Source organism: Oncorhynchus nerka, linkage group LG16 (genome assembly GCF_034236695.1).
Source record: "Oncorhynchus nerka isolate Pitt River linkage group LG16, Oner_Uvic_2.0, whole genome shotgun sequence".
NCBI classification, from domain to species: Eukaryota; Metazoa; Chordata; class Actinopteri; order Salmoniformes; family Salmonidae; genus Oncorhynchus; species Oncorhynchus nerka.
Window position 1 is genome coordinate 5,959,764 of NC_088411.1, and position 144,179 is coordinate 6,103,942.

The 144,179-nt window shown below is 42.8% G+C and overlaps 2 protein-coding genes and 1 long non-coding RNA gene across 3 annotated transcripts; 1 reads left to right on the forward strand and 2 right to left on the reverse strand.

Moving 5' to 3' along the window:
* Positions 1-24,836: 24,836 nt before the first annotated feature.
* LOC115144537 (uncharacterized) lies at positions 24,837-27,702 on the forward strand. The gene is made up of 3 exons (XR_003865828.2): positions 24,837-25,086; positions 25,387-25,451; positions 25,917-27,702. It is a non-coding gene; the product is annotated as an uncharacterized LOC115144537 (long non-coding RNA).
* A 6,137-nt stretch (positions 27,703-33,839) lies between these two features.
* On the reverse strand, positions 33,840-87,288 carry LOC115143939 (proline-rich protein 12-like). The gene is given in 17 exon segments (XM_029684418.2): positions 33,840-35,349; positions 36,221-36,316; positions 39,742-39,873; positions 43,383-43,480; positions 49,633-49,752; positions 52,566-53,020; positions 55,224-55,354; positions 56,177-56,293; positions 56,449-56,897; positions 62,274-62,931; positions 63,127-63,357; positions 63,916-64,935; positions 64,937-67,302; positions 67,305-68,228; positions 68,502-68,666; positions 69,025-69,179; positions 86,436-87,288. Coding segments are annotated over 17 exon segments (7,335 nt in total). The 5' UTR covers positions 86,519-87,288; the 3' UTR covers positions 33,840-35,214.
* A 26,708-nt stretch (positions 87,289-113,996) lies between these two features.
* LOC115143940 (26S proteasome regulatory subunit 8-like) lies at positions 113,997-134,163 on the reverse strand. The gene is made up of 12 exons (XM_029684419.2): positions 134,092-134,163; positions 133,446-133,517; positions 133,254-133,323; positions 132,783-132,880; positions 132,616-132,672; positions 132,110-132,340; positions 131,568-131,694; positions 131,059-131,249; positions 122,363-122,461; positions 121,259-121,369; positions 119,842-119,928; positions 113,997-114,197 (listed from the first exon to the last, which is right to left on the reverse strand). The coding sequence occupies exons 1-12, from the start codon at positions 134,116-134,118 to the stop codon at positions 114,144-114,146; spliced, it is 1,224 nt and encodes a 407-aa protein (XP_029540279.1). The 5' UTR covers positions 134,119-134,163; the 3' UTR covers positions 113,997-114,143.
* Between the last annotated feature and the right edge of the window lie 10,016 nt (positions 134,164-144,179).

The window sequence follows — 144,179 nt, forward strand, 5'->3', positions numbered from 1 at the left end:
TTTCTGTCGGCTGAATGAGCGCCTACACTACAAACCTTTTTTTGTAAGAACATAGTATATGGGATTGATTTTAAATTTAGCTTAATTAGTTTGATTAATACGATGGTGTTTATATTCCAAGAAAAAATAAAAATGAAACCCTCAGGGTTTCCGTTAGGAAACATAGCGCTGTACAACATGACTGCTTACACACAATAATTGTAGCTAACCGATACCCAAACAGAGATTCAGTGAAAATATTTTTTATTTTTTATTTATCAAGACCAGTCCCAACGCTTGTCTCAGGGCAGAACAAAATCCTATTATAACAATTGGATGACTGTAGGCCAGAACATAATAAGTATATAATATTAGCACAATTAATTGGCCTACACTACAAATGTAACATGTTTACATAATAAATTCAGTGACAATAAGATCATTTTGATCTGATTACACTCATAAAATCCCTGTCTCTATTCAATTATTATTTTCTCTATTTCTCTGTGCGTTGATTGGTTGGGAAAAACAGGTCTACGTAGCCTACTGTAGGCTACACTACTTTGTTTATGTCAACATTTGTTCAGAACAATTTGCTTGATAGCAAGATAAAATGTCGCTCTGAAAAAGTGTCAAGAAGAAAGGTGGATAATGAAAATCAGAGAAGAATGTATAGAGCGATATCCATTCATCTCTCCATCTTTTCCAAATGTCAAACCAATGTGTCTTATTTGCAAAGAAAATATCGCAGTTTGCAAAAAATTCTATCTCAGGCGTAATTATGAATCTAAGCATAGAACTTTCAGTGTCCTTCCCGCCCCATATAGAAGCCCGATGCAGAAACATTGCATCGTTAAATGCAAGCTGCACACACAGCTTTTTTTGCGGACATATTCTGTAACTTAAAAGGGTTAAAGCTGCAGTTACAAGGAAGAGGGACAAAGTCGCAGACATGGTGGAGAAATTTGAGGCCTTTACTAGGAAACTTGAGTTGTTCGATTTGGACTTGGTCATCTGGAAGGCTACTGGACTTCAGCACACTGAAGAAACGACAGGCTGAGGTACCAGGCCGCAGCATTGTCACCGAGTTGATGGAAGATTTCATCAAGCAGCTGAGGCACAACTTCTGCACCAGATTAGAAGACTACAGCATGCCCAAGGATATCAATGTGTTTGTACGTGATCCTCTTACAGTCCTCCCAGGTGGAGAAGTCTCATCCCTTGCTAAGAAAACTATACCCTCGCTGGATGAGACCGCAATACATACTGAGCTGAAAGAATTCCAGAGCGAAATCAGGGATGCGCTCAGGAGTGCTGAGTCCTTGTGTGTGTTGTGGGTGTCATGCTCAGAGGAATTCAGCACAATAAATACACTTGCCTTTTATGTGCAAACAATGTTTGGATCGACTTACACCTGCGAGTCCTCCTCTGTGAACGCAATGATGACTCACAACAGGAACCGGCTTTCACATAAGACAATCGAGGACTGCCTGCACATCAAAATCACATCCATCCATCAAACCCAACATCTACAAGATTGTGTCCAAGGGGGAATTGCAACTTTTCATCAGTGAATAAGTAACTTAGTGGCCTATATGACTGTATTTAGTAAATACTAATATTATTGTGAGAAGTTATCCAGGGATATTTAGGTCTCAAGCTGACAGTATGTTCTGTTTGTTCTGTCGTTACACGAGCAGGCTATCCCGACACAGACAGACTTTTTTCCCTTAAAATTATTGTTTTATGTACACTAAGACAATTCTGTAATTTCAACAGTAAAACACATTAAAAGGTGTTTTACAGCATTAATGCTGCAGATTGCGCTGCATTATGGGTGAAATGCTGAAAAATACTGTTATTAACTGTATGTCACGTTCTGTCCATCGTTCGTATGTGTTTTCCTTGTTTTAGTGTTGGTCAGGACGTGAGCTGGGTGGGCATTCTATGTTGTGTGTCTGCTTTGTCTATTTCTATGTTTGGCCTGATATGGTTCTCAATCAGAGGCAGGTGTTAGTCATTGTCTCTGATTGGGAACCATATTTAGGTAGCCTGTTTTGTGTTGGGTTTTGTGGGTGATTGTTCCTGTCTCTGTGTTTGCACCAGATAGGACTGTTTAGGTTTTCACTTTTCTTGTTTTGCATAGTCTGTTCATGTATAGTCATCTTTATTAAAAACATGAATAACCACCACGCTGCATTTTGGTACGCCTCTCTTTCACCAGAAGAAAACCCTTACACTGTAATTGTAAGCCTTCTGTAAAAATTACTCTAATTTACTGTATTTCTTTACAGTAGCACCCGAACTGCTGTAGTTGGTGGCGCCAAACGGTCTGTGGTGTGTGAGAGCGAGAGAAAGAGAGCTGTATCTCACAACTTTTAGAATAGACTGACGTCATTTCCAGTCACAACTTGTAGACTTGTTTACATTGCTGCTGTGCGGTTTGTTGCTGGCGTTTCTTTGTTACCTGCCCACTTTCCGGATTTTACTTTTTATTTACCGTTTTATATTTTTTATTTTTCCCCTTGCTCGACTTTTTTCAATCAACTTTTTCACCCCGGACGCTTTCACCCCGGACCTCTACCAGCCGAAGGTAAGTAACGTTAGTAACATTAACATTATCCCTTCTAATTGCAGTCGCAGAACTCATAATATACAGGAGAACGATCGTCTTGCGGTGAGGAAAGCCATGCTGCAAGCCCAGCTTCAAACGCAATCGTTAGGCAAGGGTCATTTATGTGTTGGAAAGGATGAAACAGCATCTGTGCCACCAATAAGTACAGATAGTAACATTAGTATAAATCCCCTCGCACAGTCCCCACAGCTGGACAACTTTCTCGTGGCTTCTGGAGGGAAATGCTGTAGGAATGCTCAACCGGTGTCGCTCATTCAGCTGACAAACATTCAATGGTTTTAATGGTTCTCCCCATTAAGCAGCGAGTCACAGTCAGAGGTGGAGCCTTCTCTGGTCTCTACTCCTCCCGTTACGGGGTCTGAGATTAGTTTAGATTAGCTCTGACAAATTGAAAACCGTAGTAGTTGGTGACTCCATTACCCGCAGTATTAGACTGCTAATCATCCAGCGATCATACACTGTTTACCATGGGGCAGGGCTACCGACGTTAAGGCTAATCTGAAGATGGTGCTGGCTAAAGCTAAAACTGGCGAGTGTATAGGGATATTGTTATCCACGTTGGCACCAACGAAGTTACGGATGAAACAGTCAGAAGTCACCAAGCCATAAATCAGCTAGAAAGATGTGTCTAGTAATTGTCTCTGGCCCCCTCCCAGTTAGGAGGAGTTGTGAGCTCTACAGCAGTCTCACAACTCAATCGCTGATTGAAAACTGTTTTCTGCCCCTCCCAAAAGATAGAATTTGTAGATAATTAGCCCTCTTTCTGAGACTCACCCACAAACAGGACCAAGCCTGGCCTGCTGAGGAGTGACAGACTCCATCCTAGCTGGAGGGGTGCTCTCATCTTATCTACGAACATAGACAGGGCTCTAACTCCTCTAGCTCCACAATGAAATAGGGTGCAGGCCAGGCAGCAGGCTGTTAGCCAACCTGCCAGCTTAGTGGAGTCCGCCACTGCATAGTCAGTGTAGTCATTTCAGCTATCCCCATTAAGACCGTGTCTGTGCCTCGATCTAGGCTGGGCAAAACTAAACATGGCGGTGGTCACCTTCGCAATCACACTGGAATAAAGACCTCCTCCATTCCTGTCATTATTGAAAGAGATTGTGATATCTCACGTCAAAATAGGGCTGCTTAATGTTAGATCCCTCACTTCCAAGGCAATTATAGTCAATGAACTGATCATAATCTTGATGTGATTGGCCTGACTGAAACATGGCTTAAGCCTGATGAATTTACTGTGTTAAATGAGGCCTCTCCTCCTGGTTACACTAGTGACCATGGCCCTCCCGCATCCCGCAAAGGTGGCGATATTACTGACATTTACGACAGCAAATTTCAATTTACAAAAGAAATGGCTGCGTTTTCGTCTTTTGATCTTCTAGTCATGAAATCTATGCAGCCTACTCAATCACTTTTTTGTAGCTACTGTTTACAGGCCTCCTGGGCCATATACAGCGTTCCTCACTGAGTTCCCTGAATTCCTATCGGACCTTATAGTCATGGCAGATAATAATCACATTTTTGGTGGGTCAGTGGACATGGAAAAGTCCACAGACCCACCCCAAAAGGCTTTCGGAGCCATCATCGACTCAGTGGGTTTTGTCTAACATGTCTCCGGACCTACTCACTGACACAGTCATACTCTGGACCTAGTGTTGTCCCATGGAATAAATATTGTGTATAATAATATTGTGTATATATATAATGTTTTTTCTCATGATCCTGGACTATCGGACCACCATTTTATTACGTTTGTAATCGCAACAAGTAATCAGCTCAGACACCAACCAAGGATCATCAAAAGCCCTGCTATAAATTCTCGGACAACCCAAAGATTCCTATTTGCCCTTCCAGACTCACTCCACCTACCCAAGGACGTCAGAGTACAAGAATCGCTAGCGGAACCCCTCGACAACATTCCACTGAAATTCTAAAATATTTTTTAGAAATATGTAACTTTCACACATTAACAAGTCCAATAAAGCAAATTAAAGATAAACTTCATGTTAATCTGCCCATCGTGTCCAATTTCAAAAAGGCTTTACAGCAAAAGCACAACATATGATTATGTTAGGTCAGAGCCAAGTCACAAAAACACAGCCATTTTTCCAGCCAAAGATAGAAGTCACAAAAAGCAGAAATGTAGATAAAAATTAATCACTCAACTTTGAAGATGACACTCATAGGACATCATGTTACATGTATGTTTTGTTCGATAATGTGCATATTTATATCCAAAAATCTCAGTTTACATTTGCGCGCTACGTGCAGTAATGTTTTGAAATCAAATCCCAGAAATACTCATAATACTCATAATAAACATTGTGTGTTATTCACAGAATTAAATATAGACTTCTCCTTAATGCAACCGCTGTGTCAGATTTCAAAAAAACTTTACGGAAAAAGCATAATCTGAGTAGGGCGCTCAGAGCCCAATCCAGCCAAAGAAATATCCGCCATGTTGGAGTCAACAGAAGTTAGAAATAACATTATAAATATTCACTTACCTTTGATGATCTTCATCAGAATGCACTCCCAGGAATCCCAGTTCGACAATAAATAATTTGTTCCATAAAGTCCATCATATATGTCCAAATAGCCACTTGTTGTTAGCGTGTTCACCCAGTAATCCATCTTCATGAGGCGTGAGCACTACGTCTAGACAAAAACTCGAAAAGTTCCGTTACAGGTCGTAGAAACATGTCAAACGATGTATGGAATCAATCTTTAGGATGTTTTTAACATAAAACTTCAATAATGTTCCAACCGGAGAATTCCATTGTCTGTAGAAAAGCAATGGAACGAGAGCTAACTCTATCGGAACTGCGCGTCACGAGCCTGAGACACTCTGCCAGACCCATGACTCATTCAGCTCCCATCCCCCCCTCCTTTATAGCAGAAGCCTGAAACAAGTTTCTAAAGACGGTTGACATCTAGTGGATTCCTTAGGAAATGCAACTTGACCCCATAGACACTGTGTATTCGGTAGCCCAAGCTTTGAAAAACTACAAACCTCAGATTTCCCACTTCCTGATTGGATTTTTCTCAGGTTCTCGCCTGCCATATGAGTTCTGTTATACTCACAGACATCATTCAAACTGTTTTAGAAACTTCAGAGCGTTTTCTATACAATACTACAAATAATATGCATATATTAGCATCTGGGACAGAGTAGGAGACAGTTTACTCTGGGCACGCATTTCATCCAAAAGTGAAAATGCTGCCCCCTATCCCAAACAGGTTTTAAGATGCTCCAAAGTCACAACATTTTTCAATTGAGCAGCCTGCCACCTTTTTTGCATAAATTCTTTGAACCATGCAACTTTTCAATTAATCGTTGAATCGGGGGCTCTAACAGTTCTCACAATTAGTTTCTTAATAGGTGCATGTTTGTCAACTGGAAATAATATTTTTACAAATATTCCAAGTGCTGCATCTAGATTCTCCTCATACGTATGAGTCCCGAGAAAACATTTTGTATGATGTCTTATAAAAAACTTTAGGCCCTGCCTTTGATACTTCAGCTTTCCTTGTTATTGCCACAATGTTATGGTCCCTACAGCCAATGGGAACTGATATTGCTTTGGAGCAGCATTGGTGAAGATATAATCAATACAAGTGGATGTCACAGATCCAACACTACCGGTATACACTCTAGTGGGTTGAGTGATAACCTGGGTCATAATACAGGCATTAGTCAAGGTAAGAAGCTTCCTCTTGAGAGGACAAATAGATGATAACCAGTCAATGTTCAGGTCACCAACAAAATACATTTCTCTGTTAGCATTAGAGACCATCAGACACATTCTCCAGACACTGACAGTTTGCACTTGGTCTATTGCAGCACCCTAAAAGAAGAGGCTTCAGATGAGACACAAACCTGCAACCACAGAACTTCTACTTCATTTTTCATGAGATCCTCTCTGAGCTTTACAGGAATATGGCTCTGAATATGTACAGCAACCCCGTAGACATTCCTGTCTTTTCTATAGAGGTTATTTCCTAGTATTCTTATTGCTGTATCAAAAGGTGCTGTCTGATCAAGTCTCAAAAATGACGAATATGTTAACATTATCAAAGATTAGCAATTTACTAATCTCATGAACTTTGTATCTGAGGCTACCTATATTAATATGAGCTAACTTTAACTCATAATGATAATAGGTTGTAATATTGTTTCTTGTTTTTATTGTTTATTTCACTTTTGTATATTATCAACCTCACTTGCTTTGGCAATGTTAACACATGTTTCCCATGCCAATAAAGCCCCATTGAATTTAATTTAATTGTAATAACAAAGAAGGAATTACTGGATTTTTGAGCACATCATGTTCATCAGATGCCTTACCTGGTTTAGCTCGCCAGCAGCAGGGTGTTCTATTATTCGTGCCACTTCTGCATAGCTGTCTTGCTGGACTGTGGTTCTCTTCTGATTGGGGTGTTGTCCTGTTAGCGTGGGTTTTAGTGGGGGGCACCCTGTTTGTTTAAGTATGCTTAAGTTTAAGTATGCTAGGTCGTACATCAGCTGGGGTGAACATCACGGTGTTTCGCTAGGTATACATTGTATAACAGAGCACAGCCTCTGGACAGCTCAGCATTGTTGCTCTGAATAAATGTGGAAGGGCACATCGCCACATGGTGGACATAGTGATTTTGGTGTTAGGAAATTTCACTGCCACTTGGTCCATTGCAGGAGCTACATGTCCTTGCATTGCCATCAAATCATTAGTACCTGTGTGAATTACAATGTTTGGCCCCATTTAATTTGTTGCTTGACAGACTTCTGGTGGTCTACCGCTTCGCGGCTGAGATGTTGTTCCTCCGAGACTTTTTCACTTCACAATAACAGCACTTACAGCTGACCGGGGCAGTTGAAGCAGGGCAGAAATATGACGAACTGACTTGTTGGAAAGGTGCCACGTTGAAAGTCACTGAGCTCTTCAGTAAGGCCATTCTACTGCCAAATCAATATATTTCACCTCACAGTGAAATACTTATAAGCCCTTAACCAACAATGCAGTTAAGAAAAATATCTACAAAAAATATAAATAGATAAAAGTAACAATAAAGAGCAAATAGTCTGGGTAGCCATTTGATTAGATGTTCAGGAGACTTATGGCTTGGGGGTAGAAGCTGTTCAGGAGTCTTATGGCTTGGGGGTAGAAGCTGTTTAGAAGCCTCTTGGACGTAGCCTTGGCACTCCGGTACCACTTGCAGTGCGGTCCCCTTAGCAGCTTTTGTTTGTGATGCTGTTTAGAATTTCCGAGGTATTTCCTACAGGTAGAAGAGCCAAGCGCCTGCTACTGTTGCCAATGTTTTTGTTGTTTTTTTTAGCAATGATGCGTGTAACTTTTTAAATAATGCACTTTTTTATAATGAAAATATAAAGCTATTAAATGTGTAATTTAGTGTAATTAACACTCTAAACCTCATTTACAATGTCCAAAACAATAATATTACCTTACCAAAATAAGATACATGACAATGCGGGCCAAAAAAAACAATTAATCTTCATCGTTCATTGAAGTTGATGTATTTAAACAAAGCCTAAAGGAGTGTGTGTCCCCACAGGCGTGGAAGGAAGCTAAAGTAATTCCGCTACCTAAAACTAGCAAAGCTTTGCTGGCTCTAACAGCCGTCAAATCAGCTTGCTGCCTGTTCTTAAAAAACGGATGGAGAGAATTGTGTTTGAACAAATACAATGCTATTTTTTTAAGAACACATGAACAACTGACTTTTAGCATGCATGTAGGGAAGGGCACCCAAATTGTACTGCACTGACTCAGATGACTGATGATTGGCTGATATAAATTGAAAATAAAGATGATTGTTGGAGCTGTATTGTTAGATTTCAGTGCAGCATTTGATGTTCTTGATCATTTGTTATTGGAAAAAAACTCACTTATGGCTTTACCATATTATGACCTCACCATGTTATGACCTGTCATCACATGGTGAGAGTTACTTATCCAATAAAACTCAGTATTATTAAATGGAAGCTTCTCTAACATTAGATATGTATTGTGCAGTATCCCTCAGGGCAGTTGCCTTGGGCTATTACTCTTCTCTATTTTTACAAATGATTTGCCACTTGTCTTACAAGAAGCTAAAATGACTGCACACTCTACACATACAGTGGCTTGCAAAAGTACTCACGCCCCTTGGCATTTTTCCTATTTTGTTGCTTTACAGCCTGGAATTAAAATATATTTTGGGGAGGTTTGTATCATTTGATTTACACAACATGCCACCCACTTTGAAGATGGAAACTATTTTTTATTGTGAAGCAAACAAGAAATAAGACAAAAAAATTAGAACTTGAGCGTGCATAACTGTCCCCCCCAAAGTCAATACTTTGTAGAGTCACATTTTGCAGCAATTACAGCTGCAAGTATCTTGGGATATGTCTCTATAAGCTTGGCACATCTAGCCACTGGGACTTTTGCCCATTCTTCAAGGCAAAACTGCTCTAGCTCCTTCAAGTTGGATGGGTTACACTGGTGTACAGCATTCTTTAAGTCATACAACAGATTCTCAATTGGATTGAGGTCAGGGCTTTGACTAGGCTATATTCCAGATATTTAAATGTTCCCCTTTAAAACCACTCGAGTGTTGCTTTAGCAGTATGCTTAAGGTCATTGTCCTGCTGGAAGGTGAACCTCCGTCCCAGTCTCAAATCTCTGGAAGACTGAAACCTGTTTCCCCTCAAGAATTTCCCTGTATTTAGCACCATCCATCATTCCTTCAATTCTGACCAGTTTCCCAGTCTCTGCCGATAGAAAAACATCCTCATGCTGCCACCACCATGCTTCACTGTGGGGATGGTGTTCTCAGGGTGATGAGAGGTGTTGGATTTGCGCCAGACACAGCATTTTCCTTTTAGTCTCATCTGACCAGAGTACAGTCTTCCATATGTTTGGGGAGTCTCCCACATGCCTTTTGGCAAACACCAAATGTGTGTTGCTTATTTTTTTTCTTTAAGCAATGGCTTTTTTCTGGCCACTCTTCCATAAAGCCCAGCTCTGTGGAGTGTACGGCTTAAAGTGGTCCTATGGACAGATACTCCAATATCTGCTGTGGAGTTTTATAGCTCCTTTAGGGTTGTCTTTGGTCTCTTTGTTGCCTCTGATGTGTGTGTGTGTGTGTGTGCAAAAAAGTATTTAGTCAGCCACCAATTGTGCAAGTTCTCCCACTTAAAAAGATGAGAGAGGCCTGTAATTTTCATCAGAGGTACACTTCAACTATGACAGACAAAATAGGGGAAAAAATCCAGAAAATCACATTGTAGGATTCTTTATGAATTTATTTGCAAATTATGGTGGAAAATAAGTATTTTCTGCAATGCTCTGCCACCAGAGGTTACTCAGTTATGTATAGAGCCATGTCATACTGCAATGCTCTGCCACCAGAGGTTACTCAGGCAAAAAGCAAGTTTACCTTTAAAAAAACATATTGTATCACAGCGCTTCTCTTTCTAAAGATCGAATATAACTGTATGTAAGAATATGTATAAATTAAGTGTGGAAATAGTATTTTGCTGTCTCGTTGTCTTTCATATAACTCATTAAATGTTTTATTTAAATATCATATCTTAAGTTGTTCTTGTCTATCACTGTTCTGTACTTTGTCATATATTTGTACATTTCATTTGGACCCCAGGAAGATTAGCTACTGCATGTGGAGTAGCTAATGGGGATCCTAATAAACTAAACTGCTGCTGCTCAGTTATACTAAACAAAAATCTAGAAACACAACAACTTCACTGATTTCCTTAAGTAAAATGAATTAAAATTAATTTGAATTCAAATTAATTTAGGCCCTAATCTGACTGGGAATACAGATATGAATATGTTGGTCAGAGATAAAGTTTAAAAATAGGTAGGGGCGTGGATCACAAAACCAGTCAATATCTGGTGTGACCCCTATTTGCTTCATGCAGAGCAACACATATCTATCGCATAGAGTTGATCAGGCTATTGATTGTGGCCTGTCGAAGGTTGTCCCACTCTTGATGTCTGCGCGAAGTTTGCTGGATATTGGCGGGAACTGGAACACGCTGTCATACACGTCGATTCAGAGCATCCCAAACATGCTCAATGGGTGACATGTCTGGTGAGTATGCAGTCCATGGAAGAACTGAGTCAGCTTACAGGAATTGTGTACAGATCCTTGCGACATGGGGTCGTGCATTATTTAAATGTTTTAATTTTATTTCACCTTTATTTAACCAGGTAGGCTAGTTGAGAACAAGTTCTCATTTACAACTGCGACCTGGCCAAGATAAAGCAAAGCAGTGTGACACAGACAACAACACAGAGTTACACTATACACTACTAGTTACATTATCATGCTGAAACATGAGGGGATGGCTGTGGATGAATGGGATGACAATGGGCCTCAGGATCTCATCACGGTATCCCTGTGCATTCAAATTTCCATCGATAAAATGTAATTGTGTCATCTTGAGTGAGGTTATAGATTATATTCTGTCACAAATGGTTTATTGTATTATTTTTCACACAATTTTTGTTTTTCCTTGGTACATAAGACATATTTAAATATGTTACATTGTCAATAGATATCGCTTTCCTACCCCCTCCTCCAGGTTTGGTGTATGGACCAACCAGACCCTCAAGACTTCCATGGGCAAGTCCCTTGATTGGTACCAGGAAGGGTGGGAGAACAACCTGAAGGTAATTATCTTTGCACACAACAGCAGCATCCAGGCCGAGTACAGACGGGAGTCGCAGCTGTTGACGGAGGTAAACAATGCAATTGTATATACAATTATAGCATATACTGTAGTCTTTCAAATTTGTGATTGACTTAGTGTTGTCTGTCTATTGCTATTTTTGTATAACGTAACTTTCAGATCACTGAAACCCCACCTGATGTGGTGGAAGTTGTCGAACCAGATCAGAAGGCCATAGAGGACCACCTTCAGGACCACCTTCAGGCACAGACTGAGAAGGATGTGGAGGTTTTTGACCAGGTAAAAATAATTGTCCGCTGTTAATTTAAAATCAGTTTTGTTGTGTTTTTTTACATTCGATAAAAGCAGAGACTCAGAGCTACAAAATGATATATCATACACAACAGTTGATGAACATTGGGAAAGTAATTTAGCTTTCAAAGTTTATAAACTTGTAAACTCACTTTTGAGAAAATGGTCTTTGAATATTTTGGTACTACTACTGGAGAACCCTTCATTGTCTAGACCCATTCAGCATAATTCACACCCTCTTAAGCCTAAAACCCACCCATTTCTTCAAGGCTTGACCAGAGCGTTCCGTGCTAACAGAAGTCAAGCACCAAGCTAACTTGCTAGCTACTTCCAGACACAAATGAGAGAACAGCTCACTGAATATTACTCGCCCTAGCAGAGCTGGTTAGGCTATCATGTTATCTAGAACGTTGGTGACTTCTACTGTGCTGTCAGATTGTCCGTTCGTGTATTCAAAACGTTTCGATCTCAGAGCGTTCAGAGCGCACACCGGACGCTCTGGCCAATGAGTAGGGCTGATCGAACGTTCTGAACTCACAACGGCAGTCAAGCACCCAAGCTAACTGGTTAATATTGGCTAGCTTGCTAGCTACTTCCAGACACATAATGAGAGAACACCCCACTCTGACCATTTTACTCACCCTAGCAGAGCTGGTTAGGCTGTTTTAATGTTATCCAGAGCATTGGTGACTGTAACTATGCAGCTGGCAAGAATGTAATTACGCTTTTTTGCCGAGTCTATTGACACCGGTCATGTTCAACGGCTGTTGAGCGTTCGTAAATTCATCAGTTATTCTGCGCGGAGTAGATGGCTAGACTGAATTTACAAACACACCCAAAATGGTTACATGCATAGTGGAGTCTTTTGTTAAGACGTAGCTAGCTAAACACTGGACCATAATCCCAACTCATGACGTTACTATACTGCATGAATCTGCAGGTAGCTAACCAACCATATTCAATGTTAGCTAGCTAACATTAGGCTATAACTAGCCAGCTAAGCAAATGGCTCTTTCAATCAAAATTAGAAATGTGTAATATCTGAAAATGTAGCTAGCTAGAATATCTTACCCTTATAGATCATTCATGGTTGGACGTGTCTCCTGTTGGATGCCATGGTTGCCAATAGTTTAACGATGTAATTCTAGACAGGTGTTTTCTCCATCTCCTTAGCTATCATACTCGAATTCCACAGATTTCAAAACTATTTCCTCCAGAAAGTGGAGAGCAACACTACACAATAATAAATTTTAAAAAGCAGGATTACCTAGACATACTGACCAGCTCAATTAGACATAAGCATGCTATATGGCAGACCAATCCAAACCCATCTCTCGGCATGTCTAGCCCACTCACTACCTCAGCCAATAATGGCTAGTGGGAAGGTTGCTGACTTTTTCTGTGGCTTAACCAACTAGGATTATAATTTAACAAATGTATTCGTATTTACAGATGGCACATGAAAGTTCACATGTTCAAGAAGTTATTTCAGCCAAAAAATGCATTTTGATTTTTTTTTAAACGGCTCTCCTGTGAAATAGTGACCCGTGACATACACCTAGTTTCCTGAAACATTTGAGAAAGCAAGAAATGATAGTTATGCTAAGCTTATGAGAATGTACCTCTTCAATTTACCTCTTCAAATGACTTTAGGACCATCGGCTGTCTGAGCCCCCCCAGGAGGTAACCCATCCACCAGAACCAGTGAGCTGGTTCTGAGCAGAGAAGGACCAGAGAAGGTGAAAATCTATAGTTGTGAATGGGCTTCCTGGACGGACGACACAAAAAACAAGCGGCCGCTTGTTAAGACGATCAACTGAGTTCTTACCTATAGTAATAGAGTTCTTGTGTGGTCCGCTCTAGGATCCTGTTTTCAGAGGTAGGTCACAATTGGTCTCTCCAAATTTGACAAACCAAACCAAATATTGGGAGCTTATGAGTTCAATGAAATGCATGCAAAATATTGGGGATATAATAAGAAGCTTTTGAGGGCTGAAAATATGAATATAAGTATAGTAATTGGTGTGTGGCCATTGGAGAGGTTGAGTTGTGTGCTTCATCTGTCTGGACTGGCTCAGTTGAATGGGGTTATTCATCTGATTTGTTTAGACGGTTCATCTGACCAGTTGTTCAGTCTAAGTTGTGACTATGTTGTCTGATTTTTTTTATGGCCGGGATGTGTTTGATTAGACCTGTGTGAGTTGTGAACAAACACAGCCCATTTGTCTGATTCAATTGGTCCTTGTCAGCGGGTCTTTCAATTCATCCGGCTCACGCAGTCGCTCAGCTGGGGTGGGGGATCAGACAGAGGAAAATAACATGGATATAAATAGGAGAGAATAGGGCTTGAACAGATCATAATAAGTCATGTACCAGTCTCCATTTGTTTACCATCTGCTTAAGGGCAATTAATGACATCTTGGGGGACAATGTGTGAGGGTTAGGAACTTCTGCATCCCAGTCCAGTGCTAAGTACTTTACAGTGATTGATCTATGTGGAGAAAAAAAATTGTGTGCCCATGGCGGACGAGTGCAGACATTTGTTTGCGTTTACATACAGAAAACAACAATTTACTTATACTCGGATTCTACAGGGATTTAAGTACTCTCCTCGTTTATTCAATCAAGTGCTGAGAGCACATTTGGAAGATTTGGTGCAACGTTGATTCAATATGTGGATGACTTAATAATCTGTTCTCCCTCTCTAGAACAGTGTTAAACAGACTCCATGAAAGTGCCAGAGGGAGGACATAATATCTCAAAGACAAAACGTCAATACTGCCAGCTTAAGGTTGAGTACCTAGGAAGAACCATAGCTCATGGAACCAAGGCAATAGCACCAGGACAGCTGGAAGGAATCAGTGACGCACCATTGCCACAAACAGTAGCTCAAATTATGACCTTTTTAGGGATGACTGGATTTAGCTCAGACTGGATAGAAGAATATGTAGTTAAAACAGCCCCTTTATGAGAGATAATGAAAGAAGCAGGATAACTTGATCTCGGGGCTAAACTAGACTGGAACAATGATGCTCTGGGTGCATTTGAAACATTAAAAAATAAATGCAGACAGCACCAGCCTTAGCGGCCCCAGACTACACAAAGCCATTTTTGTTTTATTTAGCAAACAGGTGCGATGGTTATGCAGCAGCAGTACTTATGCAGGAAACGTGTAGTGGAAGGCGGAAGCAACCCATTGCTTACTACAGTACTAAACTGGACCATGTTGCCCAGGGATATCATCCTTGCTTTCAGGGAGTGGCAGCATTGCAGTACACGTATGATGAAGCATCAACCATAACTATGGGATATCCAGTAACACTCCTCACTCACACCATAAAACAGTAGAGTTGATAATACACATTTTCCCTGTTCTAACCAATGCAAGAACTTTACAAAACAGGACCCTACTAAATTATCCAGATGTTTCTTTTAAACAATGTAATACAGTAAATCCAGCTGAAAGAAATCCATTGGAATTGAAAGGAACAGCACATGATTGTGTCGCAGTATCGCTAACATTTACCAAACTAAGACCAGATCTTGAGTCTACGCCTTTTCTGGACATGGAGTATGCCACTTATTTGGAGCAATGTGGAAACAAAGCAAGGCTACTGGTCACCATACCTACAGGCAATGGTGGATGAGGCATTGGCAAAATGTGAGATATGTGCGCAAAACAATGTACGAAAAGGGATAACCACACCCATAGGCCATATACCAGTCCCAGAAGGACCATTCCGACACCTAGTAATGGACTGTGTGGATATGATAAGGATGGTAAATGGCAAGAGATACATGCTAGTTATCATAGACAGATTCAGCATATGGGTAGAAGCAGTACCGTCAGCAGATCAGGGATCAGGAACAGTCATACAATTCTTAACCAGAGAAGTAATACCCAGGTTTGGAATACCAACAGAAATTAGTTCAGACAATGGATTAGCAATTATTCAATAGACAGTAAAACAGATAATACCGCAGCTAAGGATTAAGCAAAGGCTGGGATGTGTTTATCACCCCCAGTCACAAGAAATGGTAGAAAGGATAAATGGAACCCTTAAGGCTAAGATAAATAAGATTTGTGCTGGTGCAAGGCTTAATTGGGTGGATGCACTACCACTTGCTCTAATGAGGTATCGCATGCAAACTAACAGAATTACGCATCTAACACCGCATGAAGTGCTAACAGATCGACCTATGCCAGTGCCCTATAAAGGACCCCCATTAGAACAATTAGAAATGGAATTAAAAGCATATGAGACAACTGCCATTCATAAAGTTATCTATCTCCAGGAAAAAGGGCGAGAACCTGAACCAGGACCAAAGGTTCCCTGTCAAGTGATGCCAGGAGATCGGGTCTACGTCCGTGTGATCCGAAGGAACTGGAACGAGCCAAGGCGAGAGGGTCCCTACAAGGTGGTCTTAGCAACACAAACAGCCGTCCAGGTGGAAGGAAGCACCACGTGGTACCATCTAAACCACTGCACCAAAGCTCCAAGGGTGATTGAATGACCATTGAGCCTGGAGGAAACAGAAGGAGAAAAGGATCATGGTGCAACTCCCAATAGTCAACAGATACACCTGCCTGAAGATCCGGAGAGTTCAGGGATGGGGAGGAGTGACATGCCTGTTGCTCCTGATGACACACCTCCTCTGGCAGATACCCCGGACGGAGGCGCTGGGGGAACATCGACAGGTGTATGGGGAGGAAATTTCCCTACCATCGACTTCTCTGCCCTCACATAGTCTGTCTGACAGACAGTGGAAATCAAAACAACTGAAGAGTGGTAAAAAAAAGCCTTCACAGCAACAGCAGCAAACCTAGGAAACATGGTAATAGATCCACTTACAGTGGGGCAAAAAAGTATTTAGTCAGCCACCAATTGTGCAAGATCTCCCACTTAAAAAGATCAGAGAGGCCTGTAATTTTCATCATAGGTACACTTCAACTATGACAGACAAAATGAGGAGAAAAAAAATCCAGAAAATCACATTGTAGGATTTTTCATGAATTTATTTGCAAATTATGGTGGAAAATAAGTATTAGGTTGATTCAACAGATAACTATCATTAAATGGAATCCCAGTAATGCTAAGCCACAAAGTACAAAACATAGAGAAAGGAGTGAATATAAGTCTGACCCCAAGGTCTATTTAGATGCAATAGGACAACCTAGAGGAATCCCCAGGGAATACAAAGCAAGAGATGAGTTAAGTCAGGATTTGAATCAATATTTCTTTGGATAACACCAAACAAAAACCTAGAATGGATAAATTACATTTACTATAACCAACAAAGATTCATTAACTATACAGATTCTGCATTGACCGCTTTGGGAGAACAAGTACAGGCCACCAGCAAAATGACATGGCCGAACAGGCAAGCTTTAAATTGGCTCTTGGCAGAGAAAGGTGGGGTTTGTGTTATGTTTGGAGATGAATGCTGAACCTTCATCCCCAATAACACTGCACCAGATGGTTCATTTACTAAAGCAATGACCAAGCTGAAAGGACTACGACAGGAAGTAAAGGACAATGCTGGACATGATTCCCATGCCTGGGACTGGTTGGACTCAACCCTGGGAAAATGGGGTGCAATGTTTACAAAAATGGTAATCGTGATAGGCATAGCACTGGTGGTGATGGGTGTTGTATTCTGTTATGTTTTACCTTTACTGAAATCTCTCCTCATCCAAACCACAGTAAAACAGATGTCTGTACAAACTGTCATTACAGTACCCTGTTTTTGGAGCTCCTGGACAATACACTGACTAAAGTGGAAAACCATGCAATACTAAAAAGGTGGACTGTTGGACTGTCCATTTGGAAATCCTGAATGCCTATGAGGTGTAGCTCCAGGGGGAGGATGGGGTTGTTGTACCTATCAAGAACGACATCAATTGTTATAGAATGTAATAGATGTTGAACTTCCTGACATATATCCAGGATAATGAGAATCCTGATCGCAGGTTTTAACCAATACCAGACTATGTCAGGATAATGAGGATCCTGATTGCAGGTTTTAACCAATACCAGACTATGTCAGGATAATGAGGATCCTGATTGCAGGTTTTAACCAATACCAGACTATGTCAGGATAATGAGGATCCTGATTGCAGGTTTTAACCAATACCAGACTGTGTCAGGATAATGAGGATCCTGATCGCAGGTTTTAACCAATACCAGACTATGTCAGGATAATGAGGATCCTGATCGCAGGTTTTAACCAATACCAGACTGTGTCAGGATAATGAGGATCCTGATCGCAGGTTTTAACCAATACCAGACTATGTCAGGATAATGAGGATCCTGATCGCAGGTTTTAACCAATACCAGACTATGTCAGGATAATGAGGATCCTGATCGCAGGTTTTAACCAATACCAGACTATGTCATGATAATGAGGATCCTGATCGCAAGTTTTAACCAATACCAGACTATGTCAGGATAATGAGGATCCTGATCGCAGGTTTTAACCAATACCAGACTGTGTCAGGATAATGAGGATCCTGATCGCAGGTTTTAACCAATACCAGACTATGTCAGGATAATGAGGATCCTGATCGCAAGTTTTAACCAATACCAGACTATGTCAGGATAATGAGGATCCTGATCGCAGGTTTTAACCAATACCAGACTATGTCAGGATAATGAGGATCCTGATCGCAGGTTTTAACCAATACCAGACTGTGTCAGGATAATGAGGATCCTGATCGCAGGTTTTAACCAATACCAGACTGTGTCAGGATAATGAGGATCCTGATCGCAGGTTTTAACCAATACCAGACTGTGTCAGGATAATGAGGATCCTGATCGCAGGTTTTAACCAATACCAGACTGTGTCAGGATAATGAGGATCCTGATCGCAGGTTTTAACCAATACCAGACTGTGTCAGGATAATGAGGATCCTGATCGCAGGTTTTAACCAATACCAGACTGTGTCAGGATAATGAGGATCCTGATCGCAGGTTTTAACCAAAGCCAGACTGTGTCAGGATAATGAGGATCCTGATCGCAGGTTTTAACCAATACCAGACTGTCAGGATAATGAGGATCCTAATCGCAGGTTTTAACCAAAGCCAGACTGTGTCAGGATAATGAGGATCCTGATTGCAGGTTTTAACCAATACCAGACTATGTCAGGATAATGAGGATCCTAATCGCAGGTTTTAACCAAAGCCAGACTGTGTCAGGATAATGAGGATCCTGATTGCAGGTTTTAACCAAAGCCAGACTGTGTCAGGATAATGAGGATCCTGATTGCAGGTTTTAACCAATACCAGACTGTGTCAGGATAATGAGGATCCTGATCGCAGGTTTTAACCATTGATAGTAGTGTTCTAAAGACTGAAGAGAAGGAGATGGACATTATATCATCCTATTGAATCTTTGAATGTGCATTATATCAAAGGGGTGTTTTCCCATTGTGTTGGGGTTAAGAGTGTGATGAGTGAATTTGGATGATACAATTAATGAAGTTAAACCTTCTGATTATATGTTCTCCTAGATATATAAGTGACATAGGGTTGTCCGGATACGAGAGTGTCCTTAATCCTCTCACATGTTTATTCGTTATTGACTAAATAGTTGTTATAAAGGTGTCTGTGAGGGGGGCATATGTTTAGGTGGCATATTCAGAACAAATGTATAATATATTTTGTGGAGTGTTTTAGTAATTATGATGTTTTTATTTTCCTTTACTTAGACTCTCGGGCTAGACTGGGATGTGCATGTTTTTCAACTGTTTGGAGAAGGATAATTGGCTTGAGGAGGGATCTTATTCTTCTTTCTAGCTCTGTGAGGGGACTTGTACGGAGTTGGATTTTGGGGTCGGGGGCTGTTTAGCCCCAGAGGAGAGATATGTTGTGAATTTTTCAGTACATATGTGGCAATTATTTATTTCAGAAGGAGCTCTGGGTCATTAGACACCATTATACCTGGTTACACCTCTTGTTTTTTTTCCCAGAACAGGGGTGTCCCTTTCAGAGGAGTTAGGAGGACATGTATTGGTTATTCCTGTAGAGTGCTAAGGTCTGTTGCTATGGTCCTACATGCATGAAACTATTTCTGTGACTCTACAGGTTGCATGTCCTAATATGAAGGCAATATGATAACGGTGGCTAAATGCCAGAGGTGATGAGCCATTAAGAGGAGTTACTATGAGGACGAAGTAAGGAGGACAAATGAATAAGTAGCTTGTGCCAAGATTGGAAAGGGAGTTACTTCATGAATTAGCCTGGCGTTTGTTATATTGATTAATAAAAGTCTATTTGAACACACATGCTCCGCTATTTGAAAATTGTTATTGACTGAATGACACTCCTACCCTGTTCCCTTTAACTCTGCTCCTGTTCTCCAGGACCTAGGGGTTCTACCCAACACCCAGATCCACCTGATGTCCTCCATTACCTGTTCCCTTTAACTCTGCTCCTGTTCTCCAGGACCTAGGGGTTCTACCCAACACCCAGATCCACCTGATGTCCTCCATTACCTGTTCCCTTTAACTCTGCTCCTGTTCTCCAGGACCGAGGGGTTCTACCCAACACCCAGATCCACCTGATGTCCTCCATTACCTGTTCTCCAGGACCTAGGGGTTCTGCCCAACACCTAGACATGGATCCACCTGATGTCCTCCATTACCTGTTCTCCAGGACCTAGAGGTTCTGCCCAACACCTAGACATGGATCCACCTGATGTCCTCCATTACCTGTTCTCCAGGACCTAGGGGTTCTGCCCAACACCTAGACATGGATCCACCTGATGTCCTCCATTACCTGTTCTCCAGGACCTAGGGGTTCTGCCTAACACCCAGATGTGGATCCACCTGATGTCCTCCATTACCTGGGGCAGCAGGGTAGCCTAGTGGTTAGAGCATTGGACTAGTGACTGAAAGGTTGCAAGTTTAAATCCCCGAGCTGACAAGGTACAAAATCGGTCGTTCTGCCCCTGAACAGGCAGTTAAACCCACTGTTCCTAGGCAGTCATTGAAAATAAGAATTTGTTCTTAACTGACTTGCCTAGTAAAATAAAGGTAAAATAAAAATTAAAAATTACCTGTTCTCCAGGACCTAGGGGGTTCTGCCCAACACCCAGATGTGGATCCACCTGATGTACTCCATTACCTGTTCTCCAGGACGTAGGGGTTCTACCTAACACCCAGACCAGGATCCACCTGATGTCCTCCATTACCTGTTCTCCAGGACCGAGGGGTTCTACCCAACACCCAGATCCACCTGATGTCCTCCATTACCTGTTCTCCAGGACCATGGGGTTCTACCCAACACCCAGATGTGGATCCACCTGATGTCCTCCATTACCTGTTCTCCAGGACCTAGGGGTTCTGCCCAATACCTAGACATGGATCCACCTGATGTCCTCCATTACCTGTTCCCTTTAACTCTGCCCCTGTTCTTCAGGACCTGGGGTTCTGCCCAACACCCAGACTTGGATCCACCTGATGTCCTCCATTACCTGTTCTCCAGGACCTAGGGGTTCTGCCTAACACCCAGATGTGGATCAACCTGATGTCCTCCATTACCTGTTCTCCAGGACCATGGGGTTCTACCCAACACCTAGATGTGGATCCACCTGATGTCCTCCATTACCCGTTCTCCAGGACCTAGGGGTTCTGCCCAACACCCAGACGTGGATCCACCTGATGTCCTCCATTACCTGTTCTCCAGGACCTAGAGGTTCTGCCCAACACCTAGACATGGATCCACCTGATGTCCTCCATTACCTTTTCTCCAGGACCTAGGGGTTCCATAGAGACATCAGAGATTGTAACATGGCTCTCTAGATATTTTGAGAGCATCCTGTCGGGCTGTATCACAGCCTGGTACTGCAACTGCTCCCCCCTAAACCGCAAGGCTCTCCAGAGGGTGGAGAACGCATCACCGGTGGCAAACTACCTGCCCTCCAGGACAACTATAGCACCCGATGTCACAGGAAGGCAAAAAAGATCAAGGACAACAACCACCTGAGCCACTGCCTGTTCACCCCGCTTCCATCCAGAAGGCGAGGTCAGTATAGGTGCATCAAAGCTGGGACAGAGAGACTGAAGAACAGCTTCCATCCCAAGGAAATCAGACTGTTAAACAGCAATCACTAACTCAGAGAGGCTGCTGCCTACAGAGACTTAATCACTGGCCACTTTAACAAATGGATCACTAGTCACTTTAAGCAATGCCACTTTAAATAATGCCAATTTAATATGTTTACATATCTTACATTACCCATATGATATGCGTATACTGTATTTTATACCATTTATTGCACCTTGCACCTATGCCGCTCAGACATCGCTCATCCATTTATATGTACATATTCTCATTCACCCCTTTTAGATGTGTGTATTAGGTAGTTGTTGGGGAATTGTTACATTACTTGTTAGATATTACTGCACTGTCGGAACCAGAAGCACAAGCATTTTGCTACACTCGCATTAACATCTGCTAACCATGTGTATGTGACAAAATATGATTTGATTTGTCCTGATGAAAAACAAAATTATAGGACTAAGAGCAAACCAGATGAGATGGCGTATCGCTGTGAATGATGTGGTAGCCATACACCATCACACCACCTCCATGCTTCACGGTGGGAACCACACATCCGTTTACCTACTCTGCTTCTCACAAAGACACGGCGGTTGGAACCAAACATCTCAAATTTGGACTCATTAGACCAAAAGGACAGATTTCAACATGTCTAGTGTCCATTGCTCGTGTTTCTTGGCACAAGCAAGTCTCTTCTTATTATTGGTGTACCTTAGCAGTGGTTTCTTTGCAGCAATTCGACCATGAAGGCCTGATTCACGCAGTCTCCTCTGAACAGTTGATGTTGAAATGTGTATGTTACTTGAACTCTGAAGCATTTATTTTTGCTGCAGTTTCTGAGCCTGGTAACTCTAATGAACTTATCCTCCGCAGCAGAGGTAACTCTGGGTCTTCCTTTCCTGTGGCGGTCCTCATGAGAGCCAGTTTCATCATAGGGCTTGATTTTTAGCGACTGCACTTCAAGAAACTTTCAAAGTTCTTGAAATTTTCCACATTGACTGACTTTGTGTTAAAGTAATGATGGACTGTCATTTCTCTTTGCTTACTTGAGCTGTTCTTGCCATAATATGGACTTGGTCTTTTAACAAATAGTGCTATCTTCTGTATACCACTCCTACCTTGTCACAACACAACTGATTGGTTCAAATGCATTAAGAAGGAAAGACATTGCACACCTGTTAATCAAAATGCATTTCAGGTGACTACGTCATGAAGCTGGTTGAGAGAATGCCAAGAGTTTGCAAAGCTACTTCGAACCATCTAAAATATATTTTGATTTGCTTAACACTTTTTTGGTTACTATGTGTTATTTCATAGTTCTGATGTCTTCACTATTATTCTACAATGCAGAAAATAGAAAAATAAAGAAAAACCCTGGAATGAGAAAGTGTGTCCAAACTTTTGACTGGTACTGTATGTAATGGGGAATTGATCAAAATAAACAAAAGGCAAACAATTCACACAATGAAACAATGAATGTTTCAGAATTGGCGGGGAGACAGTGGAGCACATTCTGGAGAGAAGGCCATATCTTCGCCACACACCCCATCCCCTTCTTCTTGTCTCAACATTTTAAATTATACTCAAGATACATTATCTTCACACATATTAGATGCATTTCACTGACAGCTGCAACTCAATCAGCTAGGCCTATTGCCACGCACGCTGTCCAAATTGCTGGCTTCCCAAATAGGCATAGGCCTCTTCTTCACTTGTGATTTGAAACAATCCACAGCTTTAAAAAATAAATAAATAAATAAATAAATAAAAAGCTATTGATCCTCTGTGGCCAAGTCAAGCTCTTTGGTAAAATATTTTGAATGGTTTTATTTAGACAGGAGGAATTATATAATTTCGGCAAAACATCAATTTACTTTAGGGGAAGCCAGCATCCTAATTGGCAAGTGGCTAAAACCAGAGATCTGTATATAATGACGAGATGCTCATGTCTCTGCCCTAACAATGCAAGTCGTTGTCCCAAAGGTCTGCTTATTATTATAATGCATAAGGCTTATTCAGGACAGATTTTGGCGAGTGTAAGCCCCCTCGCTGCGCCTCTTTCTCTCTGCTGAAATTAGTGAGCGAAACACAACCCCTCGGTCTTACTATATGTAGCCCATGTATCTGATGCTGTCAGGCCAGAAAATCAGATACATGGTCTACACATAGGGAGACAGCGGTGCGCTGTTTCGCTTGCTCAGATGCTTTAACATCGGAGATTGAGGAGTCGTTGGCACACAATATTTTTATTTGGACAGGTAAACAGGTATGGTAGGGCCGGCCAGGCCCCAGAGGGTCCACCCATAACGCCTGCCCTGAAAAGATGATCGATAAAACATGGGATTTGTGTCATTTGCTAGGTCTTAGCAGGTGAATCATTCATTTTCTAATGATTATGCTAGCTAGCTATGGCTCCATACAGAAGACAATATAATGAGTAAAAAAAACAGACTGGTCTCAGACTAGACGTAACATAGTAAACTTAAATCCGGGACACTCAAATTAGTATATGTTATGTTTGGCATGGTTACATTTAAGGCAAAAATGAAAGTAGAGTGGGTGGTAGGGGTGGGCGCCTAACGCGAATGTCTAGCAACCCAAAAGGTTGACCTTTCGAATCTCATCATTTTAGCTAATTAACTACTTAGGAACTACTTAGCATATTAGCTAACCCTTCCCCTTAACAGAACCCCTAACCTTAACCCCAAACTCCTAGCGCTAGCCAACATTAGCCACTTAGCTAATGTTAGCAACAACAAATTGGAATTCGTAACATATACGTTTTGCAATTTCTTAACACATTGTACATTTTACAAATTCTGAGCATATTGTACTAAATAGAGTCTCGGATTTAAGTACAAAATAATATAAAATGCTCCGAGACCACATTGGGAAAATGGCCAAAGGATGTTGGCTGAACTGGAATACCAGTGCGAGGCCATTACAAATTAATAGAACCTAAGCAAACTGAGCCTCTGACTGCAGTGAAGCTTAGAATTCCACTTTCCTGAAATGGCACCAAAACATTGGTCCCTTTTCATTTTAGCACGACAATCTGTTCTTAGGACGAAACTGAAAAATCACTTGTGTCGAAACTAAACATCCACACCCCGGTGTCAAGTGTACTTAAGTCTGCGAAATGAGGAAGTAGGAAAGAAACAAACTTCTGACCAAAATATACAAGTTGAAAGAGAGCGACTGTTAGAGGGGAATAAAGCAGTCCAAGAGGTACAGTAACCCACAGAAACACAGGAGAAGAGGAACATGGGGATGTACATGGGTATGGTTCTGTAACAGGTACAAAAACAGAGATAATACATATGAACAGAGCAGGATGAACGTATGCATATCAAATGAGCTACAACAGAGAACAAAAATGGAACAGAACTGCAAAAGCACAATAGGTAAGTATCTAATAACCAGGAATGACATAACAGTACAATAATAACAAAAGCAGAGTTCAAACGTAAACATCTTTCCTAATAGCATACAATGAGGCTATACAAATGGGAAACATAAATAGCAAAGCATTACACTAAATGTAATAGAAACTTCAGCATATAACAAAGTAATAGCTACATAGTGATATACAAAGCCAAGTTAAACAACAATTGACTCTGTGTTCACATATCCCATGTGCATATGTCCACCCACAAACTGGGATAACACTGATCAGCTAAGGCAATATTTACTCCCTTGGATAGTGTGGGTTAGGCTGGCTAGCCAATCAGGACCACAGAGAGACTGCATGGAGAAAGGCTGAGGATGGGTGAGTCAGACAGCACCGGCTCCAGAAAGCAAATAAACAAATGCTCACACAAACAGTCTTAAGGGCTGTAATTACTTACGTATTTCACGGCAAGGTCTACACCTGTTGTATTCACCCCGTGACAAATACAATTTGATTTGATTTATATAGCGTCTATAAACACAGAGATATTTGGCAAAAAAGACAGACATGTCCGTGTAGAATGTCCCCATTGGGAAACAATGGGGCAGCGTCAGAGTTCCCATTGTAATACGGAATTTCTGCCATTTTAAAAGGCTAGCATTTGATAACAGCAAAGCTCGCTGCCTAGCCTTACAAAGATTAAAGTTCTAAGAGCAGTTTATTTATTTAACCAACTAACTATTTATCTACTACCATTTTCCTTTTTAGTGTTTTACATTTTGTGGTATAAACTAGGCTTCTATGGGAGTGTGGCAATAACTTATTTACTTTCATTATTCACAGGTCTGCACTTCTGATTGTTGGCAAACAGGCGGCACCCTTCTGAAAGCGAACTGCTCAGCTCTTTTGAGAGCTATCAGATGAAAATAAACAAAGAGGGGGAAAAAGCAGATTTTCAGTGTGTTTATACAGTTGAAGTCAGAAGTTAACTTAGCCAAATATATTTAAACTCAGTTTTTCACAATTCCTGACATTTAATCCTAGTAAAAAATCCCTGTATTAGGTCAGTTAGGATCACCACGTCATTTTAAGAATGTGAAATGTCAGAATAATAGTTGAGACAATGATTTATTTCAGCTTTTATTTCATTCATCACATTCCCAGTAGGTCAGAAGTTTACATACACTTAATTGGTATTTGGTGGTAGCATTGCCTTTAAATGGTTTAACTTGGGCCAAACGTTTCAGGTAGCCTTCCACAAGCTTCCCACAATAAGTTGGGTGAATTTTGTCCCATTCCTCCTCACAGAGCTGGTGTAACTGAGTCAGGTTTGTAGGCCTCCTTGCTCGCACACGCTTTTTCAGTTCTACCCACACATTTTCTAGGATTGAGGTGAGGGCTTTGTGATGGCCACTACAATAGCTTGACTTTGTTGTCCTTTAAGCCATTTTGACACAACTTTGGAAGTATGCTTGGGTTCATTGTCCATTTGGAAGTTTTAACTTCCCGACTAATGTCTTGAGATGTTGCTTCAATATATCATGATGCCATCTATTTTGTGAAGTGCACCAGGCCCTCCTGGTTCTATTTTTGTTCAGAACAGAGGATATTTCTCAAAAAAAATACAATATTTGTCCCCATGTGCAGTTGTAAACCGTAGTCTGGCTTTTTATGGCGGTTTTGGAGTAGTGGCTTCTTCCTTGCTGAGCAGCCTTTCAGGTTATGTCGATATTGGACTCGTTTTACTGTGGATATAGATACTCTTGTACTTTTTTTTCTGAGGTCTTGGCTGATTTCTTTTGATTTTCCCATGATGTCAAGCAAAGAGGCACTGAGTTTGAAGGTAGGCATTGAAAGACATCCACAGGTACACCTCCAATTGACTCAAATGATGTCAATTAGCCTATCAGAAGCTTCTAAAGCCATGACATCAGTTTCTGGAATTTTCTGAGGTGTTTAAAGGCACAGTCAACTTAGTATATGTAAACTTCTGACCCACTGGAATTGTGATACAGTGAATTAACCTGTGTAAACAATCGTTGGGAAAATTATTTGTGTCATGGACAAAGTAGATGTCCTAACCAATTTGCCAAAACTATAGTTTGTTAACAAGAAAGGTGTGGAGTGATTGCAAAACCAGCTTTAATGACTCCAACCTAAGTGTGTAAACTTAAACTGTATATGTTACTTTGGCAAATAATGTTACCATCTAAAGAGTGTTTTTTAATAATTAACCAAATGTATTGTGTTTTTGTTTTACATGCATGACCATTAGTTTCATTATTTATTGTTATGCTGTAAATTGGTATTTTATGGTTGTAAGCAGTGGGAATTTTAGCATGTAAATCTTGGTGGGGAAAACTCAATTATACCATTTTTTTGATGCATGCCAGCAGAACCACTACACAACATGTTATTTTATTAGGCTTATGTGATTGAAAAGGGAAGGAAAATACAATACAGGATCCACACTCAGACAATATAAAGACAGACGGTGCATTATGCAAACAAAAAAAACAATCCTTGCAATATCAACTGGAATTACATGAGTCTATAACTGAACTTTTTGTTAAAAAAAAACATTATGGGAAGTGTCACTTGCAAACATGGTTACAGACCCAACAACATATATAGTATCCCTTCATGAAGAAAATAATGAGCTAATTATAATACAAAATAAATAAAAGAATGAAATCATTCCAACATTGGCTAAAATGATTAATAAGATACTAATGAAAAGCAACCATTTTGACCAAACAAGAACGAATCATGACGTCAGTGATCGTCAGGTCGGGGCTCTAGAAAGAGGCCCGAGTTCCACACTTGGAATTTAGAGTTGGATGACAATTCAAAATGTATTTTCCAAGTCCGAGCATGTTCTTTCCCGAGTTCCCAGTTGTCTTGAACACACTGAAGCCTGAGATTTCCCAGTTGTTTTGAACGTGGCAGAAGTCATGCTGGATTGACAGCATTGCCAACATATTTAACCATTTCTGGCCCATTGTGTTGCATGTGAACGTTTATCCTTTTAACTTGGAAAACAGATCCTTTCAGACAGATGTTTTGATTTCTTAAAGCCAGACATGGACCGCACACCCTCTTCACCGAATAGCAGGCAGGGGAAACAAAATAGTGACATCTTTGCGACGCTTGCGGTTTGCCATTGATCCCTTACCAACTACTAATTGTTGAATTTGCGATTTCCGACTTGTGATGTTTACGTCCAATGGCTGATGAGCACCGATACGTTTGATCTCGAATTTCTCTTCATATTACAAGGATTGAAAAGGATTTGCCAATAGATTTGTCGACATGATTCGTGATGACTGCGTGTCTAGCTAAGATTGTGTAAGTATGACGTTGGCGCGATCAGTCCAATCAAAGCTACAGTCGTTATAACGTGTTTTCATGTCATTTTATCTGTGGCCAATGACCTTCAGCGTTCTTGGTTGTCTGTAGCTGGGTTGTGAACATTGAAATGGCAGGTTACAATCATATCTTTGGTCATTTGATTTGGGTTCTAATATTTAGCTTGGTAGCTCTTCCGAACCCAAAACAAAGGCTGTTATAAGAGCCCCTTCCCACCCTGGAATCCTACTCTATTTACAGGACTGTGTATATGTATTACTTGTACATTACTTATTTGTATATAGTTTTAAACGTCTGCCTCTCACTCGCTCTAGTTGGGGCTCTATTGAAATGCACCAAAAACCTTTGTGATTACATTCACTAGCATGAGTGTCGGTGCTACAATCTTGAACACGGTATTCCTTCAAAAAACCAAAAGCTGTTTTCAGAGCCGAATCATTAATAATTAAGGGATCATTTCCATTGTCTGTGTGTGTCTGTTACCTTTCAGATATTACCCAGCTACAATGTGTATCATAATATGTTTAAATTATTATAATTACCCGTTTTAAATGTTTAGAAATTATACTTGATTACTATTTAAATAACGATTATCAATAATCATGAACATTAATTCAGTGTCCTTCTGGTCAAGAAAAACCTTTTCCTAAACCAGGTACTGCAAATCTCAATTATACCACAAGGTGGCAGCACGACTACAAATTCAATTCTCTCTGACGTCTAAGATTTCAGACGGTTGCTACTGACAATGCTAATCCAATTTACACCATTCACTGGATATATCAATAACATTGAAATGGCATGCCATTGTCTTAAAATGAAATGTAAAAGGCTTTTTTTTTTCATGGAAAAAGCAATATTGCCGCATGCAAGATTCGAACTTGTTAAGTATCTGTCACGAGTCGAGAGCAAATCCACGAGGCACTGAAATGCATGCAACTCATATTATTGACAGTTTCAAGAGGGCACATTAGAAGGAAGATTCCCGCCTGGGAATAGTAGCCAATCTGATGCATACATTGGAGTTGCTCGAGACCATTGCCCGAGTCGTGACCGACTAAATGCGATTAAGCCAAGGAAATGCACAAAAGAAACTTGTATTTTGGGTTCTTATGGGGTACATGTAATATTCTTCAAGAATCAAAAGGGATCAATGGTATTAATCATTACTTTATAAGTCCAAAAATGGATGTAGCAACTATGAATTCTAGCTTTAACATACAATGCATTCAGAAAGTATTCAGACCCCTTCCTCCACATTTTACATTATAGCTTACTCTAAATTGTATTAAAATAAAAAACGTAAATCTACACACAATACTCCATAATGACAGTGAAGATAGGATTAGAATTTTTTTCAAATGTATTAAAAATAAACAGAAATACCTTATTTACATAACTATTCAGACCTTTTAGTATGAGACTTGAAATTGAGCTCAGGTGCATCTTGCTTCCATTGATCATCCTTGAGATGTTTCAACTTGATTGGAGTCCACCTGTGGTAAATTCAATAGATTTGACATGATTTGGAGAGGCACCTACCAGTCTATATAAGGTCCCACAGAGCAAAAATATAGCCATGAGATCGAAGGAAATTGTCAGTAGAAAAGTACATTTCTGCCACATTGAAGGTCCAAGCACACAATGGCTTCCATCATTCTTAAATGTAAGTTAGTAACCACCAAGACTCTTCCTAGAGCTGGCTGCCCAACCAAACTGACCAACCGGGGGAGGACCTTGGTCAGGGAGGTGACCAAGAACCCGATGGTCATTCTGACAGAGCTCCAGAGTTCGTCTGTGGAGATGGGAGAACCTTCCAGAAGGACAACCATCTCTGCAGCACTCCACCAATTAGGCCTTTATGGTAGAGTGGCCAGACAGAAGCCACTCCTCAGTAAAAAGCACATGACAGCCCACTTGGAGTTTGCCAAAAGGCACCTAAAGGACTCGTACCATAAGAAACAAGATTCTCTGTTGTGGGGATGTTTTTCAGCGGCATGGACTGGGAGACTAGTAAGGAGAGGGAAAGATGAACAGAGCAAAGTACAGTGAGAGCCTTGATGAAAGGTCCAGAGCGCTCAGGACCTCACACTGGGGCGAAGGTTCACCTTCCAACAGGACAATGACGATAAGCACACAGCCAAGAAGTGGCTTAGGGACAAGTCTCTCAATATCCTTGAGTTGCCCAGCCAGAGTCCGGACTTGAACCCAATCAAACATCTCTGGAAAGACCTGAAAATAGCTGTATAGCAACGCTCCCCATCTAACCTGACAGCGCTTGAGAGGATCTGCAGAGAATGGGAGAAACTCCCCAAATACAGGTGTGCCAAGCTTGTAGCGTCATACCAAAGACTTGAGGCTGTAATCGCTGCCAAAGGTGCTTCAAGAAAGTACTGAGTAAAGGGTCTGAATACTTATGTAAATGTCATATTCCCGGGGGGGGGGGGGGTAATTATGGGGTATTGTGTGTAGATCGACGAGGGGGAAAAAACGATTTAATCAATTTTAGAATAAGGCTGTAATGTAACAAAATCTGGAAAAAAGTCAAGAGGTCTGGGTACTTTCAGAATGCACTGTATAAAAAACACAGACACAGGAAATTAGTCGTTTTTAATATATATGGTGGCTCTCAAAAGAAGCTCTCTTCTTCTGATCTGTTTCCTTACTGCAATACCTGCTGCCAGGAGTGGACCTGTAAATATTCAAAAGAAGACCGTAAAGACATTGGAGACAGCTGTGAAATAAAGTAGAGTATATTTTTCTTATTAATTCAAGAGATCAGTCTCAAACCTGCCCACGACAATTGCTGGACTTTCACATAGAGGTTACGAAGTCACACAGTTCAAACCACATTTGAAATAATCATTTTTAAAAATGTGGCATGTTTATTAGAAGTGTTCTGCCTTGCAATAAAAATACTTAGGTTGAGTATTTAGTCCTATAATGGTATTTACTGACATAATATAAAGAAAAAAATCATTTCTAAAAGTGTTATAGGCTACCCAATTCTAAGTTTACTGACTGTTCAGGGTTAAAATAGGTATAAGGGTTAGCGTTTTTTTCCCAGCTAAAAATGGTATGGGTTTATAACTCCTGCTCCTCACCGTGGCCATCTGCGGATACTACATACTTATTTTGCTGGGTTGATAATCTGAGGTACCAACTACATCAGATCAACAAATTAATGAGCTAGACCCATCCATTTGGTTTGCAACATACTTATCAGGAAAAGCAGTGTTAAAAATGCCGTGCTCAGCCTGAAAACAATCGAGCTAGCTAACTTAAAAAATAGCTTGCAAAATAGCTTTACATAAGCAATTTCGGTAGATAGCATCACACTACAGTGTTAGCTACACTTGAAGCAAACTCAAAACCTTTTCAGGATTGGTGGGTCCCCTGCGGGACGCTTGAGCTAATGTGGGCTAATAAGATTAGCATGAGGTTGTAAGTAACAAGAACATTTCCCAGGACAGAGACATATCTGATATTGGCAGAAAGCTTAAATTCTTGTTAATCTAACTGCACTGTCCAGTTTACAGTACCTATTACAGGGAAAGAATACCCTGCTATTGTTTGAGGAGAGTGCACAGTTTTGAACATGAAAAGTTATTAACCTCTTGAACCTCTGGGGGCAGTATTTCATTTTTGGATGAAAAACGTTCCCGTTTTAAACAAGATATTTTGTCACGAAAAGATGCTCGACTATGCATATAATTGACAGCCTTGGAAAGAAAAAACTCTGACGTTTCCAAAACTGCAAAGATATTATCTGTGAGTGCCCCAGAACTAATGCTACAGGTGAAACCAAGATGACATTACATACAGGAAATGGCCCAGATTTTGAATGCGCTGTGTTCCAATGTCTCCTTATATGGCTGTGAATGCGCCAGGAATGAGCCTACACTTTCTGTCATTTCCCCAAGGTGTCTGCAGCATTGTGACGTATTTGTAGGCATATCATTGGAAGATTGACCATAAGAGACTACATTTACCAGGTGTCCACCTGGTGTCCCCCGTCGAAATTATTGCGTAATCTCCAGCTGCATGCGCGTTTCCATTTGATTCAGAAGAGAATGTCAACTGCCACAAATGATTTATGTGAAAAACACCTTGAGGATTGATTCTAAACAACGTTTGCCATGTTTCTGTCGATATTATGGAGTTAATTTGGAAAAAAGTTTGCGTTTTAATGACTGAATTTTCGGGGGTTTTTCTTAGCCAAACGTGATGAACAAAACGGAGCGATTTCTCCTACACAAATAATATTTTGGGAAAAACTGAACATTTGCTATCTAACTAAGAGTCTCCTCATTGAAAACATCTGAAGTTCTTCAAAGGTAAATGATTTTATTTTAATGCTTTTCTTGTTTTTGTGAAAATGTTGCCTGCTGAATTCTAGGCTTAATGCTATGCTAGCTATCAATACTCTTTACACAAATGCTTGTTTAGCTATGGTTCAAAAGCATATTTTGAAAATCTGAGATGACAGTGTCGTTAACAAAAGGCTAAGCTTGAGAGCCAATATATTTATTTCATTTCATTTGCGATTTTCATGAATAGTTAACATTGCGTTATGGTAATGAGCTTGAGGCTATAAATAGGATCCCGGATACGGGATTGCTCGTCGCAAGAGGTTAATAAACAAATTAGGCACATTTGGGCAGTCTTGATACAAAATTTTGAACTGAAATGCAATAGTTCATTGCATTAGTCTGACACTTTGCACATACACTGCTACCATCTAGTGGCCAACATCTAAATTGCACCTGGGCTGGAATAATACATTATGACCAGTCTCTTGCATTTCAAATATGGTACAAAAAAAAAGTAGATTTTTTCTTTGTATTATCTTTTACCAGATCTAATGTGTTATATTCTCCTAAATTCCTTTCACATTTCCACAATCTTCAAAATGTTTCCTTTAAAATGTTACCAAGAATATGCATATCCTTGCTTCGGGGCCTGAGCTACAGGCAGTTACATTTGGGTATGTAATTTTAGGTGAAAATTGAAAAAAAGGGGCCGATCCTTAAGAGGTTTTTAATAACATTGACTTGGACGATAGCATCCAAAAAAAGTATTACAAAATAAATTAAAAATGTAAAACTTGCAACCAGAAAAGACTGACATTGTAATTTTACCCACCCCATGACAGATGGGCTTCTTTGTTGGGCATGCACAATCAGGACATGCGCAAGTAGATAGCACATGTCGTGTTTCGCTTAACAGGTTGTACGAGGAAAGTCGCCGTATGTTATACCTGGATTAAATGCCCCATGAGCAAAAATGCTGTGTCTTCAATTTCTTTTTCCAGCTTCTACGTCACCAACAGCTCTGTGTAACTTCCCTTCTGTAATCTAATCTATTTCATATACATTAATGGACTTCAACAACAAATTGTTCTTTGCCGTTTTTATTTGTGTTTCAAATACAGGAGACTTATTTAAGGTAGACTCAGCGATTATGACGTGGATGCAGAAAGTAAACAGCATAGTGGGTCAATTTCCGCACCAACTAAAAGGGTTGAAGCGCGAGGCTCAACTTCTCCACTGTTTTGGTCCCGTGGCTACCAGGCTGCAACAGTGTGAAGCGAACCCGTTCACATGCTCAGATACTGTATATGACAGAGAGAAGTCTTGCATCTCACTCATCTCAATATCTGCGATGCTGCTCGTGGCAAAACATTTCGCTGAGTATCTAATGTATAAACAAAGATTTGTCAAGAACTGTACAATATTTACAGACTGTCTTTCCAAGGAAAAATGTTCACCCCCCCCAAAATATATCATCGTAATATGCAAAACATCAGACATAAAAATGAAATGACCATTTTCTCTTTAAATATTACTAATTTATAACCATTCCTGTAAGGGAACTTGATAATGTTTCGCTTTACAGCTGCATGATTCTGACGAACTAAAGCACTACAATGTCGGTTTTAAATATACCCATTCTCTACAGACAAAGTTGATGCCACGTTTCCGTCTCATCCACCCATCTTTTGTGTCAAAGAAAAAAATAAGACAGCTCGGATATGTGGGTGTACGTACAATTGAACGTTTAACGTGAAAAATGTTAATGCTAAGGCGGCATCCCAGCACTTGTGAGAGTTTGTTAAAATCCTCCTCATATAAATAATTTAAATGGGTTTATATATTATCACATAGCTCACCGGTGCCGCTGCCTACTGTCGCATAGAACGAGTGAGAGAATTAACACCGTTATGTTGCATCCTTTCCACAGACAAGCCATATATTCACACTGCTCACTGCACTCCTCTAATGCAATGTTTAAAAACAAATCATTTATGTAAAAACAGACCGTAATAGATTCTCCGAAACGTTTCTGTCTGACGCACAGTTTTACGATGTCTGTGAGGCAATCCACGTGACTAGGTGCAATAGCTCCTCCTTCTGCCTTCGGTGTATTTTCTCACCTTGGTCTTTGCCTCCTGATTGGTCAGTGTCTTCTTGACCAATCAGGTACAACACCAGCTCCTGTGGGGTCATCATCCATTCTCAAGGTCAAGTCAATTAATTGCTATATTTTTGTCAATGAACTAAAGAGGTCACTCTCCAAGGTCACACCTACCGACCCTCTTGTTCCTCGAGTTTCAAGTTGTCCGTCGGACCCACACGACTCCAGGTGGGATGGGACCTCTTACCTCGTTCCCCTTGTTCGCCCACCTCACCGTTCCCGGGGCCTAGTTTCTGTGCCTTTTGTTCTTTCGCTTTCTCTTTTCTTTCTGTCTTCCATCCCCTCTGTCTGTCGCTCAGGCCTTGGCGCTGAGTGTGAGCAGCTCGATGAAGGAGTTGAAGAGGGTGTCCAGCCAGCCCTGGTTGGCCATACACTGCTGCACCACCTCCTCCTGCCCAGGGTCCTCAGCTGCCTGCTCTATAGTGTTGGTCTGCCAGGGAAACACAAATATAAACACAATATACAGTATATTTAGACTATGGTAACAGTACATGTGTCAAGGCTATGGTGTGTCTAACCATGGAATAAACATTATCTATGCTGGCAAACACAATATTAATATAAACTAGGGCTGTCAAGGTTTATGTGTTAACGCATTTCAGCTTGTAACTAGTTCATGTTGAAGAACATGGATAACCTAGGCCTGGCTGATCGGTTGTCTTCTGTAGAACTGACAACATAGTTGGACACGTTGATATGCTCCTCGTTTCAGAAATTGGGAGAACACTCATTTAGAATAGCTGAAGCTTTAACAGTGCAGTGCGTGTGTGACTATGTGCAAGTCTTAAACTTCGAGAACATTGATACGAGGGAGTAAGCCTACTTAAACATTGAGAGCATTTTGTTTCTGATACAGATAATTGTGTGTTTCTAGCCCTTGCAATCAAAGTATAGTATGCCTGTAACTCAATGAATGCCTTGCTTTTTAGAGCCAAATTTGAGCAATTTCAAAAATTGCAATTAAATCGTGATTAACTGCTGAAAGATCATGCAATTATTTTTGTTTGTTTGACAGCGTTAATATAAAGACAATATTTAGAATTCCTATCAACCATTGTTGATTAGCAAATAATTTACTCTATGTCAGCAGGGGATTTAAACCACAATATATCTGGTGTGTTTAAGCAAGGATAAAATAATAAAATACATTTGGGTAATATTTCTGCTGGGTAAATTGAAACAATATTTAAATAAACCACAGTAGGGGAGACACAAATAACTGTTCTTGATACAATATCAACAAGAGAAATATATATCAAATAGGTGTATCTATTACAATAATATAAAATACATGTCCTTACCTCTTTCTTGCAGTGTAAGAAAGTATGATATTTATAATGATGCAGGGAGTGATAGAGGCTGTAGATCCGACATGATTCTGTTGACAGTTTAAGGTCCTGGGGAAGACAGATTAAAAACAATATTTGGAGAGAATAAAATCCACCTATATAATCAAGGTTCAACAGTGCGACATGAGAATGCACATGACACGCACACCTGCAAACACCTACAAACAAACTATCAACTTATGGGAGAGATGGGCAACGCAACCTAGCAGCTGTTGAACTGATTGTTGGTAATGCCGCTGGTAATCTCCAGCTGCATGCATTTTTCCATGTGGTTTAGAGGAGAAACCAAACTTCCACGAATGATATATCATCGAATAGATATGTGAAAAACATATTCTAACTAATTCAATACTCTTACACAAATGCTTGTTTAGCTATGGTTCAAAAGCATATTTTGAAAATCTGAGATGACAGTGTTGTTAACAAAAGGCTAAGCTTGAGAGCCAATATATTTATTTCATTTCATTTGCGATTTTCATGAATAGTTAACATTGCGTGATGGTAATGAGCTTGAGGCTATAAATAGGATCCCGGATACGGGATTGCTTGTAGCAAGAGGTTACCACAAAACACCCACTCACTGCAAATACCCACAGACACACCCGCCCCCTCAAAAACACATACACACAAATACTTGATTTGAATCCACAAATTACAGTCGAAGAATTTAAACAATTCAACGGACAAACAGTGCCTTCAGAAATTATCCACACCCCTCAACTTATTCCACATTTTGTTGCATTACGGACTGAATTCAAAATTGATTACATATATTGTTTTTCCTCTCACTCATCTACACACAATACCACATAATGACAAAGTACAACAATGTTTTTATTATTTTGTGCAAATGTATTGAAAATTACACCCCTGCCTCCAACATGTTAGAATCACTGTTGGCAGCGATTACAGCTGTGAGTATTTCTGGCTAAGTCTCTAAGAGCATTGCACACCTGGATTGTACAATATTTGCACATGATTCTTTTAAACATTTTTCAAGCTCAGTCAAGCTGGGTGTTGATTATTGCTAGACAGCCATGTTCAAGTCTTGCCATAGATTTTCAAGCCGATTGAAGTCAAAACTGTAACTCGGCCACTCAGGAACATTCAATGACGTCTTGGTAAGCAACTCTAGTGTATATTTGGCCTTGTGTTTTACATTATTGTCCTGCTGAAAGGTGAATTTGTCTCCCAGTGTCTGTTGGAAAGCAGATAACCCGGTTTTCCTCCAGGATTTTGCTTGTGCTTAGCTCTATTCGGTTTCTTTTCATCTTTAAAAAAATCTCCATAGTCCTTGCCGATGACAAGCATACCCCATATCATGATGCACCCACCACCATGCTTGAAAATATGATGAGAGGTACTCAGTGATGTTTTAGTGTTGGATTTGCCCCAAACATAAGGCTTTGTATCCACATTTTCTGCCTTATTGCAAACAGGATCCATGTTTTGGAATATTTGTATTCTGTACAGGCTTCCTTCTTCTCACTCTGTCATTTAGGTTAGTATTGTGCAGTAACTACAATGTTGTTGATCCATCCTCAGTGTTCTCCTATCACAGCCATCCAACTCTGTTTTAAAATTCAGCATTGGCATCATGGTAAAATCCCTGAGCAATTTCCTTCAGCTCCGGCAACTGAGTTAGGAAGGACGCCTGTATCTTTGTAGTGACTGGTTGTATTGATACACCATCCAACGTGTAATTCATATCTTCACCATGCTCAAAAGGATATTCAATATCGGCTTTTTTTATTTCTACCAATAAGTGCCCATCTTAGCAAGGCATTGGAAAACCCTCGCTGGCCTTTGTTTGAAATTCACTACTCCACTAAGGGACCGTACAGATAATTGTATGTGTGTGGGGTAGAGATGAGGTAGTCATTCAAAAATCATGTAATACAGTATTATTGCACACAGAATGAGTCCATCTAACTTATGTGATTTACGTACATTTCTACTCCTGAACTTATTTAGGCTTGCCATAACAAAGCAATTGAATACATTTCAGCTTTTCATTTTTAATTAATTTGTAAAAGATTCTAAAAACGTAACTCCATTTTACCATTATGGGGATATTGTGTGTTGGCCATGACACAAAATATCAAATGAATCCATTTTAAATTCAGGCTAGAACAACAAAATCTGAAAGAAGTCTAGGGTTGAGAATACTTTCTGGAGTCAATGTATATGGACACTCAGGGATACAGAAACGCACATTTCCAATACAGCTTAGCTGCCCATGACAGCTGACACGGAGCAGTATCTAGCTAGCTGCTTTGTCGGTCTTATGCAGGCCTGCAATCTGAAGGCCATGCACTGTCAAGCCTATGTACACGGCCGAGGCTCCCAAATATCAGTACCACAACTTTGCACTGGTAACTGGTGTACAAATTACCTCGACTAACCTGTACCCCTGCACATTGACTCAGTAGTGGTACCACCTATATATAGCCTCGTTCTTGTTATTGTGTTACTTTAGTTTATTTGGTAAATATTTTCTTAACTCGTTCTTGAACTGCATTGTTGGTTAAGGGCTTGTAAGTAAGCATTTCACGGCGCATGTGACAAATAAAGTTTGATTTGAACGTTTCAACAAAATTGGGATCCTTAACGTTAAAAAGAATCCCTAACCCAATTTTTTTTAATGTACGTAGATGCAGAAAGTAAACATAGTGAGTCAATTTCCGCAATTACTAAAAGGGTTGACGCGCGAGGCTCAACTTCTCCGCTGTTTAGGTCCCATGGCAACCAGGCTGTGAAAAGCGTGAAGCGAACCTGCACACATACTGTGTGTGAAATGTTGTATCTCAATATCCTAGCCTATTCATTGATGATAGGCCCCGCTTTACAGAAGTTGAGAGACATTGTGACATAGAAACTGTGAGATACAGCTGTTGATTGCCAATAGACAGGCCTAGTGCACGGTTCTGAATGTCTGCCTGGTGGCCGACCTCACTCTATCGTGACCCTCCCCTCTCTCCGTTCCTCGCTAGCTCGCTATGAAAGATGCGAGTGTTTATGTTCTCGAAAGTACAGCATCTAGATTTGCCTCCTCTGTTAAACAAATACTGGGAGTTGACGTCGGAAGGCGACGTGCAAGGAGTCAGGGAATCAATTATTTTGGAGATGACTCCACCACTACGTCATCGTCGGTAAGAGTTGGAAAAATGGCTGAGAAAGGCAAGCGACAACAGCAAAGTCCTGTGTGGCAATACTTTCATGAATTTCTATCGATAAACCGATAAAGCAGTTTAAGCAGTTTAAAAATAAATGTTTTCCATTTGTCACATCTCTACTGGTAATCAAGGCGGGTGATAATTCAGCAACTTGGCAACAAAGGTCTGCTCCATATAGGAATCAAAAGAGCCACCCACCTCCACAATGAGCAACTCCCTCTGGCCTCCCCCCACAACAACATCTGGCATATTTGGTATGCAAAACCACCCACATCAGAACTGCCGACAAACACACACCTGTGGTTTGGGTAGGCTCTTCTTGACTCTGTTAAGGGTCTTGCGGTTGTAGCCCTCCCCACTGAGCCGCATCCACACAGCTCCTGAATCCAGGGGGTCTGCCGCCATATGAGGATACATGTGCAGGGTCTCCTACGAGAGAAAATGGAAGGAAACACCACACACAACCAGTCAAAGGTCTGGACATAAAGAAAAACTCTTGAATGAGTAGTTATTTTAACTATTGTCTACACTAGAATAATAGTGAAGACATCAAAACACATGGAATCATGTAGTAACCAAAAAGGGTGTTAAACAAATCAAAAAATATTTTAGATTTGAGATTCTTCAAATTAGCCACCCTTTGCCTTGACAGCTTTGCACACTCTTGGCATTCTCTCAACCACCTTCTTGAGGAATGATTTTCCTTCCGTCTTAAAGGAGCTCCCACAAATGCTGAGCACTTGTTGGCTGCTTTTCCTTCACTCTGCGGTCCAACTTATCCCAAACCATCTCAAATTGGGTTGAGGTTTGATGATTGATGCAGTGCTGCATCAGATGACACTCTCCTTGGTCAAATAGCCCTTACACAGCCTGGTATATTTTGGGTCATTGTCCTGTTGAAAAACAAATGATAGTGGGACTAAGAGCAAACCAGATGGGATGGCGTACCGCTGCAGAATGCTGTGGTAGCCATGCTGGTTAAGTGCGCCTTGAACTCAAAAAAAAAAATCACCAGCAAAGCACCTCCACACCTCCCCATGCTTCACGTGGGAACAATTGATGCAGAGATCATCCGTTCACCTACTCTGCGCCTCACAAAGATATGGCGGTTGGAACCAAAAATCTCAAATTTGGACTCATCAGACCAAAGGACAGATGTCCATGGGTATAATGTCCGTTGCTCGTGTTTCTTGGCCCAAGCAAGTCTCTTCTTCTTATTGGTGTCCTTTAGTAGTGGTTTCTTTGCAGGAATTCAACCATGAAGGCCTGATTCACACAGTCTCCTCTGAACACTTGATTTTGAAATGTGTCTGTTACTTGAACTCTGTGAAGCATTCATTTGAGCTGCAATTTCTGAGGCTGGTAATTCCAATGAACTTATCCTCTGCAGCAGATGTAACTCTGGGTCTTTCTTTCCTGTGGCGGTCCTCATGAGAGACCGTTTCATCATAGCGCTTGATGGTTTTTGCAACGGCACTTCAAGAAACTTTCAAAGTTCTTGACATTTTCCGTTTTGACTGACCTATAATCTGCTGGTGCATCATTAAAGCCGTCAATCATGTAATGTGTTGGTCCATCATTAAAGCCGTCAATCATGTAATGTGTTGGTCCATCATTAAAGCCGTCAATCATGTAATGTGTTGGTCCATCATTAAAGCCGTCAATCATGTAATGTGTTGGTCCATCATTAAAGCCGTCAATCACGTAATGTGTTGGTCCATCATTAAAGTAATGAAGTAAATAAATTCCACAAATTAACTTAAGGCGCACCTGTTAATTTAAATGCATTCCAGGTGACTACCTCATTAATCTGGTTGAGAGAATGCCAAGAGTGTGCACTTTGAATACACACACACACACAGTTGAAGTCGGAAGTTTACATACACTTGGGTTGGAGTCAATAAAACTCATTTTTAAATCACTCCACACATTTCTTGTTAACAAATTTTAGTTTTGGCAAGACAGTTAGGACCTCTACTTTGTGCATGACACAAGTAGTTTTTCACTGTATTACAATTCCAGTGGGTCAGAAGTTTACATACACTAAGTTGACTGTGCCTTTAAACAGCTTGGAAAATTCCAGAAAATGTCATGGCTTTAGAAGCTTCTGATAGGCATCATTGACATAATTTGAGTCCGTGGGAGGTGTACCTGTGGATGCATTTCAAGGCCTACCTTCAAACTCAGTGCCTCTTTGCTTGACATCATGGGAAAATCAAAAGAAATCAAACAAGACTTCAGAAAAAATATTGTAGACCTCTACAAGTCTGGTTCATCCTTGGGAGCAATTTCCAAACGCCTGAAGGTACCACGCTCATCTGTACAAACAATAGTACGCAAGTATAAACACCATGGGACCAGGCAGCCGTCACACCGCTCAGGAAGGAGACACCTTTGTCTCCTAGAGATGAACGTACTTTGGTGTGTGAAGTGCAAATCAATCCCAGAACAACAGCAAAGGACCTTGTGAAGATGCTGGGGGAAACAGGTACAAAAGTATCTATATCCACAGTAAAACGAGTCCTATATCAACATTACCTGAAAGGCCGCACAGCAAGGAAGAAGCCACTGCTCCAAAACCGCCATAAAAAAGCCAGACTACAGTTTGGAACTTTTAGGAAAAATGTCCTCTGGTCTGATGAAACAAAAATAGAACTGTTTGGCCATAATGACCATCTTTATGTTTCGAGGAAAAGGAGGAAGCTTGCAAGCCGAAGAACACCATCCCAACCGTGAAGAACGCGGGTGGCAGCATCATGTTGTGGGGGTGCTTTGCTGCAGGAGGGACTGGTGCACTTCACAAATAGATGGCATCATGAGGAAAGGAAAATGATGTGTATATATTGAAGCAACATCTCAAGACATCAGCCAGGAAGTTAAAGCTTAGTCGCAAATGGATCTTCTAAATGGACAATGACCCCAAGCATACTTCCAAAGTTGTGGCAAAATGGCCTAAGGACAACAAAGTCAAGGTATTGGAGTGGCCATCACAAAGCCTCAACCTCAATCCCATAGAAAATTTGTTGGCAGAAGTGAAAAAGCATGTGCGAGCAAGGAGGCCTACAAACCTGACTCAGTTACACCAGCTCTGTGAGGAGGAACGGGCCAAGATTCACCCAACTTATTGTGAGAAGCTTGTGGAAGGCAACCCAAAACATTTGACACAAGTTAAACAATTTAAAGGCAATGCTAAAATACTAATTGAGTGTATGTAAACTTCTGACCCACTGGGAATGTGATGAAAGAAATAAAATATTCTGACATTTCACATTCTTAAAATAAAGTGGTGATCTTAACTGACATAAAACATGATTTTTTTTTACTGGGATTAAATGTCTGGAATTGTGAAAAACAGTTTAAATCTATTTGGCTAAGGTGTATGTCAGGTGTATGTCAACTTCCGACTTCAACTGTAAACATATATATATATTTTTTTAAATACTCACTCGTTTTAGAACACCTACACATTCAAGGGTTTTATATATTTACTATTTTCTACATTGTAGAATAATAGTGAAGACATTAAAACTATGAAATAACGCACATGGCATCATATAATAACTTTTTTTTTTTAAATGTTAAACAAATCCAAATATATTTTAGATTCTTCAAAGTGTGTGCGTGCATGTATTCTTGCCCACTACCGTTCAAAGGTTAGGGGTCATTAAGAAAGTGGTAGGCATGCTGTGTAAATCAAATGATACAACCTGGAATTAAAATAGATTTTGGGGGGGGTTGTAAAGGCAACAAAAAATGCCAAGGGGGTGAATACTTTCGCAAGCCACAGTAAAAACTATAGATTAGGGCCAATTTGTTATTTTTATTGACTGATTTTCTTATATGAACTGTAACTCAGTAAAACCTTTGAAATTGTGGCATGTTGCTTTTGTATTTTTGTTCAGAATATATACATTTACAGTATATTCAGAGCAGGTTACCTGGTGCTGAGTACTCATGTTTACTCTCCTCATCAGTCTCCTCTTCTGTTCCACGATGATGCCATCAATCTTCCTCATTCCAGGGAGGTACAGCTCATCTGAGGGAACCAATGGAGAGGAAAGCCTGATTAAATGGATATGTTTCAAATGACTGTCAATCATTCCAAACCTGGGGAGGCTAACCAGGGGCATATTCAGTTGATGAAATGTTTTGCTACATTGCAGAACGGTTTGTACTGAACCTAACGCTTTCCCACAATGCTGTGCACTGTTCAACATTCCTCAAGGTATGTTTGCTCCTGTTTGGTGTGTGTGGCCTGATCAATATGGGTGTAGGGTTGCACATTTTGGGGAATATTCAGAGATGGAAACTTTCCGTGGGAATATATGCAAATTAATATTAATACCATTTAAAATTTAGATGGTTTTTGCATTGGCTATATTTACCATATCATATGGAGACAGAAACATAAACCTTTAACCTTATCATAAGTAGACATAATTGAAAATAATTAAATCCTTCCAATAGAAAAAAAAAAAAAAAAAAACATTTTTAGCTACGAATTGAACTTTAATTAAATTAGTTGACTCTTCACATGGGATGACTTCACTGAACAACAACAAAGGGAATATTGAATGATACCCAATGATCCATCGCATCTACCAAAAACATTTTCAACATATATCTGTAAAACGATAGTCTAGAAACTAAAACTTTGGTTGTCTTCCTCTCAGGCTTCCATGTTTTCTCCATGGACCTCCTCAATGTCCACCTCTTGAACATTGGACTCGGAGGCCTCATCTTCAGTCACTTTCTAACCTTGTTGAGAATGGCTCGTTGTCAGCCTCAAAAAGCCTCAAATTTGCCCTATGGCCACCAATTTTTCAACCCTTGTTTTGGTCAGCCTGTTGCGTGCTTTGGTGTGTGTTCCCAAACAAAGACCAGTTGCGCTCTGAGGCAGCTGATGTTGGTGGGATTTGAATGATGGAGGCAACAGGGGAAAGAGTCTCAGATCCACAAAATCCCTCCCACCAGGTGGCTGATGAGATATATTGTCACGACTGCCAAGGTGGCGAGCCATGTAGTGATAACACCATAGGCCTGGTTGATCTCTGCACCAGACAGGATGCTCTTGCCAGCATATTTGTGGTCCAACATGTATGCATTGTTTATGGGCTTCAGGCAGAAGTCTTCACGCTTTTTGATAATTTCAGAACTGCAGTTTCCTCTGCTTAGAACACCAGTGAAATGGGCAAGGCAGTACGGATTTCTTCTCTTACATCTGCAAGCAGAGTCTGAACATCAGACAGGATGGCATTGTCTCCCTCAATCCGTGCAATGGCTACTGCTATAGGTTTCAGGCTGCTTACCACTCTCTCCCAAAATACATCATCCAGGAGGATCCGCTTGAAGGGGCTGTCCATATCGGCAGACTGATACAGCTTGGAGAAACTCCTTCCCCTCCAGGAGACTGTCATGACGACAACACCATCCCAACGGGTGTTGCTGGGCAGCTTCAATGTGGTGTTCTTACTCTTCCCACTTTGCTTGGTGAGGTAGATAGCTGCAATAACTAGATGACCCTTCACATACCTAACCATTTCATTGGCTCTCTTGTAGTGTATCCATTGTTTTCAGTGACATGATGTCCTTGAGGAGCAGATTCAATGCATGAGCAGCACAGCCAATGGGTGTGCTATGAGGGTAGGACTCCTCCACTTTAGACCAACCAGTCTTCATGTTCGCAGAATTGTCAGTCACCAGTGCAAATACCTTCTGTTGTCCAAGCTCATTGACAACTGCCTTCAAATAATCTGCAATGTAGAGACCGGTGTGTGTTGTCCCTTGTGTCTGTGCTCTTGTAGAATACTGGGTGAGGGGTGGAGATGATGTAGTTAATTATTCCTTGCCCACGAACATTCGACCACCCATAATTGATGATTGCAATACAGTCTGCTTTCTCTATCATTTGCTTGAACTCTGTTGAACTCTGTTGAACTCTGTTGAACTCTGTTGAACTCTGTTGAACTCTGTTGAACTCTGTTGAACTCTGCGTCCAGCATATGAGTTGTTAAAGCATGTCTTGTTGGAGGAGTGTATGCTGGGCGAAGAACATTCACAAATCTCTTACAATACACATTGCCTGTGAGCAGAGGTGAACAAGTTGCATACACAGCTCGAGCAAGACATTCATCAGTATTTCTCTGACAACTTTCCTCCATTGAGTAAAAAAAAACATCTGATTCCAGGAGGACCATGAGCTGTTGCTATCGATAAGGTGTCTGAGTCATCATTTTCACCTCGAATAGAAGTAGAGGGACTTTTGTCAGAGGTTGGTTGTTGTGAGCGCAGAGGGAACTTTACACACTTGGCCAGATGATTATGCATATTTGTTGCATTCTTCACATATGATTTGGCACAGTATTTGCAAATGTACACAGCTTTTCCTTCTACATTAGCTGCAGTGAAATGTCTCTACACATCAGATAGTGCCCGTGGCATTTTCCTGTAAAGAAAAAAAAAAAAAAAAAAAACAGGTAACAAATATATGTACAGATAAAAAGTTAAGCAGTTAGATGAAACAACTCCTTTGTATATTTATTTTTTTATGAAACATGTATGGAAACAGGTGAATTAACACTCAGTTAGCAGGCTCAAGCAAGCTAAAACCCACATGGTGGCAACAACTAACAAGTTATAAATGACTTAAACACTTAGCTGAAGGCTACTATTTACTAGTTCACAAAACCAATCATGCATGTCGTATAAAATATATTCACCCCACCCAGTATTGTAATCAAAACTTACCAGAAAGCATGTAGTCCTTGCCTCAGACAGTGTAATAAGTGTGGGCTCAATAGCATCTCATTAGTGTGCAAGATCTTGAGAATCAGCTGTACATGTGATGAAAGAATGCACTGTGCATGCAGAGGGTTGCAATTCCATTGAATTGGGGATAGTTTAACCAAAATATGCCACAAGACCTAGAATTGCCTTATGTGTATCCCACTGTTATAATTTAAGCAAAATTCCAGGGATTAACTTCCCATGTAAAATTTCCGACCCTTTGCAACCCTAAATCTCAAAACCGAACACAATCACAACATTCAACTGGTCGTTCAAAACAGCACTGTTTCCATTCAAATGAACGTTGCACATTTTGGCGCTGCCTTCCCTTATCAAACTCTTTACAGACATGTTACAGCTGATATGACAACACTAGTTGCTTTTCAGAAATGAGCACGAAACAATCAAGGGAAAAGGTCAGAAACTATCCCTAACCTTATTCACACTGTATGGCCGACCCAAATCACACTGTGCTGACTCAGATACTTTCTTCTCGCCTTGTCCTTTCTAGAATGGTTCCAGCAGCTACGGTGAATGAGTAACCAGGCTAGCCCAGTTCAGCTCGGGTCTTTAGAGTGAATCAGGCTACAGTGTACCTTTATATCAATTACATCAAACTCATAACAAGGATGACTTAGGGCCAAACCCTCAACTTGGGATACGCATGAGGCAACTTGTGCTTGACAAAAAACTTTGACGTATTGCAAGATTAATGCCCATTGCGTCAGTGTTGAACCTTTCTCTGCCCCAAGGGGCATAGGAAAGTTAGGGTTTGTCCAAAGGGTGGTGGGTAAGTTAGACTTTCTGCACCTGTTCGGGACAAATCCTAACTTTAACTCTCTGGATGCCACTGGGATGTGAGGTGAATGAGGTGAAATGTTATGAATAGATCAGACATGACAGATCATCATATCTGAACACTGTAACTTTGAGCGCTCCTGAACAGGGCTGTCCGTGTTCATTAGGACACGCCGAGAACAGTTACAAATTGTCCCTACACATTTCAGTCCAATTTCTTCCATTTGGAGCCAAATGAACATGAGCTAGGCTAGGGCTACAAAAAAATCTAATTGCTATTTCTTTTATCAAATATAGCGGTCTGATTTGCGATATAGATCGAAACACTAGTCTACTGTTGGAATCATAGAAGTAGAATGGCATTTAAGAAGCAAAGTGGAAAGCAGCATTGTTCTTGTTTGGAACAATCGGTTAACTGCATTTGACCTAACAGAGCAGCATGCTTATTTTGAATCTAACAGTGGGAACTGCACAGCTTGAGTGCGCTGCAAAGCTTTTTGTGTGTGGGAAGGAGCTGCAACAGGAGACAGGGAAAGAGACGACAGAATAAACTATGACGATATTGACAAAAATCCATATCACGATAAAATTATTTTTTTGCAATACTGATTTTAAAAAAAATTTGGAAGGTGCGCAGTTACTCTCTGCCTTTTTTACATAATTTCAAAGAAATGTCCATAATATATTAGCCTAAGTCATTTGGTTACCAGGTGGATCCAGCAAAAGACTGCAAAGGAAGGCATAATAAAAATTTTCCCCAACTCAACTTTATTCAGAAAAGTGTCACTCACATTAAATTGACATGGACAAAGTTCCCAGCGTTATGTCAAAATCCTTCTGGGTAACTTTACCTTTCATTGTAAACAAAAAATACATTTTCCAAACCCCTGATTACAATCTCAACTGTATTAGTTCTTTAGTTTCAACCATTTGAAATGAGTAGCTAAATAACAAAAATATTAAAGTATTTTGAATAATAGGCTGAATATTATCCTAAATAATAAATATCAGCAACAAAAAGCACTGTTCAGCTTCTCTTAAATACACTGACCAAAAATATAAAAACACAACTTGTGTTTTATGAGCTGAAATAAAAAAAGACTGCAGATATTTTTCAACACATAAAAATTAGCACAAATTTGTTTACATCCCTGTTAGTGAGCATTTCTCCTTTGCCAAAATAATCCATCCACCTGACAAGTGTGGCATATCAAGAAGCTGATTAAACAGCATGATCATTGCACAGGTGCACCTTGTGCTGGGAACAATGAAAGGCCACGAAAATGTACAGTTTTGTCACAACACAATGCAACAGATGTCTCAAGTTGAGGGAGTGTGCAATTGGCATGCTGACTGCAGGAATGTTTACCCGAATGTTCATTTCACTACCATAAGCCACCTCTCGTTTTAGAGAATTTGCAGTACATCCAACTGGCCTCACAACCACAGACCACGAGTAACCACGTCAGCCCAGGACTTCCACCCGGACAGCAGATGAAACTGTGGGATCGCACAACCGAATCATTTCTGCACACTGTCAGAAACCGTCTCAGGGAAGCTCATATGCTTGCTTGTCGTCCTCACCAGGGTCTTGACATCACTGCAGTTCGGCGTCATAACTGACATTAGTGGGTAAATGCTCACCTTTGATGGCCACAGGCACGCTGGAGAAGTGTTCTCTTCACGGATGGGTCCCGGTTTAAACTGTACCGGGAAGATGGCAGACAGCTTGTATGGTGTTGTGTGGGCGAGCGGTTTGCTGATGTCAACGTTCTGAACAGAGTGCCCCATGGAGGCGGTGGGGTTATGGTATGGGCAGGCATAAGCTATGGACAATGAACAAATTGCATTTTATCGATGCCAATTTGATCGAGGAAAGATACCGTGACGAGATCCTGAGGACCATTGTCGTGCCATTCACCCGCCAGTCACTCATTTTACGAAATTTAAATGAAAGACAGGTTCCCCTGCAAATTCAGCAAGATATGGTGGGAAATAGGCTATTAGAAGTGCCATCATTATTTCATGAATTATATTATTAATGTGGTCTTTGGTGTGCTTATCAATGTCCTTTCCCCCCGCTCTTAATTAAAATAATTATAATATTGATAGGTCATAGGAAGTTTTACAGCGCATGAAGTTTCAAATGCATGTATTTTAATATGACTATTTTTAGTTACAAAAGAACACCTGACTAATAAAAATATTTTAAAAATCAGTCATCTTCCTCAAATATGGTCCGGAGAAGATGGCCCATTTTTTGCGAGAGTGATGGAATCTAATTTGAATGGTCCTCAACTCAAACCTTAAACACTTGATTCAGGATGAAGAGTTAGCAGGTTAAAGCTAAAGCATTCGTTGTCATAGAAATGTAGTAAAAGGTGAGCCACCTTCATGGCAACGGTTATCCCAAGTTAAACAAGGAATTGACCAAAAGTAAGCACAGTAACTTCTCTATCCAGCTTCGTGGTTCACCCCTCAGGGCTGTTTGTGTATTGTGTGATGTTCTGCTCCCACCGTCTGTGTCCTCCAGGGTTTGGATCATGTCGAGGTCAAGGGCCGTGTGTGTGTGCATGTGTGTGTGTGTGTGTGTTGAGTGCTCACCTTCTGTATCCTCCAGGGCTTGGATCATGTCGGGATCCAGGGCCGTGCTGACCAGCATCTCCACATAGCTCCTGAACATCTCCCGCATTGCCCGGTTGTTCACCCTGCCTTGCACTGTCACTGCATAGAGGTTACACACACACACACACAGGGTTGTCACAATACCTGTAGCAGAAAAAACAGGCATAATGGTTTCTTATGTATGTTATGTTGTAACTAGTGGTCGACCGAATAGGATTTTTCAACGCCGATACCGATTAAATCGGTCAATTTTTTACAACAATACTAAATGAACACTTGTTTTAACTTAATATAATACATAAATGAAATCAATTTAGCCTCAAATAAATAATGAAACATGTTCAATTTGGTTTAAATAATGCAAAAACAAAGTGTTGGAGAAGTAAAAGTACAATATGTGCCATGTAAAAAAGCTAACGTTTAAGTTCCTTGCTCAAAACATGAGAACATATGAAAGCTGGTGGTTCCTTTTAACATGAGTCTTCAATGTTCCCAGGTAAGAAGTTTTAGGTTGTAGTCATTACAGGAATTATAGGACTATTTCTCTCTATACGATTTGTATTTAATATATCTATGACTATTGGATGTTCTTATTGGCACTTTAGTATTGCCAGTGTAACAGTATAGCATCCGTCCCTCTCCTCGCTCTTCCCTGGGCTCGAACCAGGAACACAACGACAACAGCCACCCTCGAAGCATCGTTACCCATGCAGAGCAAGGGGAACAACCACTCCAAGTCTCAGAGCGAGTGACGTTTGAAACGCTACTGGCGTGCGCTAACTAGCCAGCCATTTCACTTCGGTTACACCAGCCTCATCTCGGGAGTTGATAGGCTTGAAGTCATAAACAGTGCAATGCTTGACGCACAACGAAGAGCTGCTGGCAAAATGCACAAAAGTGCTGTTTGAATGAATGCTTACGCACCTGCTTCTGCCTACCACCGCTCAGTCAGATACTTGTATGCTCAGTCAGATTATATGCAACGCAGGACACGCTAGATAATATCTAGTAATATCATCAACCATGTGTAGTTAACTAGTGATTATGATTGATTGATTGTTTTTTATAAGAAAAGTTTAATGCTAGATAGCAACTTACCTTGGCTTACTGCATTCGCGTAACGTAACAGGCAGTCTCCTCGTGGAGTGCAACGAGAAGCAGGTGTTTAGAGCGTTGGACGAGTTAACTGTCCAAGATTGAAATTGGCCCTAAATTAAATCTGCCATTACGATTAATCAGTCGACCTCTAGTTGTAACCCAGTGTCACATTTGTTTAAACTCCATATTATCGTGACAACCCTACACACACAGCTCGACCTATTTGCCAAATACATTCCTGAAAGCTTCTCTTTTCACCTTCCCTTCTATTCACTGCCTGGCGCACCCAAACAGATATATTCACACCCCTTGACTTGTTCCATATTTTGTTGTGTTACAGCCTGAATTTAAAATGGATTAAATTTAGATTTTTGTCACTGGCCTACACACAAAACCCCATGAAGTGAAATTATGTGTTTTGAAAAAAATGTAAAGCTTAAATGTCTAGAGTAAATAAGTATTCAATCCCTTTTGTTATGGCAAGCCTAACCCAGTCACTACAAATATACAGGCGTCCTTTCTAACTCAGTTGCCGGAGACGAAGGAAACCGCTCAGGGATTTCACCATGAAGCCAATGCAATAATAGTGTTTAACATAAATGTTGAATGACTAACTCATATCTGTACCACGCACACACAGATAATTTTAAGGTTTCTCAGTCGAGCAGTGAATTTCAAACAGATACAACCACAAAGACCAGGGAGGTTTTCCAATGCCTCGCAAAGAAGGGCACCTTTTGGTAGATGAGTAAAATTTGTATAAGCAGACAATTAATATCTGTTTGAGTATGGTGAAGTTACTAATTACACTTTGGATGGTGTATCAATACACCCAGTCACGACAAAAATACAGGTGTCCTTCCTAACTCAGTTGCTGGAGAGGAAGGAAACCGCTTCGGGATTTCAGCATGAAGCCAATGGTGACTTTAAAACAACTACAGTGTTGAATGGCTATGATAAGAGAAAACTGAGGATGGATCAACAACATTGTTGTTACTCCACAATTACTAACCTAATTGACAGAGTGAAAAGAATGAAGCTTGTACAGAACAAAAATATTCGAAAACATGAATCCTGTTTGTAACAAGGCACTACATTTAAAATAATATTGCAAAAAATGTGGCAAAGAAATTCACTTTTTGTCCTCAATTGTTGTTTGGGGCAAATCCAATACAACGCATTACTGAGTACCTCTCTCCATAATTCCAAGCATAGTGGTGGCTGCATCATGTTATGGGTATGCTTGTAATCGTTAAGGACTGGAGAGTTTTTCTTACCCAGAAAGAGTCTAAGCTTTAGTCACTGCCAAAGGGTGCTAATACAAAGTATTGTGTGTGTGTGAATACTTATGTAAATCAGATATTTCTGCATTTCATTTTCAATGAAATTTGCAAACATTTCTAAAAATATGTTTTCACTTTTTCATAATGAGGTATTGTGAGGAGATAGATGGGTGAGAAAAATATAAATGTAATCCATTTTGAATTCAGGCTTTAACTACAAAATGTGGAATAAGTCAAAGAGTATGAATACTTTGAAGGCACTACGTTCCAATTGGCACCGTAATCCCTTTATAGTGCAGTAGTTTTTTACGGGGGCCCATAGGGCTCTGGTCAAAAGTAGTGCACTATATAGTGTAACAATCAATAATCAGTACAAGACTGCTTCACAAAATAATAAAGTATTACAGGCTACATTCACAATGGAAATAGCTTTTTACTCCGAGAATCTCCATTGAGAATGCGTTTTAGTCCTGGACTAGGCTTAATCTGTGTCTAAGAAACTGGCCCTACAGGCAAAAAAACGCTTCTTACCCTCATCCTCGCTGGCTGCCTCCTCAGATGAGTCGGAATCAGACGACGAGGGGACCCCCTTCAGCCACTTCCTCTTTTTCGGAAGAGGTTCCGCTTTGACCTTGGCTGGCTTCGACTTGGGAGGGCGCTCTACCGTCTTCCCTTTCTCTACTCCCCCTATCTTCTCCTTCCCTCGTTCTGTCGTTGCCACTGTGGCGGCCCGTTTCTCGGGCTTCTGAGACGGCTGCACCCTCTTCTCTTTCTCCCTCTGCTTCTCTTTCTCCAACTCCTCTTTCACTACCGCAGCCGCCTTCTCCTTCTCTCGCTGTTCGTTCTTTGCCCTTGTTCTCTCCCTGGGCTCACGCTGCACCGGCTCTCGCGCCGGTGCCACTCGCTGCTCCCTCTCCTCCTTCTCAGCTCGGGGCGGGGTCTGGGTGGTGAGAGGCGGGGACGCCATTTTGGGGAGGACCTGTTGCCTATTGAAGAAGAGTAGAGAATTGAATAAAGAGAAAGCAACCATATTTCAGATGCCCAGTTCTATAACCACCCACTTCCAACCAAATAGATGACTACTAACCCTAATTTTGTGGGGGTCATGCCCTCTCACCCCCCTAGCTGGCAACTTTTTTCAGAATGCTGGCTACTTCAGATTTTTGGGAACACTGGATGGCTAGATGGAAGTACAAACACCATGTTAGCTCTTTAGGCTAGTATGTTCCTCTTATGCCTTGTCCTTGGACATTAAACAGGACAGCACACTCTGAAATGTATATTTAAAAGGTGCAAGTAATACAATTTCGGACAACACTGTCCTATGAACTGTTCAATGACAAGGTGGAAGAAACCCTTTGAGAAGTGAAGGCATATACAATGTACAGTTGAAGTCGGAAGTTTACACACACTTAGGTTGGAGTCATTAAAACTAGTTTTTCAACCACTCCACACATTTCTTGTTAACAAAATAAAGTTTTGGCAAGTCGGTTAGGACATCTACTTTGTGCATGACACAAGTAATTTTTCCAACAATTGTTACAGACAGATTATTTCACTTATTCACTGTATCACAATTCCAGTGGGTCAGAAGTTTACATACACTAAGTTGACTGTACCTTTAAACAGCTTGGAAAATTCCAGAAAATGAGGTCATGGCTTTAGAAGCTTCTGATAGGCTATTTGACATCATTTGAGTCAATTGGAGGTGTACCTGTGGATGTATTTCAAGGCCTACCTTCAAACTCAGTGCCTCTTTGCTTGACATCATGGGAAAATCAAAAGAAATCAGCCAAAACCTCAGAAATAAAATAGTTGACCTCCACAAGTCTGGTTCATCCTTGGGAGCAATTTCCAAAACACCTGAAGGTACCACGTTCATCTGTACAAACAATAGTACTTAAGAATAAACACCATGGGATCACGCAGACGTAATACCGCTCAGGAAGGAGACGCGTTCTGTCTCCTAGAGATGAACGTACTTTGGTGTGAAAAGTGCAAATCAATCCCAGAACAACAGCAAAGGATCTTGTAAAGATGCTGGAGGAAACAGGTACAAAAGTATCTATATCCAATGTAAAACAAGTCCTATATCGACATAACCTGAAAGGCCGCTCAGCAAGGAAGAAGCCCCCATAAAAAAGCCAGACTACTGTTTGCAACTGCACATGGGAACAAAGATCGTACTTTGTCGCATTTTTTGGAGAAAAGTCCTCTGGTCTGATGAAACAAAAATAGAACTGTTTGGCCATAATGACCATCGTTATGTTTGGAGGAAAAAGGGGAAGGCTTACACGCAGAAGAACATCATCCCAACCGTGAAGAACACGGGTGGCAGCATCATGTTGCGTGGGTTCTTTGCTGCAGGAGGGACTGGTACACTTCACAAAATGGATGGCCTCACGAGGAAAGAAAATTATGTGGATATATTGAAGCAACATCTCAAGACATCAGTCAGGAAGTTCAAGCTTGGTCGCAAATGGGTCTTCCAAATGGACAATGACCCCAAGCATATTTCCTATGTCATGGCAAAATAGCTTAAGGACAACAAAGTCAAGGTATTGGAGTGGCCATCACAAAGCCTGACCTCAATCCTATCCTAAATTTCTTGCCAGAACTGAAAGTGTGTGCGAGCAAGGAGGCCTACAAACCTGACTCAGTTACACCAGCTCTGTCAGGAGGAATAGGCTAATTGAGTTTGTAAACTTCTGACCCACTGGGAATGTGATGAAAGAAATAAAAGCTGAAATAAATCACTCTACTATTATTCTGACATTTCACATTCTTAAAATAAAGTGATGATCCTAACTGACCTAAGACAGGGAATTTTTACTAGGATTAAATGTCTGGAATTGTGAAAAACTGAGTTTAAATGTATTTGGCTAAGGTGTATGTTAACCTCCAACTTCAACTGTACATGTCTAAAATAAAGCCATTTTCACGCAAGACCGACGGCTATAGGAATGTATATTATTGTTCTGGCTTTATCTAGCTCGATTTGTGATTTTACCTTAACTGACTGGCTTGCTAGGTAATCAATCCTTTGACGATAAACATCTGATTATGTGTTAACTTGCACGAGGTGCATTTGAAGTTGCATGTGATCGTATCCACTGCTACGTTTCTGATGAAGACCTACGCATGCTACTTTTCATGACGTAGTCGGGAAATAGGTGTATAGATGGGTACCTCAGTCCGGATGGTCTGTGCCAGGGTCGTCGAGAGCACACTCTCACATAGTCCTTCTTGTTGATGTTCTCCAGGAACTTGACGTACAGGCGCTGGTATCGCCTCTTGGCGTCACCAAAGTAGCCCAAATACTAAGAAAAAGAAAGAGCAGCCATTTTGTTTATTGGGATGCCTAATAGCTACTTATTTAACAGATAGTCATCCTGGTGTCCACACAAATCAGTGGGTCTCTTCCAGGTCATCTTTATTGCAGTCGTGCTGCAGTTTATTTGGTTCTATATTCATAGTGTCTCAGAGTAGGAATGTTGACCAAGGACCAGGTTCCCACTGTCCATTTCTTATCATCCAAAACGAAAAATAGTCAGCATGCTGATCTAGGAACAGTTTTGGATCTCAGGAATCACGTTAATATGATATAGCACTCGTAAGATGCTCAGCGACTGCAATTAAGAAGACCTGAAACCAACAATCACACAGTCGGGCAAAGCAGTGATCTTCATGTGGAACGTCAGTGGAACCTTAGGCACGTAATTGTGGGAAAGGCACTGGAAGAGAGACTATCCGAACTTGTCCTATGCAACGCTCATTTCCATTTACGAAATGTTTAAGACATTTTCCGATGCCGATGCCCGCTCTGCTGATAGACAGAAACATGCATTCTGTGTTGACATTGAGCAGTGATCTTCATGTGTTGGGTCAGTGGAACACAAAATTAAGAGTACAGATTATTGTATGGGAAAATATACAAAAGTTTCTGAGAAAGATCATTTGAAAAATACAATCGTATTGAGTGTATGTATTTATTGAGATGAAAACGCAATGAATTGATGGTTCTATGTTGATGTAAAAATATACATTTACAGATTAAGGTTGTGAGGTCCGGCGACAAGAAATTCTTTGAGGGGAAAAAAATGGGGTACCACTGTGCCGGGTGGACAGACCGACTGACTCACGTTGCTGGTGGCACAGAACTGCCTCTGTCCGTTCTTAATCTCAGGGCTGAACTTCTGCAGCAGGGCTTTCTGCACCCTCCAGATGGGGGGAGGTTCTCGACCGGTCTTCAGGGCCAGCTGGGGAAAGAGGGGTGAGGGATTTAATGCATACTGAACACACACACAATCAACTTAAGGAACAGATGGACTACATTGAGAAACAATCTAACTGTTGATCTGGTGGTTAGTGATGCCTTTATTTTGTTACACAAAAACGCAACACACACAAATACCTTCATAGTTCCGATGTCTTCTACTCGCACCACAAACTCGTCCCTCTCTCGGAAAATGCCTTCCCCTCCACTCTCGCTCTTGTCATCCTCGCTCTCTCCAGCAATGGCGGCGTCCTCCTGCTTCTGGGCCACGTGCAGCGAGGTGACCTGAGGGGCAGGGGCGTCTTCCGGGGACGCGGGGGGCTCCAGTGCTGGCTCGGGGGAATCCGAGGCCGGGGGAGTCTGGGAGGAAGGAGGGAGGGTGGCGGGAGCAGGAGGAAGAGAAGGAATGGAAGGAGGGAGGGGGCTCGGAGGTTGGGACTGCTTCTGTTGTGCAGCCTCTTGTGGGGGCAGGGGTGATGAAGGGAGAGAGAGGAGAAGTAAGGGGGAAGGTGGGGGAGAGGGAGAGAAGGACTGAGCGGGGGAGGCGGAGAGAGGTGAGGGACCGACTGGTGCCACTGGTGCTGAGGCTGGAATAAAAGGAGATAAGTGGTGATTTTTCTTCAAGAATCAAAATGCGATTCCACACCATATTCCACAAAATATTTTTCAGATCATAGAATATTCTGTCAATTCTCATAGAGAAACTACACTGGGAGGAGGGATGTTAAACATGCTTTTCAAATTTGTAACAAACATACACAAAAAACTAAGAAAATCATGATGAAAGTGTCCATTTTAGGCCCTTTTAGACCTCTACAGTGCATTCGGAAAGTTCAGATCCCTTGATTTTTTCCACATTTTGATATTTTACAGCCTTGTTCAAAAATGGATTACATTCCCCCCAACAATCTACACACAACACCCCACAATGACAAAGTAAAAACCATTTTCTATAAAGTTTTGCAAATATATATTTTTAAAAAATTCTGAAATAACATTTGCATGAGCATTCAGACCATTTACTCAGTACTTTGTTGAAGCATCTTATTTTCCATGAGCTATGCCGTAAAATTAATTCTAAGAAAATTGGGGAATGAGCTGAAACAACAAGACTATGAAGAAAAGTACTGTAATAAATAAGAAATATTTTGTGGTTCCACAAAGAGATGCACAATGTAACAGCCTACATACATTCTCTGCCAATAAAATATATAGGCTATCAGTACCAGACGACAGTCGATATTATAGGACAGTTATATAAACTATTACATCTCAGACAAAATAGTGAATATGTGGGGAATGTCCCAAAAATTACTAAGTGATCGTTTGCAACATCCACTACCTGAACAAAAGTAACGAAAAGTACATCTCGAACATCTGATTCCAAAATCATGGGCATTACTATGTCGCCGGTCGCCTCTTTGCTACTATAACAGCCTCCACTCTTCTGGGATGTTGGGACATTGCTTTGGGGACTTTCTTCCATTCAGCCACAAGAGCATTAGTGAGGTCAGGCACTGATGTTGGGTAATTAAGCCCGGCTCGCAGTCGGCGCTGAAATTCATCCCAAAGGTGTTCGATGGGGTTGAGGTCAAACCTCTGTGCAGGCCAATCAAGTTCTTCCACACTGATCTTGACACACCATTTCTGTATGGACCTCGCTTTGTGCACAGGGGCATTGTCATGCTGAAAGAGGAAAGGGCATTTCACAACCTGTTGCCACAAAGTTGGAAGAACAGAATGTCATTGTATGCTGTAGCATTAAGATGTCCTTTCACTAGAACTAAAGGACCTAGCCCGAACCATGAAAAACAGCACCAAACCATTATTCCTCCTCCACCAAACTTTACATTTGGCATTATGCAGAGGGACAGGTATCATTCTCCTGGCATCTGCCTAACCTAGCTTTGTCCATCGGACTGCCAGATGAAGTGTGATTCCCAAAGAAAGTATTTCCACTACTCCAGAGTCCAAGCTTTATACCACTTCAGCCGACGCTTGGCACTGCGCAGGGTGACCTTAGGCTTGTGTGCAGCTGCTCAGCCATGGAAACCCTTTTCAGGAAGCTACAGACAAAAAGTTATTGAGCTGACACTGCTTTCAAAGGCAGCTTGGAAATCGGTGTGTTGCAAACAAAAAGACGATTTTTACACTCTATGGGCTTCAGCACTCTGCGGTCCTGTTCTGTAAGAGTCTGTGGCCTACCACTTCACAATAACAGCACTTACAGCTGACCGGGGCAGCTCTAGCAGGGCAGAAATTTCACTAACTGAATTGTTGGGAAGATGCCATGACGGTGCCACGTTGAAAGTCACTGAGCTCTTCAGTAAGGCCATTCTACTGCCAATGTTTGTCTATGGATATTGCATGGCTGTGTGCCCAATTTTATACACCCGTCAGCAATAGGTGTGACTGAAATAGCCGAATCCACAAATTTGAAGGGGTGTCCACATATTTTTGTATATACAGTGCCTTCGGAAAGTATTTAGACACCTTGACTTGTTCCACATTTTGTTACATTACAGTCCAATTCTAAAATGGATTTCTTTTAAATACAATCTACCCACAATACCCCATCATGACAAAGCAAAAGCAGGTTTTAATTTTTGGCTAATTTATCATTAAAAAAAAACTGAAATACCTTATTTACATAAGAATTCAGACCCTTTACTAGACACGAAATTGAGCTCAGGCGCCTGCTGTTTCCATTGATCATCCTTGTTTGTTTCTACAACTTGATTGGAGTCCACCTGTGGTAAATTCAATTGATTGGACATGATCTGGAAAGGCACACACCTGTCCATATAAAAAGGTGCCACAGTTGACATCGTATTTCAGACCAAAAACCAAGCCATGAGGTCGAAGGAATTGTCCGTAGAGCTCAGAGACAGGATTGTGTCGAGCTCGGCACAGATCTGGGGAAGGGTACCAAAACATTTCTGCATCATTGAAGGTCCCCAAAAACACAGTGGCCTCCATCAATCTTAAACGGCAGAAGTTTGGAACCACCAAGACTCTTCCTAGAGCTGGCCGCCCAGCCAAACTGAGCAATCAGGGGAAAAGCGCCTTGGTCAGGGAGGTGACCAAGAACCCGATGGTCACAGAGAGTTCTAGAGTTTCTCTGTGGAGATGGTTTTCCTTCTGGAAGGTTTTCCCATTACTGATGCACCAAATCAGGCCTTTATGGTACAGTGGCCAGACGGAAGCCACTCCTCAGTAAAAGGCACATGACAGCCTGCTTGGCATTTGCCAAAAGGCACCTAGACTCTCAGACCACAAGGAACAAGAGACTCTGGTCTGATGAAACCAATATTGAACTCCTTGCCCTGAATGCCAAGCGTCAAGTCTGAAGGAAACCTGGCACAATTCCTACGGTGAAGCATTGTGGTGGCAGCATCATGCTGTGGGGATGTTTTTCAGCAGCAAGTACCTGGGAGACCAGTCAGGATCATGGCTAAGATGACTAGAGCACAGAGATCCTTGATGAAAACCTGCTCCAGAGTACTCAGGACCGCAGACTGGGCCGAAGGTTCACCTTCCAACAGGAAAATGACCCTAAGCACACGGCCAAGACAACACAGGAGTGGCTTCAGGACAAGTCACTGAATGTCCTTGAATGGCCCAGCCAGAGCCTGGACTTGAACCCGATCGAACATCCCTGGAGAGACCTGAAAAAAAAGGCTGTGCAGCAACACTCCCCATCCAACCTGACAGACCTTGAGAGGATCTGCAGAGAAGAATGGGCGTAACTGTCCAAATACGTGTGTGCCAAGCTTTGTAGCGTCATACCCAAGAAGACTCAAGGCTGTAATCAGTGCCAAAGGTGCTTCAACAAAGTACTGAGTAAAGGGTTTGAATTAGGGATGCACAATATACCGGTGAACATACCAGAAATTGGCCAATATTAGCTAAAAATGCCAACATCAGTATCGGCCCAATGTCTAGTTTAACGTCGATGTTTAAATACCGATGTCAAAGGTACCATGCATACCTATATAACGTAATAACGCCACATAAAATGTTGCGCTTCACGTGCAACACAGCATTCCTAACCTAGCCCACAAGATCTGCTGTGTGGATCGAGCAGTCAGCAAGTCAAGCAGTCATTTGAAAGAGTAAGAACATTTCAGCGAGGCAACTCAAAGGCAAAATCCAATTAAGCCAAGATAATGGAATTCAGTTCTCTGTCGTGGGTGATGTTGACTTTCGCCGACTGGTCGAGCACCTGTACACACTACCAAGCACGCCATTTTTCAGATGTTGCCCTACTGGAGTTACACAGTAATCAGTAAGCGTCACTGGAATTAGCTTCACAACATACATACTGTGGAATGCGTCACTGCAATTAGTAAGCGTCACTGGAATTAGCTTCACGACATACATACTATGGAATCCCATTTCTTTGCGTGTCAAAAAAGATACTGTCAAAGCTGTACAAAAACGTCTGCAAACAAGCAAACCCCGGCCACGAACGACCTGTTTACAATACCGCGTTTGTAATAAAGCATCTTTGTTTCGACCACAACTTCTGGGGTAGCTAGCTTTAGCTTGGTACCTAGCTAGCACCAATACAACCAGCCTGAAAACAATGACCAGTAGAAAAAGCAGCCAGTTAGCTTCATCTGGCTAGTGAGGCACGACCGGACCGGGTTGTGAAGCTAGCCACAATAAGGCACAATAGTGGAATTTGCGGTTTTGCTATGAAAATAAAAGTACATCATTGACAGTGATGCAAATGAACACAAATTGTAGAATTATGTCATGCTTTTATTTTGAAGGCTAACCGCAAAGTCCATTATTGTGACTAACTTCACATAGCCTTGGTCAGACCACCATTAATCAAATAAGAACTGTCTTATAAATTAGGGTTATTTTAGATGATACCTAGCTAACTATAGCTACTGAAACAGATGGTCATTTTGCTATGTTTTTGGGGAAGAACATTGTTTGCATCCATGAGCTAGCTGTTTTTTTTTTTGAATGACCAGCACTGTAGGTGCCTGACAACTTTACCAGCCTCATAGCATAGGTATCATTGTAACAAATGAAATACGAGTGAAACTGTAATCAATGTGTAATAACTACGTAAAAAATGATTACCGCTTTAAATTATTGTGTGACGTGCAGTCATATTCAGGCCCTGATTGGTCAACAAGCTAATTTGGCACGCCAAATAGTGTAATTTGACGTGTAGCTTTTTTTTTTTTACACGCGAAGACCCAAACGGCATTCCAAAAAAATTCTGGTTGAGAATGAAATGACTGAACAAATGAACAATGACACAGCACTGCAAGTAAGTGAAAGAAATAGGTTTTGATTATGTTTTACTGGTAATGGGGGCACACGTAAATGCCAACGAAATAACTTTTTGGTCAGTGTGTATTTGACTAGGCAAGTCAGTTAAGAAAAAAATTCTTATTTACAATGATGGCCCGGACGACGCTGGGCTAATTATGCGCCGCCCTATGGGACTCCCAATCATGGCCGGATGTGATACAGCCTGGATTTGAACCAGGGACTGTAGTGACGCCTCTTGCACTGAGAAGCAGTGCCTTAGAACGCTGAGTCCATGTGTAGGTGTTAACTATTTAACTATACTAAAATGGTTAAAAGGTCGCTAAATTTGTAAATGTCTGTATCGTTTTTTTAGGCAAGGAAAATATTGGATATCGGCCAAAAATGTCAGATTTTCATAACTTTGCACAATTTTCTAAAAACAGGTTTTTCGTTTTTCATTAGCGTGTGGATTGATGATGAAAAAAAACAATTTAATCCATTTTAGAAAAAAATAACAAAATGTGGAAAAATCAAGTTGTCTGAATATTTTCCAAATGCACTGTATAATAATGTATTTTCTGCTGCAATAACTTTCATTAAAAAGTTTATTCCCTTTTGTAATACCTGTATTGGCAATCATCGAAAACAAGATCATATGATCTGTATCGGCCCGGTATTTCCCTTACCTTCCAATCTGGGCGCACCAAGTATCTCCAACTCTGGCTCCTCCTCTTCCATATCATTCACTTCACTCTCCTTATCACCCCCTCCATGGACCTTCCCCTCTTCCTCATTCTCCTCCATCTCCTGGTCCTCTCGCTGTAGTACTGCCGGCTCGGCCGCCTGGGGCTGGGAGTGAGGGTTGAGTGAGGGAGGCTGGGGGCTAAGGGCTGGGGGCTGCAGGGTGGTCGGTGTGAGCGGGGCCTGGCTGGGTTGGTCTTGGGACTGGGGTGGGGGAGAAGGTGGGGGCTGCTGAAGCGAGGCCAGCTGCGGCGTGTCGTAGAGAGCCGATATGGCCGAGGAGATGCTTTTCTGCAGGTCCTGGTTCTTGCCCACCGAATCCTCCTCGTCTGAGGAGAACGAGGGCAGCGTCTCCAAGTTCCTCTTCAGCTCATCGTCCAGGGTGCGCTTGCAGGGACTGGGGCAGCCCCCTAGGCCGCTGTTGCTCTTGCCCTCACCGAACTGAGGCAGTGTTGGAGGGGGTGCCGGGGACAGGGGACAGAGTCCGTCAGATTTGAGAGGGGAGACGTCACGGTTTCCTGATTGCATTTCCAAGCCCGGAGGTCTCTTTCCCGACTTGAGGAAGTCTATGAAGGAGGCCATGCAGCCTGATTTCTCATTCCCCTGAGAGAGACATAGAGGGAGAGGTTACAGGGGGAATAGAGAGTGAGAGAAAATAGACAGTTCCTGAGAGAGGGAAATACTGGTTTCCCTCTTCATTTGACGAGCTACAGCTAACATTTTGTCACATACAACACGCAGGATTAACCATAATAGCTGACTGATTGAGTGGCCAAACAGAGAGTAATCGTCCCTTACCCTTCCATCCATCCCCTCGCCATCCACTCCGTCACTCTGTATCTGGCTCTTCTGCTTGCTCTTGTCCTGGGTCCTGTGGGAGTCTACCCCTTCGCACAGGGGTCCAGGACTTAGGCCAAGGGAGGGAGCAGAGCCCACTGAGCCGTCTGATAGAGCGGGGTCCGTGCCGGACAGAGAGTCGGTCCTCAGCAGGGCTTCGGAAGAGGACATGGAGCCAATGGGCAGTTTGATCTAAGACACGAAAAACGGCGGAAATGTTTGATTAAAATGCCAATAGAGTAAAGTACAATACAGAAAAAGTGGCTATTCCCACCACCTAAAGGAACATTACACTCAAATTAAAAGTTGTCAGATGTATTTGGAACTCAAAAGGAGTCTGATGTCCTGATGCAATCGCATCCCATGTCATCGGTTATGTTGATCCATATTTACAAGATGTGGTTTAATCTTGACAGACTACTTTAAAAGACCTGAAACCATTTATCAAACTTTGATTTAAAAGTGTAATGTCCCTTTAAGTATAAGCCTGCAATGACATGGGACAGAAGGTAGCCTAGCGGTTAGAGCGTTGGACTAGTAACCGAAAGGTTGCAAGATTGAATCCCCGGGCTGACAAGGTACAAATCTTTCGTTCTGCAACTGAACAAAGCAGTTAACCCACTGTTCCTAGGCGGTCATTGAAAATAACAATTTGACTTGCCTTGTTACATAAAGCTAAAATAAATAAAAAATGACGTCTACATTTCCCCCTGGGAATTAACAAAGTTCAGTTCCATTATCCACGCTCACCTTGAGATGCGGTATGGGCTCCTGATGCTGTGGGGGTGGAGCCTGGTGGTGAAGTTGATGCTGTTGCCGATTAAGGTGGTGTTGCTGCATCTGCTCGTTCCCAGTTATCTCCATAAACATGTCGTCTCTCCTCCCTCTCCCTCGGCCTCCGCCACCACCACGGCCCCTGCTCCGTTTAACCTCAATTCCTCCTCCATACCCACTTCCTGCTTCGGTTCCTCCTCCCATCTCACCGCCCATCATTCCACGGGGTGCGTGCTGCTCGGGCTGCGGGCGAATGCGAGGCCTACCCCTGGGCCTTGGAGGCCCTGCTCTCTTTGGCTTGGTGGGCTTACGGCCCCTCTTCTTGGGCCCGTCCTGCGGCAGGAGCTGGGGAGGGGGGCAGAGGGAGTGGTAGAAGTCGAGGTCTCCCATGAGGGGGCTGAGCGTGCCTCCTCCTCCGGCCCCCCCTCCTGTCTTACGGCAGCTGGAGACCAGGTCGGGGAGGTGGTCAGGGAGCCGGCGGCTGTTCAGACGGATGTCCGCTGGCTGGTTGTCCTTGTCCTCATCATCCTCAAACTCGTACTCCTGCGCGTAGCTCTTTTTGGGCAGTGTGTTGGGGTCTCGGCGCTCCTTGAGCAGGTGGAACGAGCTGGACTTGAGGAGCTTCTTGGGGCGCGACGAGCAGAAGATGGGCGAGGTGAGGCCTCCAGGCCCGGTGCCAGTTCCACCGGTGCACCCGCCTGGACTAGAGGACTGGATCAGGCCCAGCTGCGCCGTGTTAACAGTGGACGGCAGCTCATCCAGGTCCAGGGTGCGGTTGCCGGACTCGGGAAGCCTGTGGCAGTATTGCCCATAGCCCTGGTCACCCAGCATTTCATACCCGGCTCCTCCGCTTCCCCCTCCTGAATTATCCTTCATGGGCTCCTCATGGCCCCCTCCTGGTCCCTCCTGGTTCATCTCCTCCTGCACTGGGCCAGCGCCTCCGGCACAGCTCGACTTGGAGAAGTCGTCTGAGCAGAACATGTCCTCCATGCCGGGGGAAGAAGGAGCGGTCCTCGTCCTGCAGGAGCGAGTCCGGGAAGCAGATAGAGGTGAGTGTGACAAAGCGGTTCTGGCTCTGGCCACAGCTTTTCTCCCCAGGGCTGACCGTGTCGAATGGGTGCTGCTCGGTGCGCTGATGCTGGTCTATTTGGACCTGCTGGCCTGGGGTGAGCTGGGACGGGTGTGACTGGGACTCCTGTTGCTGGGAGTGGGTGGAGGGAAGGGGCTGGGGGTGAGTATGAGCCTGGGGGTGAGCGTGGCCATGGGAGTGGGGGTGGTGCCCCGAGTGGCTTTGCTGGTGGTGGGAGTTGGGGTGTTGATGGTGTTGGGGGAGGTGGTGCACGTGCAAGGGGGCGGATAAGCCCATGTCGGGCTCAGAGAGGAACGAGTGGAGCTCCGAGGCGGAGTGTTGAGGGTGGTGGGACGAGAGCCTCTGCTGCTCTTGCTGCTGCTGCCTTTGGCGCTCTCCGCTCCCTCCACCTCTTCCTCCTGCACCACCACCACCACCACCTCTCCTCTCCTCCACTCCGTCCGCACTGGAGGTCTGGGAGAGCGAGCGGTCAAGCATGTCCAGGGAGGACACCACCGAGCTCTGCTGTCGCTGCTTGGACTGGCTCTGGTCTTGCCGAGGAGGTCCGTGGTTGTAGTGAGCCGCTGCCGCTGCGACCTCCAAAGCCTGGGACTGGAGTTGTAGCTGAAGCTGGGAGGCCTGCTGGGTCTGGGACTGGTGTTTGCCCGGGCCCATTCTCCCTCCGGCTCCATCCATCATTGCTTGTTGCTGGCCCACTGAATGCTGCTGCTGATGGGGCTCCATCTTATTGCGAGTGGTGTGGGACAGCACAGACTGGAGCAGGTGGGGCGGCTGGTGGGACTGGTCCGTGGGGGAATCCATGAGGGAGGCCGAGGATTGAGAGTGCTGTTGCACCTCGGGGTTCTTGCGAGGGTACACCAGCTCGGAGCGCTCTTGTGGATTCTTCTGCAGCTCCATGTGAGCGTGGGACTGTAGGTGGGTGTGGGAGGCGGCGTGTTGCTGCTGCGTGTGGGAGGAGTGTTGGGGGCCCAGGGAGTGCTGGGAGTACGGGTCGCTCCGGCCGTAGTGCACCACCGACCCCAGGGAGTCGTGGTGGTGTAGATGGGGGTGGCTTTGCTCGGCACCTCCTCTTCCGCCACTCCTGCCACCGCCTTCACTGTCATTCCTCTGTTGTTGTTGATGTTTCTTGAGAGACATCTCCAGCTGGCTGTCTAGGCCCGTGACCGCGCCCCCAGATCCGGCACCGGCACTGGAGGTGGCGCTGTGGGTGCGGATGACGCTCTGGAGGTGGTACCTCTCCTCAGAGCTCTTGCCGAGCTCGTAGGACGACAGCCCCTTGCCGCCGTCCGTGGTAGAGGGGACAGGCTGCAGAGGTGCCTGTTGTTGGGCCGTCTGTTGAGGTTGTTGCTGCTGGGAGTGGTGATGGGACGCCTGGGGTGTGGGACTGGCCTGGGCTTGGAGAAGGTGCTGGATCAAAAAGTCGTCGTCATCGTCGACATCCTCTTGAGACCTCTGGGAGCCCACACCTAGCATGCGGCTGGAGTCGGACTTGGTCTTGTTGGCAGTGGGGTGGTAGGACTGGGACTGGGGACCTCTGGTGTCGGGGTAGCCCTGAGGGGAGGAGATGAAGGTGGGAGAGAGGACAGAGGAGATGTATTTGTTGGAGGCCGTTCCTCCCGGGGACTGGGTGGGGCAGGCAGGGGTGGGGGAGTGCAACCCTGGACGGATGATCCCAGAGTTAGCCGACGGAGAGGGGATTGACTCAGGGATATGGTAAGGCCCTACTCTGGCACCACCTACTCTCTCATTGGCCATACTACTCCCAGCTCCTCCAGAACCGGAGTTCCCGCTTCCTGCGGTGCTGCTACCACCGCCTCCTGAGGTTCCACCCACCGACGACCCGCTCGACTGTAAAAGAGCTGGGGAGTGGCCTGGGCCGTAACCCAGCGATGGACATCCCGCTCCGCCCAGAGACGAGGGGACGGACCCATAGGCAGAGTCAGCCCCGTAGACCACATCAGCCGAGTACGACTGGCTTCGCCCTCCCAGGCTTCCGTAGCCTTTTCTTCCTCCGGCTGAGCTCAGGTCCTGGGCCTGAGGGGAGCTGAAACCACCATAGGACTGGGGTAGGTGGGAGGGAGGGGGCTGGCTGGGAGAGTATGACTGGTTCTGCTGTTGTGGCGGGGTTTGGCCTGTGAGAGCGGTGGCGGGGGGTTTCACTGGGGGCACGGGTGAGCCGTAGCCTGAGAGGCTGTGTTTGGGTAAGGGCTGCTGGACAGATGTGGAAGAGGTAGGAGGGGGTTGCTGCTGGGGAGCTGGAGCACTCTGAGGGGAGGCTGCTGTCTAGACGGGGCCGAGCTGGAGCTGGAGGGGGGGAGTGAGTTAGAGGGGTGGGCTCCCGAGGCAGAGGAGGAAGAGGAGGTCGTTGAAGAGCTGGAGGACGCAGAAGGGGGCGTGTGAGGGGTACGGGAGGAGGACGCCGAGCTGGTCGAGGAGTAGCCGTTGCTGGAGTTGCTCTTGGCGCCCTTTCCCGCTGCTGAAGAAGAGGTGGAGATCGAGTAGGGGGGCTGGATGATGGGCCGGTACACCTGTTCCGTCCGGGAAGAGGCCTTGTGGTCCGAGGGGCTCTGGTCGCCCAGGGGGCTGCAAGAGAGTCCGGCCTGCCTGTGGTGGGCGATCTGCTGGTACCCAGCCCCGCCGCAGCTGAGGTAATGCTGCAGGGAGTGGGCCGCTGAGGAGGAGAGCTGGGACTGGGACGGCGTGGGGCGCTGGTAGTGCTTGATCACGCTGTCCTGCCGGGGCACAGCCCTCTCCTGGATCGAGTTAGACTGAGCCTGAGCCTGGGCTGAGGAGAACACTGAGGCGTTGTACAACTGGGAGGACTGGTCCTGCAGCTGAGAGGACAGCAGGTTGAACTGGTGGGACTGTAGGTGCCGCGCTGATGAGGCCTGGACCGACGAGGCGCCTGTGGGGTCCTGGCCGCCCCGGTAGGCTGTGGCGGCGCTCTGGGAGGGCAGGAGGCGGTCAAAGCCCAGGCTGGACTGAGAGGGACCCTTGATATGCAACAGAGGGTCATGGGGGGAGAGGAGTCCGTTGGAGGTGGAGTTGAACGTGGGCGTGTCCTGGAGGGTGGGGAAGGAGCGGCTGGAGAAGGAGGCCGGGTGCTGATAGGCGGACAGGGCCGAGGAAGAGGTGAAGGAGCCCGAGCCGGGGAGGGGCCCGGAGATGAAGAGCTCAGCAGGGGCAGGGGTATGTATCGCTGTCAGGGCCAGATAGAGACAAGACGACTATTATTCAAAGCCCATCGACAGAAAAAACGAACAAGCATGACTAAATAATTGTAACCCAACCACTCCCTTAACAAGTAAAAAGCAAAAATAATCCAATATGCAAATGAAACCAACATAATCTCACCAATAATGCGGACATGAAAGAGGAATGACAATTTGATAGAACCTGTGAGGCGTTGGAAACGTGAAAGACTTTTGCCACCCCGTTTTGAATGTCAACACAGGGCTGGTCACATGCTCACCCGTCTGCCAGGACGGCGTGCGGAACTGGGAGAGGAGGGAGGAGGCGGAGGGAGGAGCCTGGGGACCTCGCTGGGACTCCAGAGCGGAGATCAGATTCATGACCGAAGCATCTGGACCAGAGGGGCTGGCATGGTGCAGGCCTGTTTCAAACAGTCCAGAGAGACCTGATGGGACAACAAATACAACCATGAGTAAACCGTGACCACCATTTCCCTTTTCACAGATTATGCAAACTCAACAGGGCATTTAGAGAGATTGCTATATCTATGTGATTAAATGGTATAACTGGGATGAATAGGTCAAGAAGTGTCCATTACAACAAAATACAATGATGTAGTCCAAACAGATGTTATAAATCTGATATGTTACCAGGTAAAATACAGGTTTTTCCTGCACACACACAAAAGGGGTTTCCATAGAAATTGCATTTTTCAGTGGCTGCAACCTTAGTGCCAGCAGCATGGCCAGTCATAACACCTGTACTCTGGCGACACAATTAAAGGTGTGTGACATATCCCTCACCCAAACTCCGTCCTGCTCCCCAAGCCCCGCCTTGGCCAGAACTGCCTGGGTGGTGATTGGTCGAATAGCCCTGCAGAGGATGGGGAGTGCCGTAGGTTTGTCGATGGAGAAGTTCCGACTCGGGGTGTGATGATCTGGAACTTCCATAGACGAGACTAGGGAGGAGAAGAGGTCATTTATTCAACTGTTCAAGTCCAATTGCCTTCATTTTCCTAAACCTTTGTTCAAAAGGTGACCCCTGGGAAACCCTGTTAAATTTAAACAGATGCAACCCCTATGTAAATAGGCCTACAATGAAAATACACTGAGAACACCGTTTAGCTTGAAGGTCATGCCTAACTACAGCACACTCTTCAGAAAACTAAGATCTTAAAGTTATTCAGATGCATTAGTCAACTTCCATCCTAATAAAATGATTACTGTAGCTCATCATTCTTCAAATTGTAAGAATTTAGTCTACTATTCTATGATTACTCAAAATCAACTCCGAATGAATACTAAAATATGATTGCCATCTTAATGCCTGTTGTAGACTTACTTTACAATTCCTGTCCATGATATTTTACCAACACATGACTTTATGCATTGCATGGACCTACAATATGGAAGCCCATTAACACCACCCAAAAAATGACTTGATACCATCTCAAAAATGTTATACCATGTCAATTTTGAGGTAAATCATAGGCCTACATACAGGATATGTTTCTTCATTAGTAGCATTGTGTGGTGTATTCCAACTATCCACATTGCAGAGATCAGCACAGCAATCCAACACAAGCTGACAGAGCTTGCTTTATGCAGGGTTGCATCGTATAGGTCCACAGAGCATTCAGAAAGTATTCAGACCCCTTCCCTTTTTCCACATGTTGTTCCGTGAGACTTATTCTAAAAATAATTACATACGATTTTTCATCATCAATCTACACACAATACGCCTTCATGACAAAGAAAAAAAACAGGTTTAGAAATGTAGGCAGAAATACAATTTTTCCATAAATATTCAGACCCTTTGCTATGAGACTCGAAATTGAGCTCAGGTACATCCTGTTTCCATGTATCATCCTTAATGTTTCTACAACTTGCTAAAAATAAAAAAAACTATTTCACCTTCATTTAACTAGGCCAGTAAGTTAAAATCAAATTCTTATTAACGACGACCTACCGTGGAACTATGGGTTAACTGCCTTCAGGGGCAGAACAACATATTTTTACTTTGTCAGCTCGGGGATTCAATCCAGCAACCTTTTGGTTTCTGGTCCAATGCTCCAACCACTAGGCTACCTTGGATTTTTAAATTCATTAAAAATCCTACAATGTGATTTTCTGGATTTATTTTTCTCATTTTGTCTGTCATAGTTGAAGTGTACCTATAATGGGAAAAAAAATTACAGGCCTCTCATCTTTTTAAGTGGGAGAACTTGCACAATTGGTGGCTGACTAAATATTTTTTTGCCACACTGTATATGTATACACACACACACACACACACACACACTAGAGGTCGACCGATTATGATTTTTCAACGCCGATACCGATAATTGGAGGACCAAAAAAGCCAAAACCGATTTTTGTTGTTGTTGAAATTTTAAAATTAAAATAATAATGACAATTACAACAATACTGAATGAACACTTATTTTAACTTAATATAATACATCAATAAAATCAATTTAGCCTCAAATAAATAATGAAACATGTTCAATTTGTTTGAAATAATGCAAAAACAAAGCGTTGGAGAAGTAAAAGTACAATATGTGCCATGTAAAAAAGCTAACGTTTAAGTTCCTTGCTCAGAACATGAGAACATATGAAAGCTGGTGGTTCCTTTTAACATGAGTCTTCAATATTCCCATGTAAGAAGTTTTAGGTTGTAGTCATTATAGGACTATTTCTCTCTATACCATTTGTATTTCACATACCTTTGACTATTGGATGCTCTTATAGGCACTTTAGTATTGCCAGTGTAACAGTATAGCTTCCGTCCCTCTCCTCGCTCTTCCCTGGGCTCGAACCAGGAACACAACGACAACAGCCACCCTCGAAGCAGCGTTACCCATGCAGAGCAAGGGAAACAACCACAGGCTCAGAGCGAGTGACGTTTGAAACGCTATTAGCGCGCGCTAACTAGCCAGCCATTTCACTTCGGTTACACCAGCCTCATCTCGGGAGTTGGTAGGCTTGAAGTCATTAACAGCGCAATGCTCTGCTGGCAAAACGCACAAAAGTGCTGTTTGAATGAATGTTTACGCGCCTGCTTCTGCCTACCACCACTCAGTCAGATACTTAGATACTTGTACGCTTGTATGATCAGTCAGATTATATGCAACGCAGGACACGCTAGATAATATCTAGTAATATCATCAACCATGTGTAGTTAACTAGTGATTATGATTGATTGTTTTTTATAAAGAAAAGTTTAATGCTAGCTAGCAACTTACCTTGGCTTACTGAATTCACGTAACAGGCAGTCTCCTTGTGGAGTGCAACGAGAGATAAGATTGGATCCCCCGAGCTGACAAGGTGAAAATCTGACGTTCTGCCCCTGAACGAGGCAGAACCTCTTGAAGCTAGGGGGCTATTTTTGTTAAAATAACGTTCCCAAAGTAAAAGGCCTATTTCTCAGGACCAGATGCTAGAATATGCATATAATTGACAGCTTAGGATAGAAAACACTCAAGTTTCCAAAACTTGAGTGATTTTTGCACTAAAGAGAGAGGTAGCCATTGTTCCTCCCGGTCCTAGTGAAAAGCCAACTGTCCCGGTTGATATATTATCGAATAGATATTTGAAAAACACCTTGAGGATTGATTATAAAAAACGTTTGCCATGTTTGTCGACATTATGGATATAATTTGGAATTTTTGTCTGCGTTGTCGTGACCGCTATTTCCGGTGGATTCCTGGGCATAACGCACCAAACTAACGGAGGTATTTGGATATAAAAAATATATTTATGGAACAAAAGGAACATTTGCTGTCTAACTGGGAGTCTCGTGATTGAAAACATCCGAAGATCAAAAGGTAAACGGTTAATTTGATTGCTTTTCTGATTTTCGTGACCAAGCTTCCTGATGCTAAGTGTACATAATGGTATGCTAGGCTATCGATAAACTTACAAACGCGTGTATTGCTTTCGCTGTAAAGCTTCATTTCAAAATCTGAGACGACAGGGTGATTAACAAAAGGCTAAGCTGTGTTTCACTATATTTCACTTGTGATTTCATGAATATGAATATTTTCTAGTAATATTTTTTGACTGTTGCGCTATGCTATTCAGCGTTGCTGATGACAAATATACCGGATCCGGGATGGGTAGTTCTAAGTTATTAACCCACCGTTCCTAGGCCGTCATTGAAAATAAGAATGTGTTCTTAACTGACTTGCCTAGTTAAATAAAGATTGAATAAAGGTGTAGGAAAAAAATAATACAATTTGGACACAATTCCTATAACTACAACCTAAAACTTCTTACCTGGGAATATTGAAGACTCATGTTAAAAGGAACCACCAGCTTTCATATGTTCTCATGTTCTGAGAAAGGCACTTAAACGCTAGCTTTCTTACATGGCACATATTGCACTTTTACTTTCTTCTCCAACACTTTGTTTTTGCATTATTTAAACCAAATTGAACATGTTTCATTATTTATTTGAGGCTAAATTGATTTTATTGATGTATTATATTAAGTTAAAATAAGTGTTCATTCAAGTATTGTAAATTGTCATTATTACAAATACATTTTTTTTTTTTAAATGGGCAGATTAATCGGCATCGGCTTTTTTAAAAGTTCTCCAATAATCGGTATCGGCGTTGAAAAATCATAATCGGTCGACCTCTAAGCCATATCTAGGAGAACCAAAGTTCCAAAGGCTGGGCCTAATATAGTGTATAACAGGTCATACAATATGTTTTGTAGTGATTCATATGTTAATGATGTAAAGAATATTTGCTGGTCTGTGGTGGGTAATGAGGAGCAACCAGACGCTGCACATGACTCATGTATGAAACTACTTATTCAAGTTACTAATAAACTGCACCCATTAAGAAAATGACTGCAAAAACTGTTATATCCCCTTGGATTAATGAGGAATTGAAAAACTGTATGGTTGAGAGGGATGAGGCAAAAGGTATGGCAATTAAGTCTGGCAAATGTACTGCAAATTAAGAAATCATGTGACTAACCTAAATACAATTAAAAAGAAACTACACTGAGAAACAAAGATAAATTATATAAAGAATGATAGTAAAAAGCTTTGGGCACCTTAAATGAAATTTTGGGGGAAAAAGCCAACTCTGCGCCTACATTTATTGACTCAGATGGCTCATTCATCGCAAAGCCCACTGATACTGCAAACTACTTTAATGACTTTTTCATTCGCAAGATAAACAAACGTAGGGATGACATGCCAGCAATAAACGCTTACACTACACATTCAAGTATATCAGACCAAATTATGAAAGACAAGAATTGTACTTTAGAATTCCGTAAAGTTAGTGTGAAAGAGGTGAACAAATGATTGTTGTCTATCAACAATGACAAGCCACCGGGGTCTGACAACTTAGATGGAATATTACTGAGGATAATAGCAGACAATATTGCCACTCCTATTTGCCATATCTTCAATTTAAGCCTACTAGAAAGTGTGTGCCCTCAGGCCTGGAGGGAAGCTAAAGTCATTCCGCAACCCAATAATAGTAAAGCCCCCTTCACAGGCTCAAATAGCCAACCAATCAGCCTATTACCAACCCTTAGTAAACTTCTAAAACTTCTAAACTTCTAATTGCGTTTGACCAGGTACAATGCTATTTCACAGTAAACAAATTGACAACAGAATTTCAGCATGCTTATAGGGAAGGACACTCACCAAGCACAGCACTTACACAAATTACATGATTGGCTGAGAGAAATTGATGATACAATTATTGTAGGGGCTGTCTTGTTAGATTTCAGTGTAGCTGTTGACATTATGGATCATAGTCTGCTGCTGGAAAAATGTATGCGTTATGCCTTTACACCCCATGCTATAATGTGGATAGAGTTACTTGTCTAACAGAACACAGAGGGTGTTCTTTAATGGAAGCCTATCAAATATAATCCAGTCAGAATCAGGAACTCCCCAGGGTAGCTGTCGAGGCCCCTTGCTTCTTTCAATTTTAACTAACGACATGTCACTGACTTTGAGTAAAAGCTAGAGTTTCCATGTATGTGGATGACTCTATACATGTCATCTACTAAAGCAACAAATGACTGCAACACTCAACAAAGAGCTGCAGTAAGTTTCAGAGTGGGTGGCAAGGAATAAGTTCGCCCTCAGTATTTCTAAACCCTAAACCTAAACTAAATCTTGTAATAAGTCATGTGGAAATTGAGCAAGTTGAGATGACTAAACTGCTTGGAGTAACCCTACATTGTAAACTGTCATGGTCAAAACATATCAATGCAGTAGTAGCTAAGTTGGGGAGAAGTCGGTCTATAAAAAAAGCGATGCTCTGCCTTCTTAACAACACTATCAACAAGGCAGGTCCTAAAGGCCCAAGTTTTGTAGCACCTTGACTACTGTTCAGTTGTGTGGTCAGGTGCCACAAAAAAAGGACTTAAGAAAATTGCAATTGGCTCAGAACAGGGCAGCACGGATGGCCCTTGGATGTATACAGAGCGATAATATTAACCTGTTGCTTCTACCCTCTACTTTTTTGAACATTCTGTTAAAAATCGCGCAACATTTCAGCGCCCTGCTACTCATGCCAGGAATATAGTATATGCATTTGCTTAGTCTGTGTGGATAGAAAACACTCAGACGTTTATAAAACTGGTTAAATCACTGCTGTGGCTTTACCAGAACGGCATTTACATCGAAAAGCACAGGAAAAACTGATCACTGAAAATGGGAAAATATATCCATGCGCTACTTGAACCCATTGATAAAGGTGAACCACAATTAATTGACTGAGGTTGCAGTACCTACAGCTTCCACACGGTGTCTAGAGTCTTGTCATTTCCCTTTGAGTTTTTTCTTGGTCAAACACATGCGAGGCACCGTATTTCTTCAGGTCTAGGACCGGATATTTTCGTTGAGTTTCTAGCCGGACATTTTTCCAGACGGACAGCTAATGATCTTTACATCGCCTCCTGATGAATTTTATCGCTTATTAACGTTTACTAATACCTACAGTTGCATTACAAAAGTATTTCGAAGTGTTTTGTGAAAGTTTATCGTCGACTTTTTGAATTTTAAAAAATGACGTTACGTTTTGAAACAATGTTTTTTTCGTTTATCACACAGTCTACATATAACGATATCTAGGCTTTATATGGACCGATTTAATCGAAATAAAGACCCAATATTGTTTATGGGACATCTAGGAGTGCCAACAAAGAAGATGGTGAAAGGTAATGACTGTTTTCTATTTTATTGTGCGGTTTGTGTAACGCCGAAATGCTAATTATTTTGTTTACGTCCCCTGCGTGGCTTTTGTGTTGTAGTGTATTGGTGCATGCTATCAGATAATAGCTTCTCATGCTTTCGCCGAAAAGCATTTTAAAAATCTGACTTGTTGCCTGGATTCACAACGAGTGTAGCTTTAATTCGATACCCTGCATGTGTATTTTAATGAACTTTTGAGTTTTAACTAATACTATTAGCATTTAGCGTAGCGCATTTGCATTTCCAGAGCTCTAGTTGGGACGCAAGCGTCTCAGGTAGAAGCAAGAGGTTAATAAAATGAATGACAATCTCTCCTGGCTGAAAGTGGGAGGAGAGATTGACTTCATCACTACTTTTATTTATGAGAGGTTTTGACATGTTGAATTCACCGAGCTGTCTGCGTAAACTACTGGCACACAGCTCGGACACCCATGCATACCCCACAAGACATGCCACAAGAGGTTTCTTCACAGTCCCCAAGTCCAGAAGAATATGGGAGGCACGCAGTACTACATAGAGCCATGACTACATGGAACTCTATTCCACATCAAGTAACTAACGCAAGCTGTAAAATTGTATTAAAAAATACCTTACGGAACAGCGGGGACTGCAACACAAACATTGGCACACACACATGGATTTCGTCATGTAGATATGTGGTAGTGGTGGAGTAGGGGCCTGAGGGCACACAGTGTTGTGAAATCTGTGAATGTATTGTAATGTTTTAAAATTTTATAAACTGCTTTAATTTTGCTGGACTCCAGGAAGAGTAGCTAATAGGGATCCATAATCATCCATTGGATCCATTGACTCCCGCAAAGGCGGAGGTGTTGCTAACATTTACGATAGCAAATTTCAATTTACAAAAAAAAAAAAAAGACTAGCTACTGTTTACAGGCCTCCTGGGCCATATACAGCGTTCCGCATTGAGTTCCCTGAATTCCTATCGGACCTTGTAGTCATAGCAGATAATATTCAAATTTTTGGTGACTATAATATTCACATGGAAAAGTCCACAGACCCACTCCAAAAGGCTTTCGGAGCAGTCATCGACTCAGTGGGTTTTGTCCAACATGTCCCTGGACATACTCACTGTCACAGTCATACTCTGGACCTAGTTTTGTCCCATGGAATAAATGTTGTGGATCTTAATGTTTTTCCTCATAATCCTGGACTATCGGACCACCATTTTATTGCGTTTGCAATTGCAACAAATAATCTGCTCAGACCCCAACCAAGGAGCATCAAAAGTCGTGCTATAAATCCTCAAGACAACACAAAGATTCCTTGATGCCCTTCCAGACTCCCTCTGCCTACCCAAGGACGTCAGAGGACAAAAATCAGTTAACCACGTAAAAAATGAGGAACTCAATTTAATCTTTAACCGCAATACCCTAGATGCAGTTGCAACCCTAAAAACATTTCTCATAAGAAACTAGCTCCCTGGTATACAGAAAATACCCGAGCTCTGAAGCAAGCTTCCAGAAAATTGGAACGGAAATGGTGCCACACCAAACTGGGTCTTCCAACTAGCTTGGAAAGACACTGCACGGTACTATCGAAGATCATCCTATTTCAAGGTTTTACTGCTAACCTACAAAGCATTACATGGACTTGCTCCTACCCATCTCCCGGATTTGGTCCTGCCGTACATACCTACACGTACGCTACGGTCACAATACGCAGGCCTCCTAATTGTCCCTAGAATTTCTAAGCAAACAGCTGGAGGCAGAGCTTTCTCCTATAGAGCGCCATTTTTATGGAATGGTCTGCCTACCCATGTGAGAGACGCAGACTCGGTCTCAACCTTTAAGTCTTTGCTGAAGGCTCATCTTTTCAGTGGGTCATATGATTGAGTGTAGTCTGGCCCAGGAGTGGGAAGGTGAACGGAAAGGCTCTGGAGCAACGAACCGCCCTTGCTGTCTCTGCCTGGCCGGTTCCCCTCTTTCCACTAGGATTCTCTGCCTCGAACACTATTACAGGGGCTGAGTCACTGGCTTACTGGTGCTCTTCCATGCCGTCCCTAGGAGGGGTGCGTCACTTGAGTGGGTTGAGTCACCGACGTGATCTTCCTGTCTGGGTTGGCGCCCCCCCCTTGGGTTGTGCCGTGGCGGAGATCTTTGTGGGCTATACTCGGCCTCGTCTCAGGATGGTAAGTTGGTGGTTGAAGATATCCCTCTAGCGGTGTGGGGGCTGTGCTTTGGCAAAGTGAGTGGGGTTATATCCTTCCTGTTTGGCCCTGTCCGGGGGTATCATTGGATGGGGCCAGTGTCTCCTGACCCCTCCTGTCTCAGCCTCCAGTATTTATGCTGCAGTAGTTTGTGTGTCGGGGGGCTAGGGTCAGTTTGTTATACCTGGAGTACTTCTCCTTTCTTATCCGGTGTCCTGTGTGAATTTAAGTATACTCTCTCTTTCTCTCGGAGGACCTGAGCCCTAGGACCATGCCTCAGGACTACCTGGCATGATGACTCCTTGCAGTCCCCAGTCCACCTGGCCGTGCTGCTGCTCCAGTTTCAAATATTCTGCCTGCGGCTATGGAATCCTGACCTGTTCACCGGACGTACTACCTGTCCCAGACCTGCTGTTTTCAACTCTCTAGAGACAGCAGGAGTGATAGAGATACTCTTAATGATCGGCTATGAAAAGCCAACTGACATTTACTCCTGAGGTGCTGACTTGCTGCACCCTCGACAACTACTGTGATTATTATTATTTGACCATGCTGGTCATTTATGAACATTTGAATATCTTGGCCATGTTCTGTTATAATCTCCACCCGGCACAGCCAGAAGAGGACTGGCCACCCCTCATAGCCTGGTTCCTCTAGGTTTCTTTCTAGGTTTGGGCCTTTCTAGGGAGTTTTTCCTAGCCATCGTGCTTCTACACCTGCATTGCTTGCTGTTTAGGGTTTTAGGCTGGGTTTCTGTACAGCACTTTGAGAGATCAGCTGATGTACGAAGGGCTATACAAATACATTTGACTCCCTGATGAATAAAGATGATGAGCGATCGGCAAAGGCAACCTTCGGGATCACGGCTCGGTAAGAAATTATATATATACACACACACACACACAGTTGAAGTCGGAAATTTGCATCCACCGTAGCCAAATACATTTAAACTCAGTTTTTCACAATTCCAGACATTTAATCCTAGTAAAAATGCCGTTTTAGGTCAGTTAAGATCACCACTTCACTTTAAGAATGTGAAATGTCAGAATAATAGTAAAGAGTTATTTCAGCTTTTATTTCTTTCATCAAATTCCCAGTGGGTCAGAAGTTTACATACACTCAATTAGTATTTGGTAGCATCGCCTTTCTGGAACTCCCCCTTCAACAGGTAGAGTCAACAAACAATACGTGGCAGGTTTTCGGTTCACCCTGACATTTCCATTCCTCTTCTGACAACAGAACGTGACCAAATGTTCACCAGGCACAGCAAGGGACGCCCGGACCGTTATGCTATTCCAAGCATGTGTAACCGAAGAGAGATACCACGAGTGGGCACAGAATACATAGCCTTCCTGCTGTGGGCGTCTATTTCAGCACCGTTTCGCGCTGCTCTGAGACAAGCCTGCAGAAACAAAAATGTTAAAATACTCCATTTGTGTTGACTGAATATAAGCAAGTAATGTCTGCTGAATAATCAAGTTAGATTTCTCCAGAAATACATCATTCTAAATAACAAACCGTCTTTATTTACAAATTAGTGAGAATGTCTCACCCCATGTTCAAGAATTGCCTTTTTCCTCACTCACTCTAGGTTAAATGAAAACAAAATCTCCAAAATGTTGTTACATTTTAAAGAAAACGATTAATATTCATTTAGAATTCTATAAAAAGCCCCTCCGATATTCAGATATTCTCACAGATCCTAACGGAAAATGCCCCTTAGATATTAATAGACTCCTCCAATCCTCTAAATGTAATTGTTGGCGGAGAGTCAAATCATTGAAAAAAAATATATTTTTTGATATACTGTTAAAAATGGTGTAGGTCATTTAATTATAGAGCATATTGAAGTTAGAAGCAAAAGCCTACAACTATTTTACCACTGTTTCGCGTTGCTCTGAAACAAGCACGACACAGGGATTCTTTAGCTAAATAGCCCAGTACTGTACTGCCGGATATTACGTTGTACAGCGCCATATTTTCCATTCCATCCTAACAGTAACCCAGAGGGTTTTAAGTTTTTCATGGAATAAAAACTTTAATTATATCTAATTAATTAAGTACCAGTCTAAAGTCTGGACACACCTACTCATTCCTGGATGTTTCTATATTTTTACTATTTTCTACACTGTAGAATAATAGTGACGACATCACAACTATGAAATAACACATATGGAATCAGTTAAGAACAAATTCCTATTTACAAGGACAGCCTACTCCTTCCTCCCCAACAGGAAACCCTGGTCTCCCGCGTGCCCCGCATTCTGTAGTACAGACATGGTCTGCTCTCCCTAACGTAAGGAATTAGGCACTTTCCCATGTTTACTACAGTACGTATTGTAGACTGCAGAGTAACCTAATAAACAATTAAACACATTTCGTTAATAAAATGTTACAATTGTAAAATAATCAGTTGGTCACCGGTTAAACTGATTCTACATTGAATTTAGTCTTTGAGATGCTCAAACAAATGTGTTTATCTATAGTTGTTCTTCAACAAAAACACAACAGGCATATACATATGCGGTCCCAATGTCTAAATAGTGAAGGTAAGCATAGTTTAAACTGCAGTAGGATGGTTCAAACAGGTGAGATAATCAGCCCATGCTTGGTGAATAGCACTTGGTTGGCACCTTCGATGCCGATAACGTGATAGGCAGACGTGATGTAGACAGATACTTCCGGCGCCGACAGAGATGGCCGCCTCGCTTCGCGTTCCTAGGAAACTATGCAGTTTGTTTTTTTTACGTGTTATTTCATACATTAGTACCCCAGGTCATCTTAGGTTTCATTACATACAGTCGAGAAGAACTACTGAATATAAGAGCAGCGTCAACTCACCATCAGTACGACCAAGAATATGACTTTCGCGAAGCGGATCCTGTGTTCTGCCTTTCACCCAGGACAACGGAATAGATCCCAGCCGGCGACCCAAAAAAACGACTTCGTAAATGAGGGAAACGTGGCGGTCTTCTGGTCAGACTCCGGAGACGGGCTCATCGTGCACCACTCCCCAGTATACTTCTCACCAATGTCCAGTCTCTTGACAACAAGGTTGATGAAATCCGAGCAAGGGTAGCATTCCAGAGGGACATCAGAGACTGTAACGTTCTTTGCTTCACGGAAACATGGCTCACTGGAGAGACGCTATCGGAGTCGGTGCAGCCAGCTGGTTTCTCCACGCATCCCACTGACAGAAACAAACATATTTCTGGTAAGAAGAGGGGCGGGGGCGTATGCCTTATGGCTAACGAGACGTGGTGTGGTCACAAAAGCATACAGGAACTCAAGTCCTTCTGTTCACCTGATTTAGAATTCCTCACAATCAAATGTCGACTGGCATTATCTACCAAAGGAATTCTCTTCGATTATAATCACAGCCGTATATATTCCCCCCCAAGCAGACACATCGATGGCTATGAACGAACTTTATTTGACTCTTTGCAAACTGGAATCCATACATCCTGAGGCTACATTCATTGTAGCTGGGGATTTTAACAAGGCTAATCTGAAAACAAGACTCCCTAAATTGTATCAGCATATCGATTGCGCAACCAGGGCTGGCAAAACCTTGGATCACTGCTATTCTAACTTCCGCGACGCATATAAGGCCCTGCCCCGCCCTCCTTTCGGAAAAGCTGACCAAGACTCCATTTTGTTGATCCCTGCCTACAGACAGAAACTAAAACAAGAAGCTCCCACGCTGAGGTCTGTTCAACGCTGGTCCGACCAATCTGATTCCACACTCCAAGAATGCTTCCATCACGTGGACTGGGATATGTTTCGTATTGTCTCAGACAACAACATTGACGCACACCGAATCAGCGTATTCGAGTTCATTAGAACGTGCGTTGAAGATGTCGTTCCCATAGCAACGATTAAAACATTCCCAAACCAGAAACCGTGGATTGATGGCAGCATTCGCGTGAAACTGAAAGCGCGAACCACTGCTTTTAATCAAGGCAAGGTGACCGGAAATATGACAGAATACAAACAGTGTAGCTATTCCCTCCGCAAGGCAATCAAACAAGCTAAGCGTCAGTATAGAGACAAAGTAGAATCTCAATTCAAAGGCTCAGACACAAGAGGTATGTGGCAGGGTCTACAGTCAATCACGGATTACAAAATGAAAACCAGCCCCGTCACGGACCAGGATGTCTTGCTCCCAGGCAGACTAAATAACTTTTTTGCCCGCTTTGAGGACAATACAGTGCCACTGACACGGCCTGCAACCAAAACATGCGGCCTCTCCTTCACTGCAGCCGAGGTGAGTAAAACATTTAAACGTGTTAACCCTCGCAAGGCTGCAGGCCCAGACGGCATCCCCAGCCGCGCCCTCAGAGCATGCGCAGACCAGCTGGCTGGTGTGTTTACGGACATATTCAATCAATCCCTATCCCAGTCTGCTGTTCCCACATGCTTCAAGAGGGCCACCATTGTCCTGTTCCCAAGAAAGCTAAGGTAACTGAGCTAAACGACTACCACCCCGTAGCACTCACTTCCGTCATCATGAAGTGCTTTGAGAGACTAGTCAAGGACCATATCACCTCCACCCTACCTGACACCCTAGACCCACTCCAATTTGCTTATCGCCCAAATAGGTCCACAGACGATGCAATCTCAACCACACTGCACACTGCCCTAACCCATCTGGACAAGAGGAATACCTATGTGAGAATGCTGTTCATCGACTACAGCTCAGCATTTAACACCATAGTACCCTCCAAGCTAGTCATCAAGCTCGAGACCCTGGGTCTCGACCCCGCCCTGTGCAACTGGGTACTGGACTTCCTGACGGGCCGCCCCCAGGTGGTGAGGGTAGGCAACAACATCTCCACCCCGCTGATCCTCAACACTGGGGCCCTACAAGGGTGCGTTCTGAGCCCTCTCCTGTACTCCCTGTTCACCCACGACTGCGTGGCCACGCACGCCTCCAACTCAATCATCAAGTTTGCGGACGACACAACAGTGGTAGGCTTGATTACCAACAACGACGAGACGGCCTACAGGGAGGTGTGGTGTCAGGAAAATAACCTCACACTCAACGTCAACAAAACTAAGGAGATGATTGTGGACTTCAGGAAACAGCAGAGGGAACACCCCCCTATCCACATCGATGGAACAGTAGTGGAGAGGGTAGCAAGTTTTAAGTTCCTCGGCATACACATCACAGACAAACTGAATTGGTCCACCCACACAGACAGCATTGTGAAGAAGGCGCAGCAGCGCCTCTTCAACCTCAGGAGGCTGAAGAAATTCGGCTTGTCACCAAAAGCACTCACAAACTTCTACAGATGCACAATCGAAAGCATCCTGGCGGGCTGTATCACCGCCTGGTACGGCAACTGCTCCGCCCACAACCGTAAGGCTCTCCAGAGGGTAGTGAGGTCTGCACAACGCATCACCGGGGAAAAACTACCTGCCCTCCAGGACACCTACACCACCCGATGTTACAGGAAGGCCATAAAGATCATCAAGGACAACAACCACCCGAGCCACTGCCTGTTCACCCCGCTATCATCCAGAAGGCGAGGTCAGTACAGGTGCATCAAAGCTGGGACTGAGAGACTGAAAAACATCTTCTATCTCACGGCCATCAGACTGTTAAACAGCCACCACTAACATTGAGTGGCTGCTGCCAACACACTGACTCAACTCCAGCCACTTTAATAATGGGAATTGATGGGAAATGATGTAAAATATATCACTAGCCACTTTAAACAATGCTACCTAATATGTTTACATACCCTACATTATTCATCTCATATGTATACGTATATACTGTACTCGATACCATCTACTGCATCTTGCCTATGCCGCTCTGTACCATCACTCATTCATATATCTTTATGTACATATTCTTTATCCCCTTACACTTGTGTGTATAAGACAGGAGTTTTGGAATTGTTAGTTAGATTACTTGTCGGTTATTACTGCATTGTCGGAACTAGAAGCACAAGCATTTCGTTACACTCGCATTAACATCTGCTAACCATGTGTATGTGACAAATAAAATTTGATTTGATCAGCAGAGAAAGTACACACATTTTGATTGGTTTACATTTCATTACTCAGCTGCATTTGCCTGTCCAGCCAGCGAAAATAAAAGTATTTTGAAAAGAACTACAAGAATTGACATTGCCAAAAAACAGAAATGTGTTCAGAAGGAATAAATATAAACAATATGTAAAAACCAGCTTCTCGAGACAGATTGATAATCTCAAAAACTTAAGCAGATAGGTAGCTGAAGGGGTGGGCGGTATCCAGATTTTCATAGTCATACCATCCTTCTCTCATCCCGGGATTTATAGTATTACCAGCGTAGTACACAAGAGGGTGCAAAAAAACAACTCAGACCCCCATTGTGTGTCTATTACCAGAATGCTAACAAAATCTGCACAAGTAATAGCAAATATCAATGGAAGCTGCTAGCTAAATATGCCAATGAGCACAAACAAAAATAAACGAATTGCAAAGACAGGCAATCCAGCTCAAAGTTATACATATGTAGGTAGGAGCTACCGAATGTCATTGTTGGCGAGTTTGGATATTGACAAGCGAATGTGAATGAGAGACATTGTTGACACAAGCTTGTCTGAAGGAAAAACTGTACTGGCGCTAAAGCAGCCTGCCTGCTGGCCAAAAACAGAGGAGAAAAATGCAAGGAAATCAAGCAGCGGCTGCTGTTCAGATGTCAAAGCACTTTGGATGAGTTCTCAAACACAGCAAGAAGCAAACACTATATGATGCCCCGTCACCTTATTAATTCAGGCCCTTGCTTAGATATCTGAGGGGTCGCGTCAACAGAGAACTCTACATTTTTCCACGCAATAAATAATTATAAAATGCATTAGAAATATCATGATGCATTTTGTAAACGGAGATCGACAATTCTTCTTGTAATTTTTTGCTTCAGTTGTAATTCTCCACTCGGCTAAGAATTCACAAAAGGCCATTCTATCAGCAGACAGCGCTCTGACTGATGTGTAGCTACTTTTCTTGGTGTAGCCAGCCTACTTTTCATGATGTCCATGCATAGTTTTTGCAAAAATTAATTTTTTCATTGTAAGCCAATTTACTGGTTGCCATCTGATGAGAATTACATTTTCTGCCTAATGTGTTGCACTAATGTATTTTCTGTGAAGTAAAACTGTAGTGCACGTCCCCGATCATTATATTTAAGCAACAAAAAAAAACTCTTGTCTTTCAATATAAAACTCGACCACTGTCAATACACAGCTGGACTCCGGCTTTCTCTCGTTGCGTTATTACCAAATAAACACGTGACTGGCTCTGTGGAACTACGGTAAGCTTCATAGTGTAACGACCCTGGGTTTATAACCGCAGATATCGACTCTGCAGCTGAGCATGCTTTTGCAGCACGGTCGATAGCGTGCTGGACTTCGGGCTAGAAGGTCGAGGGTTCGAGGCCTGCTCCCTGCTGTTTCATTACATTGGTGTCAGAAGGGATCGGACCTTGCATCCACGACAGTGCGTGTGCTTGGCCGGTGAGCGCGTTCCTGTAAGACGTAGAGTCGCAAGCTAGCGCGAGGACGCGCTCTTTGAAAGGAGGGAGTAGTGTATGACCCTGGGTTTATAAGCGCGGATTTCGACTCGGCCACTTGAGCATGCTTTTGCGGCACGGTCGATAGCGCACTGGACTTCGGGCTAGTTCAAGACCTGCTCCCTGCCCGTTTCATTACAATACTGTAAAATAATGTGACATGAAGAACTCATTCTGCTTTATCTCCTAACGTATTGCACAAGTTGGCGGCAGGTATTTACTTAAAAAGTAACTACAAATATTTAAATGTATTTTAAAACTTCAATTAAATAGTTAACGGTATTGACAGTATTGAAAAACCATGCCATGTCCATTTCTAAATAACCCAGTATGTGGTATATAGGGTGTACCGCCCAAGCCTACTAAATAGCCATGATCCGACCATGTACCATGCTAGCTTTTGTCATTAGCTAGGTAGCCTACTAGCTAGAAAACCAAATCATATCATGGTAGATATAGTATGATGGCAATATGTTGAAAACACTGATAAGATCAATCAAAATAAAGACTTAGCTACCTAATGTATTTGATCTGCTATCAAGACTGGGTGGAATGCATTTTAACTTAACTATGCACAACAACCTAGAGTTGTGCTGTTATTTTAGGAGCCAATGTGTTGACTATCAACCATTATCGTTCTTCACAGCACCAGAGCTGGCAACATTCGACGACTGCCACCTCGCGCTAAATCACTGCAAGCAAACAATTTACATTGTAACAACTTTGCTACATCACAGGCGGAAGCATCTCAGTTAATATGTGAAACTAACGTATGTCACAGAAGGAAAAACTAGAAAGATACAAACTGGGCATTGTAATGGCAGTTTCTTGCAAATGCAATAGTATCGTGTGCATTTACCTATGAATAAGATATGGGCTGTTTTCACAGTCAATGTGTCAAACTATTCTAAAAGGATATACTACTACAATTATTCTAATGGTCCAGACATATACTCCAACCCACCCCCCTCTTTAATCTCGTTCCCTTCCCCTCGGTCTACCTAAAACCATGCTTTTAGTCTGTCAATCGCATTCTATACATGTTCAAGAGCCCTACAAGCTACTCCACCACCCCCACACGGATTGCTCCAATCCATTTATAATACTGGTAACAACGCGATGCTGCCTGTAGGCAGGTTACAGATCGATGTCAATGTACCAAATGAACGACCAATCGATTACATACACGCAAAGAGAATGCAATATATTAGCTAGTGTGCAAACATTTGCAGGACTGGATCAATTGCTTACCTTGCTTTCGCTGATCTCTCATAACTCCATCCGGCTCCTGCGCCCAAATCACCGAACCCTGTTCCCGGGTAATTTCTATCCATTTTTCATTTATGAGAAATGTGTTACAAGGACGAAAACTCGAAGTATTAGGAATTTTCACAGACTTGGGGTATCAGTCTTCCCCGTGATCGATTTTAGACTATTTTCCCCGTTTCATTAGCAAATCATCGGGATTGGAAAACAGTATATTGAAAGAGAAATGGAGGGGAGGAGAAAACTGGACAAAAAGGGGGGGTCAGGGGATGTACTCCAACCACCTCCAAAAATCAGTCTCTCCTTTCCTACACTTTCCTCTAAATATAATTTCCACAACTGCCAAATTGCAACGACGCTATACACGATCATGATAAATTATCGATAAATTGCAGAGAAACATTCATGCCGTATACCATTCCCTTTATTGCGAGAGCAAATGCATTGATCCGCGACTGAAAAGATTAACATCGATATCTCACGACTGTTCCAAATAGGATCAAACGATAAATGATCATAGAACAGTAATCGTGATTTATTTAGCATGCAAAATGCCTTCCCATCCTGAAATCGTTGTGGGCTAGCAGATGCTACTAGTTAATAGCTAGCTAGCCCTGTCGACGCATCAAAATAAAACTGGGTTGCTATCTATATAGCCTTCTACCATTCCTTCTCCTTTTTTACATTACAAAATAATGACTACGACGATATCGCGACATCTGGAAACCATTATCTAAATTCCAAAAATCGATGAAGACGGAAAGTAGGCCTCGTTTTCTATATTTTTAGTCTTTTTCCTCGGAAGACGCCATTTTTGAAGGCGGCTGGCTCTCAATCCTTTCTCCCTCCCCTCACCCACCCACGTCGCTCAAACACATGCGCACTGGGTCTGTTGTGTCCTCCATCCACCGGTTCTCACGGCTCGCCACTAGTTACCACAGTGGCAAAGTCAACACCCCCGCACATTTCCTCTTCTTCAAATCCTAACCTCAACCACACTGCTAACCTTATGCCAAACCTTCAATTCAGACCAAAAAGCACGTTTTTGTTTTCATGATTTTTTACGATAAATCCCATTTCGACTTTGTAGCTGTAGGAACTAGTGGAAACCGTTCTCGTGAGAAGGGGAGGGGCTATACCAGTAGGGGCTGGATCCTCTGATGTTACATCCAGTATGGCATCCAGCTCAGAGTTACAACTTCTTGCAAAGCATCCGGATGGGTTTTACATACAGCACAGAGTTACATGCAGCAGGATGTAACTAGGAACTGAGATACCTACTGCAGCCCTCATCCTCCACCCGTTCTGCCAGTCACGTTCTGTTAAAGGTCCCCAAAGCACACACATCTCTGGGTCGCTCCTCTTTTCAGTTCGCTGCAGCTAGCGACTGAAACGAGCAGCAACAAACACTCAAACTGGACAGTTTTATCTCAATCTCTTCATTCAAAGACTCAATCATGGACACTAACTGACAGTTGTGGCTGCTTTGTGTGATGTATTGTTTCTCTCTACCTTCTTGCCCTTTGTGCTGTTGTCTGTGCACAATAATGTTTGTAATCATGTTTTGTGCTGCTACAATGCTATGTTGTTGTCTTAGGTCTCTATGTAGTGTTGTGGTGTCTCTCTTGTCGTGATGTGTGTTTCGTCCTATATTTTTATTTTTAATCCCAGCCCCGTCCCCGCAGGAAGCATTTTGCCTTTTGTTGAGCCGTCATTGTAAAATACGATTTTGCTCTTAACTGACCTGCTTAGTTAAATAAAGGTAAAAACATAAAACAAAACCGGATGTAACACTCCAAAATAAGAATCCCCCTACATGTCATGCTAAAATAAAAAATAACAGTCCAACTTCTCATGCCAAAATAAATCCTGCGATTTCAAGAGTCCCTCTATTTGTCATGCCAAAATAAGTCGTGCTGTTTCTAATTTCAAAATTAAAGTCCCTCGATTTGTCACGCTAAAATTAATCCTGAAACTCCCATTTCAAACAAAGTCTCGCAATTTGCCATTCCAATATAAAAGTTCTGCGATTTCCAATTTAAAAATAAGAGTAAAATCAAATTTTATTTGTCACGTGTTCGGAATACAACAGGTATTACAGCGAAATGCTTACTTATAAGCCCTTAACCAACAATGCAGTTAAGAAAAATAGCAGGAGCGTAAAGGGGAAGTGGCAATGCAAATAGTCTGGGTAGCCATTTGATTAGATGTTCAGGAGTCTTATGGCTTGGGAGTAGAAGCTGTTTAGAAGCCTCTTGAACCTAGACTTGGCACTCCAGTACCACTCGCCATGTGGTAGCAGACAGAAAAGTCCATGAATAGGGTGGCTGGAGTCTGAATATTTTTAGGGCCTTCCTCTGACACCACTTGGCATAGAGGTCCTGGATGGCAGAAAACTTGGCAGCGGTGATGAACTGGGCCGTACGCACTAGCCTCTGTAATGCCGAGCAGGAGGCTGAGCAGTTGCCATACCAGGCAGTGATTCAACCCGTAAGGATGCTCTCGATGGTGCAGCTGTAGAACCTTTTGAGGAGCTGAGGACCCATGCCAAATCTTTTCAGTCTCCTGAGGGGGAATAGGTTTTATTGTGCCCTCTTCATGACTGTCTTGGTGTGCTTGGACCATGTTATTTTGTTGGTGATGTGGATGCCAAGGAACTTGAAGCTCTCAACTTGCTCCACCATAGCCCCATCGATAAGAATGGGGAGGTGCTCGGTCCTCCTTTTCCTGTAATCCACAATCATCTCCTTTGTCTTGATCACGTTGAGGGGGAGGTTGTTGTCCTGGCACCACATGGTCAGGTCTCTGACTTGTCTTGGCTGGCTGTCAAGTCTAGGCTGTCTTGTCATTGTCGGTGATCAAACCTAGCACTTTTGTGTCATCGGCAAACTTAATGATGGTGTTGGAGTCATGCAGTTATGAGTGAACAGGGAGTACAGGAGGGAACTGAGCACGAGGGGCCCTCGTGTTGAGGATCAGGGTGGCGGATGTGTTATTACCTACCCTTATCACCTGGGGGCAGCCCGTCAGGAAGTCTAGGATCCAGTTGCAGAGGGAGGTGTTTAGTCCCATGGTCCTTAGTTCAGTGATGAGCTTTGAGTGCACTATGGTGTTGAACGCTGAGCTGTAGTCAATGAATAGCATTCTCACATAGTTGTTCCTTTTGTCCAGGTGGGAAAGGGCAGTGTGGAGGGCATTAGAGACTCCATCATCTATGGATCTGTTGGTGCGGTATCCAAATTAGATTGGGTCTAGGGTTTCTGGGATAATGGTGTTGATGTGAGCCTTTCAAAGCACTTCAGGGCTACAGATGTGAGTGCTATGGGTCAGTAGTCATTCGGGTAGTTTACCTTAGTGTTCTTGGACACAGGGACTATGGTGGTCTGCTTGAAACATGTTGATATTACAGACTCATACAGGGAGAGGTTGAAAATGTCAGTGAAGACACTTGCCAGTCGGTCAGCGCATGCTCAGAGTACACGTCCTGGTAATCCGTTTGGCCATGCGGCCTTGTGAATGTTGACCTGTTTAAAGGTCTTACATCGGCTGCAGAGAGCGTGATCACACAGTTGTCTGTAACAGCTGATGCTCTCATGCATGTTTCAGTGTTACTTGCCTCGAAGCAAGCATAGAAGTAATTTAGCCTGTATGGTAGGCTCATGTCACTGGGCAACCCTCAGCTGTGCTTCCCTTTGTAGTCTGTAATAGTTTGCAAACCCTGACACATAAGATGAGCTGTGTAGTACGATTCGATCTTAGTCCTGTATTGACGCTTTGCCTGTTTGATGGTTCGTTGGAGGGCATAGCAGGATGTCTTATAATCTTCCGGGTTACAGTCCCGCTCCTTGAAAGCGGCAGCTCTATTCTTTAGTTCAGTGCGGATGTAGCCTGTAATTCATGGCTTCTGGTTGGGGTATGTACGTACATTCACTGTGGAGACGACGTCATCGATGCACTTATTGATGAAGCCAGTGACTGATGTTGTGTTCTCCTCAATGCCATCGGAAGAATCCTGGAACATATTCCAGTCTGTGCTCGCAAAACAGTCCTGTAGCTTAGCATCTGCATCACCTGACCACTTTTTTATTGACGAGTCACTGGTGCTTCCCGCTTTCATTTTTGCTTGTAAGCAGGAATCAGGAAGATAGAATTATGGTCAGATTTGCCAAATGGACTGCGAGGGAGAGCTTTGTACGTGTCTCTGTGTGTGGTGTGAAGGTGGTCTAGAATAATTTCTCTGGTTGCACATTTAGCATGCCAATAGAAATGAGATAAAACTGATTTATGTTTCCCTGCATTAAAGTCCCTGGCCACTAGGAGCACCACCTCTGGATGATCGTTTGCCTGTTTGGTTATGGCGGTATACATTGAGGTTTTAGTGCCCGCATTGGACTGTGGTGGAGTCCCTCGATTTGTCATACATTTTTATTCAGGTATATTTTATTTCATTTCTATAGTAATATAAAACCCCAGGGGGGAATATCATAAAAGTAATTATCAAGGCACAGATATACATTAAACACAAGGTCATGCTGTTAACCACCCCTTTTTGTTAGCTCAACTCATGTTAAGTGGCTTCTGAAATGAACGGACACATCTATTTTGGCTGCCGATCCATATACAAAGTACCCATAATCCAAAGATGACCTGATCAATGCCTGATATATATACAACAGTGTTTGTCTATCCAACCCCCAATCATATCCTGCCACTGCCCTCATTACACTTTATTTCAATATACTCAACATGTCTCTTCCACGTAAGTCTCTTATCAAACCTCATATTAAATACTTAAACTCAGACATCCTACCTACAGTGCCTTGCAAAAGTATTCATCCCCCCTTGGCGTTTTTCCTGTTTTTTTGCATTATAACCTGTCATTTAAATTTATTTGGATTTCATGTCATGGACAAACACAAAATAGTCCAAATTGGTGAAGTGAAAAAAAATACTTGTTTAAAAAAATTTAAAAAAAAATTGAAACAGAAAAGTGATGTGGGCATATGTATTCACCCCCTTTGCTATACCCTAAATAAGATCTGGTGCAACCAATTACCTTCAGAAGACACGTAATTAGATACATAAAGTCCACCTGTATGTAATCTAAGTGTCACATGATCTCAGTATATATATATACACACCTGTTCTGAAAGGCCCCAGAGTCTGCAACACCACCAAGCAAGCGGCACCACCAAGCAAGCGGCACCATGAAAACCAAGGAGCTCTCCAATCAGGTCAGGGATACCATGAAGACCAAGGAGCTCTCCAATCAGGTCAGGGACACCATGAAAACCAAGGAGCTCTCCAATCAGGTCAGGGACACCATGAAGACCAAGGAGCTCTCCAAACAGGTCAGGGACACCATGAAGACCAAGGAGCTCTCCAATCAGGTCAGGGACAAAATTGTGGAGAAATACAGATCAGGATTGGGTTATGAAAAAATATCAGAAACGTTGAACATCCCACAGAGCACCATTTAAATCCATTACTAAAAAACTGAAAGAATATGGCACCACAACAAACCTACCAAGAGAGGGCCGCCCACCAAAACTCATGGACCAGGCAAGGAGGGCATTATTCAGAGAGGCAAAAAAGAGACCAAAGATAACCCTGAAGGAGCTGAAACGCGCCACAGCGGATATTGGAGTATCTGTCCATAGGACCATTTTAAGCCGTACAATCCACAGAGCTGGGCTTTCATAAAGAAAAAAATAAGCAAACATGTTTGGTCTTCGCCAAAAGGCATGTGGGAGACTCCCCAAACATATGGAAGAAGGTACTCTGGTGAGATGAGACGAAAATTGAGCTTTTTGGTCAACAAGGAAAACGCTATGTCTGGCGCAAACCCAACATCTCTCATCATAGAATGACTTAAAGATTGCGATACACCAGCGGAACCCATCCGACTTGAAGGAACTGGAGCAGTTTTTCCTTGGAGAACGGGCACAAATCCCAGTGGTTAGATGTGCCAAGCTTATAGAGACATACCCCAAGAGACTTGCAGCTGTAATTGGTGCAAAAGGTGGCTCTATAAAGTATCGACTTTGCTGGGGTGAATAGTTATGCACGCTAAAGTTTTCTGTTTTTTTTTGTCTTATTTCTTATTTGTTTCACAATTAAAAATATTTTGCATCTTCAAAGTGGTAGGCATGTTGTATAAATAAAATGATACAAGCCCCCCAAAAAATCTATTTTAATTCCAGGTTGTAAGGCAGCAAAATAGGAAAAATGCCAAGGTGGGTGAATACTTTCGCAATACTTTTCCTGTCCGTATATTTGCAGCCTAACATCTTTGACCTTCCTCCTAGAAAACACCATAAAGCAGGACTTGTCCACAAACATCCTAAACCCTCACATATTTCATATTCCCACCTCCCTTCCATACAGCCCCATCATCAGCATACAAGGCCACACCCACTCACTGTTCCACCTCCTTAAATATGTAATCTATCATGACAGTGAACACCAGACTAACCACACTTCAAATCAAATAACTTTCTTTTCCACATGCGCCGAACACAAGTGTAGACTTTACCGTGAAATGCTTACTTACAAGCCCTTAACCAACAGTGCAGTTCAAGAAGAAGAAAATATTTACCAAGTAGGCTAAAATAAAAAGTAATAATAAAAAGTAACACAATAAGAATAACGAGGCTATATACAGGGGGCACCAGTACAGAGTCGGTGTGTAGGGGTACAGGTTATTTGAGGTAATCTGTACATGTAGGTGGGGGTGAAGTGACTATGCCGAGGTAACAAACAAACAGCGAGTAGTAGTAGTGTACAGGGGGTGTCAATGTAAATTGTCCAGTGGCGATTTTTATGAATTGTTCAGCAGTCTAATGGCTTTGGGGTTGAAGATGTTGAGGAGCCTTTTGGTCCTAGACTTGCCCATTTCTGTGCAGTAGCAGAGAAAACAGTCTATAACTTGGGTGACTGGAGTCTCTGACAATTTCATGGGCTTTCCCTATTATATAGGTCCTGGATGGTAGGAAGCTTGGCCCCAGTGATGTACTGGGCTGTTCGCACTACCCTCTGTAGCGCCTTACGCTCAGACGCCGAACAATTGCCATACCAGGAGGTAATGCAACCAGTCAGGATGAACACCTATATGAGAATGTTGATGTGAGCCAGGGCCAGCCTTTCAAAGCCCTTCATGGCTACCGATGTGAATGCCACGGGGCGGTAATCATTCAGGCAGGTTACCTTTGCTTCCTTGAGCACAGGGACTATGGTGGTCTGCTTGAAACATGTTGATATTACAGACTCGGTCAGGGAGAGGTTGAAAATGTCAGTGAAGACACTTGACAGTTGGTCCACGCATGCTTTGAGTACATGTCCTGGTAATCCGACTGGCCCAGCGGCTTTGCGAATGTTGACCTGTTTAACCTCTTGAAGCTAGGGGGCACTATTTTTATGTTCGGAAAAATAACGTTCCCAAAGTAAACGGCCTATTTCTCAGGACCAGATGCTAGAATATGCATATAATTGACAGATTAGGATAGAAAATACTCTAAAGTTTCCAAAACTGTCAAAATATTGTCTGTGAGTATAACAGAACTGATATTGCAGGTCGAAACCCTGAGAAAAATCAAACCAGGAAGTGGCTTCTATTTTGAAAACTCCATGTTCCATAGTCTCCCCTTGCTCCATTTAAAGGGATATCAACCCGATTCCTGTTCCTATCGCTTCCTCAAGGTGTCAACAGTCTTCAGACATAGTTTCAGGCTTTCATTTTGAAAAATGAGCCAGAACGATAACATCGCGTCAAGTGGTCACATGCGTTTTGTTCACGCAACAGAATTTGGACAGCTATTGTTTTTCCCTCTCCTACTGTGAAAGACATTTGCGGTTGATATATTATCGATTATATACACTGCTAAAAAAAATAAAGGGAACACTTAAACAACACAATGTAACTCCAAGTCAATCACACTTCTGTGAAATCAAACTGTCCACTTAGGAAGCAACACTGATTGATAATACATTTCACATGCTGTTGTGCAAATGGAATAGACAACACGTGGAAATGATAGGCAATTAGCAAGACAACCCCAATAAAGGAGTGGTTCTGCAGGTGGGGACCACAGACCACTTCTCAGTTCCTATGCTTCCCGGGTGATGTTTTCGTCACTTTTGAATGCTGGCGGTGCTTTCACTCTAGTGGTAGCATGAGACGGAGTCTACAACCCACACAAGTGGCTCAGGTAGTGCAGCTCATCCAGGATGGCACATCAATGCGAGCTGTGGCAAGAAGGTTTGCTGTGTCTGTCAGTGTAGTGTCCAAAGCATGGAGGCGCTACCAGGAGACAGGCCAGTACATCAGGAGATGTGGAGGAGGCCGTAGGAGGGCAATAACCCAGCAGCAGGACCGCTACCTCCGCCTTTGTGCAAGGAGGAGCAGAAGGAGCACCGCCAGAGCCCTGCAAAATGACCTCCAACAGGCCACAAATGTGCATGTGTCTGCTCAAACTGTCAGAAACAGACTCCATGAGGGTGGTATGATGGCCCGACGTCCACAGGTGGGGGTTGTGCTTACAGCCCAACACCGTGCAGGACGTTTGGCATTTGCCAGAGAACACCAAGATTGGCAAATTCGTCACTGGCGCCCTGTGCTCTTCACAGATGAAAGCAGGTTCACACTGAGCACACGTGACAGAGTCTGGAGACGCCGTGGAGAACGTTCTGCTGCCTGCAACATCCTCCAGCATGACCGGTTTGGCGGTGGGTCAGTCATGGTGTGGGGTGGCATTTCTTTGGGGGGACGCACAGCCCTCCGTGTGCTCGCCAGAGGTAGCCTGACTGCCATTAGGTACCGAGATGAGATCCTCAGACCCCTTGTGAGATCATATGCTGGTGCGGTTGGCCCTGGGTTCCTCCTAATGCAAGACAATGCTAGACCTCATATGGCTGGAGTGTGTCAGCAGTTCCTGCAAAAGGAAGGCATTGATGCTATGGACTGGCCCGCCCGTTCCCCAGACCTGAATCCAATTGAGCACATCTGGGACATCATGTATCGCTCCATCCACCAAAGCCACGTTGCACCACAGACTGTCCAGGAGTTGGCGGATGCTTTAGTCCAGGTCTGGGAGGAGATCCCTCAGGAGACCTTCTTTGTGTTTGTGGCACCAGATAGGACTGTTTCGTTTTTTCACGTTTCTTGTTTTGTAGATTGTTGTATTTTCATCTTTATTAAAGATGTACAAAAATAACCACGCTGCAATTTGGTCCGCCTCTCTTTCGCCAGAAGAAAACCGTTACAATATCGTTATTTTGTGACAGGGAGTTAGCCAGTGGTTAGTTGCCTTGGAATGGCGGGGCATCAGTAAATCCATGGGAACTAGCATGATGTCACTTATAATAAGCAAAGGTCTGATGGGTGACGTTCTAAAATGTTGAAAGACCCAAAACTTGTTCCTAGGAAACGTCACTGATGATGTGTCCAAGAGCACACAAATGTATTTATAAAATAATTCCAATATATGAAATGGGGAAGCCCTCTATTTTTTATCCATATACTGTATCTACTGAGGAGTACATTAAAAAAGCCAACTGATTACCATTAGTGAAATATATCAACAAATTCTCTCTCAGCTCCCAAGCCCAGATAATGAATGTCAGTACACCAAAATAGAGAATGCTATACATTTCTTTTGTGCGAGAACTTGTATTAATCTATCACCACCAATCTCCGTATAGAACTTGACCCAATTTGGAAACCCTTCCTCCTCTTGAACCTCCTCAGGGCTTTATTGCAGACCTTCAATAATGAGAGGTAAGACAAATGTTAGTGATATGAGATGACTTGAGTGTCCCAGGAAAGCATGACCCTCAACTTCTATAGGAGAGCCACCGAATTCAAATCTCACTTAGGGTCCCAGATCGACTTGAGCTGAGACCCAGATGCAGACATGGGAGACAGATGGTTTGAGTCTTTGATATGTATTAATCAATCCAAAAGGGGTAAACAAGAGAATGGTTGTGGACAGGCAAAAGGTAAAAACTAGTTCAGACTCCAGGAGGCAGGCAGGCCCGAGGGCAGGCGGGTACGGAGTCCAGAAAACAGGCAAGGGTTAAAACCGGGAGTACTAGCAAAAAGATAATAGAATCAGGAGTACAGGAAAACAGAAGACAAAGGACTGAGACACAGGCTTAATCCTAGACACATGGAACATAGGGTGAATATGGAGGGTACGGGATAACAAGAGATGGACATCAGTGGAACTAAGGACTCTGGAGATGAGAAAAGGACCAATGAAACCGGGGGACAGTTTGCGGGACTCTACACGAAGCAGCTCGAGGCCATGTAAACGGTACTTTGGGAGAATTGAGTGCAGAGGGGGGGGGGGGGGGGGCGCCAGGGTGCTGTAACCGAAAATTAAACGGCGGTAGAAGTTAGCGAACTGCAATTGCAACTGCACCCTGGACGTGGGTTGAGGCCAATCCACCACTGCTTTCACCTTTCCAGGATCCATCTGGACATTTCCCTCAGCGATGACATATCCCAGAAAAGGAGATTGTAGAGCGTTGGAGCTCACACTTCTTGGCTTCCACAAACAATTGGTTCTCCAGAAGGCGCTGAAGGACAAGTCTGACATGAAGAACATGTTCTTGGGCAGACCAGGAAAAAAAACAGGATGTCGTCAAGGTAAACAAACACAAAACGGTTTAGCGTGTCCCGGAGCACATCGGTTACTAGAGCCTGGAAGACAGCGTGAGTCCAAATGTCCGCTGGCTGTGTTGAAGGCTGTCTTCCAATCATCTCCTTCGTGTTTTCGAACCTGGTGGTAGGCATTCAGAAAGTCCAGCTTGGAAAAAAGGGTGGCCCCCCGAGGAGAGGAGTAGTAGGGGGTAGCGATTCTTAACCGTAATGTCATTCAGACGCCGGTAGTCAACGCACGGACGCAGGGTCTTGTCCTTCTTCTCCACAAAGAAAAACCCTGCGCCTGCAGGAGATGCAGATGGACGGATGGCCCCAGGAGCCAAAGACTCCTCTATGTACTCCTCCATGGCCTTGGGCTCCGGCCCAGATAGAGAATATATCCTACTATGAGGTGGCGTGGTGGCTGGGAGGAGATCAATGGCACAATCATAAGGACGGTGCGGGGGAAGAGAAGTAGCCTGTGCCTTGCTGATGACTTCCAGGAGATCGTGGTACTCTGTGGGGACAGCATAGAAATCTGAGACTTAACTTAAGCCCTGAGGAGGCCATCTCAGGGAAGACAATGCTTTGAGGCAATGGGAATGGCAGAACGGACTCCAACCCAGGTGTGAACATGTGGTCCAATCAATAATGGGGTTGTGTTTCTTGAGCCAAGAAAATCCCAAATCAGGAACATGTGGAGACTCACTGAGGAGAAGTTGTATAGCCTCACTGATTTCCTGAAACCCGCAAATTAACTGGAACAGTGCTACGAACTACCAATAGAGCGCCCGTCCAGTGCTCTAGCGTCCATGGGAACAGAGAGGAGTTGAGTGGGGATATCAAATTCAGAAACTAGGGTAGCATCCATAAAACTCTCATCCGCCCCAGAGTCAATGAGCACCCGGAGAGATTTAGACTGGTCTCCCCAGAGCAGTATCACAAAAAAAGGAGTGCAGTTGATGGGATTTAGAGGATTCCCAGTCTGGCTCACCAGAGTACTTGTACCAACTACAGAAATAGGTCTCTTATGGCCTCCCGGGTGGCGCAGTGGTTAAGGGCGCTGTACTGCAGCGCCAGCTGTGCCATCAGAGTCCCTGGGTTCGCGCCCAGGCTCTGTCGTAACCGGCCGCGACCGGGAGGTCCATGGGGCGACGCACAATTGGCCTAGCGTCGCCCGGGTTAGGGAGGGCTTGGTCGGTAGGGGTGTCCTTGTCTCATCGCGCACCAGCGACTCCTGTGGCTGGCTGGGCGCAGTGTGCGCTAGCCAAGATGGCCAGGTGCACGGTGTTTCCTCCGGCGCATTGGTGCGGCTGGCTTCCGGGTTGGATGCTCACTGTGTTAAGAAGCAGTGCGGCTTGGTTGGGTTGTGTATCGGAGGACGCATGACTTTCAACCTTCGTCTCTCCCGAGCCCGTACGGGAGTTGTAGCGATGAGACAAGATAGTAGCTACTACAACAATTGGATACCACGAAATTGGGGAGAAAAAGGGGTAAAAATTCAACAACAAAAAAAAGATTTAAAAAAAAAAAAGAAATAGGTCTCTTAACCGGGCAGGTGGCTATATAATGCCCCGCTGCCCCACAGTAGACAACTGTTGGAATTTAGCCTATGTGAACATTCTCTAAGCAATAATCTAGCTCTGCCCAGTTGCATAGGTTCCGGAGTATCTGACTCACCCATCGCCGATGATTCTCGAGGGAGCTCGGGTGTCTTTGGATCCTCTCAGAAAAACAGCCTTTGGGGACTTCCGGATTCTTTTGAAGGTGAGCGAGCCATTGTGGATGAACGAGTGTGCCAGATCTCCTCTCACTCCTGCGTTCCCATAGACATCCATCAATTTAAAAAAATAAAAAAAACTTTTATTTATCCAGGTAGGCAAGTTGAGAACAAGTTCTCATTAACAACTGTGGCCTGGCCAAGAACAGAGTTACTCATAAACAAACATACAGTCAATAACATAATAGAAAAAAATAGAAAAATCTATGTACAGTGTGTACAAAGAGTAGGGAGGTAGGCAATAAATAGGCCATAGAAGCAAAATAATTACAATTTAGCATTAATACTGGAGTGATAGATGTGCAGATGATGATGTCTAAGTAGAGATACTGGGGTGCAAAAGAGCAAGAGGGTAAGTAATAACATGGGGGTGAGGTAGTTGGGTGTGCTGTGTTCAGTGATGGGTAAACTGCTCTGACAGCTGATGCTTAAAGTTAGAGAGGGAGATATACAGTGGGGGGAAAAGTATTTAGTCAGCCACCAATTGTGCAAGTTCTGAGAGATTGTGCAATTGTGAGAGAGACCTGTAATTTTCATCAGAGGTACACTTCAACAATGGCAGACAGAAAATCACATTGTAGGATTTTTAATGAATTTATTTGCAAATTATGGTGGCTGACTAAATACTTTTTTGCCCCACTGTATATTGGTTCCTGACTTCCCTGAAAAGTTGCACATTGCGGGGGCTATTCAATGCTAACGCAGAACGGCACAGGATGTTTTTGTGCTGGTCAAGGGCAGTCAAGTCTGGGGTGCACCAAGGGCTATATCTGTTCTTAGTTCTACATTTTTTGAATGGTGCATGCTTATTTAAGATGGTGAGGAAAGAACTTTTAAAGAGCAACCAGGCATCCTCTACTGACGGGATGAGGTCAATATCCTTCCAGGATACCCGGACCAGGTCGATTAGAAAGTGTTAGAAAGTGTTTGGCAGTGATGAGGGGCGGTTTTTTGAACGCGGAACCATTACCGGACGCAGGCAATGAGGCAGTGATCTCTGAGATCCTGGTTGAAGACTGCAGAGGTGTATTTAGAGGGCAAGCTGGTCAAGATGATATCTAAGAGGGTGCCCATGGTTACGGATTTAGGGTTGTACCTTGTGGTTTTCATGATAATTTGTGTGAGATTGAAGGCATCTAGGTTAGATTTTAGGACGGCCGGGGTGTTAAGCATATCCCAGTTTAGGTCACCTAACAGTACAAACTCTGAAGATAGATGGGGGGCAATCAATTCACATATGGTGTCCAGGGCACAGCTGGGGGCTGAGAGGGGTCTATAACAAGCGGCAATGGTGAGAGACTTGTTTCTGGAGAGATGGATTTTTAAAAGTAGAAGCTCGAATTGTTTTGGCACAGACCTGGATATTATGACAGATCTCCCATTTGGCAGTTATATCTTGTCTGAGAATGTTGTAGTTGGGGATGGAAATTTCAGGATTTTTGGTGGTCTTCCTTAGCCAGGATTCAGACACGGCTAGGACATCAGGGTTGCGGAGTGTGCTAAAGCAGTGAATGAAACAAACTTAGGGAGGAGGCTACTAATGTTAACATGCATGAGACCAAGGCTTTTACATTTACAGAAGTCAACAAATGAGAGCGCCTGAAATATGGAAGGGGTGTTGGGGGCTGCAGGTGCTGATTTAACCTCTACATCACCAGAGGAACAGAGGAGAAGTAGGATAAGGGTACAGCTAAAGGCTATAAGAACTGGTCGTCTAGTGCGTTACGAACAGAGAGTAAAAGGAGCAGATTTATAGGCGTGGAAGAATAGATTCAGGGCATAATGTGCAGACAAGGGTATGGTAGGACGTGAGTACAGTGGAGGTAAACCTAGTCATTGAGTGACAATGAGAGAGGTTTTGTCTCTAGAGGCACCAGTTAAGCCAGGTGAGGTCACCGCATGTGTCGGGGGTGGAACAAAAGGGCTACGTAAGGCATATTGGGCAGGGCTGGGGGCTCTACAGTGAAATAAGACAATAATCACTAACCAAAACAGCAATAGACAAGGCAAATTGACATTAGGGAGAGGCATGTGTAGCCGAGTGATCATAGGGTCCAATGATTAGCAATAGATGAGTCAGGGAGCCGATTCAGTAGTTGTTACTACGCTAGGCGAGCTGGAGACACGGCGATTCAGACAGCTAGCGGGCCAGGGCTAGCAGATGGGCCTTCCAGCGACATCGCAACGGAAGAGCCAGTCGTGATGGATTGGCGAGGCTCCAGGTCGGCAGTAAAGGGTCCAGGCCAATTGGCAAAAGAGGTATTGTAGCCCAAGAATTGGCTGGTAGATCTCTTCGGCTAGCCTGGAGATGGGCCTAGCTTGAGGTTAGCTCAAGGCTAACTGGTGGTTGCTTTGGGACAGAGACGTTAGCCAGGAGTAGCCACTTGGATTAAAGCTAGCTAGCTGCGATGATCCGGTGTAACGGTTCAGAGCTTGCGGTAGGAATCCGGAGATGTGGTCGAGAAAAGCATTCCAATATGCTCTAGGTTGATATCGCGCTGTGCAGACTGGCAGGTATTGGACTGATCTGAGGCTGGCTGGTGTCCGAGTTAACGGTGAAGACCGCTAGCAGTGGCTAACTGGCTACTAGCTAGTAGCTAGTTAGCTGGCTAGCTTCTGAAGGGGGTTTCTGTTATAAAGTATAAAAATAGCAGATCCGTACCACATTGGGTGAGGCGGGTTACCGGTTGAGTATGTTCAGTCCGTAGATGGAAATTGAGATTAAAATATATATGAATTATATACAAAATTATATTTACACGGGACAAGACAAAACATCTTGGATCCAGACTCACGTGAGGCGCAGGTGCGCGTAACGATGGTGACAGGTGTGCGTAATAATGAGAAAACTGGTGACAACGAGCACCAGAGAGGGGAGCGGGTGTAGAGGTGACAGTACCCCCTCCCTGACGCGTGGCTCCTGCCACAGGACGCCAACCAGAGGGACGGTCCCGGGGACCAGGAGCGGGCCGGTCGCCTCTGCTGAGGCGTGGGAACCTGTAGAATCAGCTTAGGCATGGGAACCTGCAAATCCAGCTGAAGCGCGGGAACCTGACGATCCAGCTGAGGCATGGGAGACTGACGAGCGGGCTGAGGTATGGGAGCCTGACGAGAAAGCTGAGGCATGGGAGCCTGATGAGCCGGCTGAGGCATGGGAGCCTGATGAGCCGGCTGAGGCATGGGATCCTGACGAGCCAACCGAGGCTTGAGAACATGACGAGCCAGCTGAGCCTTGGAAGCCTGATGAGCTGGCTGAGGCATCCCCGGTAGCTTCGGCAATGGAAGCCTGATGAGTCAAACGAGGCTTGAGAACCTGTCAAGCCAGCTGAGGCTTGAAAGCCTGACAAACTACCTGAGGCTTGAAAGCCTGACGAGCTAGCTGAGGCTTGAAAGCCTGACGAGCTAGCTGCTTGAAAGCCTGACGAGCTAGCTGCTTGAAAGCCTGACGAGCTAGCTGCTTGAAAGCCTGATGAGCTAGCTGCTTGAAAGCCTGACGAGCTAGCTGCTTGAAAGCCTGATGAGCTAGCTGCTTGAAAGCCTGACGAGCTAGCTGAGGCATCCCCGGTTGCTTCGGCAGCGGCTCATGTACCCGGCGTAACCAGTAAAAAATAAACCGCTGTTGCTTTCCTTTGGTGAGGTGTTATTCTGTAACGTGTACACTAATAATCGGGAAGCAGGGAGTGAATTTAACAAATAAACGAACATGGAACAAAACAAGAAACACGAGTAGCGTACAGACATGAAACACAGGAACAGTCAGTATTCTGAAATGTTGGGAGTCAGAAAGCAAGTGCAGGTGGTGAGTTTAAATGTTTATTTTGTCATTTATTTTATTTTTATTAATATCTATTTGTATTTTTGAAAAATGTTTTGCAAGTGCAGGTGGTGAATTGAATTATAAGCGGAACATCGAACAATATAACAAAGAGGAGTAGCGAAAAGACATGAAACACAAACAGAAACAATAACACCTGAAAAAAGAACCCACTGTAACTGTTAAAACCAGAAACTGTGGAGCTTGAACCACCACATTTACCATGGCAAGGTGACTGGGAATATGGCAGAATACAAACAGGGTAGTCATTCCCTCCGCAAGGAGATCTAACAGGGAAAACGTCAGTATAGAGACAAAGTGGAGTCGCAATTCAACGGCTCAGACACAAGATGTATGTGGCAGGGTCTACAGACAATCACACACTACAAAAGGAAAACCAGCCACGTCACAGACACTGATGTCTTGCTTCCGGACAAGCTAAACACGTTCTTTGCCCGCTTTGAGGATAACACAGTGCCACTGACGTGGCCCACTACCAAGGACTGTGGGCTCTCCGTCACCATGGCTGACATGAGTAAGACATTTAAACATGTTAACCCTCGCAAGGCTGCCGGGCTAGATGGCATCCCTAGCCGCGTCCTCAGAGCATGCGCAGACCAGCTGGCTGGTGTGTTTATATACATATTCAATCTCTCCCTATCCCAGTCTGCTGTCCCCACATGCTTCAAGAGGGCTATCATTGTTCCTTTGCCCAAGAATGCAAAGGTAACCTAACTAAATGACTGTCGCCCCGTAGCACTCACTTCTGTCATCATGAAGTGCTTTGAGAGACTAGTCAAGGATCATATCACCTCCACCTTACCTGTCACCCTAGACCCACTTCAATTTGCTTAACGCCCCAATAGGTCCACAGACAATGCAAAATAACCTCTCACTTAACTTTAAAAAAAACAAAAGGAGATGATCGTGGACTTCAGGAAACAGCAGAGGGAGCACCCCCCTATCGACATCGACGGGACAGCAGTCGAGAAGGTGGAACGTTTTAAGTTCCGCGCCATACATATCACGGACAAACTGAAATGGTCCACCCACAATGACAGTGTGGTGAAGAAGGCGCAATAGCGCCTCTTCAACCTTATGAGGCTGAGGGAATGTGGCTTGTCACCTAAAATCCTCACAAACTTTTACAGGTGCACAATTGAGAGCATCCTGTCGGGCTGTATCACCACCTGGTGTGGAAACTGCAACACCCACAACCGCAGGGCCCTCCAGAGGGTGGTGCGGTCCGCACAACGCATCACCGGGGGAAAACTACCTGCCCTCCAGGACACCTACAGCACCAGATGTCACAGGAAGGCCACAAAGATCATAAAGGACAACAACCACCCGAGCCACTGCCTGTTCACCCCACTATCATCCAGAAGGCGAGGTCAGTACAGGTGCATCAAAGCTGGGACCGAGAAACTGAAAAGCAGCTTCTTTCTCAAGGCCATCAGACTGTTAAATAGCCTTCACTAGCACAGAGAGGCTTCTGCCTATATATACAGACTTGAAATCAATGGCCACTTTAATAAATGGAACACTAGTCAGTTTAATAATGTCACTTTAACAATGTTTACATACCTACCTTACATACTCATCTCATATGTATATCCTGTATTCTATACTTTTCTACTGTATCTTAGTCTATGCCGCTCTGACATTGCTCGTCCATATATTTATATATTCTTAATTCCATTCCTTTACTTAGATGTGTGTGTATTGGGTATATGTTGTGAAATTGTTAGATCTTACTTGTTAGATATTGCTGCACTGTTGGAACTAGAAGCATAAGCATTTCGCTACACCTGCAATAACATCTGCTAAACACGTGTATGTGACCAATAACATTTGATTTGACTGGTTGCATCACTGCCTGGTATGGCAACTGCTTGGCCTCTGACCGCAAGGCACTACCGAGGGTAGTGCATACGGCCCAGTACATCACTGGGGCCAATCCAGGACATCTATACCAGGCAGTGTCAGAGGAAGGCCCTAAAAATGGTCAAAGACTCCAGTGACCCTAGTCATAGACTGTTCTCTCTGCTACCATGCGGCACCGGAGCGCCAAGTCTAGGTCCAAAAAGCTTCTTAATAAGGATCAGACCTTATTTTTCGCCTACAATGACATACCCAAGTCTAACCGCCTGTATTTCAGGACCTGAAGCAAGGAAATGCATATTCTTGATACCATTTGATAGGAAACACTTTGACTGTTTGTGGAAATGTGAAATTAATGTAGGAGAATATAACACATTAGATCTGGTAAAAGATAATACAAAGAAAAAAACATGTTTTTTCTGTACCATCATCTTTGAAATGTACGAGAAATTCCATAATGTACTATTCCAGGTTAGGCGCAATTTACATTTTGGCCACTAGATGGGAGCACTGCATTTGCAAAGTTTTAGACCGATCCAATGAACCATTGCATATCTGTTCAAAATGTTGTATCAAGACTGCCCAAATGTACCTAATTGGTTTATTAATACATTTAAGTTCATAATCACAAGTTCACTCTCCTCAAACAATGGCATGTTATTCTTTCACTGTAATAGCTACTGTAAACTGGACAGTGCAGTTAGATTAGCAAGAATTTAAGATTTCTGCCCATATCAGATATGTCTATGTCCTGGGAAATGTTTTTATTACTTACAAATTCATGCTAATCACATTAGCCTACGTTAGCTCAACCGTTCACGGGGGACACACCGATCCCGTAGAGTTTAACAGCTTCTACCCCCAAGCCATAAGACTCCTGAACAGCTAATCAAATGGCTACCCAGACTATTTGCATTATCGCCCCCACCCCCTTACCCTGCTGCTACTCTCTGTTTATTATCTATGCATAGTCACTTTAACTCTACCTACATGTACATATTACCTCAATTACCTTGACTAACCTGTGCCCCTGCAACCGGTACCCCCTGTATATAGCCTCACTACTGTTATTTTACTGCTGCTCTTTAATTATTATTATCTATTTTTTACTGTTACAAGAAAAGTTGTATTAAAAATAGCCGGTTTGATGAACTAATAGCTCAATTCCCCAGCCAAGCAGATACAAACAAGTAGCAGTCATTTTGGTTGTGAAGAGCATTATCAAAAAGCTTTGTCCCTTCTTTATTACAAAATGCAATTTGCTACTTGGCTGTCTATTGTATCACCCTGTCACAGCCCCTCCCAGTCAACACCACCTCATAAGACGAGGAAGTACAATGTTTATGAGGATTGCCTGCTGCAGCTGTTCGAGAGTTTGCAGCCGAACATGCAACATAGAGAAGACCAGCAAGGGGACCCTCAGGATCACGCAGACATGCCCTCGCTGTGAACATTCCTGTAAATGGAACAGGGAAGACACTTGAATCAGGTTGGTGACAGTTTTGAGTTTTGTCCCAATTCCCTTTCATAACCTAGCCTGGTGGAATCAGCCTGATTACTGTGTCTACCCGGGCATGGTCGTTTACATTATTGATGGTGGTTATGATTAGCCTGGTGGAATCAGCCTGATTGCTGTGTTTACCATTCTACCCAGGCATGGTCGATTACATTATTGATGGTGGTTATGATTAGCATAGTGGTATCAGCCTGATTGCTGTGTTTACCATTCTACCCGGGCATGGTCGATTACATTATCGATGGTGGTTATGATTAGCCTGGTGGAATCAGCCTGATTGCTGTGTTTACCATTCTACCCGGGCATGGTCGATTACATTATCGATGGTGGTTATGATTAGCCTGGTGGAATCAGCCTGATTGCTGCATTCACTTTTCTATTTCACATCAGATATCATAATTACATCGATAATGTAATCAGTGTGTGTGTGTGTAAGACCAGTATCTTTGATGAGGGACCAGGAGCTGATCTACCGGCTATGCCCATCAATGGGGCGCTGGCAAAGACCTCAGCTTCAGTCTCATCTCTTGCTTGCTTACCAATTGTTGTCGATGGGGAGACCAGAATTAGGAAGGTTTAGGCAAGGACACCCCCTTGGCATTTTTCCTATTTTGTTGCATTACATCCTGTAATTTAAATTGATTTTTATTTCGGACAATATAGTCCAAATTTGTGAAGTGAAAAAAATAGCTTTGCTTGAAAAAAGAAAAGAAAATAAGAAAAGTGGTTTGTGCATATATATTCACCCACTTTGCTATGAAGCCCCTAAATAAGATCTGGTGCAACCAATTACCTTCAGAAGTCACATAATTAGTTAAATAAAGTCCACCTGTGTGCAATCTAAGTGTCACATGGCCTGTCACATGATCTCAGTATATATACAGCTGTTCTGAAAGGCCCTAGAGTCTACAACACCACTAAGCAAGGGGCATCACCAAGCAAGCAGCACCATGAAGACGAAGGAGCTCTACAAACAGGTCAGGGACAACGTTGTGGAGAAGTACAGCTCAGGGTTTTGTTAAAAAATATATATAAAAAACTTTGAACATCCCAAGGAGCACCATTAAATCCATTATTAAAAACATTGAAAGAATATGGCACCACAACAAACCTGCCAAGAGAAGGCCGCCCACCAAAACTCACAGACCAGGCAAGGAGGGCAATAATCAGAGCGGCAACAAAGAGATCAAAGATAAAAATAAGCAAACACGGTTGGTGTTCGCCAAAAGGCATGTTGTTGACTCCCAAAACATATGGAACATGGTACTCAGGTAAGATGAGACTAAAATCGCGTTTTTTGGTCATCAAGGAAAATGCTATGTCTGGCGCAAACCCAACACGAGAACAGCATCATCCTGTGGGGATGTTTTTCATCGGCAGGGGCTGGGAAACTGGTCAGAATTGAAGGAATGATGGATGGAGCTAAATACAGGGAAATTCTCGAGGGAAACCTGTTTCAGTCTGCCAGAGATATGAGACTGGGATGGAGATTACCTTCCAGCAGGACAATGACCCCAAGCATACTGCTAAAGCAACACTTGAGTGTTTTAAGGGGAAACATTTAAATGTCTTGGAATGGCCAAGTCAAAGCCCAGACCTCATTCCAATTGAGAATCTGTGGTATGACTTAAAGATTGCTTTACGTCAGCGGAACACATCCAACTTGAAGGAGCTGGAGCAGTTTTGCCTTGAACGGGCAAAAATCCCAGTGGCTAGATGTGCCAAGCTTATGGAGACACACCCCAAAAATACTGGTTCAGTCTGCCTATCCTACAGTAATTGCCATTGGTAATAGACCAGTGACTATGTGTGTATGTACTCACAGAAACATGTATGGAGCCAACATATGGAGACTTGCAGACTTGACAGCTGGGCTTGATACTGATGTCTCTAAACGGCACTCGGCATTACAATTTTACTTGACACAACTTTTACTTACAATCTTTTCCCTTTTTATTATTGAATTGAATGGTATCAGTCAATATGGGATGTGACTGAGAACCCTGTTTTTTCTGCAACACGATGAGGGAACTCCTGTTGCAGTGCCTTAAAAGTATTCATACCCCTTGACTTAAACCACATTTTGTGTTACAGCCTGATTTCAAAATGGATTAAATTGACACAATATCCCATAATGACAAATGTATTGAAAATTAAAACTGAAATCTTATTTACATATGCATAACTTATTAGTCCATGAAACGTGTGACTTAAGCATATTTTTACTCATTTAGGCTTGCCATAAATGGGGTGGAATACTTATTGACTCAAGAACATTTCAGCTTAATTTTTTTAAATTCATTAATAAAACATAAAAAAACATAATTCCACTTTGATATTATGGGGTATTATTGTGTGTAGGCCAGTGACACAAAACAGAAATGGAATCAATTTTAAATTCTGTCTGTAACACAACACACACAATATGGGAAAAGTCTAAGGGTCTGAATACTTTCTGAAGGCACTGTATACTACACACGAAGGTATGACCACTGTCATGGGTTAAATGGAATAGAAATTGAAATCTGGACACTGACTGTAGGCCTATAACCTCTCACAGGTAGCGAAATATCATTTTTGCATTATGCATTTCTTGCAGTAAAATTATAGAACAAATGTTAATTTTATCTCAGGAACAGGAGCAGAGAAATATGATGGATTTCTTTCAGCATAGGATCTCTTGAGAAAATGTGAATGCGCGCGTAGTTCATCTTTGACACTGACATGCAAGCAGACAGTATTTCAGCCACATAAAACATGCACCCACGACGAACTGAAGTCTTCACAGAAACATGTTTAATTGTTTTCTCAGCTTTTCATTTCCTTAAAACCGGTCAAACTGATGACATTTTGCACAGGACCAATATTTCTGTTTTGGAGTTGTTTTCTCTCCGGTCCCTAAACGAAACAGACAACTTTAAGGGTGTTAACTAGATTACTAATGCATTCATTCTCTCAATGTAAGACATTATTCTGGTGTCTACTACTTTATTTAGTCTACTAGGGCAACAAGTTATGAAATTATAAGCCCGAAACCTGTCTAAATTAGGGGTAAAAGTAGCCAGTAGGCTATACGGTCCATTATAAACTGGGTGGTTCGAGCCCTGAATGCTGATTGGCTGACAGCCGTGATATCAGACCGTATACCATGGGTATGACAAAACGTGCATTTGTACTGCTCTAATTACATTGGTATCCAGTTTATAATAGCAATAAGGCACCTCTGGGGGTTTGTGATATATGGCCAATATACAACGGCTAAGGGTGGTGTCCAGGCACTCCGCTTTGCGTCGTGCTTAAGAACAGCCCTTATCCGTGGTATATTAGCCATATACCACCTCCGTGGGTCTTATTGCTTAAATATAGAGTATGAGCATAGTTAATTATGGAATTGCTATAGTGGATCGAACTGCGCAGGTAGCCTACTTTTTGAAGTGATTTGTTTGTCAATCAGATGAAAACATCATTACACAACAACCATGATTTTAGTGTAAATTTGAGCCTGCGCAACTGTGGAAAACAACCGTAAATGGGATGTTTACATGCCACTGTATCCCGTCTAAGATCAGCCTATCCTAGGCATCTTATCCGGGTTTCTCATAATTGGAATAGAAGCCTTTTCGGGTTATTGTAAACAGGTTGTTTACATGCCACTGATCAGCCTATCCCAGGCATCTTATCCGGGTTTCTCATAATTGGAAAGAAGCCTTTTCGGGTTATTGTAAACGGGATATGATGTTCATATACGTCAACTCAAAAATAGAATACTTCAGGATTCTGAATAATAATGGAATATTGGTGTGCATGTACTGACCTATGCAAAGCTTCTTCCGGCATCTCACCATACCTACTGCCTGTAGTTATCGAACTCAACCTGCAGGAGGTTTGTTTGTTGTGATTGAGTGGGGGTTAACAGCGGTGGGCAAGGTTCTGACAGATTGGTGTGTCTTGGTGGTGGCAAGGACACACCCAAGGAACACTCACATCAACCCACACCCCCAAGCCAACTCGTTTGGCTTCTGTCATGGCCGCCAGCATTTCTTGAGGAGCAAGGCCAAAAATGAGGCCAAGTCTGCGGGTGCAGTTCCCTTTAAGTCAAACTCAACCTATGGGGACACGCCCACCCTCATAGGGACAGCAATCGCATCCTATTGACATACATACATTGAAAAAGCAGCTCAGTTTGACAATTTGAGAACAAAATAGGCTAAATTCATTCAAATGAACATGATAATACCTACGTACAGGTAGCTGCCAAAATAAAGGAAACATCAACATAAGGTGTTGAGCTACCATGAGCAAGAACAGCTTCAATGCACCTTGGCATGTATTCTACAAGTGTCTAGAACTCTATTGAGGGAATGTGACACCATTCTTCCGCAAGGAATTCCATAATTTTGTGTCTTGTTGGTGTCTCAGGCACAAAATCTCAAATGGGTTGAGATCTGGTGACAGACAGCCATGCAATATAGTTTTCTTTCTTAAGAAACCATGTGGAGGTCCTGGGCTGGCGTGGTTACACGTGTTCTGCGGTTGTGAGGTTGGTTGGATGTACTGCCACATTCTCTAACTACGTTGGAGGTGGCTTATGGTAGAGAAATTAACATTCTGTTCTCTGGCAACAGCTCTGGTGGTCAGCATACCAATTGCACACTCCCTCAAAACTTAAGACATCTGTGGCATTGTGTTGTGTGACAAAACTGCACATTTTACTGGCATTTTATTGTCCCCAGCATAAAGTGCAATGATCATGCTGTTTAATCAGCTTCTTGATATGCCACACCTGTCAAGTGGATGGATTATCATGGCAAAGGAGACATTCTCATTAAGAGGGATCCAAACAAATTTGTGCAAAACAGTTCAGAGAAATAAGCTTTTTGTACACAAGGAACATTCATGGGATCTTTTATTTCAACTCATGAAACCAACATTTTACATGTTACGTTTATTTTTGAATTTTTGAACCATGAACCTAAGCATGATGGGATGTTAATTGATGACCTAACCCAGGAACCACACCTGTGTGGAAGCCCCTAGTTTCAATACACTTTGTAATCCTCAGTTACTCAAGTGTTTCCAGTAGCTACAGTAAAAACAATACTTTTAAAACATCTGATACTCCTGAATCTCTCGCTCTCCGCTCACTCTCTGTTCCATGGCTAGGAGGACCTTCAGGAGATGAGGCAGTCGGTCGAGGGTTATGGCCACCTAATCGACCGGGTTCTAGTAAAGGAGGACTTAGACAGCACCCATGTAAACTCAGCAAAAAAAGAAACATTCCTTTTTAGGGACCCTGTCTTTCAAAGATAATTCGTAAAAACCCAAATAACTTCAGATTTTAATTGTAAAGGGTTTAAACACTGTTTCCCATGCTGTTTCCCATGAACCAAAAACAATTAACGAACATGCACTTGTGGAATGGTTGTTAAGACACTAATAGCTTACAGACGGTAGACAATTAAGGTCACAGTTATGAAAACTTAGGACACTAGAGAGGCCTTTCTACTGACTCTGAAAAACACCAAAATAAAGATGCATATCTGCATGAACGTGCCTTAGGCATGGTGCAATGAGGCATGAGGACTGCAGATGTGGCCAGGGCAATAAATTGCAACGTCCATACTGTGAGACGCCTAAGACAGAGCTACAGGGAGACAAGACAGACAGCTGATTGTCCTCGCAGTTGCAGACCACGTGTAACAACACCTGCACAGGATCGGTACATCCGAACATCACACCTGCGGGACAGGTACAGGATGGCAACAACTGCCAGAGTTACACCAGGAACGCACAATCCTTCCATCAGTGCTCAGACTGTCCATACTAGGCTGAGGCTGGACTTAGGGCTTGTAGGCCTGTTGTAAGGCAGCATTGCCTATGGGCACAAACACACCATCGCTGGACCAGACAGGACTGGCAAAAAGTGCTCTTCACTGACGAGTCGCGGTTGTCTCACCAGAGGTGATGGTCGGATTTGCATTTATCGTTGAAGGACTGAGCGTTACATTGAGGTCTGTACTCTGGAGAGGGATCGATTTGGAGGGTCTGTCATGGTGTGTCACAGCATCATCGGACTAAGCTTGTTGTCATTGCAGGCAATCTCAACACTCTGCGTTACAGGGAAGACATCCTGCCTCATGTGGTACCCTTCCTGCAGGCTCATCCTGACATGACCCTCCAGCATGACAATGTCACCAGCCATACTGCTCGTTCTGTGCGTGATTTCCTGCAAGACAGAATGTCAGTGTCTGCCATGGCCAGCGAAGAGCCAGGATCTCAATCCCATTGAGCATGTCTGGGACCTGTTGGATCGGAGGGTGAGGGCTAGGGCCATTCCCCCCAGAAATGTCCAGGAACTTGCAGGTGCCTTGGTGGAAGAGCGGGGTAACATCTCACAGCAAGAACTGCCAAATCTGGTGCAGCCCATGAGGAGATGCACTGCAGTACTTAATGCAGCTGGTGGCCACACCAGATACTGACTGTTACTTTTGATTTTGACCCCCCCCCCCCCCCCCCCCTGATAATAAATGCAGTTGACAGTGGGAGGACAGTGAGGTCCACTGGGTCCAAACCACCTAGCATACAATCCCTGGAGCTACAGAGGGGCTATTATAATACAATAAAGCTCCATTACTGTACACCATGGAAACTAGCTGGTGACTGAGATAATAGGAATGGATTTGGACTGAAGTGTTTCTCTGCCATAATCTCAGAAACCAGAACAAAATCACATGCATTTACGCTAAATCACGAGACCACCACTGCCAGAGTGATGGTGTTGGTGGTGGCAAACGGACATTAAGATGAGTGGAGATTAAAGAGGGAACTTGGGAATGGGACCTTTCCACAAGGTGAACAGCTATCGGTGGTGACTCAAGTGAATACAGTGGAATCAATTTAAACTGCGTGGGTTTGCTTAGCTCTTGACAATGGACGTCTGTTTGTGAGACTTGTCGTTGCCATTTCAAGTTGGATCAGAAGTATTGGATGTTGTTACCTCGATCAATTATTTTGCAGTGTGGACTGTTTAAAAAAAAAAATTGTACTGCTCATTCTTTCTCATTGCATGAGCTTGTCCAGTTTACTTAATTTATTTTGTCTCTCTGTGCAATTTGAGAGTTGTGGATACTGGCTGGGCTTGTAGTGCATAATAGGCCTAATCCTAATTGGCAATGTGACGACCATGAAAAAGCATGTTGGACAATGGTCTTGAAAACCTAGTGTATATACTATTCATATATATTATTAACAGAGCTATACCCTCTATAATAATCTAGAATATGTAGATTAATCTAGTAAGTATCAGTATTGATTTAAATGAAACATGTCGACAAGATGAAGATAGATTAGTAAATGATCAATTATTAATAGTAAGAAAAATAACAGACTGATTGTGAGATCTCAAATTTAACCAAACCATCCAAGAAAATCTCTTCCATAAATATACAAGGTGACCCTGTTTATTTGGCCTCACTTGTTATTGACCTTCTAGCCCCGGTTATACCTTGCATTAAGATGTGGTTTTCGGGCGTGTAAAAAGTGGTTCACGACTTGTTGTTACAGCATAGGGCTCTACTAGGCCCTGCACAAACCAATGGATGAGATCTATTGGATGAGAGTGGCGAGAAGATGGGACAAGGAATCGAGGAAAGAAAAGATAAAAACGCCTGGAATTCTGCTAAGAGGATTATTCCTTATTCAGGCCGGGATTCAATCAGAAACCAGGCTGTATATAGCGCGTGACATTTAAAAAGGTCATTTCCAATTGAGCCAACATCTGCAGTATTTACCTTGAATGCGGGGGGAGAGAGCCTGTATAGCCAACTCCTATAGTTGTGTAGGCTACCAAGCACAAACAGACCTTGGATCAGGCTACAGGAGAAGAGGGTGGGAAAAAAATGGAAATGGGGGACTTGTTTCTCAGTGGGGAGACACCATTTTATTTTAGACTTAATTTTGGGTAACAATTATAAACCAATCTTAAAACAAAAGAGTAAAAATATACATGTTTGACTTTGCAGGTAAATATCTGCGTTCGGGTCCCAAAAAATCCCAAAGGTCTACTTCCAGAGTTTCTTGATGGACATGTTCTTCTCGCTGTCCTTCTGCATCACCTGGAAAGACACAGGGCAGGGGTCGTTAGCCAGTGATAATGGACCTCATCATAAGGAGCCAAATTAAAAATCAGTGATCAACAAAATAACAAACTCTGGGGAAAAGGGTCTGTCCATTTCAATCCCTAAAAGTATAAAACTTTAGTTTATTACAATGTAAAGACATGTTTATTATAAAAGCTGAAATGCTGATACAAATACCAGTCATTGAAATTACAAAGTCATTTGTGGAATATTGAGTTTCTTTACTGTGTAAAAGCACTATTTTCATATTGAGATAAATTACATAAAAATTTGTACACTCATTGATATTATCATTGATATCCTGTAGACCTAGTGCCTTCGGAAAGTATTCAAACCCCTTGACTTTTTCCACATTTTGTTTTACGTTACAGCCTTATTCTAAAATATATTAAATTGCCCCCCCCCCCCTTCAATCTACACAATACCCCATAATGACAAAGCAAAAAACGTTTTTTAGAAAGTTGTCCCAATTTATAAAAAATACAACTGAAATATAACATTTACATAAGTATTCAGGGCCTTTACTCAGCACTTTTTTGAAGCACACTTGGCAGCAATTACAGCATTGATTCTTCAAAGGTATGGAACTACGAGCACACCTGTATTTGGAGAGTTTCTCACATTCATCTCTGCAGATCCTCTCAAGCTCTGTCAGGATGGAATGGAGAATTGCGGCACAGCTATTTCCAGGTCTTTCCTGAAAATATGTTCGATCGGGTTCAAGTCTGGGCTCTGGTTGGGCCACTCAAGGCTGTGTGCTTAGGGTCGTTGTCCAGTTGGATGGTCAACCTTCGCCCCAGTCTGAGGTCCCGAGCAGGTTTTCATCAAGGATCTCTCTGTACTTTGCTCTGTTTATCTTTGCCTTGATCCTGACTAGTCTCCCAGTCCTTGCCGCTGAAAAACATCCCCACAGCATGCTTGCTTCACCGTGGGGATGGTGCCAGGTTTCCTCCAGACGTGGCACTTGGCATTCAGGCCAAAGTGTTCAATCTGGTTTCTCATGGTCTGAGTGTCTTCAGGTGCCTTTTAGCAAACTCCAAGCAGTCTGTCATGTGCCTTTTTACTGAGGAGTGGCTTCCGCCTGATTGGTGGTGCGCTGCAGAGATGGTTTTCCTTCTGGAAGGTTCGCCCATCTCCACAGAGGAACTCTAGAGCTCTGTCAGAGTGACCATCGGGTTCTTGGTCACCTCCCTGACCAAGGCCCTTCTACCCCGATTGCTTAATTTGGCCGGGCGGCCAGCTCTAGGAAGAGTCTTGGTGGTTACAAACTTCTTCCATATAGGAATGATGGAGGCCACTGTGTTCTTGGGGACCTTCCATGCTATAGACATCTTTTGGTAACCTTCCCCAGATCTGTGCCTCGACACAATCCTGTCCCGGAGCTCTACGGATAATTCCTTCGACCTCATGACTTGGTGTTTGCTCTGACATGCACTGTCAAGTGTGGGACCTTATATAGACAGGTGTGTGCCTTTCCAAATCATGTTCAATTATTTGAATTTACCACAGGTGGACTCCAATCAAGTTGTAGAAACATCAAGGATGATCAATGGAAACAGGATGCACCTGACCTTTATTTCAAATCTCATAGGAAAGGGTCTGAATACTTTTTTTTTTTTTTTTACATTTGCAAAAATTTCTAAACCTGTTTTTGCATATGGGGCATTTTGTGTAGATTGTTACAGCCTTATAATCCCTCAGTAATGTGGTCAAATTAGCTAGCAAGCCAATGATGTAATGACTGAAACGTTTTTAAACAAAAGGGTTAACGACACCCGAGTCGTTAACAGCCCAGATTAAAACTACACGGGCGTGTGCTAGAAGCAAGCTGTTTCCGCTCTATAATGGTGACATAGAATTTGCACTGACTTTTTCCCTCTAGGACAATCAGAAACAACAGTACAGCGGAGAATTATCTTTAGAACAATTATCTGGGAGATTTTTTTTCCTGGTCACACAAAATATTTTGTTGCATATGCGACCAAATTTGTTGCATATGTGAACAAATTGGTCGTACTTTATACCACTGGCTATAGCCCATAGAAATGAACGGAATAACACATTGATACATGGTAAAACAGACAGTCAAAAAATAAGGTTTTGAAGGTTAAGGTTTTGAAATATCTGTCCTATATCTAGGAGATACAAGAAAGCTCAGGAAATATATATTTTGACACATTTAACCCCTTTTTGTTGACACAAAACTACTTCCATACTTCCAATCTTTTTTAAACTGGTATCGGGTTACCTTCAGACGAGTCCTGTGACACTTGTAGGGGGCAACACGGAGAGAACACCATTGTGTTTGTGAGTCTCCCGCTTCCATAGGGTTGCAATGTATACTGAAACATCTGTACTTTTTCCGATACTAAAACATGAAAAAACGTTTGGTACTTATGTCATGTGTCTCACATCATATACGGATTTAGAGGATCGAGTCTAGTAATTTTTTGAATCTTCAAGGGGGCTACAAGGATGCGCTTGCACATGCAGCTAACACAGTGAGAAGCAAGCCAGAGAAAATGCAGGCAGCATGACTGGGTTAAAAGTAAGAGACACATTTCAGTTGAACGCAGTGTTGTACAATTGACTAGGTATCCTCCTTTCACTCTCTTCTAACGAAAACACCTTACCACCATGCCCGCAGCTGGTTTACAAAACTGGCTAAAGAAGCAAACTATGGGAATATGTTGATTACAGAGCAGATGAGGGCCAAACCACAGAAACAACAAAAAGGTGTAACAAAGCAGTGCAAGGGAGGTTGATTTTGATTTTACACATTACATTCATTGTAACGTTGTCGTTTTTCCACTAAATGGGAATCATTTGAGTGACAATGACATGAACATATATTCTGCATGACATTCATATGAGCATTATGATTACACAACCCAAAAGTAATGTGAAATGCACTCAACTTCACAGCAATATATTTGAACTACTTTGTGTTTGTCTGGGCTTGCTAGCAGTAGCCAGCCCTGGAAGGCGCATTGCACTCTCTGAAGTGAAATGCACTCTGGGAATCGTAGTATTGTGTGTAAATGGCATTGTATTATTAAGGCATTTAGACTACATGTCTATTGCAATATAGAAGCTTCAGAAATTAGCTTCAAAGTGTTTGTCGTTTTGGAACTAAACTTAATTGAATACATTAAATGAATGAGCTGTAATGAATGCCATTTGACCAAATATTATGGCCACAGATTAACAAATTAACCCATATAATGTAATTGTTCCATTATTTTGTCTGCTCTGAATGGTTTTGCATAAGGAAAATTGATGGTATTCTTCTGTTATTTAACATGGTGGTGTATTTTTGTAAGAAGTGTAATAGAGTAGATATTCTACTTGTTCGTCCAGTTACCAACATATTGCTCAATGTAAAAACATTTTTTTTAAAGCCCCACAGTTCTTATTTTGTTGCTGTGGTATCGTTTTGATATTGAGTATCGTTAAGATATTGAGTATTATGATACTAAACCTGGTATCCAACTAAAACATCTGGTGTCGCAACAACAGTCGCTACAGACAGAAGTAGTTGGTACTGACTTCAGACGAGTCCTGTGGGGGTCGTAGAGCAAAACACTAAAGACAGATTTCTGGAATGTCTCCTGATCTGACAAACAGAACTGTAGCTCTGCCACCTGCCATCGCAGACGTGGAAGGCTGACATCGGTGCAGTGGATTGAGACGCAGTGTAATTGTTTTTAATAACCTGCCCAGGGACTGCGGTTGAAAATTAGCCGGCTGGCTAAAACCGGCAATTTTACTGAAACGTTGATTAATGTGCACTGTCCAAGTAAAAAAAATAAAAACTCAAACTAAAATAAATCCAACTTAAACACTGATTTTTATGGGGATTTTTGTATTATATTAATGCAATTGACATGCTAACAAGATGGTCCAAAATCTGTTTGAGCTTTGTATAGTCACGTGTCAAACTGTTTTTCATGCCAATGACCATAGTAGTTGGAAAGACTACAAACCGATCTGGGACCAGTATATATCATTTTTATTTTATACAAAATCTCTGATCAAGAGTAACTACACTGTACAAAAATAAACGCAACATGCAACAATTGCAGAGACTTTACTGAGGTACAGTTCATATAAGGAAATTGCAATAAATTCATTAGACCCTAATATATGGATGTCATATGATTGGGTAAACAGATATGCATGTGTTGATCACAGATGACTTAAAAATAGAATAAAGTAGGGGCATGGATCAGAAAACCAGTCAGTATCTGGTGTGATCACCATTTGCCTCATGCAGGGCGACACATGTCCTTCACATAGAGTTGATCAGGCTGATGATTGTGGCTTGTGGAATGTTGTCCCTCTCCGCTTCAATGCCTGTGCGAAGTTGCTGAATGTTGGCGGAAACTGGAACTCGATGTCGTACACGTTGATCGAGAGCATCCTAAACATGCTCAAATGGGTGACATATGCAGGCCATGGAAGAACTGGGTCATTTTCAGCTTCCAGGAATTGTGTACAGATCCTTGTGACATGGGGCTGTGCATTATCATGCTGAAACGTGAGGTGATGGCAGCAGATGAATGGCACAACAATGAGACTCAGGATCTCGTCACGGTATCTCTGTGCATTCAAATAGCTATCGATAAAATGCAATTATGTTCATTTTCCGTAGCTTATGACTGTCCATACCATAATCCCACTGCCACCATGGGCCACTCTGTTGACATCAGAAAACCGCTCGGCAACACGACTCCACACACGCTATGCTCTGCATCTGCCCGGTACAGTTGAAACTGGAATTCATCCGTGAAGGGCACACTTTTCCAGTGGCCATCGAAGGTGAGCATTTGGCCACTGAAGTCAGTTACGACATCGAACTGTAGTCAGGTCAAGACCCTGGTGAGGACGACGAGCACACAGAGCACGCAGAAGAGCTTCCCGGAGACTGTTTCTGACAGTTTGTGCAGAAATTCTTCGGTTGTGTAAACCCACAGTTTCATCAGCTGTCCAGGTGGCTGGTCTCAGATGATCTCACAGGTGAAGAAGCCGGATGTGGAGGTCCTGGACTGGCGTGGTTACACATGGTCTGCGGTTGTGAGGCTGGTTGGACAGATTGCTAAAATTCTTTTAAAAAACTACGCCGGAGGCAGCTTATAGTAGAGAAATGAACATTCACTTATCTGGAAAGAGCTCTGGTGGACATTCCCGCAGTCAGATAATAATTGCATGCTCCCTCAACTTTAGACATCTGTGGCATTGCGTTGTGAATAAAAACTGAACATTTTAGAGTTGCCTATTATTGCCCTCCAGCACAAGGTGCATCTGTGTAATGTTCAGCTTCTTGATATGCCACACCTGTCAGGTGGTTTGGCAAAGGAGAAATGGTCACTAACAGGGATATAAACATTTGTGCACAACATTTGAGCGAAATAAGCCTTTTGTGCATATGGGATCTTTCTGAAATCTTTTATTTCAGTTCACAAAACATGGGACCAACACTTTGCATGTTGCATTTATATTTTTGTTCAGTGTAGTATTGATTACATTCGGGATAATATGGACAAAAGGGAGCTAGAGGTAAAATAGAGACAAACTGTCTCTTGGAGTGTTAAGACAGTAACATTGATAGAAGACTTACCTTGGCGACAGCCATCTCAAAGTCCTCCTGGTTGACGTGCACTCTCCTCTCCCTGAGGGCGTACATCCCTGACTCGGTGCACACACCCTGAGGAATAAGATGGAACAGAAACAAAGGTTTATCCATGGTGATATAAGAAAAAGTAAGTAAGACCGACAGTGGTCAAACACTAAGGCACTCCAGGAACATGGTTACCAATCCCTGGACTAGGGGATGTTTCAGGATGGCTCGTTGTACATAGAGCTGTGGCGGTCATGACATTTTGTCAGACGTTTATTTGTCATGCAAAAGAATGCCGGTCTCATGGTAATTTAGTCAATTAACATAAACAAGTTTTGAATCTCCAGGCCTCCTGACGTCAACCGTATTGAACACCTTTGATGAATTGGAACACTGACTATTAGTGCCCGACCTCACTAATGCTCATGGCTGAATGGAAGCAAGCCCCCACAGCAATGTTCCAACATCTAGTGGAAAGCTTTTCCAGAGGAGTGGAGGCTGTTATAGCAGCAAAGAGGAACCAACTCCATATTAACGACCATGATTTTAGAATGAGTTGTTCACTACTTTTGTAGGTGATTTGCTGTGTTTAATATGTGGTAGGCTATAACAGCACAACCATTATTTTAATTCATGTTTTTTTTCGGGCTTGAGCTCATGCAGTATATAGGCCTATGTGTTTGCATAAGCTCTAATATGTATATGGTTGAGTTTCACTAATCATCAACTTAGAAAGCGCTGTCCATTTCATTGTTAGGCTTTGAAACAACATCCTCAACAACTATGTTTTCCACTCAGTTTCAACCTGTTGTCGAACTTTTCTTCATATTGATCAATCACGGTGAGGTGAGTTTTAAAAGCACATACTGGTTTGATGATAAGTGTTTGTGATTTGACTGCATCTGCATTGTTGTCAGAGTGGTTAGAGTGACAATATAGCCCTCAGTACCATCCATTAGCAACTTGAAGATCTTTAGCGAGTTGGGTACACATGTCCAGAGTGCATGAGAGGATATTATCATGAATTTTACTGCGGTCATGACTGATAATATGGTCACCGCCACAGCCCTAGTTGTACATGTTCTTCCTTTGTGCATGTGCTAGCCCTAATGTGGTGGGCCCCATTCCATAACTTGTGGAGTATCAAGTCTGTGGTTATTCTCTCCTGATATTCTACATACACCGTAAATGTCAAGCCCAGTTGGACATGTATCCACTACAATGAACCATTACAAAATGTAAAATGTACAATGGTGAAACAAACAGATCTACACAACTGTGGGGTAGGGGTCATCTCTGGACGGGGCCAAAGTTTTCCCTACTACACATCATACACTGAACCCCTCATACACTGAACTGTCTGTGCTAGCCTTCATTTGGTGGGCCCCATTCCAAACTGTGCGTCTCAGTCTATTACCTTAACTTCAGCCCCAGAGGCTCCAGGCATCAGTTCTGCAATCTTCCTCAGGTTAATTCCACGCGTCAGGTTCATCTTCCTTGAGTGGATCTTCAGGATGTCCAAACGGGCCTAAGGGGGAGCAGACACTGTAGTAGCAAGCTGCTTACATGAAGCTGAATAAGTGTCAACGCAAATACAAAAATATCTGTGTGAGGAGACCGTAAAGATGTTGGACTAGACTCATTGGCATAAATCCTTCATTTAAATCATTTATTTTGTAAATTAACAAATGGTACAGAACACCAACAGATGTAATCATTACTACCAACAGTCTAAATATGTTGCACTGTGCTGTCTTGCCATACCGAGGCGGGGATTCAATTCAATTCAATCAGCATTATAGTGTGCTTGACATTTAAAGTTAATTTCCAATTGAGCCGACATATGCAGCATTTACCGTGAATGAGGGGGGGTTAATGTGGTTGTCTTGTGTGTTCACATGTGGCAAGCTTTTGTACAGCCACCCTGACAAAACAGTACGCAGTTATAGTCACTTACCCTTCTAGATAACTTGAAACAGTCTAACCAGGTCTTACGTCTTGAAGTCACCTAGTATAGCTAGTGCTAGTCAACTTCTTCAATTAGCTTCAGCTGGCTGGTGTGCGACTGTGGCAAAATTGGTTTGACATTGGATAGTCTATCTCTGGGGCTAATTAGGGGCCGTCAATAATATTTTCATGTTGCACATCTTTTAGTTGTCTCAAATGCTTTCAATATTTGTAGATGAATTTCTACAATTTAGAGTTGGTTTGAGGTTAAGCCATTGAAATTTGGAGTTGACAGTTAAAAACATTGACCCATGTACAGTGTAATTTATTGATGGCCCCTAGCTAGCCCCATAGGGATATCGAATGTCAAACCAAATTGACCATGGGCATTACGACTAGGTCTCGTGGTGCTGCGCTCAGAATTGATGATTACTTTGATGCCAGTTGTGGGCTGAATTGAAGTAAATCAAATGTGTTTATGACGAGATTGACACTAAAATAAACGTATGACTCATATATTGATAAACACAGAATGTTTTAGGGGCAAAAAAAATAAATATGGGGCTGTACTGACCTCTTCATTGGGAGGGGGGAACTCGATCTTCCTGTCGATGCGGCCGGGTCGGAGCAAGGCAGAGTCTAGGATGTCAATACGGTTGGTGGCCATGATGACCTGAGGGAGTAAAAACACATTTAACATACAATATTAGTCCTTTGGGTCTTATTCAGCTTTATTTTATTTATTTCACCAGGTAGGCCAGTTGAGAAGAAGTTCTCATTTACATCTGCGACCTGGCCAAGATAAAGCAAAGCAGTGCGACAAAAACAACAGACTTACACAAACAAAAGTACTGTCAATGACACAACATAAAAATCTATGTACAGTGTGTGCAAATGTAGAAGATTTGGGTGGTAAGGAAATAAATAGGCCATAGAGGCAAAATAATTACAATTTAGCATTAACACTGGAGTGATAGATGCGCAGATGATGATGTGCAAGTTGAGATACTGATGTGCAAAAGAGCAAGAAGATAATTAACAATATGGGGATGAGGTAGATGGGTGTGCTATTTACAGATGGGCTGTGCACAGTGATCGGTAAGCTGCTCTGACAGCTGATTCTTAAAGTTAGAGGGGGAGATAAGACTCCAGCTTCAGTGATTTTTGCAATTGGTTCCAGTCATTGGCAGCAGAGAACTAGAAGGAAAGGCGTCCAAAGCAGGTGTTGGCTCTGGGGACGACCGTGAAATATACCCGTGCTACGGGTGGGTGTTGCTATGGTGACCAGTGAGCTGAGGTAAGGCAGTGCTTTACCTAGCAAAGACTTATAGATGACCTGGAGCTAGTGGGTTTGGCAATGAATATGTAGCGAGGGCCAGCCAACGAGAGCATACAGGTCACAGTGGTGGGTAGTATATGGGGCTTTGGTGACAAAACGGATGGCACTGTGATAGTGAGTAGAGTAGCTGAGTAAAGTATTGGAAGCTATTTTGTAAATGACATCGCCGAAGTCGAGGATCAGTAGGATGGTTAGTTTTACGAGGGTATGTTTGGCAGCATGAGTGAAGAAGGCTTTGTTGCGAAATAGGAAGCAGATTCTAGGTATAATTTTGGATCGGAGATGCTTAATGTGAGTCTGGAAGGAGAGTTTACAGTCTAACCAGACACCTAGGTATTTGTAATTGTCCAAATATTCTGCCTAGCTTCCAGAGTAGTGACGCTAGGCGGGCGGGCAGCAATTGGTTGAAGAGCATTCATTTAGTTTTACTAGCATTTAAAATCAGTTGGAGACCACGGAAGGAGTGTTGTATGGAATTGAAGCTCGTTTGGAGGTTTGTTAACACAGTGTCCAAAGAAGTGCCAGAAGCATACAGAATGGTGTCGATCAGAGACTCACCAGCAGCAAGAGCAACATCATTGATTTATACAGAGAAAAGAGTTGGCCCGAGGTTTTGAACCCTTTGGTATCCCCATAGAGACCGCCAGAGGTCCGGAAAACAGGACCTCCGATTTGACACACCGAACTCTGTCTGAGAAGTAGTTGGTGAACCAGGTGAGGCAGTCATTTGAGAAACCAAGGTTGTTGAGTCTGCCGATAAGTATGCAGTGATTGACAGAGTCAAAAGCCTTGGCCAGGTCGGTGAAGAAGGCTGCACAGTATTGTCTTTTGTTGAAGGTCTAGGACCTTGAGCGTGGCTGACGTGCACCCATGACCAGCTCGGAGACCAGATTGCATAGTGGGGAAGGTACGGTGGGATTCGAAATGGCTGGTGATCTCTTTGTTAACCTCTCTTGGGTAGGGGGCAGTATTTTCACATCCGGATGAAAAGCCTGTTTCTCAGGCCCAGAAGCTAGGATATGCATCTAATTGGTAAATTTGGATAAACAACACTCTACAGTTTCTAAAAAACTGTTATAATGTCCGTGAGTGTAACAGAACTGATATGGCAGGCAAAACTCCAAGGACAAACCACCCCCCCCAAAAAAAATATTCAGCCTACCACTGTTTTCAATGGCTGTCACTTTTATTATAAGGCGAAATCGTCCCAAATTGCAGTTCCTAGATGTCTAATTTTTTGGGGAAAATGAGCCAGAAATTGTAGTTTTTTCTAGGTGGCTCCCATTTTGGCTGTAGTGTTTCCAAGCAAGTGGAAGAGAGCGCGTTCTTTGGTATTTTTCTCCAGTAAAGACAATAATGATTCTCCTTCTTAAATTTGATAGTTTATTTACGTATTAGGGTACCTAAGGTTTGATTATAAACGCTGCTTGACTTGTTTGGAAAAGTTTATTATTAGAAACGTTTGGGATTCATTTTGTATGCATTTTGATGGAGGGAAACTGGGTGGATTATTGACTGAAGCGCGCTAGGTAAACTGAGTTATGGATATAAAAGGAGGACATTATCGAACAAAAGGACCATTTGTGATGTATCTGGGACCTTTTGGAGTGCCAACAGAAGAAGATCAAAGGTAAGGCATTTATATATCGCTATTTCTGACTTTCGTGGCGCACCTGCCTGGTTGAAATATGTTTTTCATGCTTTTGTATGCGGGGCGCTGTCCTCAGATAATCGCATGGTGTGCTTGAGCCGTAAAGCCTTTTTGAAATCTGACACAGAGGCTAGATTAACAAGAAGTTAGGATTTATTGATGTATTACACTTGTGATTTTATGAAAGTTAAATATTTATAATTCTGTAGTTTGAATTTTGCACTCTGCAATTTCACCGGATGTTGGCCAGGTGGGATGTGCCCGTAAGAAGTTAACTTGGCTTTCAAAATGTTTAGAAAAGGCAGGGCAGGATGAATATAGGTCTAACAGTTTGGTCTAGAGGGGGATGACTGCAAGGGGGTGACCGCGGCAGCTTTCCAATCTTTGGGGGATCTCATATGATACGAAAGCGAGGTTGAATAGGCTAGTAATAGGGGTTGCAACGATTTCGGCGGATAATTTTAGAAAGAGAAGGTCCAGATGGTCTGGCCCAGCTGATTTGTAGGGATCCAGATTTTGAAGCTCTTTCAGAACATTAGCGGTCTGAATTTGGGTGAAGGAGAAAAGGGGGGGGGCCTTGCTGTAGGGGGTGCAGAGCTGTTGGCCGGTAGGTGTAGCCAGGTGGGGAGCATGGCCAGCCGTAGAAAATGCTTATTGAAAATCTCAAATATCGTGGATTTACCGGTGGTGACAGTGTTTCCTAGCCTCAGTGCAGTGGGCAGCTGGGGGGAGGTGCTCTTATTCTCCATGGACTTTACATTGTCCCAAAACTTTTGGGAATTAGTGCTACAGGATGTAAATTTCTGTTTGAAAAAGCTAGCCTTTGCTTTCCTAACTGGCCAAGTATATTGGTTCCTGACTTCCCTGAAAAGTTGCATATCGCGGGGGCTATTCGAAGCTAATGCAGTATGCCACAGGATGTTTTTGTGCTGGTCAAGGGCAGTCAAGTCTGGGGTGAACCAAGGGCTATATCTGATCTTAGTTCTACATCTTTTGAAGAGGGCATGTTTATTTAAGATGGTGAGGAAAGCACTTTTAAAAGAGCAACCAGGCATCCCATACTGACGGAATGAGGTCAATATCCTTCCAGGATACCCGGGCCAGGTCGATTAGAAAGGCCTGCTCATTGAAGTGTTTTAGGGAGCATTTGAGAGTAATGAGGGGTGGTCGTTTGACCGCGGACCCATTACGGACGCAGGCAATGAGGCAGTGATCGTTGAGATCCTGGTTGAAGATAGCAGAGGTGTATTTATTCACCTTCTCCCTATTGGCTTCTTTGGTATGCCCTTCTTATCTATATACTGTACATTCGAAAAGTATCCAGACCACTTGACTTTTTCCACATTTTGTTCCATTACAGCCTTATTCTAAAATGGATTAAATACAAAATGTTAAATATAAAAATCCTCAATCCACACACAATACCCTATAATGACAAAGCAAAACAGGTTTTTCAATTGAACATGATTTGGAAAGGCACAACCGTCTTTATTAAGGTCCCACGTAATTCTTAAATTAAAGTTGTTTGGAACCACCAAGACTTTTCTAGAGCTGGCCGTCCAGCCAACCTAAGCAATCGGGGAGAAGGGCCTTGCTCAGGGAGGTGGCCAAGAACCTGAGTTCCTCTGTAGAGATGGGAGAACCTTCCAGAAGGACAACCATCTCTGCAGCACTCCACCAATTATGCCTTTATGGTTGAGTGGCCAGACGGAAACCACTCAGAAGGCACGACAGCCCACTTGGAAATTGCCAAAATGTACCTGAAGGACTCTGACCATGAGAAACAAGATTCTCTGGTCTGATGAAAGCAAAAATCAACTCTTTGGCCTGAATGCCAAGCGTCACGTCTGGACGAAACCTGGCACCATCCCTACGGTGACGCATGGTGGCAGCATCATGCGGTGGGGATGTTTTTCAGCGGCAGGGGCTGGGGAACTAGTCAGGATTGAGGCAAAGATGAACAGAGTAAAGTAGAGAGATATCCTTGATGAAAACCTGCTCCAGAGCGCTCAGACTGGCGAGAAGGCTCACCTCCCAACAGGACAACAACCCTAAGTAAACAGCCAAGACAACTCAGGAGGGCTTCAGGACAAGTCTCTGAATGTCCTTGAGTGGCCCAGGCAGAGCCCGATCGAGCATCCCTGGAGAGACCTGTAATTAGCTGTGCAGTGATGCTCCACCATCCAACCTGACAGAGCTTGAGAGAATCCGCAGAGAAGAATCGGAGAAACTCCCAAAATACAGGTGTGCCATGCTTGTAGCGTCATACCCAAGAAGACTCAAGGCTGTAATCGCTGCAACAACAAAGCACCGAATAAAGGGTCTGAAAACTTATGTAAAAGTGATATTTCCGTTTTTTCCACATTTGTGTTATGGTCTGAATTTATGTATTAAATCAATATTGTGTCACTGATCTACACACAATACGCCATAATGTCAAAGTGGAATTGTGTATTTTTTAAATTTGTATTAACTAAAAACTGAAATGTCTCGAGTCAATAAGTATTCAACCCCTTTGTTATGGCAAGCCTAAAGTTCAGGAGTAAACATGTGCCTAACAAATATCATAAGTTGCATGGACTCATTCCGTGTTCAGTAATAGTGGCTAACATTTTTTTATGACTTCTGCGTACCCCACACATAACAATTATCTGCATGGTCCCTCAGTCAAGCAGTGAATTTCTATCACAGATTAAACCACAAAGACCAAGGAGGTTTTTCAATGCCTCGCAAAGGGCACCGATTGGTAGATGAGTAAAAATAATAAAAAGCAGATACTGAATATCCCTTTGAGCATGATGAAGTTAATAATTAGACTTTGGATTGTGTATCAATACACCCAGTAACGACAAAAGATACAGGTGTCCTTCCTAACTCAATTGCCAGAGAGGAATGAAACTGCTCAGGGATTAGTGTCATAGGAGAAAACTGAGGATGGATCAACAACATTGTAGTTACTCCACAATACTAACCTAAATGACAGAGTGAAAAGTAAGCCCGTAGAGAATAATAATAAAAATATTCCAAAACATGCACCCTGTTTGCAATAAGACACCTATAACCTTTTTGTCCTAAATACCAAGTGTCATGTTTGGGGCAAATTCAACAACACATAACGGCGTGCAAATCCTAATATTTTCAAGCAGGGTGGCGGCTGCATGGGTATGCTTGTCATCGGCAAGGACCATGGAGTTTATTTTAGGATGAAAAAAAAACGGATACAGCTATAAACACAGGAAAAATCCTAGAGGAAAACCTGGTACAGTTTGCTTTCCAACAGACATGGAGATTAATTCCCCTTTCAGCAGGACAATAACGTAAAACACAAGACCAAATCTACACTGGAGTTGCTTACCAAGACAGCATTGAATGTTCTTGAGTGGCCTAGTTACAGTTTAGACTTCAATCTTATAGCAAGGCATGGAAATGGCTTAATAGCAACGATCAACTTGACAGAGTTTGAAGAATTTTTAAAATAATATATGGGCAAATATTGCACAGCTGTAATCGCCGCCAAAAGGTGCTTCTACAAAGTATTGACTTAGGTGTGAAATACTTATGTAATTTAGATATTTCTCCAATTTGAATAAATTAGCAAACATTTCTAAAAACATGTTCACTTTGTCATTATGGGGTAGTGTGTAGATGGGTGAGAAATGTATTTAATCCATGTTGAATTCAGGCTGTAACAACAAAATGTGGAATATGTCATGGGGTATGAATACTTTCTGAAGACAAAAGACTGCAGTGTGGGAAAAGTAGGTTGGAGATTGCAAGAACATTAAGACAAAGGGTTTAGGGAATTAACACATCTGAACACAAATTACTCCCAGCTACTCCACACAACATTTGTTCTGTAAATTGAACAGAATTAGAAACATATGATAGGAAGATGAATCCTAACGTTATACTATAGTCTTGAGTGGTCTTGCTTTTACAACTGTGCCAATTTCTGTGCATTTTATTTAGAGATTTGCTCAAGAAATGGACACATTTCAAATCCAGGTACATGTGGGCATTATACAAAGCAGTAGAAAGAGCTCTGGGACTACGTAAATCCAGAGCGTTTCGCTCTCGGAGTGTTCAGAGCGCACACTGGACGCTCTGGCCGAGGTTGAGCGTTCCGAGTGGCGCAACGATCTATGGCACTGAATCTCAGCGCTAGATGCGTCACTACAAACACCCTGGTTCGAATCCAGGCTGTATCACAACCGGCTGGTATTGGGAGTCCCATAGGGTGGCACATAACTGGCCCAGCGTCGTCCGTCATAATTTGTTCTTAACTGACTTGCATCGTTAAATAAAGGTTAAATAAAAAAATAAAACAAACAATGGCAATTCCCTAAACCCAAGCTAACAGGCTAAATGTTTTCTTGGAAAGCAGTGAGTGCTATTATATGATACAATATCAGTATTTGTTTCATGTTCTACTTGTCCTAGCATCAACTGATTTGAACCAGTGTAGCTGTGGATTGACTGCATTGTTTGAATGGGATGTTGGCAGATTGGCAGTTAATTTGAAGAATTCATGGAATCATTCCGCTAAAACTATCTGGCTAGCTAACACACATACAGTGCATATACATTCTTCACATTCATAGTTTAACACCATCTTATCAAAGCACTGGCAAACCATTGTTAACCAACTCCCTGACTAACATTGCCGACCTTAGGACCACCATAACAAGATTCATTTTAATTCCTAATTCTATTGTCCCCAGGCCCAGCTCAGTCACGTTCTTCACTGAAAGACTTTTCTCTCATGGCAAAGGTAGAGGCATGTCACTGTATTATACATACACTGAGTGTACAAAAACAGTAGGAACACCAGCTCTTTTCATGCCATAGACTGACCAGGTGAATCCAGGTGAAAGCCATGTCCCCTTATTGATGTCATCCACTTTCAGTGTAAATGAAGGGGAGACAGGTTAAAGAAAGTTACTTAAGCCTTGAGACAATTGAGACGTGGATTGTCTGTGTGTGCCATTCAGAGTGGGAAAGACAACAGGCTTTAAAAAGGGGTTTGGTGCCATGCTCACCGTTTTGAGTGTGTCAAGAACCGCAACGCTGCTGGATTGTTCACATTTAACAGTTACTCGGGTGTATAAAGAATACCCCTCAAAAAACATCCAGCCAACTTAACACAACTGTGGGAAGCATTAGTCAACATGGGCCAGCATCACTATGGAACACTTGACACCTTGTAGAGTCTATGCCCTGATGAATTGAGGCTGTCCTGAATGTTTTGTACACGGAGTACTGTACTGCTAGAGGAACACAATTTCCCCTTTGATAGTGTTAAGGGTCTGATTGTCATCCTGTGTGGTGTTGACCTACTCTTTCTTTCTCTGTCCATTCATCCCTCCTTCCCTCTAGCATCAGGAGAGGAGGAAGAGGGAGGTGGAGCAGGAAGAGAGCCTGCAGGAGCTCGCGGAGCCCTTGGAGGTCAGGTTCGTCAAAAACGCTGCCGTTCTCTCAGACTTTCGGTCCATCCTCACCATCCAGCATCCCCAGAGAGGAATCCCGCTGGCAGTTCTAAGGTCCTGAGGATCAAAGGTCACAGCGTCCCAGAAGATCTACCACTCAACGGTGGACTCCGTGCTGGCCAATGCCTCTGGCCAGTCCCACCGCTATACAGCCTGGACCTGAGCAGCAGGATTAAGCTGCCCTAGTTAGATGTGGACATCAGCTTGGAATCTGAGGCAGCCTCAGAGATGGAGGGCCAAGCACTGAACTGCTCAACATGGACATAGCTGCTTTTAGTCTTTAAACATCAAACGTATCGATTTTAAACACATTGGTATTTTCTAAATATATATATTTTTTAACTGTACTACTATTTGATTTATCACATTTAGACAATGAAATACTTGTAATCTGCATTTATTGCTAATTTCTATAGAATTGTCTTTAAAAAAATACTGGTTGTTTTGTCTATTTGTACCATCACAGAGAACATGCAAATACAGATTAAGAGGTTGTTGAGTGCTAGACTGGGTGGGAGGACAGTGAATAGAGAAAAGAATATCTAGCGTGTGATTGATTGGTGAGCAGTGGAAAGAAAGTGTTGTCAGACAGTACTGACAGGAGAGCTGCAGATTGAAATCAGTGGAGAAAAGCTGCAGAGAAAGTGGTGTCAAGAGTGGTGTAGCAGAGTAATAGCATACAAATTAAGTAAGGGTGTAGACTGTGTGTGTGGTGTTATATAAGTGTCCAGTTTTATTGTAGAGTAGAATTTATAAAGCATTATAAAGATGACAGTGGTGTATGAGTCACCCACCTTGATGTTCTTGGTGGCCTCGAAGCCATCCAGCTGGTTCAGCAGCTCCAGCATGGTCCTCTGCACCTCGCTGTCGCCCCCACTGCCACCCTCCAGACGTGACGAGCCGATCGAGTCAATCTCGTCCATGAAGATGATGGAGGGTGCGTGCTCGCGGGCCATGACGAACAGCTCGCGCACCATACGGGCACCTGGGATGGGGAAGAGAGCAGGGTTTCAGCCAGCAGCGTGATGCGAGTGAAATACTTATAATAACAGCTTCTGTTTTACGCATGGTGAGAGACATTTAGCCCACTACTTTCCCTCATTGCGGTTCTCCATGAAAATGTAGTGAAATGCACTTAAACATGCTTGAGCTAAAAAGCAGCTATTTGGAGAATGGAAGCAGCAAAACATATCTCCTTGATTCTGGAATTCCCTTACTGTAATTCCTTGTTATTACCGAAATTACTTCACGGTTGGGAACCCTGTCGAATGGTAACCGAAATGGCTGACCATTGATGACTCACCCTCTCCAATGAACTTCTGCACCAGCTCCGAGCCGGACACCCTGATAAAGGTGCAGTCAGTGTGGTGGGCCACAGCTCTGGCCAGCAGGGTCTTCCCTGTACCTGGGGGTCCGTACAGCAGCACACCCTGGTGGAGAGACACACAACAAGGGGGGTTAGACAACCTAAGAGACATGACACAGAGTGCATCTCAAATTTCATCATGTATTTTAGGATGATTATGCTGGAATTAACTGGTGACACTTTCTGTTCTTTCTGGCAATCAAGACTGTTGAGGTTTATGTGATGAATGCTATGAGACATGACCAGAACAAGACCTTAGGGCACTGCCAACAACGTATGAAAAGGTCTGACAAAAGGTCGATTTTGGAGTGTTGCATCCCTTTCAGACATTGCCTACTCTATATGCTTATAAAGTAAACTCAAATGCAAAAGGTAATTGTTTGACTTTACATTGTAAGAGTGGTTAACATATACAGATGATACAACATCTGAATTAAGAAAGAAAACAATAAGGGATTTATTCCATTTGGGCTACCCACCTTGGGCTGCGCAATGCCGAGAGCCTCGAAGAGCTCTGGGTGCTTGACTGGCAGCTCAATCACTTCCTTGATCTCCTTGATCTGCTTGTCCAGGCCGCCAATCATCTCGTAGGTGGAGTCAGGCACTTTCTCCACCATCATGAGGGAGACCAGCGGGTCCACCTTGTTGGGCAGGATTTTGTGAAGGGTGTAGCTGTCATTGCGCAGTGCCACGCGGCAATTTGGAGTAACCTGTTGGAATGGGCAACGGGGTTAATCAGTGCATACATTCATGAATAATAATCTTCTGTCCAGCCATCTGGATAGGATCTGGATATTTTTTGCTTTTCAACTGAATTTTGTTAACACTTATTCCAATTTGACAAAAACAAATGAATGTGGTTAAAATATGGTTCCCGTGTGTTGATAGTCTGAACTGTACACAGATAGATCTACCTTTGTACATAGAAACATTAAGTTCTCTCCACAATGTGGTGAAATATCAACAACAATGTGTCCATACTTACATCATTGATGTCAATATTCTTATCCACATCCACCACAAATTTTCCCTCTGGATGGACCTGGACACAATAGTACAGTAGACTGCCAATGACATCTAAGAGCAACTACAGTTTACCACCGAAAAAGTTTGTTACATTTCAGCAAAAAAAAAAAAAAGCTTCATACACACCTTGACCAGCACTTTCTTTTTGTCCATGGCCCTCACCACCTCTCCAACATAGGAACCCTGCTCCTGTAGCAACTGCAGCTCCTCACGAAGGAGACGCACTGGGGACAAAGCAAATAGATTTGAACAATTCATAATGTGCATGTTCCTGAGTGCAATCAAATTACAGTAGTCCGACATAGCACTGACAATTTATAATCCACACAATTATTGCTACAATATTTATTTTTAATTTAAAACCTTTATTTAACTAGGCAAGTCAGTTAAGAACAAATTCTTATTTTCAATGACGGCCTAGGAACAGTGGGTTAACTGCCTGTTCAGGGGCAGAACGACAGATTTGTACCTTGTCAGCTCAGGGGCTTGAACTTTAGGCTTTGTCACAATGAATTAACTACTATCTAGTTAGCTACACTGCTATTTAGAAGAGAAGTTTAGCTGTTGTTGTTCTGGATAGACAACCATAATTCCTACCTTTTGCATTGAGTTCATTCCTCTGAGCCTGTAGACGTCTGAGATTCTGACTCTTGTCATTCACTGTCAACTGGAGGCAGAGAGACCAGTTACTTCTTAGCTTGACAGTTGTATTAGTAGTGTCACTACGGTGTCAACAGGCAACATGTAACGTTAGCTAGTACATTTGGATTAAAACCTGTGTTTGCTTACCTGTAACTCTTCTATCTTGGACTGGTAGTATTGCCTGAGACCAGAACCACCTTTACTGTCCTCCATCTCCATCTGCAAATACACCGATACATGTTCAATAACTGAGATAGTTGTTGGACAGTTGTCAAGTACACAATGTATATAACGTTAGCTAGATAATTAACATCAAGGTGACTAACGTGTATTTATAGGCCTAACTAGCTATCTAGAAAGACGACTAGCTTAAGATAAGATTTTTACCAGTTTACTGACAAAAATGTCATACTAGCGGCTAACTAAATTAGCTAGCTAACGTTACTTAACTAGCTATTTTTTTTGTTGTCCATTATACTTAACTTATACCAAGTTATGCATAGTCACAAAAATAAGGAATGTCACTGAAACAAACATAATTAATTCGATTAACTAGGTAGAAAGCTAACAGTTAGCTAGCTAGCTAGCTAGCTAAAAGTAGCTTACAATGAGACAGCAAACTGGCAGGGTTGTCTATTTTTGACAGACCGTTTTGGTCCATTCAAAACAGTTCAACCGTCTTCTGACGAGCACCAACTTTACAGAACACACTGTTCAGTGTCTAATCAATGCCTTATCTACAACAATTTCTCAAAAGTGTGATAGTCATAATAAAGACAACGAAATCACTTACATTATGGTCCATTCCTTCCAGCGCCATCTTGAAATTCTAAACTTCCGTTGGATGAAGGGGTACTTCCGACAGAGGAACGTCTTCTTCATTAAATGTTCTACAATTAACATGGGATAATTACTGACACCTGCTGTACTGGAGGTATAGTACAGTAAAATGCAACTGAAATTTTGCTAATAATGTTCAAAGTAAGTGTATGCTCCATTTCTGTCCTTTTTGCAATACCTTATCTATTTGGAGAAGCTATGCCAGAAACAGATATGTTGAATATTGTAAAATCCATTTGCATGGTCCTTTGAGTTGGCCTGATGTACCATATTACTGTAGCTATATCAATAGTGTATAATAAGTGTGCAATATATAATATAGATAAAACATTATTTAACAGTTTTGATTGCATTTCAAAGAGACTGGCATTGAGGGTGTGGTTTTCGACTTATCAGTTAAACAGACTGGCTTGTCTATTCCAATTATGTATTACTGTTGATCTTCTACCATGCTACAGACTGAGAAACAAAAGTTTGTTCAAGCCAAGTCCCAGCAGTGCACAAGGACATACGTGTACTTAGTTTGGCTGTTATTTGAGGAGAGTAGTAAACCAGCAATATTTGTTTAATATGGCGAGTTTCTTCAAGATTTAGTTTAGTTCTTGCTGCTGTCAGCTGCCTCCAATTCTAATCAATAGAAAACATTTTATTGCAATTTTTTACATAATTTGACCTCTTTCTCAATAACTAGGATTCCATCCAATTGGCAACAGATTGTCATGCGAATATCTTAAAATCGACCTAAAACAATCAGGGGCGTTTATAAGATTTGAAGACACTGTGGGCTTAGCCCAAAGCCAGTAGGGGGTACACTCTTGTGTACATTCACCCGATAAATATATGAATTTGGTGCACTTTGAAATGAACATTGAGCGATTCAAACATTGAGAGATTAGATATTTTTCATGTAACTTGCACCTTCCCACATGCCACACCAGACACTGCTAGTACTCAATTACAGTTCCTACTGTGGGTCTCTCTACTCTGGAACACTACTCCACAGGAGGCTGCTGAGGGGAGGACAGCTCATAATAATGTCTGGAAAGGAGTTATTGGAATGTTATCTGTGTTTGATTTACCTTTATTTAACTAGGCAAGTCAGTTAAGAACAAATTCTTATTTTCAATGACAGCCTAGGAACAGTGAGTTAACTGCCTGTTCAGGGGCAGAACGACAGATTTGTACCTTGTGGATTTGAACTTGCAACCTTTCGGTGACTAGTCCAACGCGCTAACCACTAGGCTACCCTGAGTTTGATACCATTCCATTTATTCCGTTCTAGCCATTACTATGAGTCTGTCCTCCACAATTAAGGTGCCACCAACAACCTGCACTCTACTCTCTACTCTGGAACACATACAGTACCAGTCAAAAGTTTGGACACAACTACTCATTCCAGGGTTTTCTTTATTTTGACTACTTTCTACATTGCAGAATAATAGTGAAGACATCAAAACTATGAAATAACACATGTGGAATCATGTAGTAACCCAAAAAATGTTAAACAAAGCAAAATATATTTTACATTTGAGATTCTTCAAAGTAGCCAACCTTTGCCTTGACAGCTTTGCACACTCTTGGTATTCTCTCAACCAGCTCCATGCAGTAGTCACCTGGAATGTATTTCAATTAACAGCTGTGCCTTGTTTTTAATTTTTTATATTTTTTATTTTAAATTTATTTTACTAGGCAAGTCAGTTAAGAACAAATTCTTATTTTCAATGACGGCCTAGGAACAGTGGGTTAACTGCCTGTTCAGGGGCAGAACGACAGATTTGTACCTTGTCAGCTCGGGGATTCGAACTTGCAACCTTTCGGTTACTAGTCCATGCTCTAACCACTAGGCTACCCTGCCGCCCTGCTGTTAAAAGTTAATTTGTGGAATTTCTTTCCTTCTTAATGTGTTTGAGCCAATCGGTTGTGTTGTGACAAGGTAGGGGTAGTATACAGAAGATAGCCCTATTTGGTAAAAGACCAAGTCTTTATTATAGCAAGAACAGCTCAAATAAGCAAAGAGAAATTACAGTCCATCATTACTTCGGAGCCCCTTTTTAAATTTTCACCTAAAATGACATACCCAAATCGAACTGCCTGAAGCTTAGGACCTGAAGCAAGGATATGCATATTCCTGATACCATTTGAAAGGAAACACTGAAGTTTTTAGAAATGTAAAATTAAAGTAGAATAATACAACACATTAGATCTGGTGAAAGATAATACAAAGAAAATGGTTTTTACATTTTTTTTTTTTTTATCATCTTTGAAACTCAAGAGAAAGGCCTAAATGTATTATTCCTGTTTAAGCACAATTTACATTTTGACCACTAGATGGCAGCAGTGTATGTGCACAATTTTATACTGATCCAATGAACCATTGCATTTCTGTTCAAAATGTTGTATCAAGTCTGCCCAAATGTGCCTAATTGGTTTATTAACTGTGCACTATTCTCAAACAATAGCATGCTATTCTTGCACTGCAATAGCTACTGTAAATTGGACAGTGCGGTTAGATTTACAATAATTTATGATTTCTGCCCATGTCAGATACGTCTATGTCCTGGGAAATTTTCTTGTTACTTACAACCTCATGCTAATCACATTAGCACACGTTAGCTCAACCGTCCTGTGTGTGTGAGTGTGTGGGGTGGGGGGGGAGGGGGGGGGGGATCAGACATGAAGGTCAGTCGATATGGAACATTTCAAGAAATTTGAAAGTTTCTTCAAGTGCAGTTGCAAAACCCATCAAGCATTATGATGAAACTGGCTCTCATGAGGACTGCCACAGGAAAGGAAGACCCAGAATTACCTCTGCTCTAGAGGATACGTTCATTAGACTTAACTTCACCTCAGATTGCAGCCCAAATAAATGCTTCACAGAGTTCAAGTAACATACACCTCTCAACATCAACAGTCTGTGTGAATCAGGCTTTCGTGGTTGAATTGCTGCAAAGGAACCACTACTAAAGGATACCAATAAGATGAAGAGACTTGCTTGGGCCAAGAAACACAAGCAATGGACAGACCGGTGGAAATGTGTCCTTTGGTCTGATGAGTCCAAATTTTAGATTTTTAGTTCCAACCGCCGTGTCTTTGTGAGACGCAGAGTAGGTGAACGGATGATCTCCGCATGTGTGGTTCCCACCTTGAAGCATGGAGGAGTGATTGTGTGGGGGTGCTTTGCTGGTGACACTGTCAGTGATTTATTTAGAATTCAAATCAAATCAAATCAAATTTTATTTGTCACATACACATGGTTAACAGATGTTAATGTGAGTGTAGCGAAATGCTTGTGCTTCTAGTTCCGACAATGCTGTAATAACCAACAAGTAATCTAACTAACAATTCCAAAACTACTGTCTTATACACACAAGCGTAGGGGGATAAAGAATATGTACATAAAGATAGGCAAGATACAGTAGATGGTATCGAGTACAGTATATACATGTGAGATGAGTATGTAAACAAAGTGGCATAGTTAAAGTGGCTAGTGATACATGTATTACATAAAGATGCAGTAGATGATGTAGAGTACAGTATATACGTATACATATGAGATGAATAATGTAGGGTATGTAAACATTATATTAGGTAGCATTGTTTAAAGTGGCTAGTGATATATTTTACATCATTTCCCATCAATTCCCATTATTAAAGTGGCTGGAGTTGAGTCAGTGTGTTGGCAGCAGCCACTCAATGTTAGTGGTGGCTGTTTAACAGTCTGATGGCCTTGAGATAGAAGCTGTTTTTCAGTCTCTCGGTCCCAGCTTTGATGCACCTGTACTGACCTCGCCTTCTGGATGATAGCGGGGTGAACAGGCAGTGGCTCGGGTGGTTGTTGTCCTTGATGATCTTTATGGCCTTCCTGTAACATCGGGTGGTGTAGGTGTCCTGGAGGGCAGGTAGTTTGCCCCCGGTGATGCGTTGTGCAGACCTCACTACCCTCTGGAGAGCCTTACGGCCCGCCAGGATGCTCTCGATTGTGCATCTGTAGAAGTTTGTGAGTTCTTTTGGTGAATTTCTTCAGCCTCCTGAGGTTGAAGAGGCGCTGCTGCGCCTTCTTCACGATGCTGTCTGTGTGGGTGGACCAATTCAGTTTGTCTGTGATGTGTATGCCGAGGAACTTAAAACTTACTACCCTCTCCACTACTGTTCCATCGATGTGGATAGGAGGGTGTTCCCTCTGCTGTTTCCTGAAGTCCAGAATCATCTCCTTAGTTTTGTTGACGTTGAGTGTGAGGTTATTTTCCTGACACCACACTCCGAGGGCCCTCACCTCCTCCCTGTAGGCCGTCTCGTCGTTGTTGGTAATCAAGCCTACCACTGTTGTGTCATCCGCAAACTTGATGATTGAGTTGGAGGCGTGCGTGGCCACGCAGTCGTGGGTGAACAGGGAGTACAGGGTCTCGAGCTTGATGACGAGCTTGGAGGGTACTATGGTGTTAAATGTTGAGCTTTAGTCGATGAACAGCATTCTCACATAGGTATTCCTCTTGTCCAGATGGGTTAGGGCAGCGGCTGGGGATGCCGTCTGGGCCTGCAGCCTCGCGAGGGTTAACACGTTTAAATGTTTTACTCACCTTGGCTGCAGTGAAGGAGAGGCCGCATGTTTTGGTTGCAGGCCGTGTCAGTGGCACTGTATTGTCCTCAAAGCGGGCAAAAAAGTTATTTAGTCTGCCTGGGAGCAAGACATCCTGGTCCGTGACGGGGCTGGTTTTCTTTTTGTAATCCATGATTGACTGTAGACCCTGCCACATACCTCTTGTGTCTGAGCCGTTGAATTGAGATTCTACTTTGTCTCTATACTGATGCTTAGCTTGTTTGATTGCCTTGCGGAGGGAATAGCTACACTGTTTGTATTCGGTCATGTTTCCGGTCACCTTGCCCTGATTAAAAGCAGTGGTTCGCGCTTTTAGTTTCACGCGAATGCTGCCATCAATCCACGGTTTCTGGTTTGGGAATGTTTTAATCGTTGCTATGGGAACGACATCTTCAACGCACGTTCTAATGAACTCGCACACCGAATCAGCGTATTCGTCAATGTTGTTGTCTGACGCAATACGAAACATATCCCAGTCCACGTGATGGAAGCAGTCTTGGAGTGTGGAATCAGATTGGTCGGACCAGCGTTGGACAGACCTCAGTGTGGGAGCTTCTTGTTTTAGTTTCTGTCTGTAGGCAGGGACCAACAAAATGGAGTCGTGGTCAGCTTTTCCGAAAGGAGGGCGGGGCAGGGCCTTATATGCGTCGCGGAAGTTAGAATAGCAATGATCCAAGGTTTTGCCAGCCCTGGTTGCGCAATCGATATGCTGATACAATTTAGGGAGTCTTGTTTTCAGATTAGCCTTGTTAAAATCCCCAGCTACACTTAACCAGCATGGCTATCCCATCCCATCTGGTTTGTGCTTAGTGGGAGTATCATTTGCTTTTCAACAGGACAATGACCCAACACACCTCCAGGCTATTTGACCAAGAAGGAGAGTGATGGAGTGCTGCATCAGATGACTTGGCACCCACAATCATCCTACCTCATCCCAATTGAGATGGTTTGGGATGAGTTGGAGGAAAAGCAGCCAATAAGTGCTCAGCATATGTGGGAACTCCTTCAAGACTATTGGAAAAGATTTCCAGGTAAAGCTGTTTTTAAAATTATTTTCACCTTTATTTAACTAGGCAAGTCAGTTAAGAACAAATTCTTATTTACAATGACAACCTACCGGGCAACAGTGGGTTAACTGCCTTGTTCAGGGGCAGAAAGACAGATTTCTATCTTGTCAGCTTGGGGATTCGATCCAGCAACTTTCCAGTCACTGGCCCAATGCTCTCACCACTAGGCTACCTGCCGCACCGCCCCTCTCTGGTTGAGAGAATGCCAAGAGTTGGCAAAGCTTTCATCAAGGCGAAGGGTGGCTACTTTAAAGAATCTCAAATATGAAATATATTTTGATTTGTTTAAGACGTTTTTGGTTACTACATACCCTAGATGCAGTTGCACCCCTAAAAACTAAAAACATTTGCCATAAGAAACTAGCTCCCTGGTATACAGAAAATACCCGAGCTCTGAAGCAAGCTTCCAGAAAATTAGAACGGAAATAGTGCCACACCAAACTGGGTCTTCCGACTAGCTTGGAAAGACAGTACCGTGCAGTATCGAAGATCATCCTATTTTTCCAACTTTTAATTGAGGAAAATAAGAACAATCCGAAATGTATTTTTGATACTGTCGCAAAGCTAACTAAAAAGCAGCATTCCCCAAGTGAGGATGGCTTTCACTTCAGTAGTAATAAATTAATTAACTTCTTTGAGGAAAAGATCATGATTATTAGAAAGCAAATTATGGACTCCTCTTTAAATCTGCGTATTCATTCAAAGCTCAGTTGTCCTGAGTCTGCACAATTCTGCCAGGACCTAGGATCAAGAGAGACACTCAAGTGTTTTAGCACTAAATCTCTTGACACAATGATTAAAATAATCATGGCCTCTAAACCTTCAAGCTGCATACTGTACCCTATTCCAATTAAACTACTGAAAGAGCTGCTTCCTGTGCTTGGCCCTCCTATGTTGAACATAATAAACAGCTCTCTATCCACTGGGTGTGTACCAAACTCACTAAAAGTGGCAGTAATAAAGCCTCTCTTGAAAAAGACAAACCTTGACCCAGAAAATATAAAAAACTATCGGCCTATATCGAATCTTCCATTCCTCTCAAAATTTGTAGAAAAAGCTGTTACGGAGCAACTCGCTGCCTTCCTGAAGACTAACAATGTATACGAAATGCTTCAGTCTGGTTTTAGACCCCATCATAGGCACTGAGACTGCACTTGTGAAGGTGGTAAATGACCTTTTAATGGCATCAGACAGAGGCTCTGCATCTGTCCTCGTGCTCCTAGACCTTAGTGCTGCTTTTGATACCATCGATCACCATATTCTTTTGGAGAGATTGGAAACCCAAATTGGTCTACAGGGACAAGTTCTGGCCTGGTTTAGATCTTATCTGTCGGAAAGATATCAGTTTGTTTCTGTGAATGGTTTGTCCTCTGACAAATCAACTGTAAATTTCGATGTTCCTAAAGGTTCCGTTTATGGACCACTATTGTTTTCACTATATATTTTACCTCTTGGGTATGTCATTCAAAAACATAATGTTAACTTTCACTGGGATGCAGATAACACACAGCTGTACATTTCAGTGAAACATGGTGAAGCCCCAAAATTGCCCTCGCTAGAAGCCTGTGTTTCAGACATAAGGAAGTGGATGGCTGCAAACTTTCTACTTTAAAAATTTTATCCATGCTTTTGTTACTTCTAGGTTAGACTACTGCAATGCTCTACTTTCCGGCTACCCGGATAAAGCACTAAATAAACTTCAGTTAGTGCTAAATACGGCTGCCAGAATCCTGACTAGAACCAAAAATGTGATCATATTACTCCAGTGCTAGCCTCCCTACACTGGCTTCCTGTTAAGGCAAGGTCTGATTTCAAGGTCTTACTGCTAACCTACAAAGCATTACATAGGCTTGCTCCTACCTATCTTTCTGATTTGGTCCTGCCGCACATACCTACACGTACGCTACGGTCACAAGACGCAGGCCTCCTAATTGTCCCTAGAATTTCTAAGCAAACAGCTGGAGGCAGGACTTTCTCCAACAGAGCTCCATTTTTATGGAATGGTCTGCCTACCCATGTGAGAGATGCAGACTCGGTCTCAACCTTTAAATCTTTACTGAAGACTCATCTCTTCAGTGGGTCATATGATTGAGTGTAAAAGTGAATGGAAAGGCTCTGGAGCAACGAACCGCCCTTGCTGTCTCTGCCTGGCCGGTTCCCCTCTCTCCACTGGGATTCTCTGCCTCTAACCCTATTACAGGGGCTGGGTATCATTGGATGGGGCCACAGTGTCTCCTGTCTCAGCCTCCAGTATTTATGCTGCAGTAGTTCATATGTCGGGGGGCTAGGGTCAGTTTGCTATATCTGGAGTACTTCTCCTGTCTTATCCGGTGTCCTGTATGAATTTAAGTATGCTCTCTTTAATTCTCTTTTTCTTTCTTTCTCTCGGGGGACCTGAGCCCTAGGACCATGCCTCAGGATGGCATGATGACTCCTTGCTGTCCCCAGTCCACCTGGCCGTGCTGCTGCTCCAGTTTCAACTGTTCTGCCTGCGGCTATGGAATCCTGACCTGTTCATCGGACGTACTACCTGTCCCAGATCTGCTGTTTTCAACTCTCTAGAGACAGCTGGAGTGGTAGAGATACTCTTAATGATCGGCTATGAAAAGCCAACTGACATTTACTTCTGTGGTGCTGATTTACTGCACCCTCGACAACTACTGTGATTATTTGACCATGCTGGTCATTTATGAACATTTGAACATCTTGGCCATGTTCTGTTATAATCTCCACCCGGCACAGCCAGAAGAGGACTGGCCACCCCTCATAGCCTGGTTCCTCTCTAGGTTTCTTCCCAGGTTTTGGCTTTTCTAGGTAGTTTTTCCTAGCCACCGTGCTTCTACACCTGCATTGCTTGCTGTTTGGAGTTTTAGGCTGGGTTTCTGTACAGCACTTTGAGATATGAGCTGATGTAAGAAGGGCTATATAAATAAATATATCTAAGTGACACAAAACTGTTAGAATCAGAGGACTCAAAAAATACTGTGTTGAAATGTTTAGGGAGGAAGTGGGTAAAATTGACTGATCATTTGTGCTGGATAGTATAGGGATAGACAGTGCCTGGGAAGCCTTTAAATGTAGATTCCTTGATGTGGTGAATGTGATGGCTCCCATTAGACAAGTCAGAGTAAAGCAGATATCTAGCCCTTGGTTTAATCAAGAGATTCTAGATTATATCCAAGCAAGGAATAGGCCTTTAAGAAATGTAAAAACTCTCAAGAGCAGTCTGATTACACAGTTGATGCTCTCATGCATGCCTCAGTGTTGCTTGCCTCGAAGCGAACATAGAAGTGATTTAGCTCATCTGGTAGGCTCGTGTCACTGGGCAGCTCGTGGCTGTGCTTTCCTTTGTAGTCTGTAATAGTTTGCAAACCCTGCCACATAAGATGAGCGTCAGAGCCGGTGTAGTAAAATTTAATCTTTGCCCTGTATTAAAACCTCTTTGGGCTGCAATCCCGATGACGGGATGATATGACAACAGCCAGTGAAAGTGTAGGGCGCCAAATTCAAAACAACAGAAATCTCATAATTAAAATTCCTCAAACATCTTATACCATTTTAAATGTATTATTGTTGTTAAACCCACCACAGTGTCAGATTTCAAATAGGATTTATGGCGAAAGCACCACAAATGATTATGTTAGGTCACCACCAAGCCACAGAAAAACACAGCCATTTTCCCAGCCAAAGAGAGGAGTCACAAAAAGCACAAATAGAGATAAAATGAATCACTAACCTTTGATGATCTTCATCAGATGGCACTCATAGAACTTCATTTTACACAATACATGTATGTTTTGTTTGATAAAGTTCATATTTATATAAAAAAATCAGAGTTTACATTGGCGAGTTACATTCACTAGTTCCAAAAACATCCAGTGATTTTGCATAGCCACATCGATTCAACAGAAATACTCATCATAAATGTAGATGATAATGCAAGGTATACACATGGAATTGTAGATATACCTCTCCTTAATGCAACCGCTGTCAGATTTTTAAAAAACTTTACGGAAAAAGCAAACCATGCAATAATCTGAGACGGCGCTCAGAACAATCAAGTCAAAATAGCTGCCATGTTGTAGTCAACATAAACCATAAATTACATGCTAAATATTCCCTTACCTTTGATGATCTTCATCAGAATGCACTCCAAGGAATCACAGGTCCACAATAAATGCTTGATTTGTTCGATAATGTCCATTATTTATGTCCAATTTGCTACTTTTGTTAGCCCGTTTGGTATACATATCCAAATGCTCGTTCTGGTCAGCGTTATGTCGGACAAAAACTTCAAAAAGTTATATTACAGGTCGAAGAAACATTTCAAACTAAGTACAGAATCAATCATTAGGATGTTTTTAACATTAATCTTCA

Coding starts and splice junctions, on each gene's coding strand:
- LOC115143940 (XM_029684419.2), bottom strand. CDS start 134,118: ATGGCGCTGGAAGGAATGGACCATAAT. Junction 133,518..134,091: donor TGGAAGGAATGGACCATAAT/GTAAGTGATTTC, acceptor GTGTATTTGCAG/ATGGAGATGGAGGACAGTAA. Junction 121,370..122,362: donor TCCCCCCTCCCAATGAAGAG/GTCAGTACAGCC, acceptor GCTCCCCCTTAG/GCCCGTTTGGACATCCTGAA.